At 40.3% G+C, this 122,650-nt stretch overlaps 2 protein-coding genes across 4 annotated transcripts; both read right to left on the bottom strand.

Annotated features, from left to right (window-relative positions):
* Positions 1-33,506: 33,506 nt before the first annotated feature.
* Positions 33,507-42,341, bottom strand: CRIPT (CXXC repeat containing interactor of PDZ3 domain). The gene is made up of 5 exons (XM_038130338.1): positions 40,199-42,341; positions 39,270-39,335; positions 38,809-38,863; positions 38,054-38,157; positions 33,507-35,972 (listed from the first exon to the last, which is right to left on the bottom strand). Exons 1-5 carry the CDS (start codon positions 40,569-40,571, stop codon positions 35,908-35,910), a joined length of 663 nt encoding a protein of 220 aa, XP_037986266.1. The 5' UTR covers positions 40,572-42,341; the 3' UTR covers positions 33,507-35,907.
* An 11,936-nt stretch (positions 42,342-54,277) lies between these two features.
* Positions 54,278-77,216, bottom strand: RHOQ (ras homolog family member Q). 3 transcript variants are annotated; one of them, XM_038130341.1, is made up of 5 exons: positions 76,565-77,216; positions 76,349-76,407; positions 61,157-61,321; positions 60,323-60,418; positions 54,278-59,580 (listed from the first exon to the last, which is right to left on the bottom strand). In XM_038130341.1, exons 1-5 carry the CDS (start codon positions 76,704-76,706, stop codon positions 59,548-59,550), a joined length of 495 nt encoding a protein of 164 aa, XP_037986269.1. In that variant the 5' UTR covers positions 76,707-77,216; the 3' UTR covers positions 54,278-59,547. The 3 variants fall into 3 exon arrangements, with proteins under 3 accessions (XP_037986269.1, XP_037986268.1, XP_037986267.1); XM_038130340.1 differs by having other exon boundaries at positions 54,278-59,584; positions 61,157-61,254; positions 76,565-77,205; XM_038130339.1 differs by having other exon boundaries at positions 54,284-59,584; positions 76,565-77,199.
* Between the last annotated feature and the right edge of the window lie 45,434 nt (positions 77,217-122,650).

The following is a 122,650-nucleotide window of genomic DNA, read 5'->3' on the forward strand; positions in this document are numbered from 1 at the left end:
TGGTTCTCCAGTGTTTTAGAATTCAAATCTGAGATAGACCATGTTTTTTTCAATGCCACAAACGTATGAATTTAGTTTAAAGTGGTTCAGCCTAAAAGAATGAGTATGACTTTCTTGACAGGCTCTATTTTCTCCTATATGTATTTGATAATGTAAGCTACAGAATCACTCACTTGTACCCATGTAAAGACTGTACATCTGCAAAATTCTAAAAGCTCTCAAATCAGTGTGCTAGAGATAACAAGCTATATTGACTTTATATGTATAAAGCTTTGATGTTAGCTATCAAAGCGTGGGAAACATTAATAGAAATTGGCAACAGTCAGCATTTAACTTTGTGTGACAGGAAATGTAAGCTAGGAGGTTAGTCCCAAAATCCAGGTGATTTTGGTCAAGGAGGTCAAGTTTTCACTTTTAAGCACAAACCACTGTAATTATAATCAGACAGTTTGTACCTGCAGACAGACAGTGAACTCTCTGATTGCCCAAACAACACTTAACATTTCTGGTGTGCTTTTGAGTGAGATGGTTTTTGATGTTCTGAACCTAGATATGCTTACCTTGGATTCAGTAGAACATAACAGATTTTTCAGGTACCTTGTGGTCTCACTTTGTGAAATTAAAACATTCAGGTAGCTTTCCACTCTTCATCATCTGTATTCTATCACTTATTAACCAACTGAAGGCTCTATATTTTAATCCTTGGAAAGACTGCTACGCCTCATATTCCTCAGAATCTCCCTAGGCCACACAAGTAAAATTTGGACAGTAAATCTGAGCTTCCCATTCAGAGCTGGACCTGACTCCATCATTCCCTGGGCTTGGCCTCTGCTTTTTGAGTGAAAATTACTGTAGTGCCATCTAGTGCTACTCTACTGGTCCTTGTATTTGCTGTATAGTTTCCAAGGACATTGCTCTGGATTCAATACTTCTACCTCTAATCACTCTGAAACCTTGAAAATGCAATTACCTTTCTTGGCAATATTCCCCGTTTTTTCTCAGTCAAGTCATCGTATAGATTATATACTTTTCTATAACAGACTTTGCAGCAATGCATTAAAATTGGTTTTGAGCAGTTGACAGTATGGAGTGGGGAAGGAGCTGGAGATTATCTTGCAAAGAGCATGTGTTGCCATATCTTCAAAATGTGCAACTTTTAAAAATAGGAATGCAGAAATTGCTCTGAAAAGTATGCCTATAGAAGGGAAAGAAGCCTTGTTTCAGGGATGATTTTGAAGCACCAAGCCCAGCCCGGATGGTGAAGAAGCTATTCTTTTCCCTGTATATGTGGGGTGCTGTATCTGTTGAAAAACTCACAGGAATTGTCACAGAAGAAGACTTCCAAGACATTCTGTGCCATTCCGTTCACTAAAATGTACTTGGTTCATGCAGCAATTCTCCCTATTAACTCATCCAGGTCTCCTACATTCCCAGACTGGGAGGACTAGAGGATTTTAGTATGGATATGGGACAGCTACCCTAACTGTAGTTGAAAACCAATTACCCAAAAGGCAGCATCTGCCTGACTGCAGCCTGAAGCAGTGTGCCTTAAGACACTTCATGCCATATTTTTGAACTGTTTTTAAAGTATTCCTACAAAGACAGTCCCAGTGAGAAACCAATTGGAAACAAGCACCTGGGGGCTTGTGAAGACCCTGCTGGGTTCCTGTCTACATTGCAGAAGTTTTTGGATCTGATCTCAAGACATCTTGAGGTCAAGTAAGCCTGCTTTGCTAAAAGTGACTGATTTTATGAGCTGTGGTACAATGTGACCTGTGGCCTGTGTGATTAAAAAAAGTAGCTGCTGTTGCCAGATGTTGCCAGATGTGTCTCCCCTGACCTCTTATTTAAAGTGCTGGCAGCAGCTACCCTCCAGCAGTCCAGCACTCAGTGGGCCAAATTACTCTTTCTGTTTACTTGAAGAGCTATAATGTTGACACATTTATCTGAAGTAGTTTGAGGCCATGCTCATGATAACAGTTGGGGGGTAAATAATTTCAGGTATGTAACAGGTTCCACTTAGATCAGTAAACTCTATTCTATTATTTCATTCATCTCACAGTCATTATATAGTTCAAGAACTATATTGGGCTTGCTCTTGAAAAGTCCTGCTGACACTCCCAGCATTTGCCTTTTCATCACACCTTCAATATGGATCTAAAATTAGACTCTGTTCCTGAAATTAATATATTGCTCTTCAATATACAAGCTGCAAATTGAACAACAAATTCTTGTGTCAGCATGGAATTAACTGGAGGTAAGATAGGAAGTTACATGTTTTGCCACATCTAAGATAATAAAGTAAATAATAGAAATTATTTTCCATGTCAGCTTGAAACTTACAGCAATTTACTGGCTCACAGAGCAAACTTAGCCTGAGAGGGGAACTATAGGTAGGATACTAAAACAGGTAAGAGAGGGAAGCTTATAAAACTTTAAATGAATATTTACAAGAATTTAACCCAACCTACAAATCTAGAAGCATTATCACTTTTTTTTTTTAACTTAGGAATAGGAACAAACTTCCACATACTTGATATAAATGTCTAGACCTTATTTTGTTTGAGTGAATTCATGTCTATTTAATAAGCAGAATGGTGCCAACAATTTTATAGAGAGCTCCACATGGTTCTTTTTCATCTGGAATGTCTCCAAGCAAGTCACACTCTTAAAAAAAATATTTGGCCCTCATCCTGTAAAGCCTTGTGTATGTGTCAAATTTTACATGCTGTGAAGAGCCTCATTGATTTAAATAGAGTTAGTCACTAAGTAAAATGTTAAGCCTCTGCACAAATTTCACCAGAACTTCTGTTTGAAATATATTTATGTGTTTTCAAGCTTCCTTTTGGAAGAGCCCCTACTGTCCATTGCTCCATTTTTGAGTATCCAACACTTTCTATAGCTGTTCTAGTATTACTCCAGCCCAAACTTGCTGGAACATTTCACAAGACCCTGGGAGCTGTGGAAGAGGAAACTGCAAGTAGGAAACTTACCCAGTCTATATTTTTCACGAATCAAGAGTGCAATACATGATCCTTTGAGCACAATTAATAAATATTTCTGTGAGTTAGTGACAGATAGCATTTGATCCAAAAATTGTCTAAAATCCACTCAGCAGGATGCCCCCTGCTCCCCACCATGAATGCCAATAACTTTCATTTTTAAAAAAAGTTTCTAATGCTGTTCCTGAAAAAAAAAATTCAAATGTGACTTAAGAATGACACAGTATTGTATCATCTTCCTGAGTTCACAGAAAATTATTCCAGAGTCTCTGCTGCTGCTCAACAACTTCTCAAATTGCAAAGGGGTACAAAAACCTTATGTGAGAAGACACTTTTCAGATTTTGCCATGTAAGTCCTACAAAATGACAGCAAACCTAACATCTTCCTGAAGTCTTTGAGGTGACAGTATAAGCTATTTCAGAGGTGTTCACTGTCTATCTTGGACCATGCTCAAGTTAGAAAACTGAAAGCAGTGATTTGTAATTACCATCTGACTGCCATCCATTTGGAACATATCACAGGAACTGTGGAAAAGACTGATACAGTTTAATTTAGGGACATTCTTACTGACTTTTACTTTCCATTCTATGTTAGCTCTGATAAGAGTTTCAATTTTAAGACTGTGCTAAATATGTCTTAGCAGTAAAATATGCCAAGAGTGAGAATGAGCTATCTAAATTTTACCCTTTTTTAAAGGTCAGGATTACACTCCCATTCTATCTAGAAAACATTTCACACATTTTGTGAGCACAGTGTATTAAACAAAATTGAGCTGATTGACAGTGGCACAGCTAAAGTGCCACAGTCTCATTAATTTAAAATGTCAGATAGATGTTCTGCTCTGGTATACTTCACACGGGGTAAGAGATTTAGATATAACAGGTGTAAATCACTTTTCCACTTACTCCACAAGCAGTAAGTATAACTTAGGAAACAATATAGAGACAGAAGGCTTTAAATACAAGTACTTCCTTCCCCTAGGAGTTGCACAGGAGAGCCAATACATGCGACTTCTGAAGATTCAGTGACATCTGGCTTCACCTTTTTCCCGCATATCATGTGATATTTGTCATATAAAGTTCTCCTCTCTGATACTGTCCTGACTGCTAAACCTTTAACCTTGATTTCTGTCTGAAGGACTTTTCCTTGTCTGCTTTCTTTTGCATGGTTTATTTTGTTGGTGGGTTGGTTGGTGGTTCTTTTGTTTTGTTTTGGCTTTGGTTTTGTTTTTGGTTTTAGGGGTTTTTTTTTTTTATTACCCTTTGCTGCTTTTACCTGTGGGACTGAACTGGTCTAATTTGTCCTTTCTTTATGGATGATCCTGAACATGGTACCAAGCAACAACAGAGTAGGGAACCAATCACTGCTCCAATACAAGTCCTCTCCAGAGACCTGTGTGAATAAATGATCTCTCCACTTAACCTGATGCAGGAAGACAACTAAGCATCTACTGCTTTATTAAGCATGCATTTCATAAATAAGAGTCACATAAAGGGTGTGTGCACATGAGCATGAAGACAGAGGTCAAAACCCTGTTCTAGAAGATATTGCTGTTGGGTGCTAGAGGTTGATGCAGCAAGACATGGAGTTTACAAAAGGAAGGAGCGACAGTGTAGGAAGAGAGCTGGGGGGAAGAGGGTGTGAGTAAAAACCAGAATGCACAGGAAGAGTGAAAAGTGGGTGAATGAACTTAAAGAGAAGCAGCAAACAACAGCAATGGGCCAGCAAATAGAGGCTGATGGAGAAATAGCAGAAGCCAAATTTTGGAATTCAGGACTGTGAGTTCTGTCCAGAAGGACAAGGCCCCTTCCAGCTGTTGCTCTGCATCTCTAGACAACGGGAGAAAAGAAAGCATTTCAGGCCTATGGCTTTTACTCCCTGATCTCAGCCTTAAATGGATGCTTTGAGGAAGAGTAAGATTTTAAAATGCTGAGGGAGACAGAAAGAATCAACAAAGGAAGGTGAGATAGGAGTCAGGCCTCAATGTGACTTGTGATTTTATTTCAGGCTGCTCGCCAACACGTTTTATTTATTTTTCTGGTTACTATTGGATAATATAAAAATGTATGTCAAGTTGTGCCCTGTAAAAGGTGCTCAAAAGGCTTTCAGTGCTTAGCAGGGTGAAGGTTCTGCCACACCCCAGGTTAAACATTTAATATGGCCACTGTGAGTGCAGTGCAGAATTCAGGTGGAGCTGTGCAGGGTGGAGGTAGTCTCTGATAAAGATACCAGATAAAAGTGAGAGCAAACTGGAAACTGAGCTGTGAAGAAGCCTGTAAGTGTCAATGTCATCTGTAGCCTAACATCATACTGAAATAAAATACAATTTACTCTTCCAGCCTTAAGAAAGGTTCAGATACCTTAATGCCCTTGAATTTGGCAGGTCAGGGCCTGGGATCCTCTTCCCAGCTGTGCTGCTCTCCCAGTGGGAGGGAGGCTGTCTGATCTGCACTGAGACCCTGACTTGTAGTTTTGAAGGCAGCAGGGAGTCCATTTCAAACTGTCTCGCCGCAGATACCTTCTTTATTCCTTAATTCAGCACCTTTAAGAATGAAGAGGAAATTGGTGAATGCACACTGGATCCTGTCACTGAGCTTCAGGGCTTAGGGCTCAGGTGCAAAGGTGCTGCAGCATCCATCTCCCTGAGGTGTGGGGTCCTCCATCAGCCTCCGCTGCTAGAGCAGGAGACTTCCAGAGCCAGTACTGCAAAGCCAACATATGGAGCAAAGGAGGGATGGAGAGAGTTATTTCACCCCTTCTCTGTTCCCTGTTGTAAAGTAATAGTGCATGGGCAAGTCGTTTTCATAACTCACTACAGATTATCTGATATTTAAAAGGAGTTGCAGGTTTTAGTTTCAAAAGAATTGACATGTTGCAGGATTGTCAGCTCTGGAGCCAATCTATTGCAAAGATATCCCATTTCACATTGCTGACTAACACCCCCATCAGTGTTACTGTTTCTTATCCCTTCTGTTTAACAGTCAGATTCATTTTCATTCTTTATTACCATTTCTTTAGTTTTACACAGTTCACTGCTGTAAATCCAAATAATCTCCATCTGGAATATCACTTTGGCTCTCTTTTTTCATATTACTGGGAACTCAGTTTTGTCAGTGTTTCAGTTTAACTCTGCCTTCTTTTTTTCCTTTGTTTCCCCAATTTTGGTAGTGAGTTGCTGGAAGGCTGTTAGCTGAGTTTCTTGGTGTATTGCATTAGCTTCTCATTCTGATTTAAAGGTACCAAATGCTAAAAGTTAACAGATTATGTCACAGCAGAGATATTTTTTTTCAAAAAACAGGAATAATGCTGGTAATGGATTTCTTTTTTGTCCTCCCAATACTTGCTGTATATTTGTGATGGACAGTATCAAGATAGCAAGTTTAGCTATGAACTTTCACAACTGTGCAGTTGTTTTCTGAAATCTCTGTAACTCCTTTGTGATAGTGGAATGCCTTTCACCCTGCCCCAGTATTTATGCAGCTTCATGTCTCAATAAGTTTAAATATTATTTTTATTTAATAGCGATAATGTGGATTTCTACATAACTTCACTTGTCTTTCCATAAGATAATTTTCTTTCTATTATTCTTTTCCCTTAAAAATGTAAGTGGTATCTTAGAACAGACTTACCTCATTATCAAGTGTCCAATTAAAATCATCTAAAGGCTTCTCTTTATGACTTCTGCACATGCAGAGCAGAAAGCAATGAACTGATTCAGGACCAGGCTCTGTCCTTTTTTTCACAGTAGATCCAGAGATCCTTGCTGAATGGCCTGGAGTTGTGGTGCCTTAGTTCACATGAGAACAAAATTTTTGCTTTAATGTGTAGCCAGCAGCACCGTTCTCATATTGTCAGGAGGATGTTAATTCCTATTAGTGTTTAAACTTTGCTTTCAGAACAGTTACAAAGTTACCAGATCTTTTACAAGTGTGGTCTGAATTTACATTGATAAATGTAAATGTTTCACAAAGTAATGCAGAAATCCATTACACCATGAAATAAAGACAATTGATTTTTAAAAATTTTCCCTTCAAATTTTAGTGAATTTGAAATCTCTTTGACTGCCTTGGCCATCCTTTCCCACAGTATAGAATTAGGGTGCTATTGAAGCAAGTTGACACCTACTGGTGCAGCAATCAAACTCTCTCTAATATGAGGGATTAGCTGTAGATGTCTCTTAAACATTTTCCCCTTCCTTGGGCCTAAAATTTGGCAGATTAATAATCTGCTCAGGGGGCTTTCTGTAATATGGCTGAAATGTGTTTTACAATTAACTGAGCCAAGAAAAGGACACAGAAATTATTCTTCTTACTTTCTGTTCATTTAGCACTGATATGTGATTTGAGATTCTCTGACAGAAAAAAATACTTGGTTTGCTGATGTGACTTCTGTGATCTGAAGCAAATATTGTCAAAATTGAAAAGTTTGAAAAGGAGTTTTCAGTCTTTTTTAATTTTTAATAGTCTAATCTTATCCAAGTCTGTAGATTTCATTCTAGGCTTCTGCATGTAAGTGAAAAAAAATCCTCTCCCAATAAATGGATCTTCCCTTCACTAACAGGGACACTGAGAGAATAGTTCCCACCCACTCCACACAGGTAAACTCCCTTCTTTTTTGGGGCCAGACCTCTTGGGTTTACCTTGAGGGTTTCAGGGAAACTGGAGAAGGCTGGCCTGTGGATCCCTTGGCATTTGCCATTTCAAAAGCCAGACTGGGTGTCTTTCTGCTGGAAGTGGTGGGCTTGATTAGTGAAATCCAGCTGCCTCTACCATGCCAGAATAAGACAAGATGATCTGCAATGACTCTTTCTGGCTGCAGGGCTTATGAATAAATGAAGTGATTAAGGGACATACAGAAAAAGCCCGTGATCTTGAGGAGTCCTCCTGCACAGGAGGAATAGTAAATACGTTCATGTGCATGAAAAGTGGAATAAGAGAGGCTTAAAGGATCTTCAAATTATTTCCCAAGATCTTCAAATTATGCTTTCTATTTTTTAAGGTAAAGGTTTTTCATAGAATTCATCTATAATTTGAACACATGTGACAGCTTTTATTATTTTTATGTAGTAATTACCTTCTGCTACTGACAGAGCAGTACTGGCACAGCACTGTAACAGCACTGACACTGGCTGCAGGATTCCCATGTGCCACTCATTCTGTCACAACACATTTTTCTACCTCTGGAATATTTTTCAACTCTTATTGACTGCTGTCATCTACAGTGGAGAGACAATGAAAAAAGTTGTGGGTTCTCCTATCATATATTTGCTTTCTATAAAGACTTATTGCTTTTGTTGAGATGTTTATGAAAATGAATTAAATTTAGTTTAGAAAACATATGAGTTGCATTATTGTTTTAGGAGTTGCAATGATTTAAAGAAAGTATCTTATTATAGTTCCTAGGCTCTGAAGGAGCATAAGTTTTCCATAAAATAATGCTTTATTTTTCAAAAAGAGTTGGTTTTACTCCACATGCCAAAAGCTAAGACATTTGAGAATGTGAAAATCTTTTTCTATTTTCATTGGAAAAGAATTCCCCTTTCTGATGATATATGATCTTACAGCTTTGTAAGGTGATATTAGCCTCTATTACTGCTAACATTTATTTTGGAGAAAAAGTCAGCAGGGAGGACTATGGGGCTTAGCAAGAGAGTAGAGACCATTGTAACTACATTAATTGTCCTGGCATTTCTAATATTTCTTCAAATAAATTCATCTTAGTATTACAGATCCATTACAGTTAAATGCCAGTCAGCTTTACAGTGTTGTAATGTGGTTTTAGGATTTAGAATGACATCATATAAAATTGTTTCTCAGACCAGTGTATTTTTTCAACATAAAGCTCATTCTTAAGATAATTATTTGCCTTGTTTCTCCTCAGAGATTTGCCTTTTTTTAATAACAATGCTGCCTCCACACTTTTCTGATAAGGGCCATGCATGGGGCTGGGAATCTCAGCTGCAGCCCCAGCCTTGTTTAAAGGTTAGTGGGAAATAAAGAAAGTTCTGGAATGAAGTGAAAACAATTAGATGGAAGGAATTAAATGAAGTGCAGTGAAATGAACAGAAATGTAATGAAACTGTAATCACGTAAATCTTGAGATATCATTTGCTTTCATACAAATAGTTTTCATTTCAAAGGAAATTAATTGAGAAATTAATAAATGAAATAAAAAGAGAGGAAAGGAAATAGAATGCAATTAAATTAAACTGAAAAAAAGGAAAATTCTGAAATGAAAACAATTAAACACAATGGAATGAATGGAGGTTTAGTGAAACAACCCAAACCTTTATGAAATTATCATCATGAAAGCTCAAAATTTCACGTATTTTTCATGAAAATTCTTCATTTCATGAAAGGAGCTGAGATGAGAAAAGAAGGAATTAAGTGAAATGAAAAGACAGGAGAGGAAATGGAATGGAATAGAATGGAATGGAGTGCAATGCAATGAAATTAAATGAAAATGGAAAAAAAAGGAAAACTCTTAGAAGTTATTTTTTAAAATAGAATGGAATGAAGTGCAGTATAATGACCCTAACATTGATGAAATAATACTTATTAAAATCTTGAGATTTCATTTCATGAAAGGAAATGAAATGAAGAATTTTAATTTCATGAAAGGAAATGAAAGGAGAAATCAAGGAATGAAGTGTAATGAAAGGGCAGGAAAGGAAATTGAATGAAAAAATGAAACTGAAAAAAAATAAAATTCTTAGGAGAAGTTATATGAATGGAATGGAATGGAATGCACTGAAATAAATTGAAAGTTAGTGAAAGTATACTCATGGAAATCTCAAGATTTCATTTCATGAAATGAAATGAAAATTCTTCATGAAACGAAATGAGAAATCAAGGAATGAAGTGAAATGAAAAGACAGGAAAGGAAATAGAATGAAATGAAATTAAAGTGAAAAAAAAGAAAATTCTGAAATGACTTACAGGTGTTCTAAGGCCTTTTGCAGCAGCAGCTGGAGTCTGCTTAGTGTGTAAGAAGACAACAGATGCTTCTGATTAGGCAACTGAACCTCAGTGTTTCCACAGTGTGTGCTTCAGGAAGGAGTTTCTCTTTCCTAGAAATATTTGATGAAATTTGCCAGAATCTGAATTGTTATAGCTGGAAAGTTACTCCCGAACTTTGAATACATCCCTCTCAGCCCTAATTTTTTGCCAGCTGTAATCTTGTTGAGTGGTCAACTTGAAATAAAGGGCATAGAATGTAACGTGCAGTTACAGTCAACCCTATGTAATAATTCTGTAATTTGTTTTGCACTCATGAACATTCAGGTTGCCTGTACAGTGCATATACCTATCCTAAAGTGTTAAATTCTCTGAGTGCAAACACTAATCAAACAATCTGGGGCTATGAGGGGTGTGGGGAATGCTACAAGACATCTGTGGTTGTGATAAAAGGAGTTAAGTACTTTGCTCTGTCTTCAGCTTCCTGATGACAGGAGTGGAAAACAATTACCATTTTTCCAGTTGAATCCTGAGTTTATTGTCTTGGGAACATTCCTTACAGATGACAGAAAGGGAAGAAACTATCCTACCAGATGTACTTCTAGCTATTCCGTTACTTATCTCTCCTGCCACTTGGAAGTCTGTTTATTTGGTTATTAAATATTACAGCTTACTGTGTAAAATACCATATAGTAGAACTGCTAGAATTGCTATTTTATCCTCCTTTGTTCAGCTCTTATCTGACAAGGTCATTGTTTAATGAGTCTAGACACATGAAACCTTCAAGACACAGTGAGACAATAAATTGTTCTCTTTTTCCTATCAGCTGTAAAATCTGCAGGATGACTGACAATTATAAACACCTCAGGAGGTGAGGTATGAGATCCTTTTTAATCCTGGATTCGGATATATACATTCTCTGTTGGAGGCATGGTCTCTCTAGCAAAGAGCTGTGTTAAACAAATAAATTGGAACATATGAAATGTTCCATTCTTAAAGCTCTGTTGTCTTTCTCTTGCTAATGTACACTCAACATTAGTAACTTCCTCCCCTGCCCCTCTCTTCTGTTTCTGCATCAGATAGAAAAAGCTAATTTTTGACTTTCACATTTCTGGACAACTGGTGAACTTCTTAAGCACTTTACAATAAAGTATAAACTCCTGCCCCTGTGCTTCCTACATGGCACACACAGCTTAGTGAGGAATGTATCTTTCACAGGACCTTACATTCTATATTTGTCTGTATTTTAAAAATACATGTGATATAAACATTTAAACATTTAAATAGGTTAATTGCATTTGGTTCTTACTGTCTCTTTTCTGAGACAAAGAAATCCAGTGGCTAAACCCCATGACATGATCTGTGTATGACACAAAACAGAGTATGAGTGCACATTTCTGAATTAGCTGAGATTACCTTTGTTCTGATGAGAATGAGTACAGTGATCTGGGACAGAAGTGAGAAATGGATGGACAAAGGCAGCACGGTCATTGTCCAAGACAGGTTCATAGTTAGGCACAAGGGGCTTCCTGCCGCCACTGCAATTTGCACATCCAGAGGCAGCCAAGGCATGCCAGCTCTAAGCAGGAAAAAAAGGGTAGGCATATTGTCAAATTGATGGGAAAGGTCACGTGTAGCTGTCACTCCATCTGAGCAAAGTAAATACAGGTTTTCCTGAAGTTTAACAGCGTTAACAAGACTAGAGATCTATAGCTGGAAGGGATTTTCTGGTATCATTTACTCCGTGCTCCAGCATCAGCACAGAATAATGTCAATCACGCTATTCCTCACAGATGCTTATTTATTGACAGCTGCCAGTTAAGGTGATTTTGCAATAATCACAAGCAGCATTCCCTCATCTTACGTCGTTGCTCTTCGAACCTGACATTTTTTTCTAACTGCTAATCCAAATTTGGTTACAAACTTTCTTAACTTTGTACCTGCAGTAGTACAAAGCCAATTGAATCAGTTTCATGAAAACTGAAAACATAGTCAGCAGATTCCTGTAATTTCCCTTTTCTCAGTTCCCTCTTTTTTTTTTTTTTTCAGCCTAAATTCCTTCTATCCTTTCTCACAGCTCAGGGTTTCTGGACTGCCTGTCAACTTTTCTCTCAGCTCTCTCTAGTTTTTCATCCTTTTTAAAAGACAGTGCTCAAAATGTGGCTCTCTATTCCAGATGTGGAGGAAAAACACAGCGCCAAACAGACCCCAAAAATTATCTTCTTTGGCTTATGTGTGGTCCTGTTATTAAAACTTTCCAGAACGTTGTTGGTTTTGCAATCCTGCCACGTCAGTGACTCGTGTTCAATTTGTGACCCACGTAATCCAGGGTGCTTCGTTGCAGAGAGAGCTGTGGTGAGCCCTGCTTAAGGGTCTTGAGCTGACTCTGAGGGACAGATGAGAGTGGATCACAGGGCAGATCCCATCGTGTTGTGGCAGCTGTGAGGGAAGAGGGCCTCAGGGCTGGTATCACCAGCCACAACCCAACTAGACACGGTTCAAGGATGATGCTGTCAAATAATTTCCACAGCGACCTAAGTGCAATCAGTCCCAGAGAAAGGCTTGTTCCCGCCCCTACTTTTATGAGTAGATCCTTGCATTCATCAGATCATTTAATAAAATAAAAATGGACTGAAACAAAAGTAAATGGAGTCCATGGGTAGAGGGCAGTGGGGAACGGAGATGTCAAGCACATGCAGGTCAGTTGACATACTTGCAGGTCATGGGTCTCAAGACTGTCATGCCTATTCCTTTCACCCTCCATGTGCTGAAGAAAGCCCAGAGGAGGGAGTTTGCACAACTAATGGTGTGCTTTTCTTCAGGGGGCTTCTTCTTACCCTGCTTCCACCTCCAAATTAGTAGAGGGTTCGTCCCACCTAACATCTAAACTGGTATCATGTGTAAGCCCCTTCTGGTTTCTTCTGTAGTCTGGGAAAAAAAGAACTACCTTTCAAGCCCTGGATTCACCCCATTACAAAACATCTGTCTTAGAAATGAGGTATGAATCATCTCCTGAATATGCTGCCTCTCTCCATTGATCAGTGAGGAGTGACTAGGTCAGCCTTAGGCCAGCTGTCAAATTATTTGACAGCCATGTAAAGGCAATCACAATTATTAATGATGGGCCAGACTCTCTAATCAAGCTGATTGCTTTTCCAGAGAAGCCCTCATAATCTGTTCCATGCATAACAAAATTCACTATATGTATGAGAATCCATAAAATTTAGTTGAAATGCTGAATATCCTCTCTGTTTTCTGTCTTCCACACATCCTCTGCCTCTAGCTCTAGTTATCTATAGCAGATTGTCTTTTCCCAGCCATTCCTGGCAATACCTCAATAACCAGCAGCTGGGTCACATTCATGGAGTCACAAGAACAAGACAAAGCTATCAGTTAAAAATTGTATCTCCTCTCCCCAGCTTTCATTGGCCTGGCATAAACTGACAAAGGGATGGAATTTTTTTTTTTCCTGCCCACATTTCTCACAGCACGTAGAAGGAAGTGCAATTTGCTGTCACAGCAATTTTTCCCTTTCACACTTGGCTAGCCACACTGTACATTTCACACAGATCTTTTTGCTCAGCTGCTGCAAGTAATGGCCCCGAGATACCAGAATTCAGAAATTGTGGTGTCTCAGCTTTGTTAGCAGCCATAGAATTCTATGCTAAAACACTACACACTTTACTCATCTTACTAAAACAAATACTTCGGTAGCAAACTCATGAAATGCAAACTGTTGACAGAAAGGTTTTGCTGGCAGATTTTTGCAGAGTGGCACGCGTAGTAATACATACATTTATATGTATCTTTGGTTCTGTCAAGCTTCATGCAAGAACCAGAAGGTAAATATCAATCTCTAGAAAGAGGAATAATTAGCAGCTAAATGTGGAATGCAAAGAGCTGCTGTTATGGTTGGGTCAGAAGCTGCAGAACAGCTCTAATCTAGAGCAGAAGATAATTTTCTCTATCCAGGCTGTGGTTGAAGATTTATTTAACATCATACTTACCTCCATGAAGAGTACAGTGCATTTGCCACTAGTGGGCATACAGAGGTCCTTTTCTGACACTGACTTGATCTACTAGTTCCAGTGTAATGTCATGGTAGAGACAAGGGAAATCACAAGCATAGAAAGCCTTTTCTGTATCCTTATCTATATTTGTATTTGGTAACTGGAAAAACACAGTTGTGTGAAATTAATTAGGCGATAGTTCAGAGCACCGTTAGCTTTTATTTTGGCTTAAAGCTCTTTGTAGTGATGTTCTGTACTCAGTGGTTGAGAGTTGGTCTGCATTTTCAAACACTAGATGGTGCCAAGGGTTCACATATAGAGAAAAGCAACGAAACTACTCCATTTACTGGCAATACTGGTGTAGCTGGGTCGTTCTGTAGTTCTGAATTATTAGTTCAAAATCTATTCTTAGAATGTCTTGTTACCAAGGAAGTGACAGGGAAAGAAATTCTTTACAAGAGGATTTACTAAGAGGTTACTAACCCAAGTAACCCAAGTCACAGCTAAATTATTGTTGGAGTCCCCAGAGAGAACAGCAATTCAGACACGAAGTTTCAATACAGGAATATTATCAGCGTGGACTTAGTGTTTTCTTGGATAGAAAATTTTGTATTTGCTCATTCGATACTCTTACTGGTCTCACTGTACCACCAACCTCTTGGGAACGAGAAACAAATTACCCCAACTTTATATCAGAAATGCATAATGTCCTCTGCATACTGCTTTACAGCAATATTTGGGGAAAAATCTGTAGCCATTTCTCAAGCAGTTATCATACTTTCTTGAGGCAGTTTGTATGAAATTATTATCTGTGAGACTAAGATACTGATAGTTTGCAGGAAGACTGTTATTAAATTACCAGCAAGAAAGGTAAAAAAAAAAAAAAAAGGAATATTTGATACCTCATTAGAATTTCTCTTCTAATACTCTGTTGTTTTGAGTTATTGACACTGTTCAATCTTCCCAGGCCAGATTTTCCTGTTTGTACTCAGTCAGAGTTCTGGGGAAGAAGAATGCCTGTCTGCCAAGGATATGCAAGAAGTGTGGAATTATCAGAGTCTTGGGGAAAGTGCCCAGTTTGTGCAGTTATCTGTCAGCACAGGTGTTTGATCCCGACCCTGCACTCAGAAGGATGCTCCTGAGGAACTTCTCATAGATATCAATGTTACTGGACAGAGAGTCTCTCTTCTCAGTAGAGAAAAGTACCACTTCTTAAAGCCTTCTGATCCAAGTTTTTAGGAAGGATCCTTGGATCCCTTGGATCCCTGGAAACCGGGCTAGGATGCCTCCACAGTGCTGTCTCTGGGTGTTTTGTGGCAGCCCCATGTACACAAACCACAGAGGACCGCAGGTGCCTCTCCAGTAGGGTGACCCAGTCCCCAGGACACAGGAACAATGTGCTGCAGCCCAGCACAAAGCAGGCTGAGCAAACAGAAGGCACCTTGTCTCTGTTGTTTGTACATCCTGCATTTACCGGAGCTATGCTGCCTCAACAAACTTGTGTACAGAAGCTGTGATGGGGACAAACACTCCAAAGGGGAAACAACAATGTATCTCTGCCTAATGGATGATGATGTTTGGAGATACAACTAAGTCTAAGGAGCTGTGAAGAATGAGGACAGATCAATAATACAGAATGATCTGAGTGGTATGGTCAACTGGAAACAGAAGACATAATCAAACATAAAGTTTTACATCAAAGATGAAAGCATAACCCTCATATTCAGACAACTGGTGAAGGCCGGGTGAGCTCTCATGTGAAAATGTGACATTGGAAAGGATTTGGCAATGAGTAAGGTGGATTGACTGCTGAACAGTCAGCCTGTGCTCAGATTCTGGAGCCAAAAGCACTAATGCAATCCATAAATGTACTTATAAATCAAAAGTGAAGGGGCCTATTTGACATTTGTGTGATTGATCTCCACTAATTTCAGTGTGGAGACACTAAGAATGTTTAGAGTAGACTCATAGTTGACTCATAGTTGTTGGAAGACACTTTGCAGTGAAATATTTCGGGAATTTGGTTTGCTTTGCTTATGAAACTTATGTAAGTCTATGACCCCCTGTGCAGTTTCTCTGCAGATTAGTTCACTTCACATGACCACTGTGTGCACTGTGTCATTTCTAATGCATGTGTGCGTGTAGATCAGCTAGTTAGGGTGAGGTTATTTCAATTTCATTTTGACTCAGCTGCATTTTGCAAAGGTAGGTTAAATATTTTCTTTAAAAGAGAGGCCCAGTGACAGGAGATGAATCTGTCACCCATTCATTAGGGATCTCATGTAAGAAATAAGGACTTTGTTTACCACAAGTTCCACGCCATGACTGTCTGTGCAACTGATTGCTGCAACACCATCCCCCCAAAATTCAGGGAAGTCCTGAGTACACAAGTGAGCCCTACTGACACAGGACTACAATTCATGACCGGGGGATGTGCACAAGCTGGAACATACCAATGCATTTGTGGGCCAAATGCAGCCTTGTTGCCCAGATGTTGAGCAGTCCTGCCCTTAAGCCCTCCTTCACAGCCAGAGTCTTGTTTCCTGCCATTGTCACTGTAGATCATCTGCCAAAGAGTGGATAGCTTCAAAAGGCTAACTTCAATTTCTAGGTGTCCTTGCAAATCCACCTACACAGCATCAACTCAAGCCCAAAGCCAGAAGTCTTCAAACTAAATGATACTGCAGATAAATGAGCTGCAATGCTCAATGAGCAAAACTTTCCAGGTAGCAAGCAAAACATCAAATAAATGGGTTTTATTTCTCCTTTTTAATGGGAGGTGAGAGGAAAGAAGAGAAAAAAATAGCAACAGATGCACTATATGTACCTGAATAGTACATAATTCACAGGTCAATTACATCACTCCCAGTATGAGATTAGAAATAGAGCCGTCATAATTCTTCAAAAGCTATCAGGAATGACTGAGATAAACAGCTACTGCTCTCAGATTGATGTTCAGGCTCAAGAGGGATGAACTGGTGAGTACATCTATGAGCACGCTGTGAAAAGAATGTTCATTGTCTAGAGTTGGCAAGCAGCTTACAGAAATAAAGTCAGTTTGCGATACAGACCACATCAGCGTTCCCAACCTACAATACAGTACTACTATAGATCATTGGAATGGCCCTGAGTGTCAGAACTGTGTTTCCTAACTTTGCTTCTCAACTTAAACTGGTTATGTGATACCATGCCAGAATTTTCACTTCCACAAACGTGAGTTTTACACACATGTTCACCTAAGAAACTCTGTTTGTGCACCAAGTAAGTAAGAGTTAAGCTCAGGCGAAGGAGCTAAGAAATAAAGAAATACTTAAACAGATCCCCATCCATTTACCAGTTTATAGCCATTAAAATTTTGGTATGTTATCCATATCTGAATTTTTCAACTGAAAAACCCAGATCTTAGTATTTCCATGCTTCACAGTGAAGCCACAAGGTCTAACCCATGTAACTCCAAAGTGTGATGAGGTTCCCAGCTAGAAGATGGCTGGAAGAACAGTAAGATTTATTTGAAAGTACAGAAAATTATCTAAAAAATTAATAGGAGGGAAATATACTCTGTTTTGCTCTATTAGGATGAATGACATTTTGCCTGGAATATGAGTCATGAAAAACATTATATTCTGTGTGTAAGACATGGTTAGGCAAGAAGGAAGGGGGAATAGTAATCTGGAGGATAAATTTCAGGAAGAAATAACTAAGAATACACTGAGGTGTGTATTAATGCATTAATAACTACTGTAAGATTAAAAGCTCAGTTGCATCTTATCACTTTGAAAGTCATTCAAGTTGAAAGACTCCAGAACTCTGCTGAGAGAATTAATCACATCTCAAAGCCTGTCAATACAGCATGTGAGAGCACAGCACAATGAATTCTCAGTCTGGGACACCTGCCTCTGGAAAGAATTTTCAGTACAGGTTTGATGAATCACCATCATAGCTTTCTTGAGTCATTGCAAAACTTTCATCAACAGTTTCAGACCCAAATAAACATCTGCAATACTAACTGAAACTCACAGCTCTCCCACAGAACAACGAAGGTTTAGCAGACACAGCCTGGTCCAATACAAAGCTTTGAAGAAAGTGAAATGTGAGAAAAGGCAGAGACTCAAAATTGAAGTGTTATTCATCGCTTCTATAAAGAATCCCCCAGAATTACTGATGGCATATTCATCTTCTCTGGTCACATGCAGACATTTTATTGCTACTTAGACAAGTCCTTTGGCAAAATGATAGTAGCAATGCTGGCACCTATAACCACACACAGAAGTCTTTTTTTTTATGGACTCGGGTCACTCGACCTCCTCTGGTGGCATAGGGTATTGCTGTTACTGTCAGCAGGGACTGCTCAAAAGGAAGGACACCAGAACCACAAAAGCATGTCAGGACTGAGATGGGTAAAGCTGTGGGCATATTTTGGTGACAGCAGGAAAAAGCAGACAAACTTCCAGTGCACAATGACTACGTTTTACCTGAATTGCTTGCCAAATGCAGTCCTATCCACTGCCATTAACAAAATCCAGTCCTAATAAATGTCATTTGTGTAGAGTTTTTGCAGACCCTGATTTGACACATCTATTGCTGACATCACACAAGTCCTGCTTGAAGGAATTTTTGATTGAATGTGCTGATACAGACTGCATCCAAAGCTATTTCCAGAGGACTTTTGGAAAAATATTGCTTGAATCTACTCACTTATGCTATCAGCATAAAAGCAACTCACACACACACTTAGATGCACTCAGCCTAGTTTTTTTGTATTACCATGCACGTGGCATCTGAATTTTGGGTTGGCAATGTATGAAGCTTATTACCTATAACCTCTTTTTAAGGCTATCAGTTGTATTTATTAAATTCAGATTTTAAATTTATGGCTTTGATTTTTCTGTCTTGATTCAATGCCCAGTGAAGTCAATGGAAAGTTCTCATTGACATAAAAGGAAGTTGTTTGAGGCACTTTTGTGTGGCTGGTTTGATTTAACATTAAAGTTCTTCTTTAAATATGTTCCCCATATTTAAAATGGGTTTGGAATTGTCACAAAGTACTGAACTGTTTTCTGAATGCAGAGAAATGACTAAAGAGCACAGCTTGTGAGAGCCTGCCCCAGCTCTCACTGAAATCAGCAGGAGCTGTTTCATTTACTGCAGGGGAAGCTGAGCTAGAGCTGAAGATCAGAATGACATTTATTCCAGGATTTATTCCAGAAAGTGAAAACCTAATATAAAAACCAGATGTTTTTGCCCTTTCTGGGTCTTTATTGAGTTGGAGAGAAGGTAGGATCCCAGTGCTGGCCACAATTGAATAAATTTATTTAAATTAAATCTGCAGATTTCCAGTGTTCTGTGAAACTCTCCACTTTCATCTTAAAAAAAAAAAAAGAAAAGGAACAAAAGGAAAAAAGTAAACTAGCTGCTTTTAGAGCTACAGAGGAAGGTGGAAAACTAAGAGCTCAGAAATAAGAAAGCCAAGTCCCTCCTCACAGAATGATATGTGGTAAAATGCTATGATTTTTAAATCAGCTTCATAGTTTGGAGAACTGATTCATTTTGAAAGGCTTAGTGTCATTAATTCCTCTGTCTCACTATGCTGGATGATTATTTTCTGGGCCATGACATTTTTCTCAACAGAATAAGCACTCCAATAATGCCAGAGGCTGTCCAAAAAGTCAAATTTCAAAAGGTAAAAGTCATGCAAGCACGTCATCAAAATTAGTTTTATCGTGAACTCATATGGAAATGTATTAAATATGGTGTTAAAGCTACAACATTATAGTCTGCCTTGCTCCTTGTATAAAATCAAAGCGGAAAAGAGATTAGAAGACCTTCTTCAAAACTATGTAAGAATGCACCAGATCATGTTTTTTTTCTGGAGAGAAGCCTGTGTTGTATACAGGATACCATATATCTTTGGCAAACAGATTCTGTTTGGAATTTCAAGACTCTATTACTGATACAAGAATGATTACTGACAACCCTAATTCTAGATGTGATCGGCTGCTCATCCGCTGCACCCAGATTTCTTCAACAAAGAAACTATTGAGAGAGCAACTATATCACACACTGCTCATAAAATACCTGAGCACTTCAGCAGCTCTGCACCCCTCATTATCTTATGTTACTCTGCTGTTCATAAGGAAAATGCTTGTTGTTTTCTCAGCTGTGAACATCTTCAGGACCTTCTCCCCCCATTGTCTCCTGCAGTACATGAAATATGCCCTACAGACCTGAGCTGTAAGATTTTTATCCTGCACCTGCTAAGGCTGGGAAAATCAGACATTCCTAATACAAAGGACACAGCCAGTGCCTGGCTGCTTTCCTCTTTTCTTAAAGCACCATATTACCACTTATTGAGAACATTTTTACCTAATGAAGTATCCTCTTGCTAAAATGGCCTATTAAACCCCATGGGTCTGCCATATAAGACTTATAAAGAATATTTTAATGGAAAAAAAAATTTTAAAAGGCCCTGCTTCCAAAAGCCAAAGGGGTTTTATAATTTTATGAATCCCCAAGCTTTTATTTGCTTTTCTCCATTTTTTTAATAACATGGATGATAAATAATCTAAACTTTCATCCCACAGATTACATTTGCAAACTTTAAAATCTTAATTTTTCTTTGGAAACCCATTGCACACATTACTTCTATCACTGCCACTGCTGAGTATTTTTAATTCTGGATGTTCCCATAGGAGCTGATTAGAAAATTCTCCTATTATTTCTTTTGTTGAAAGTATGCCAAGGATAAGTCTTTTAGTAGGGACTTTCATGAGTCAGTATTTAAAGACCAATGAAAAAACTATCCCCATGCAAAGAGAAAAATCAGCAAATAGTTACAAACACATTGGTCATGAGTGAAATGAAAATCAGAACAAACAACAACATACTCAATTTTGTTTATCAGCTGAGAAACTGTTTCAGAGCCACCTTTTAAGATGTTTCCCTTTCAACTGCACATAAAAATTTGATACCATGAGGAAAGGCCAGATCTTGAAAGTGCTCACATGTCGGTATTACCTCTGTTCAGATGGACTTTGCCTGGGCTAAGATGATTAAAGTGATGGTGGTCCCAAGGTGTTCACCAAACCAGGTCATACAGCAGGTCAGAAGGAACTCACAGAAGTGTGCTTAAGACCAAAGAAACATCTAGGAGCAGTTTAAAATAAATGAACGTTTAGAGTGTGATGAGAAGAGAGATTTGTGGAGCTCATCCTGTCTACTTAGTCTGACTGTGCTTTCCCTTTCTTTTGCTAAGGCCTTCTGGGATTCACCTCCATTTTTGCTCTGGCAAGCTGCTCATTTCTTTGGCCAGTTTAAGGCTGTGATAATACTGTAGCTTCGTTAATAGTTGCTAAAAGCATTTTTAGGGATTACTGCAGCGATTACTTAAGGACTTGAATGAAGAAAATGGAAGACAGTGCAGGGAAGAAGTAGGCACAAAAGAAAGGTACTTTATGGAAAGTGTGAAAAATGCTTTATTCACAAAAACTCCTTCAATAAATTGCATCTTCTGCTCACCTTCTCTAATACTGGAAAATTTCTTTTTTATCACTGCTTTCTGGGCTGAACCCTTTTATTTACTGGTATCCTTGGTTTGTGAAAGGATATCCTTTTATTTGTGAAAGGAAGGAATTATTTATCCAGTGCTTTTTCTGTGACTCATATTTCATTTGGGGATCACAGCTTCTATGTATCAACTTGATTTTGCTCTCATTGTAATTCAAATGTTTATGAAGAGGTTCCTCTACTGCTGCAGTGCATGGGAGACCTGTTTTCTCATCCCCTCAGCACAATCACTACTTGTAAACTTGGGGTTCTAGTTTGATTTTTCAGAGTTTATTTGATTTCTTTTCTGTATAATAAATCCATGTCGTTTTTTCCATATGTTGAGAATATTCTAAATATTCTAAGACTTCACATTTAGAAGGGCCTCTCACTCTGCCTTGATTTGCCTTCAATAAAACAGTTAAACAAATAAAGTTTAACCCTAGAAATTTATCATACTGTGACTGCGACAGATATTGGCCAGAACTCAAATTTTGTGAACTCTCAGCAATATTCAGATCCAGGTGAAAAGCTGAAGACTGTAAATGTACCTAAGTCACAGATTTGCACCCAGAAGAGAATTCTCACTTTCTTGAATGGAGGGAAAAAGGAAAGAGCAGGTCTGGATGCAAACCCCCACTTCCTCTTAGCACAACTATGTCCTCAGAGTAACTCCACAAGTTAACTGCAGGTTTTCTCACTAAAGCTGTTTTCAAAGCCTGGATGGACACCTGTATTTCCCCTTTGGGCTCTATGGGTCATTTGTCGCATTACAACCGTAAACCCCTTTAGAGCAGAGTTTTCTGCTCTAAAGTCAGGTACTTCCTTTCCTGTAAAAGCTCATCTGTGCTTTCATGGACACTTAGTGATGCTGTCTGATAAAGGTCTCGATGAGATGATGACCATCAAGGATACTGACAGGCTGTCCCTATGTAAGTACCACTCATTACCATTCGTTATTGTCCAGCTCTTCATGGAAAAACCTGGTTTTCAGAGTCTTGGATGCCGTGTTGAATAAAAGGAAATAAAGAGGGAAATAATAGTGAAGATAATAAAAGAGGAAAAATTTGTTGTGAGTTCTTACTGCCCAGGGAGGTAAACCAGAAAAGAAAACACTCATCCTTAATGGTGTATGTTAAACTGTAGCTTCTTAAAAAGATGGTCTGGGGAGCATAAAATGTGAAAGTTGTTGTATCAGTGGCATAAAGCAGCCCAGGGCTGGTCAGTGTAGATGTCCTTCTAGAAAGAGTTACATTTATTTCTGTAGCTAAACAACTGAAAGCTGATGATCTAGGAAGGGGTAAAGCTGCTGCTCTCCTTCAGGTTTTCATAAGCCCCACTGAAATTAATGACAAGAGGGCAAGTATTGCTCATGCAAACACCATGCAAATTACACCAAGGGTCTCTACCCAAAGTCAGAAAAGCTTAATCCAAATTTTACATTCACTGGCTTGATCTTCAGATCCTTCCATAACTGAAATGCCTTCTACATTGACTTGCTAGAATGCCATTTAAAGGAATTTTTTTTTTCTAATCAGTAGAACTTCCTTTTTTTTTCACCTTCAGCCATATAATTCTCCTATGTACACACTGCTTAGCTACTGCATGGCCCCAGTACTTACTCCATATGAATTTTTGGCAGCCTGAATGACTTGGAATATGGCTTTGCAAAAATCCTGCTTCTAATCCAGACTCACTTAAACCGTGCCTCAAAATAAATTGATTAATAATTTGATTTTTTTAAATTATGACTTAATACAGCAAATGGAAATTCCTGACTTGGATCATTTATTGTCTACCATTTCCATGTTTTTTACCTCACAGAAAGAGTTGGATTCTCATTGATTAGTAATATAGTGCTCATTTGCAGAGGAACATAGCTTTTATATTACATTGGGGCTTCATTTTGCTAATCAGTAAGACACCTTCTTTTCATACACAATCATTTAACATGCCATGTGTTTATTCAGATTTCTAATGCCTATATTTTATTCTAGAAAAAAAGTAGCTGCTATTAAGAGTCAATTTATTTTTGATTCCTGATTAGTGTTAAGCTACACTTACACGCCAATTGGAATTAAAATATATTAAAAGCATTCAGAATATTAAAGTAGAGCTTTACCAGCTGAATAAAATCAGCTTGAATACCCAGCAATAGGAATAAAAAGGCTTTTCAAAATAAAATTCCCATTTAAAATGTCACCTTGTCTTCGTGAGCTGGATGATTGTTCCTGGGCATTCCATCCTTCACAATGTTATGAAGGTAATGTTATTCTGAAACAGGAGGGAATCAAGTTTCTCATCTCCTTAGCATCTCAGCTGTAAAATACCTCTACATGTGCCCTGTTTACAGCTTCTAGGCTCTGTTTCAGATGCAGGAGTGAATCTCCTATTGGTATTGCTGGGAAGACATGCAAGTTCAAGACCACAGTTTATGAGCTCAAATGATTCCCATCTATACTGCTGTGGTCAGAGGCCACCCCACAGATTTAGCTGATACAGAAATCCTGTCTGCTCATCACTTTGTTTAGACATCACCTTTCCTCCAAGCATCACTCCTAGTAGTTATTCAGCACTTAGACCCTTTCTTTTTGCAGGAGCCTCCTTTGAGGCAGAACTGGCAGATAAAAAGCTCTGTATTGCCTCCCAGCCTGACAAAGAAGAGTGACCTTCAGGGAGCAGCTGCAAGGTACACAGGTGAAACTCCATCTTCACCTCATGTTCTGAGAATACTTTCCCCTTCTTATAGCAGGCAAGGCTCTTTCACAGACAACAGGAACAGTGCCAATGATAGACTGTGATTTGTTTAGACCAGTAACAAAGATTATCTCAGATTTTTTTTTTTTTAGGAAATTACAGTTTACATAATAAGATTTTATTATCATTTATATGGTTAATTGCAGCTTTTTACTGGCAGGGCTGTTTCATGCCACAGAAATGCTATCTTTTGTGACAGCATTTCTCAATCAGACTTCTTGAAAGCTTGCACACAAAACACTTGCCATCATCTACAAGCAGAAAGATTGGCAGGAGGGTGTTCTGTGTGAGAGGTACTTAATTGAGGAGTTGGCACCTCACCCTGAACTGAAATAGCTTCAAGAGCATGCTGCAAATATTTTCCTATTGCCCAGACCTCTCAGTGGGCAGGGACTTGGCAGGAAGCTGAGGCCTGTATGAAGGGCAGGTTCTGTGGTCTGCTTAGTTCAGATCTAACCACCATATGTACATATTTTACTGGCAGCTGCTGATGGCCCTGCCGGGCATCTGCTAGGTTTGCAAACCAAGGATACCTGTAACTTCCAAACTGGTGCCTCTTTCTGAGTAGAAAAAAAGATTTCTCACAATAGAGGAGCTCTCCTTTCTGTTGAAGGGGCTGATGCTATCAAATAATGAGCATACTCCCTGCACTTGAAAAAATGGTCCATGTACCCCACACCCAAAACCAGCACTTGCCAGAGACCCTACTGTATTTCTACTGTAACTGCAATGGATGGACTGTGACATTGGAGATTGCTTTATGACTGTGATAGCAAGGCTGATGATGCATTGGAAATAGATTACACTGGTAAAATAAGATCTCTTTGTCGTGGCTGACAGATACCTTACAGAAAAAATTAAAGGTTTTTTTATGTTGACCTTAGAAGACTGCAGAATTTAATAATGTTTAAAATATGTATTAAAATAAGTGGGTGCTAGTTTAACTCTGGCCTCATAGGCTTGGCCAGAGAGGAGTAGCAAATGGTTTCATCCATAGCTGAGCTGCAGAAAGTGAGCCATGTATTTCACTGGCTTATACGAATGGGACTGGGAGTCCCTAATGCCTTCTTTGAATGCACCCCAGAACTGCCACAGCAGCCACATAATCTAAACTGTAATGAGTATTTTTTTAAACAAAAATATTTTGAGAGATAATTCTACAAAGAATATAGCAATGGTAACTAGTACATAGGATATTTTGAATAGGCCTGAATGCTTTTTTTTGTCAGATTAGATATGGTGGTGTACAATCATTTGTATTCCCAGCCCAGTACTTCTTATTAGTACTACACTGGCTGGCTTTTCAAAGCATTACACAAATGCTTTTAGCAGAACAGCTCACTTCATTATTTGGTGTTCAATGTGATGGCATGGGCCTGGAGCACAGCAGGAACTTCTCCATGCTACTTCACAAGTACAAGCTGCCAAAGCTGATTTTGGACCCAGATCCTATGACCTTGGTGGTCATTTGCACCTAGCTCCACCGAGAAGACAGAGGTGCTCCACTGCTTCATTTTAGGCTAATTCACATACAATGGAATATTCAGCCTTGAGATAAGCACTGCTGCTTACCTGCACAAAAGTGCATTTCAGAGCTGCTCTCAAAAGTTAAGAATGATACTGCTGCGAACGTTTGTCCAGACATAATATTCTAGAATGTTAAACTCAGATTGAAGATTTAACAAATCACTTCATGGATGCATATGCATTGTATTGCTCAGTGCTGACAAACAGCAGGACAGTCACCAGCATCATCAAGGGCAAATAGCCTGAAGTTGTGCCAAGGGAGGTTCAGGCTGGATATTAAGAAAACTGTCTTCACTGAAAGCATTTTTAAGCATTGGAACAGCCTGCCCAGGGAAGTTGTGGAGTCACACTCACTGGAAGTGCTCAAAAAACAAACAGACCTAGTGCTTTGTTATATGGTTTAGTGGTCATGGTGGTATTTGGTCAAAGTTTGGACTTGAAGATCTCAAGGATTTTTCCACCCCTAATTGTTCTATTCCAAATCCAAGGAAGAAATTTCTCATGCTGATCAAGAATTAAATGGAAACAGACTCCAACAGATTGGCAGCACCAACAGTAAAAACAATTGCCAGACACTAGAGCTACCATATGTGGTGTTTGTGTTATGTTTGGAGAAACTCTATCAGAGAAACAGCTACTTCACAGCTTTGTTCTCACCGTCTGTTAGCACCTTGCAGTCTCCTAAAATTCTTTCTAGAGAATAAAAGTATTTAATTCATAGCTACCCAACAAAAAACAGATGAGGCATTCTCTCACTGTTCGCAGCATAATGCCACGGTAACATTTTCCTGTCAGAATCTAAAACAACCTACTCATTTCCACACAAGAAATCAAAAACAAGCCAACTCATCCCACATACTAACAAAGTGTACAGAAGAAAAACTTAACTACATATTCCCAAAGACATGCAGGCAATAACCAGATGTCATGGAGAACTGGATGACCAAACACCTTGAGGACTCAGAACTCTAAGTCCTTCTCTTGAGGATTCAGCCCCACTTCAAAGGGGTCTATGGGTTGTTTTCTAAAAGATGCTTTGATTAGGAAAGGTGTTTATGTTGTCCCCAGACAGCGTCCTGCCTAGGAACGGCCAGAAAATATAGAATTGATGTAATCTGCTTCTCCACTGTCCTCCATCCTATCAGGCTGGCAGAATTAGGGTGCAAGCTAAAATTCCCAGCTGACATGGCTAGACAAACATGCCACAATGCTTCAGAAACAGCTGCCTGTTAAGCTGCCCTTTGGAATTCATGGCCCACCAGAAAAACAGCAAGGCAATTATGTGCCCATACCTAAAAGTCACTAGCTGGAATTTGGTTCAGTGGACTACAATGAAATATGAATAAGTGGTTGTGGAGAGCCATTCTCCTCCAGAACTGCTCCTTTCCCCCACAGAAATGTTTCTATATCCTGAAATTAGGACTCTCTAATACATAGAAATGTTACGAGGCCTTCTGCAGAATCCAAAGAAGAGGACAAACCTGTATTTATTTAGCCCTCAAAAAGCATTTTTAATCCTTTTCCCTAACCGAAAGCAATTTTCTAGAACAACTTGGAGAAGGGTTGAATGATACACTGTATCATTCAATGAAGTACCATGCAATGTATATAAGTACTGCATGTTCAGCCTGTTTTGATGTATCAAAAATGTTCAGTCAAGAGTTAACAGGCTGCCTCATTCTACCAGCGAAGACAATTTATTTACCACTAGCTAGAAATTGCAGCTCAGAAGCAGTTTCCCACTTTTTGAAGGGAATACAGAACCAACAAGGTAATACAAAAAAATCAGCTTCTATTGTATCATTATGCACCCACTAATGGCAAACTGCATTTTTATTAACATTTTTCTGGAAAGAAACCTGCAGTAACAGTCAATCACATGGTGATGGTATATAAAAAATACCACTTGTTCTGATAGGCCACATTTTGTACCTTACACTGTGCAGTACCTTATTACACAGCTTGATGCGAGCACCCAATCTTAATGAAATAAATTTAATGGGAATTAAGTCCCTAACTACCCTTAGATATTTTCACCTCTAAACCAAACAAGGAGCAATACTTGGGAGAAAGAGGTACTATACTGCATCAGGAAGTGTGACAAAATCCGACTGTTAGTTTGAATTTGAATCAAAATGTTATCTTCAATATATTTTGAGTGTTTTTTTCCTATCAAATTATTAATTTATTCAGTATTCCTAGTTTGACCAGTTTTATGAATATAGCATTTTTCAAATGCAAATGTACTTTCAGATATAGTTGTTCTTCAAAGCACTGTAATCCTGTTGACCCATCTTCTTGACAAATGTCCTACAACAAGCTGGTTTTGCCTTTATCTTTGGCAGGACTGGGATAATATATCAGAGCCCATACGTATTCAAGTAAGAACAAATTGAACTGATAGTTTCATGTATGAAATGTTCAATAAATATCAAAATTCCTATCTAACTTTAATCAATGCTGAAAGCTGACCAATTATACTGAGGAAATGTTTACACAAACAAAACAGCTGCACAGCCCGAAGTATTAAGTACTGGTACAAAATTTACACACACACACACACATAAAATGTTATGGAAAACTGTTTGAATAGACCTTGAGGGGAAAAAAAATCCCATATGAAAACTCTGCTGTACTTGTTTCTCAAACTAATTAATTCCTTCACTAAAACATTTCTTGTGTCAAGCTCCTGTCTTAGCATGCCCTGGTCATACAGGTACCAAAAGATTGTACGTGGAAAGAGCACACAGACACAAGGCACCTCCCAGCAATCTACATAGGCCACAGCCCTGTTCAGTGAGTTCCAACCCCAACCTGACACCAACTTCCTCATCAGCCTTGGTCAAAGCAGCTGAGTGGTTCTTATTTATCCATCTGGTGTGGGATTGTAAGGGAAAGTGAGTGCTTACTGAGTGCTCAGTGACAGAAGTGTGCCCTTGCATTCCACACACTTTTACTGGTCCTAGTCCTACCATTCTCTCCCTCAGTCCAAATGGTGACATTTTCATTACAAATATAAAGGCAGGAATAAAGCCAGAGCATATGGCACTTCATGGTTGAGCAGTGTTTATAGAATTGCATTTCACAGCTAGCATGCGACAAGCACACTTGTCAAAACCTGGCTAACCTATATATTCACCCCTAATGGATCTTCATGACCTCGCCATATACAGTCTTATACTGGAAGAGATTTGAAACTTTTAATTATTCACTTAAGTAAGCTTAAACTTTAAAAAGAATGTCCCTGGCCCCCAGCTGTTTCTGAAAAAAACCAAACCAAAACACAACACAATCTTCAGAAATATTTCATAGAATAAAAAAGCATGGAGATTGCAAGCTGGCTTATAACCTTAATATTTGCATAACCATTTGTTTTTAATTCAGCTAAGATATATAATTTTAAAAGTTTTCTCTTTTATAATGAATGTGACAGTCTTTCAAACCCTTTTTTTTTTCTTTTTAATTCATGTGTCATAATACCTGGTCATCTGCTTTTTCCTCAGTGCAATTATCAGTACTGCACTTACTCAAAGTTCACCAGTAACAAATGCTTGTCTGTTACCCTGGAAATCTGGATCCAAAAAACAAAGGTGGGGGGAGGGTTGTGAATATTAGCAGCAACTTGAGGAATAAATTGCATTTGCTGTTCTCTACAAAGTTTTTCTAGAAGATTCAAAGATTCGCTCACACAGTTCACTGTTTGTAATGCTTTAGAATTTGCCACAGAAATTAAATTTGAATACTTTGACTTCTAGAAGTTGAATTTTGCTGCCCTCACAGCAGACACTTTAGCTACTGCCAGGAGTTTCTCTGCCCAGTGCCTCCACAACAACACTGCAGGATGCCACATGACTGTGTACATGATGCCCCCTTCTTCATCTCCAGGGCAGCCCTACCAAATTAATGTAATTCCATACTGATCTACTTACCTGGCCACTATTTCTAAGTTAGGCTGGGAAATGTGTCTGTTTGGTGAGTCTCTGAATTTATATTTCACATATTCTGATGATAAGGCAGCAATTACTGTTGCTGATATCTCACTATTCAAACAAGGATCTATTTTAAAGAAGAGCGACTCAGTCACAGCATCAGCTCACTTCAAACTCAGGCTGACACCACTGCATAAACAAAATATGCCTCATCTTTCAAAGATTTCTTTGGAACTCTAATAACAAACAAACCAAACCAATCTTAAAATCAGTAGAATAACTGTTCCCTTATATCAGTTTTTTTTCTTCCCATCCTTTAGGAAACAATGCTTTTGAAAGCCATAAAATAAAGGCAATTCATCACTGAAATGTCATGTCATCACTTTTTCAAAAGCCTCCCACAGAAAGACAGACAATGTAAGATGTCAGAGTAAAGTCTTTGCTTAATCCAGTTAGCATTTAAATATTTTAATCAATAAAATATGACAATTAGACTGGGCTAGAAGCCAACTCCTTGAAAGCCACGCCTTTTGTCACACATAGCATTACTTGCACTGCTGTGTTACTGAACAGTAGTAAACATATCAGAACAGTAAATATCCATGACATAACTTGGGAGCTGTATCAACTTAAAATCTTTACCTTCTATGGCAGCAAAAGGAGCAACCAAAAATCAATAGGAAGTAATGATTTCCTGGAGACTGGACTGGTTATGATAGATTTAAGATGCATGTGACCCATTAGCCAGTAGAAAACAGTAAATGGGAATTCTATATGTTCGCGTGTGACCTGAAAGAGTTAACAATACTGATACTGAATCATCAGCAGTGATGACACAGAAAGCAAACCCTCCTCAACATTTGTTTTCCCAATGGCACTTGGCAGATGAGCACACAGCAAGTGAATTTGCTGGAAGTGAGTCACTAACATTGCTAAGTTCAGTTTGCATCTTTTAGTGCAAAGAGAGAGACAGGAAGGAAGGAGTAGTTTTGAAAAAAACCACTGAAGCCAGTCTGAAAATGGCTGCCTAATTAGATAGCTATTTGGTCATTGAGTCACCAGTGCCTGAAAAATCTACTTGCTGTTTATCACAAATGGCATCAAGGCAAAAAATCAAATGTCAGTAGTGTCTTCCTGAACCACGTAACAAAGTAACCTTTTACTAGCAATACCCACATGGAGAGTCATCCATCTTTCTTCACTTGCTGGGCAAGACTTCAGATTCTTCCAGGTTCCTTGAACACAGCTTTTTCTGTTGCCCTTAAGTGCAAGAAGTAAGCACTCCCTGTCAACAGAACACTTGCATTTTTTGCATCAGCCAGACACGATGAACACACGTTCTGCAAAGTAAACTATGGCCTCTCCCATAAAAGGTGATAAAAAACCAGTTCCTGATGAATTGCAGATGACAACTTCGTCCATAAAAGCACACATCTGGGAGGAAGACAAGCAGTACAAAACCAACTGGTCTTCATATGAGGCACAGCTATAAACCCCACAAGAGGAAAAAGAAACACTTGGGTCTGTTATTTGTAAGGGCTGCCATCAGGCTTTCTCATACTGTCCAACCAGTTCTGCTGACTGGGAGAGCAAAAATACTTTTGCTTAATAGCAAACCTCAACTGTGATGCAGCAATATTTTCATTCTCTCATGATATTCAGGGAGAGTTTTCCTGTCACCATTATTCTCTTTTGCATCTGGCCACATTTATTTTCTAAACCAGTGATCTAGTGAGAAACTCATAAGCAAAGGAGGTATGTTCATGATCCTAGGCTGAACCAGTGCTCATTGAACAGACAGTTCTATTAAGCAACTGGTAGGTCAGTGCCAAAAACCACTCTTGGATTCTTCAACAGCCAAAGCAAATGACAGAAAAAGGCACATCTTTAGGCCATGTATACTTACACAAAATCAGCAAGCCCAGTTCCAACCCAAGAAAAGCAATGATTTGTCAAGGGGAATTCTAAAGACTTTGGTAGCTCCAGAATTTTATTCACAGCACAGAGGCCCTATCGTAAACTAAATTTTGTCATTATAGATGTAAAGAGCTTGTCTCTTGGCCATCATCTTTCAATGAATAACGAATCTCTCATGCTGGGGAACCTTGTGTATCTAGGAAACTTACAGGAAAATAAAGCAATATGGTTCATTGCACCACTTTGAACAGCTGTGTTTCAACTTTTGCATATAGCTTTAATGACCACTGATAATACAAAAGCACCAGCAATTCTTGCCCAGGACTGTGGGGAGATTGGCAGAGGGTCACTGCCTAAGTATCTCTGGGTGGAGCAGAACTGGAAGATTTGTATAATCTGAGGCACTGCAGAGAGATGGGCTGATGATAGGAGTGATGCCAGAACAAGCAGGTGCAACAGACTTACCATTTGAAACCTGCACGTCTTATTTTGCCAAATAAAAAAGTTAAAAAAAATAAGGAAGATTTTGGTGCAAGTCTGGCCCATTTTCAAGAAAAACTGAATGCAAAGTGGACAGTGACGTTCTTGTACAGAAGACAAAAGTCTTTCTGGTTATTATTCTGCTGATAAAGGAACAGAATGAAACAAAGAGGGGAAAAACACCAGCACATTTCCACAAGAAAACAATTAGAACAGTCTAAGACTTTAGAACAGTATTGCCAAACGATCATTCTTGGATGGTCCTTTCTCCAGCTTCTGCAGCAGGAAAAGCAGGGTTAAAAAAATAAAATAACATGGGAATGAATGGGAGAATACCCTGACACAACAAGGACCCTTCAACAACTCCCGTTTAATGTTCAGCTGATTGGCTTCTCCAGTCACAGTGACATTATGTAGCTAATCTGTTCTCTTCATACTCTGCACCAAAATGCAGAGTACTTGCATTGCTCACACTTAGCTCAGTAATAGTTCTGGCCAATGAACACACAGAGGAACAGCAAGGACAGTATATACTAAGAATTCAGTAGTACCAAGGAAAATTCTAATCCAACTAAATTTGGCAGCACACATCTCTTATGTAACCTGTGATTTAGAGGACAGGCTGATCATCTGGGAATATTACTGTGTTCTTCTCAGTACATTAAACAAAATTGGCAATTTTTCACTACAAATTTTGTTTTTCACTGCATAATGTCTCAGGAAAGACATCCCATGCTTACAAAACATTTTTAGCATCAACAATATGCTTTTATATATGACAATTCAATTATACAGAGGGTGTATATAAGTTTAATAGCTACCCTTAAGTGCTTCTCTGCCAAGGCTGCCTTGAACTGTGGTACATCTCTGAGGTTCAGGAGATGGATGGCTCGTGATCTAAATTTAAAGCAGTGAGACTTCAAAATAATGCTTGGAAAATGAGCTTTTCTGAAAGTTGAGTGTTATATCAGCAAAATTTACAGATCTCTGGAACTGATACTCTCATGAAGCCGAGGAGCCTTGAGAGCTACAGATGAAAGATCCTGAGCATGTAAAAAACATCAGAAAAACAGAAGAGTTTGTATCCACCATTAAAAAAAAAAAACACCAAATCAAAACCTGTCCTTTTACAACAAAAACAGATTCTAACATGCAAAAGCAGCTGTCCAGTAATAGGACAAATGTAAAAAAGCTCAATTCACAAAAAAAAAATATGAACCAAGCATCACACTATTTAAATTCCTGTTATTCTTCAGTCTTCAATACGTCCTTCAAAAGGAGGAATTAATTCAATGCCAACATTTATAGAGTGCAATAAACATTCAATTCATTCCAATTCATTCAAGAATGATGATGTCATGCTTTTGAAATAGAGATACTGGCCAGTTTTAGGAAGAGAAGTTTTATTCACAGAATAGCAAAAATCAATCAATCCTATAGCAGATATCCAAAAAAGGGTGAAGAGTTCAGGGATTACTGGAGAACCTGCCACCTGAAATTGTCACACACACTGCTGACAAGATTTGCTGTGAAACTTGAAGCCAATTACAGACATTTTCTTCTCACCCATATAAAGGATGTGTCATAGAGATATACAGTAATATGAGAATTCCTTGATGTGTTTGGAAACAAGTGGCCAGCACCAAGTTATCACCAGCCAGCTAATCCATGCACCTCCATGCAGATGTTACAGTAGGAGAAGCTCTTGCAATAAAAAGCAGCAGCATTCCTCTCTTTGCTCATTCCACTATCCTGACAAAACTTCTCAGCAAACATAACATGCCGAAAATAATTATCTTTTTAGCAACTGCAGGAAGCCAACACATTTGAATATGAAACTTTGGTGATAAATGCTCAAAAATTGACAGATAAGGATGACAGGAAATGTAAGACAATCCCCTTTAGATGGCTACTTGCAGCACAACTACTGCATGGCAGGAAGGCAACAGCAAAGAGGATAACTATAAGCCCAGTGTTCTTCATTTTGCCCCACAGAAAGAGCAGCAATTTTCCATTAGTCATGCAGTTTCTTCTCTAATAATATGAGAACAAAAGGAAACCCAAAACAGAATCTGTTCATAGGGAAATTCCCATTGATAGTTTTTCTGTTACAGTTGAAAGACAGTTGCAGAGGCGTGAAATTGCCAAGAGGAGGTTGCAGGGGAGTAAACACTTAAATAGGTCTAGTAAAAACTTCACCATGCATTAAGAATTAATAATTCTTTGCCCTAAATTGAGAATGAATAATTATTTTTCTTAAAATACATTCAAAGGCAGTAATTATTATGCTCCATAACAGAAATTGCTTTCATATGTAGAAACTAAGTAAAAGACAAAAGAATTGCAGAGCCACAGTCAGCCTCTCATGTTCAGAGACTGACTCCTTGTATCAAACCAGAGCTGAAAAGCAAGCAGCCTGCTTTGATCTTTTAAATTTGACATGCATATAAGCAATTATATCACAGAACGCAAACCCAGTGTTTAAAAGACAGACTAACTTAAAATACTATGAAACTGAGATATTTAGTAATTGATGCTCATTATTTCATTGCCTTGGGCCACCTGATACCATATGTAAAGTCTCCTTGGAAGGTAACAAGGGAATAGCTGATCAGTCCTAATGCCTGTGCTGGTTTTGGATGGTGTGGAGTTCATTTTCTTCACTGTTAGTGGGTAATTTGGGCTGGGTTCTGGATTTGTGCTGAACACAGAGTTGATAATACAGAAATGTTTTTGTTATTGCTGGGCAGGGCTTACACAGAGCCAAGGGCTTTTCTGCCTTTTGCACTGCCACAATGGGAAGGAAGCTGGAGCTATCTGGGAGGCTGGGAGGAGACACAGCCAGGACAGGCGACCCCAATGACCAAAGGGATATTCCAGACCATATGACACCATATGACCATATGCTCAGTGTATAAAGTGGGAGGAAGAGGAGGAAGGGGGGGACATTCTGAGTGATCAGTTTGTCTTCCCAGGAAACCACAATGGGTGATGGAGCCCTGCTCTCCTGAAGATGGCTGAATACCTGCCTGCCCATGGGAATTAGTGAGTTAATTCTCTGGTTTGTTTTCCCAATTAAACTGTCTTTATCCCACATTTTTAGGGCGTTTACCCTTCCAATTCTCTCCCCAGTCCTGATGGTGGGGGAGTGAGGGAGCAGCTCTGTGGGGCTTGGTTGCTGGCTGGAGCTAAATCACAACAATGCCAAAGAAAGAACTGGCAGGGCAACACACCAGATTTCACTAGCTTAAAAATTTGTGATTTAACCACCCACACTCTACACAGAAACAAAATAAAACAGGACAATTGCATTAAAATCTGAAGAGCAAGGTCATAATAGTTTGGGATGAGAATAATTATAAATACTTATAGGCATACAACTAAATGAAGATACTTTAATGAGTTGATGCAAGTTCATATTTTATACATCTATAAAACATTACCATGAGACAAGCAGAAGACTTGTGATAGGGAAAAAAAAAGTATTCATCTCAAAGATCTGTGTTTAGATGGTCATCTAGTTTCAACCTATCCACTTGCATCTTCTCCTTCCCTTTGAACTCTAACAGTTGCTGAAAGCCATTAAAAAAAAACAAACTTTAAATACCAGTTAATATTAGTGCTAAAACAACAATAATCGAATATTATGTACATTTTAGGCCAGCAGGCTGTCTTTACCTCACATTCCAAGTACTATCTTCCAGAAATATTCACAAATCATTTTAGAGAAAAGTTACTGTACAAAGACACAGAAGGTAAAGTTCATAAAAAGACTAGTCAGTACAATTAGACAGACGTTTGCTTGTAGTTCTTCGTATCCAAGACCTTCTTGCCACACATTGAGCAGATGCCTATAAGCACACAAAAAGTGTGTAAATTATTTTAAAATTATTAAAATCTTTTCTCAAAAACAGTTACTATGTTTTTGTAAGCATCTTTCTCAAGAAATTGTTCAAATGAGCTCTTATTAGCAACCTATCTGTTCTCAGACATGTTCTCAATAGATACTACAAACTTAGAAGTAATATTGTAACTTCTAATACAAATCAATACATGCAGCATGTGTGTAATCCTCCCACTGAAGAACATAAGCTCTATTTGGGGAGCATTATCATTCCCAACACTGCTGGAAGCCTCTATAATTTGCTGGAATGCCTGAAGAGAGTCAGGAAAGGCTCACTTCCGACAAAAAGGTAAGAATGGTGTATTGTTAATCGTTTTAAGTCCTGTACACAAACAAGGCCTAAGATGGACAGACAGCAGCAGGACTAAGAAAATACAGTCACCAACAAACTGACTGCTAAATGGGGCATTATTCACAGGTGGGGTGCTTCAGAGAACTGAGAAAGCTTAGAACACGTTTTCATAGAATTAAGGTATTTATAGAGCAGGAGTGAAAAACAATGAACACCAAGAATACTTGAGAGTGGAAGTGATGAATACTGATGTCCCAGAGGACTTTATCCTAAACTCTAAAAGTGTCAAGTCAAAAGACCAAGCACCAAAAGGTACACAAGCTTGGCAGAGGGGTGGGCTGTCTCATCTTCCCCTCTCCTTTCAAAGCAGAAAGGTGCTAAGTCTTTTATCTGGTAGGACCATACCTCAATTCACACAAACATTCACCTGCGGACAAAAAATGTCAAGTGGCATCCACCCCTGCTTTCTCTGAATTGTGTGCTTTCATATACTGACATCATGACTGGACACGTATCTAGCAGCCCATTAGGGGAGAGAACAGCAGGGAACATGGCACATGACTTACTCTGGAGACCAAAATTCAGCCCACTAGATATTGACTTCAGGTCTAAACTGAGGATTAATTAACTTGAAACTGCCTCTCAATTTCAGAGATACAAAAAAGCTGAAGCACTGAGCTGTATGACTGCATTTGCTTCAAGAAGAATACCCTAATGACATCTTTGGTGGTCAGAGCTAGAACCTTAGAAAGTTCTTAATTTTATGAAGATAACAGGTTCAGCCTGGAAAGATACACAGACAAAGATCAAATCCTGAAGCCCATCCAAACCAGACATAAATTTAAGGAAGAGTACAAGGTTCTGCTGAATGGTGTTCAGGCAGCCCTGCAGGGAGGACCTAGCAGGCAACATTCCTACAGCAGGCTACTAAACCACTGACTCAGTGACACAGCACATAGGTATTGAACAACTAATTTCATAAACAAAGCTTACTACTGGTGAGCTGTAGCTCTACACCTAAAAATCAGTTCACCTCATGTGCTACAAGAACTCTATGGCATTAAATCATGTAACTGACTTCATGATGCTTTTTTCCACTCAGGAATTTTAGATTTAGCTATTATAAAAGTGGGAGCGGAGGGACCAGAAAAGGACTGCAACAAGCAACTGAGTTTTAGAAGACTAGGGTTTTTTGGGATTTTGAGGAAAATCAAACTGTTAGATGACAGCTCTCTATGCAATTGCCAAGATTAAGTTTCCAAATGTACTGCTTCAGACACTGGAAACATTTCAAAAAAAGCAGAATTACAGAATGACAAAGGTTTAAAAGAATCTCCTTCAGTCTCTAGTCCTGCCCCACTCAAAACAGCCAACTTGGATAAGAAAAAACAGTCCTGGCTCAGGATTGTTCCAGCCATTCTCTGAATGCCTGCTTTAAAGATTCCACAACCTCTGATGGTACCTGCTAGCAGAATATTTGATCACTCCCAGACTGAAAAATTGCTTTCCTTGTATGTAATTAGAACTTTCCACATTCTAACCTGTGTACATTATTTCTTATTCTATTATTGTGTACCTAAGAGTCTGACTCCATGTTCCCTGTGCCTGCCTATCAGTAGCTGAAGACAGCAATTAAATCTCATCTTAACCTTCTCTTCATAAATACAAATTTAAGTGTTGTACCTCCTCTCTTGTCCAAGGCAAACTGTGGTATTTTGGCACTCAGTTATACTCACCTTTTTTATAGGCACATCCTTGACAATAGTGGGACCCTGGCTGGTGGACAGAACTCTTACAAATCCGACATATTGCAAATTTGTTCTTTCCATAAGGATCAAACCTGGGAAAAAAGAAAATTACTTTATTTATACTCCTAGCAATGAAGTATTTTTTCTGCTTCATCCTAAAAAGTCTAAGCCAGAGGGTGCAGCCAGGCACTCCAGCAAAAAGTGTAATTTAGAAAAGGGACATACAATAATTATTTCTAATAGGCTACACAAAGTATGCAGAAAAGCTCCCACTTTCCCTATTAAGAAACATTTCTTCCATCACAGACAACAACTTCATGAAAGCAGAACTAAAAAAATTTATTTTTATTAAGATATGACATGACTTTGAAGTTAAACACCTTCCAGCAGCATCTAGCCCCCTTGCAAACAGAAAGTCCCACAGACATGAAGGAAATGCTCAAGAGATTATCCTAGCAATATTAGCACAGAAAATAGGTATTCTTGGCTTCTCTCCTACAAAAGCATCAAATACTAGCAATTCCAGTGAGAACTGCAATAAAATACTCTATGACTGAGCAGAAAGCACAATGAAATATGTATGGACATATTTTTACCAACAAATCAAATACCACAATCCCCACAATTTTAATTTATGAAGTGTATTTTGGACAAGTTTGGAGTAGTTGCCCAGCTATGCAGGAAACAGACCTCAGTTAGTTTGCTAACTGATGTTCTTAGCCAAATCAATGTTTAGTACTAACCTTGCCTTCTTTGAAGTCAATGCCTTGTTTTCATTTAATTTGCGACCACCGCTTTCTAAAAAAAAAAAAAAAAATCAATAACCCAGTTCCAAGCATACTTTAAAAATCTTCATTTACAACTTTTACACATATGCAAATAAAGTCACAAAGAGAGATAAAATATTCAGCATAGCATTAGAGGACAGGGTACACTTTATGCTCCACTTAAATACTCTATATATTGTCCTCCCATGCAAGAAGGAAAAAAAACCAGAAAACAAAACCAAACAAATTCAATACTGAACAGTTCTGGACAAATAAATTCCCAGTGCATTAAATCAGCATGGGAGGGAAAGTACATGTCTTAATATTTGACCTGATTAGCAATAAAAAGTTTTCGTCTTAAGATGGTAACATAGCTGAGGTGCCCAACTGGCTTTATAATACCTCCAAACCAAGCTGCTGAACTTTGCTGAGGTTACCTGTAGTGTTTCTTGCACCATCTTTCCATGTATCAGGAGTGATCACCGTTCCAAGCTTCTTCTCACCTACATAAGGAAACATTCCAAAGGAGAAAAACTCAGAAGCACAGAGTCAATTAGGTTGGAGCAGCCCTCTGAATTCACCAAGTCCAATGGGACCAATCACCACCATGTAATTGGACCTTGGCCCTGACTGCCATGCCCAGTCTTTCCTGAAGCACCTTCGGGGATGGTGACTCCACCACCTTCCTGGGCAGCCCATTCCCATGTCTCATCTCCATGACTAGGAAAAAATTCCTCTGAATGTCCAACCTAAACGTCCCCTGGCCCAGTTTAAGTCTATGTCTTCTTGTCCTGTGGCTTGCTGCCTGGCAGAAGAAGCTACAGCACTCGGCTACAGCCTCCTTTCAGGGAGCTGAAGAGGGTGATAAGGCCACTCCTGAGCCTCCTCCTCCTCTCCAGACTAAACAACCCCAACATCCTCGGCCGCTCCTCATCAGACCTTGTGCTCCAGACCCTTCACCAGCACTGCTGCCCTTCCACGCACCCGCTCCACCACCCCAGTGTCATTTTTGTAGCGAGGGGCCCAGAACCGAACACAGCACTCGAGATGCGGCCTCACCAGCGCCGAGTACAGCGGGGCAATCCCTTCCCAGGCCCTGCTGCTCGCGCTATTGCTGACACAGGACAGAATCATTTAAACTATGCCCATTAATACGCTCCACGGGCGGAGAATGACCGATCACACAGGGGAGAGAGACAGCTCACACAGGGCCCTGCCGGGAACCGCCACCCGCGGCCCGCCCTGAGCAACTCGGGACCCGCGGCTGCTGCTCCGCTCAGGGCAGCCCTGGATCCCCGCGGGCAGGGCAGGGCAGGGCCCGGCGGGTTGGGCAGGGCCCCCCGTACCCCCGTACCCCCGTACTCACACTTGTCGCACACCATGGCGGCCCCTCCGCAGCCGCCGCCGCTTCCGGCACCGCCCCGGAGGTGCCGCCGGCCCGGCCCCGCCGCCTTCCGCTGCCGGGCGGCGCCGCGCGCTCCGCGGTAAGAGCCCGCGCGGGGTTTGGTGTTTTTGGACAAACGCTGTTTCCCGCCCCAAAATCCTCCCCTTCGCCCCTGCCTGGCCCCACAGCTCTGCCCTGCGCGTCGCGGCCGGGGAAGATGCCGCCCTGCGGCGCCGCCGCGGCGCGGGGGTGACGGGGCGGGGCGCGGTGTGTTGCAGGTGCCGCCGCCGGACGCCATGAGGGAGGCGGAGATCAGGAGGCTCCTGGCTGCCAACCTGCTCTGCGCCCTGGCCATCGTCCTGGCCGCCGTGGCCCCGGCTTTCTTCCTGGACGGATTCAGCGTCCTGGGAACGCACCTCACGTGGCTGTGTGTTTGTTCTGTTTGTGTTGCTACCCTTAATATAATCTTGCATTTAGTCCTTAAACCAAATCAGTCTCTTAAGAGACGTTCCTTTGCTCACAAGGTAAGATTTTGTTTTTAAATTCTTAAGTTGTTACCAGGCAGTACAGAGGGGAAGCAAATTCTCTGAGATAATCAAATGAGAAAGAAGACGATTTTTGATGGTGAATTCTCATTCTCATTAGTGAGTTGAGCGTAGCACCTTTTGAAACAAAATTTTCAGTATTTTCATGATGTTAAACTTTCTCTACCTGTAAGTAACCTGTTCAGGTGAGTGATTCTGTGGTTTCCTGTTTCTTGTCAGTGCACTGTTGTTTGTAGTCCCAGGAACTTGCGTGGTGGCAAAATCTGGTAAAATTAAATGGCACAAAACTCATTTTGTAGTCCAGGCCTGCCTTATTTTCTTGATGAGAAATATATATAAGTATATAGGAGTATACCAGGAAAAGATGTCATCACACATTTCTCATGTGTAATTGTAAGTATGTAATAACTTTAAAAGGAAAATAAAATATTTTTTCAGAATCTGACACATAAAAGAGATGCTATGCTACATTTCAACAAGTAAAAAAATCACATGGAAAGTATTAAAATGTCTGCATTTCCTTTTATGATGAAATTTGCACACAGTAGAGTCTAAATTTGGGAGAAACTTTTTATAGTTACAGTTTGCAATGGGGAGTGTTAGAGGTATGAATCCCAGTGAAATACTTTGGAACAGAGTGATTTTGGAGCAGCACACGACTTGCCCAGCGGCGGGGGAATATCCCAGAGTTTTGAAGTCAGGAGGATTGTCTTGTACTCCTGACTTGCTGAGCCAGGCAAAATGTAATGCTCTGAGGTGGCTCTTAAACATCTAAGTAATCGCCCCTGCCAGCATATCTCTGTGTGCAAAGCTCCTGTCTAGTTTTGCTGACTGAGGAGGATGTGAAATGCACAAAACCACGATGGGAAACAAGTGTTTTAACTGCTTGTGATTTGAAAATGAAGCACACTTCATGTTCTAGGTGAGATTTCATCCCAGGAAATAAATATAGAAAGGAATAAATATAGAAAAATAAGGGTTCAAGGAAAGTTATGGATTTTGCATTGGTGACCTGATCAGAACAGACCTTACCAGAACTGTTTATCAAGTGTTTTTGCTTCTACATGATATAGTGAGTACCCAGAAACTGTTGTTTAAGTTCATTGAAAATTATGTGTTTTGCAGACTTATAGAAGGTTATGAGTATTTTTCAAATATATTCAGAATTTAAGATGCACAAGTTCAAAATGTAGTTTTAGTTAATGTAATTTTGATTCTTTATGTAGCAGACTTCTTTATATTGTATGTTTTCTTGCTTTTAATTTTTTTTTTCACTTTTTGTCAGAGTTGCCTTTTAATGAATGGATATGACAGTCAGATGTAAAACAGAAGTGTAAAAATGTCCAATAAAATTACTTCTGGTTGTCTTGTAATTTCTGGTTATATTTTTTGTATATTTGCCCTGTTTAATGGGATGCACAAAAAAATGTAGGTGGAGTGTGATGTTTCTAAATTAATTATTTAAAATATTAATATATGGAAAACTCCTTTGAAATATGCCATGCTATTATGTTGTGCTGCAGCTGAAAACTTAAAGAAGTAATCAGAGTACAATGCTCTTGATAAGATGTAGACTGTGTGTGTTACTTACGTTCTGTTTTGAAGCATTATTCTGATATTTCATTGCTCTTTTTTAGATATCCAGATTTCTAAAATGCTGTATATACTTTTTCATGTCTTGCATACTATTTCATGCGATTATTGTTCTTTATGGAGCACCTCTCATAGAGTAAGTCAGAAGACCCTCTCTTTCTCTAAATATTCTAAGGGGCAGCTCTCCTTGCAGATGTTGGTATCAGTACTTGTGTATTTTCTGGTATGCTGGAATTTAAGGGATCAGCTCCTAGCTGGGGGAAGAAAGGTGGCTGTTTCAGCTTTCTCTTGGTTTTGGGTTGGTTTTTTTCTTTTTTTGTTTGTTTGTTTGCTTGTTCAGTTGGTTTTTTTTGGAAGCCAGCTCTTAAACGAGACTTCTGTAAATAAAAATTGTAACACAGTTGCAAACAACTGTTTACTTTAATTTTTATGTTAAGCATATGGGCACAAACACTTTTTGGAGTTTCATTTAGTCATTTTCTCTATAAGATTCTAAACCACACATCTTGTCTATCTTTCATCCTTTTGATATTAGTGTTTTAAGTTTTATGAAGGTCTAAAGAAAGAAGTGTGAAGCGACCTCGCTTTTGAGAGATACACTAAGTTGTTGACTAACAATAGTTTCATGTAGTTTGGTTTCATGGTTGATGTCACAACTGGAAAAATAAATGGAATATTTAAGTATCCAAGCATACTTCAATTTAGAACTAATGATCTATGTGAAGTACACCTGAGGTTTTTTTAAAATGTTACAGGTCTCAGGCATTTCAAAAAATTACTACATCTCACTCTTGAGATAACAGCAGAACTCTTTCCAGCTTCCTTTACTATTCTACAGAGTAGGAAGAAAATATTTTATTCTTTTATATGAGGTTTAAGAAAGCACACATGCTTTCTTAAACACACAAGTTGAGTTAGAGGGGCTTTTTTCTTCCTAAATCTTGGAACTTTTAGAACATTAGCAACCACCTCACTTAATTTTGTAATATTCTTTTTCTTTTTGTAGGTTAGTGACTGAGACATTTTTGTTTGCAGTTCTTCTGTCTACATTTACTACTTTACAATGCTTGTGTTTGCTGGGACCAAACATACAGGCATGGATACGGGTATTTAGTAAAAACGGGTAAGTCCTAATCTAAAGTTTCTGATATTTCTCTCAATAGAAATGGACATAAGTGATGTAAAAAATATATGATGGAATTTTTGTAAAGAAAAGAAAACTTACGGGATGATGGGTTTGTGATTACAGACATATGAAGCCTTTTCTGACAAAGGTAGATTTATTTGAGGACAGTGATTTGGAAAAACGGCTTTTTGGTTTTGGTGTTCAGATGCTAAATCTCACTTTATATGTGTTTGAAGGAAGTAAATTTTCCAGCACGTATTCTACTGAAGTAAAAACTTTGTGCACTTCTATATGATGGTTGTCAAATAAAGGGAAGACCTGACGCTGAGCTGTGCATGGGGAATCTTGCACATGATCCAGTAGTACCTTCGTAAATACAACTTTTAAAGTACGATTAGGGAGCCAAAACAAGCACTGTTTTAAACTTGAATATAATGTTGAAAATTACACATGACTTGCTGTGTTCTTAATCATGTAATATTAACCCATACTCTTCTTTTCAATTTCAAAGAAAGCTGTTTTGAGTGTCAGAATTTTCAAGCATTAATTTTTTCAGGAGTATGTTTAAAGGTAAACAAGCCTTCTAACCGCATTTTCACTTCCAGTGGCAGCCATGGCATTAGCATGTATCAAGGATAATGTATTTTTCAGTAGATTTCCATTTCTTCTGCCTTTTTTCCATAATTAATAGCATATTGAAAGACTGGGATCCTGAAACATGAAGAGGCTTCACATATGCTTGAGATTCAATGAGATTTTAGTATTCATTTCCTTTTAATAGTTTGTAATGGTGAAGTCTCATCTCAGAAGACAGTGAAAGGTTGTATTACACTGCTGACCTATGGAATTATTTTTGGCTTGCACTCCCATAGAGGAGGAGACTTTAATAATATTTTCAAGTAAATTTTGGTTTATCTCAACTCACTGAAAAATATCTTGAATCCTTACTCAAGTCATTTACACTTGTTTTTTTTTTTCCAGTGGAAGTGTAACTATACTGTAGTAAATGCAAGGAGTTGTTTAGACAGAATAAATCATTGCTGATTCACTTGGTCATCTTTGGAGGTTTTGCATCTGGAAATAACAGCTGAATTGAAGTAACAGATGTATGACAATATCAGGGTTTTTTTTGTGCCAGGTAGATTTTGAATGCCTGTTGATTTCTTTTTTTTCTAGGCTGGATCTTAAGCAATTTCAGCACAATCATTGCATAGGAAGCAGCTGTCTTGTTTTGACACTTGTGCTGTGAAGACTTGTTAGTACTTCTTACTAGTGAGCCATGTGACATTACACGAGAAAAATGTTTATTATTAATGATGCTTGTTTGCACTTTGAGTGAATATAGACTGCAAAGAAGTATCGTAGCAGGTTTCTTTATTGATTGTAGCAAGCTGCTCATTTGAAAATAATCCTGTGTTTTTTCATTTGACCTCATGAAATTGGAACATCTTATGTTCTGGGCATGAGGTGAGTGTAGACATGATACATGAAAAGGTTGTCTCCAACTTAACCATGTGGAATGAGGTGGGGCTGGTTAAATGGAAGAAAAGGATGGTTAGATGAAATCAACAGAGCTGCTTTCCTTGAAAGCAGAGTTTAGGGAATTGAATTGCACTGGAACAGTTAGCTTGAAAGTATGATTAAGTGTATAGCTTAGTATGAAAAAAAAATTTGTTTTTAAGTACCTGAGTGCAGTTTAGACTTAAGTAACCTTAAGCATATGTGCACATAGAATGTATGAGAAAAGTAAGTCTCTTGTATTCTACATCACCAACCCTTCCATTCTTAGTTAGCTATAAATAGGGCCCTTTTCACTAATTCTGCATTTGGAAAGGGGTGGGCCCATGCCAGCATCTCTGGGCTCCTTACTCTGACATCTAGAGTTGTCACTGATGTCAGTGTCATGACACTGATCATGTGCTGCTGTGAGTGGTTAGAGGGAAGTAAAAGCTACAGAAAGGGTTATCAGCATTAATGGCAGCATGTGGCTGTTACTTAAATAGTGCTTCAGTAACTTAGCTGAAATAGCCTCCTGCATAAAAGTCTTTAGGAAACCACTTTTCAATTGCCTTTTTTTTCCCCTCTCTCATTTTGGAGACTGTTTCTTTCAAATCACTGCTCTCAGAAAATATGTTGAAATGTCTGGTATAATAGTAATTATAAGGTGTTATCAGGGTAGAAAAGAGATTTTATTTAGATATTGCCAAAAAGTAGTAAAAAACCATGACATTAGGGCTCCTTCCTGTTTTTCATTATGCCTATTTTGTCAATTTGTTTGTGAACTGCATACTCTTACAGACTTGAAATGTCTCTTGTAAATGTAGGCATCATCATACGCCAAGGGCTGCTTAGTATTTAGTCCTGCTGCAGCCAAGAATTCCAAATCTTGTCTGTGAAGGAGCTGTCTCAGTAGATTATTGTGTCAGCTAACCTCTTCAAACATTATTTAAAGTGAAACTGAATGTATTGTGTTATTTAAAGGGGCTAAATAATTACTTTAGGCTTTTAAATGAACACTAGTGGCAGAAAGGTCTTTATTATCTTAATGGGGATTATCTTAGTTTAAAATGAAAGAAATGTGGAAAATGCAAAGTTTGTAAACATTGCTGCAGTTGTTAGTCTTATGCAAATGAGGAGTTTATGTGGTGGTTTAAAGAATACCTTCAAAAATCCCAGTAAGTGTCAGTCATTCCAAGAAGAAAAGTGAGTACTTAAGTAATGACTTACTTTAAAAAGTAAGTAATTACTCCTTCAGGACGATGCTGGAGGACAAGTCAGGTTGTCTTTGGGTAGCCAGTCCATGCTGCAGAGGGGTTCAATTAGCAGCTGAAATAGTTGCCAAACTGCCAATGGCTGTTTTTCACTTGGGCACCGTGCCTTGCTAATTCTGTTGTTTTGCATTTGGACTCAGTCTGATCTCTCCATATGGTACAGCAGTCTCTGGTGAATCTGCCACACACACAAGATGTCTTGTGAGGTATAACTGTACCTCAGTCAGTCCTTGGTGTATCCTGTTGTCTCTTTTGCTGCTTTAAGGCTGTAGTGACTGTTCTCTTCCTTGTTTTGCCTGACAGCTCTCTGCTCAGTTATTCAGCTTCTGAAAATAATTCAAAAGAATTTTCTGTGTGCAGACTCCTAAACAGTTTTCCAGTTACATCAGGGCTTTTCTCTTCAAGAATAAGAATCTCAAACTGGTAGGATTGTGAACTGGAGTATGTTAAGTTAAAGGGGTCATGTTATTGTAGAAGAAACAGTTCTGCTCAAAATGTCCACCTTGCACTGTCAGTACTGTAGTCTGCAAGACATTTTTTTGCAAATACTGAAGAATGTTTGCTTTAAACATGTGAGCTGTTTGGTCAATAGCAAGTGCAGCAGTGTGTACTCAGAAGTAAAGAAATTTTATTCTCTTCAAAACCAAGTGTTCATGTCATGCAACCTAAACAGCACATGCAAAGTTCAGGGTTTACTGTGCATCTAGTCTTTGAGCCATAAAAATGCTCATATTTTTTTCCTCTGTTGGCAGAAGCTAAGTGTACATTTATAATCTGAGATGTAGCGAACTTTAAACTCAGCTCTCCTACTGTACTGATTTGGAGCAGTGATTCTAGCCCCGTTCTCCTGTCTTCAAACAGTGCCCTACTGCCTTCTGAGCTTCTGTTGCTCGTTTCTTACTTGCTACCAAGTATCCAAATGTTCGTGGCCTGAGCAAAGCAGAGAAATCAGTTGGTACATTGATGGTAGTAAGTGCTCATCCGCTAAACAGAAATCCAGCTTTTCAAAACCTTTTGCAGTCAGTAGTGGCAGAAGGCTATAAATTGAGGACTGAAGTAATTTAACATCTCTTACAATGTGTGCCATGACTGGTAGTGTAAGAGTTCTTTAGTGTGCAAAAAATTTATCCGGCAGCCAAGTGTACTTGAACTTGGACGCACTGCAGCCAAAGGGCTCCAATGTGCAGTTACATTTACTTGCAGTGTTTCTTTTCAGTTGATGGAAACTTGTTTTGAAATATTCTCATAGTGCACTTCTATGTTAAATTTTGAATTGTTGTAGTCATCAAATATGTCTACATCACAGTCCTTTGTGACTGTGCTTGTGCTTTTCTATACAGTCCCACAGTATGCTTCCATGTCTGCCTCTCCCTGCAATGCACACAGTTATTGAGATAGATTTATTTGCTCAGTCTAGCAGTGTTTCAAGGTAAATTAAATTAGCTTTTGCAGTAAACATCTCAGGAAAAAAAATCCTGAAAGTGTGGTATAAAAAGATTGTAATTATAGCTAAAATTGCAACTTATATTTTACTTCTAGTCTGTATGTTTTAGGAGAAACCTGCATACTATTTATCAAGTATGTGAATTTTTATGTCTGTTCATAGCCTCAAAAATTTTGGGAGAAATCTGATCTAACTTTCTGCCGTGGTAACTTCTGCTGTTGTTGAAAACTTATAAAACACTTTTTACAGAGCTGTGTCCATATGGGAAAGCAGTCTGCAGATTACTTCGGTGTGCAGTATACTTGGAGCTTGGTTTGGAGCATTTCCTATTCCTCTTGACTGGGATCGGCCTTGGCAGGTTAGTATGTGCACCCTTACCATGAAGGTACATAATACTAATTTTCTGGAGATGCACACTATACAAAGTTGCTCTGAAGCTGTTCAGGTGTATTGTACATAACTCCTACAGAGTTATGCCAAATTTTTAAAAACTCATTGGAAACATCTGTGCTTAGGGTGTAAGGAAGTAAAATGCATTATTTTTACTTCCAGTTTAAATAGGTTCTTTATTACATGTTTGTGAGTGTCTGTTGAATGCAAATCTTATAATGGAATAGAGCTCTAATGATTTGGATAAGAAGCTAGACAAGCTGGAGGAGAAATGTGAAATGATGAAGATGGCTTCAAGTTTGCCTTCAGTCTAGTAGCTTTTATTGTTCACAGGTAGGGAAAGAAATGCTTTCGTGCTGTTTTAGCTCCCCTCTGTCTTCCATAAAAGCACTTAACAGAAGGTATTTTAAATGGATTTAGATCAGTTTGTGGAAATGGTGTAGCCAAAGCACTGTTCTAAGCACTTAGGATTTCAAAGGAAGGCAAACATTAGCTTTTTAGTTGAACTAGAAAAAATGTGAAGCTGGCATTGCAAATTCTATCTTTATGAATTCCAATGTTTATGCTAATTTCTTACTATGTTTTTTGGCATGGAGAAGTGATTCAATTATACATAACTGAAGTCTGCAATTGCCATAAAATGATGGCACTAGTAACAGCTTCTTCCTACTTGTGCTCAGTGTTTCGAAACTTTGTCTGGTTACCAAACTCATACACTCTTGGCTGAGTAGTGTCTACCAGGCCTATTCTTAAGCAGATGGTTTCAGAGGTTTCTTCCAGAAATCAGCGTAACAGGCAGCTCACTTTCCTCTGTGATATTGTGGAGATGCTGTGGCTTACAGCTGCACTTAAAATTTGTCTTCTGTAAATAGCTCACAGCCTTTATGCCATTAGTATTTCACTGCAGTAGTGTAATTAGACTTTAGAATTTGTATTTCAAAAGTAATGGAGGAGCATGTTAATATTTTAAGCAAAACATTTTCTTCCCTGAAAACACTTGGTTTATTCTTGAAAGATATTTCACCATCGATCTGGCATAGGTATGTGTTGACACTAATTAATTGTTGACAGACATGAATGTAACCCAGAAATCAAGGGATTCACTGAAATGCGATTTCCTGTCTCCTTTCCAAGTCTTACTCATTTCCCTGTCCTGATGAGAGGCAAGCACTTTTTCCTTGCTCAGATGGGATTTTAAAGTAGCATGTCTCATCTGGCAGGTTTTGTTTTATTCCCAAAATCTCAGACTTTGCTAATGTGTTGTGTATAAAACCTTCACCTTTTATGCACCCATGATATGAGGAAAACTTAGGTCAGGGGCTCTGATTAACAAAACGAGGATACTAATGACTGAAGACAGATACTTTAGGTAGAGTTAGTTATTATTTGGTCCATTCCCACATGTTCCAATAGTGGGAGACACAAGTTTGATAATGGTCTGAAAACTTTTGCTGTTTGAAAAGTCTTCCAAGTTAATAAAAGCCAAACACGACTGAAAATCTAGCTCTATAATCTACAGTTAAATATCTGAAATCATACTATGTGACTCCTCAGAACAGTAAAGCATCTGCAGAAACTTCAGATACCCAGACTTGTCACTGGCTGTTTCTGGGTATGAATGGTCCCCAGTGCTCCCTGTGTGTCTGCAATTTCCCTTTTTTTTCACCATCTCCACCTTCATTTCTGACATACTCCTGATACCAATGTTAGCAGGGGAGAGTTTATGACTCAAAGATCTTTTGCCTAGATCTAGAGCGTTTGCTGCTGTTCTTTCCCTTCCCCTCATTTTTCCCATCCTCACTTCTCCATCTTACACCTTCTAGAGTTTTAAATAGTGGGATGGGGGAGGAAATTTTTTGTTCCACTTTGAGTCTGACCTGCTTGATCTTTAATGATGTGGGCAATTCAAGAGCAGCCATAGAGTTTGCTTATCAGTCCTGCAGGCTGCCACTCCAACAGTCTTTGAAAGCTGCAGTTTTAAAGACTAATTTTTTACGATCTGCTGTATTAGGGGAGATGAAAAAAGTTCTTGTTAAAATGTAATGTAGTTTTTACAAGTCCAGTTGTTTTAGCAGAGCAACACAGTGAAGTACCAAAACTGTAACAGATCTTCAAGGCAGAAATCAACCTCTTTAAAATAGCTTGTCAAGGATCCTGCTCACAACTCTCAAAAGTTTTCAATCGCCTATTAATAATCTAATATTTTTGTGAAGGTGATCTCTTTAATATTGGTCACCAAACCATAGAAGTGGGGGCAGTGTCCTGGCCAGGCATTTTCAGTATTTGCCCAGGAAACACTGCTTTCCAGCTTGCCCGGCTCAGCCAAGAGATATATTGTGAATCAGGTGCTGGGGAAGCACAACTTCATGCAACAGCTGATGTCTTTTGTCTTTCTATTCCTACTGAGCAGTATGGATTCAGCAACCCGGGTATTGTATGTAGCAGCTGCATTGCTGTCTCAGAAATGTTCAGAACCAAGAGACGTTTCTGTTCTACAGAAGTTCACTGGGCACTGGCATAAAGCCCTTTTTTGCAAGAGTATTCCTTTTGCTACCTGATGTCAGGGGATTACAGAAACTTATGGTAAATTCTTTCACTGTAACAATAAAAGAGAAGTGCTTTCTCTGTTGTTTTCAACCTCAGACAGGGGAAAGAAGAATGATCCTCATAAAAGAGTCTGCTATTGTTGCAGATCTGTTAGTTTGGGAAGAAGATCTTTAGTGCTGATTGCCCCTGAGTAACCTAACCACTGACCTGCTGAATGTAAAAATACCTGCACATAATACAGCTGCAGGATAAATAATAATAATAATAATAATTTTTTTTTCTCCCCCAAATACAAGGAGAGATTAAAATGTTTTGCATAGAACTCCACAGAACTTCAGCTGGTATGTTTAGGGGAACACCTACAGATCAAGTCCCAAGCAAGATCTGAAAGAAATCATGTAGATCTTAATGTGACTTTAAAGTAATCAGAACCCAGTCAAAAACAAATTACTTCTAGACATCTGCATGGGTAAAGTATTAAGCTGTCGTGCTTCTGGCATCAGCTGTTTCTCGTATTAGCCTAAAAACAGAGAGCTTGAGGATTACGGTTTTGGATTTACCCTTTTCCTATCCAAAAATGGACTCAAATGGAACAGCTTAGTCTTTGAACTCAAGACCAGCTTCTGAGATAAAAAGAGGTTTCATTAGTGATTTTCCTTTTTGTATTTTAGACTTTGTGCTGTAAACAATTTTTTTTTTTTATCTGTAGTGGAAGTGGTTCTGCTTTAAAGCAGAAAATGTGCTTTAAATCTTATTACTTGGGGAAGACTAAAGTGATATTATTATTTTAGAGAGCAGTGTTAAGGCCTTCACGCCTGTTTATTGCAAAATCTGGTTCTGATGTTTGTATTGATTAGAGTTAGTATTTGTGGTGTAACAACATGTAATGGAAATACAGCTGCATTGCTACCTGTAACTTCAGACAATTCATTATGGGCAGATTGTCACAGAAAAAGTGAAATTGGTACTACAAGAACTGGATGGATCAGCAATAATTGAGAAATATCACGTGATACAGCAAACCAAAGGGGTTTTGCTGCTGCCCTTGGGCTCTGTTGGTAGCCCTGGAATGTCAAAAGTTGTCAAAACCACAAAATATCCAGCTGGTACAGAAATGCTGTGAGTTTGAGATGAAAAATGCTATTGATTTAGCTTTGTTAGAGCAATATAATATGAAACAAGCTACATAGAAAAAGTCACTGTGTCTTGAATTGCCATATTTTTCCACTTAATTGGGATTTTGCACTTTATCAAATCTACACTTTAAACTGTAGATAGTTTAATGTAAAGTTGCTTCTGTGAAGTCTGGTCTGTTCATAGAAATGGCTTCAAATGGAAATGGTCTGTAGTCACTCAGCTAAAGCAAACAAAGAGGTTGGAGGGAGTACTGAGAATGCTGGAATCCCAGCAGAGTATTAACTAAAGCTATCTTCACTGTTCTGTAAGATACTTGTCTGAATATCCATGCTTCTACCTACCACAGTTCTTTTGCTTTGTGTCCTTCAAAGAAAAAGCAACGTTGGTTTCATTTCTTGCTACTGTTTCCCTGCCCTTGGCAGTCTGTTTTGAGTCTATCTTATTTTCCTGCAAACTTTATAGAAGAACTGAAAAATTACCTGGTAGTCATTGCTTTACGTTGAGGTTGAGATGTATCAGTAGAAGTTGAGAAGTCTTTTGTGCTATTACCTGGATCTTACCTGGTCAGAAGCTCAGATGTCAGCATCCTAGGTGTCTTTCACTAGAATTTGGTTTTGCTTCAAAGTACTTCATGGTTCTGTGGAGTAAACCTGATGATGAATTTCATAACAAGAGTTCCAACTCATGTGCTAATGACTAAAGCCCAAATGCTATTTCATCCTGACTGACTTACAAACCAAAGGAAATCTTTAAAGATATGTCTTGTGACATGCAACAAAACTGAGATGAATACAGATGTCTCAGAAATTCTTCACTTTATTTTCCATGTTAATATTTGAAAAATATTGCATACAGGGGATATTTAGATTAGTGTGCCTCTCTACCTTTAAAAATAATGTTAATTGCATTTTTTAAGCATACAACAACTTCTATGCTAAGTAAATATTACTTAACAGGAACAGAATATTGTTTCAGAAATAAACTAACATTAATTTTCTGAATAATGTTTGAGAATGGAGATGAAAAATATATAGAGCATTTCTGTTAGAAGTATAAAATATATTGCTGAAAGTCAGTTTGTGTCCTATGATTTGGGTTTTTTTCATTATTCTGTTGTTGTTCTTAAAGCAACTTTTAAGCATACCATGTATGTTACTCCTCTGCTAGCTTTAAGAAAAATTTTATAACTATGCAAAACAGTTGGTCAGGGAGGCCTAGTCTGTTGTTATTCCTGGTTGTAGGTCTGTAGAATTCAACCCATCTCAGACAAAGGTAAAGATAACTGCCTTACAGGAATGCAGGTTAGGCGCTGGAGTAGTTACATTTCTGTATTATAACAAAACAACAGACTTTCCAGGACTCATTCTGCCAGGCATGTTTCAGTTAGACTGGTAGACTAATTTTGCCAGTGTTTTGAGATTGTTATCTTATTTTTCAGCAATTTTTGAAACAGTTTACAATACTGTGATGATTTAGATAATAATTGTGAGGATTTAAATAAGGCTGGTCTAGACAATTTAGAGTTGTACATTGATCTCAGATGCCTCTAGGCTGCTGAAGCACAATGGGTATATAAGGGTTACAATTAGCTAGGACAGTTCTACAAAGAAATAGAAAAGAACTTCCTTTCTTACAGTTGCTTAGTTTTTCCAGATTGCCTGTTTCAAGTTGATGGTGTGCTTTTAATAACTACATGTGATCAGGATCCTGGCTTCATGTGTCACTGAGAAGTGGAACTTTAAAACACACCACCAGTGAAACAGAAGGGGATGATATACGAGTTAGTAGGCACATCCTTTCTCTACTCAGCTTGAGGAAACTAGTTGCAGAACAACATGGTATAGAGTAAAGACCACAACTTTATCAGCACACTTATATATATTAATCCAGACACAGCATTTGCCACTGACAACAACTGGATTTAGCTCTCTGGGGAATTCCTGGGTTTATTGCATGTTTTGATAACAGACTTTAAAATCATGTCTCTGTGTTTGTTGTGTGCATGCCCTCCCATGCAGCCAGGGATTTTTGGTAGCATAATTTTGATCTGTACCTGTTACTAGTGGTAAAAAGTGACTTTGAAACAATATTCTGCTTACAGTGTTATCATTAGGTAGAAGTAAAATTGCTATATTCCTACTTCATAGTGGATACTGCAAGCATAATAGGTAGTGCTGATACAACTCACCTGAGTTGACTGACTGCCATGTAATTTAGCCAATATGACTGTAAATATTAACCTTAGATATCTCTCAGACATTTGTAGCCTGAAAAATAATCCAGAGAATCTTGGGTACAGTTCTTGGTGCTTACTCAAGTAAGCTGAAATGGGACTATAAACTTTCACTCTACTTTGGTTCTTCTTAACACAGCTCAGAGAGTTTCCTTCTTGTATTCCTTTTGGGATCTGCTACCTACTGTGAAAGTTTTGTTGTAAGAGAAGTTGCTTAATAGGAGAAGAAGGGATAATACGCAGTTGGAGTTGTTTTAAACAGAGGTAGAAGCATGTTCCACTTCAGTGTGGTTATCATTGTTTATTTAATAATGTGTTTTCTCAATGTAAACCTTAATGGTGAGATCAAAGGCTGTTATGCTTGCTATAACTTAAGAACACAAATCCATGAAATCAACTTCTAGTTACAAATGCCAGCCTGAAAAAAGCCTCACACTTTCTTCTTGGTGTGTGCTTGTCAACACACACATTCTGTACAATGTGATAAGACACTTGTAGTTAACATGTGCATGCAACCAAAATAGATTAAAGGCATGTAGTGAAGTTTTTAAGACAGTACAGACTAAACAATCAGGAATTTAAGGCATGTTAGAAACAGGGAGAGAAAATAATTGTGCTCATTTATTCAGTTTTAAAATGAAACAAAAATTATTACATAGCCTTCTAATTGACAGTCAGAAATTAGTCTTTTGAAACAGTAAGCATACAAAAAATCATGTTTAGGAATATGAGAAAAACACTCTTAAGTTTACTGAAAACTAAGTACAGTAGATTGCCCCACTGTATTTGCATTTGTATAATGAAAGTTCCAGCAGGCAGCTGCTTACTTCATAGTATCTTTAAAAACTTTGTGTTGCTCCTCTAGTCTGTAAGAAGCTGGCCCTTATGTCCTTATCAATGTCTATGTAATTCCCTTGCATGGGACGCAAGACTCGTAATAGATGACAAAACTGTCATGCAGTCAGAATTCTGCTTTGGTAGCTACATGCACAGTCCAGCAGAGCTTGGTACCTTGCTGGGATCCTGCAACATGCTCTGCTCTCCATGCAATATGCTAAGCATTCTCACATCATAAACTCTTAGGTGTTATAAAGAGCACTGAGGAAAACTAGCTCATTTGTGTCCTGAAAGATTGGCAATTCCTATTTTGAGTCGTTATTCTTAAAATGAGTTCTAATATGTACTAAAAACCTTGCAGTTCTGCAGTGTCTATTAAGCTAGCCTAAAAAAATTCCTGTGAAGTCCTAACACTGCTGCCAGATGAAAAGGCAAAAAGAAAATTTTGGCAAAAAGAAAAACAAATGGCAGAAGTCAGAATCATTTTGCAATAAGCATGGCTCATGTTCTGTCCATTAAAATGCATTTTTTGTTCTTGTTAAGATTTGTTTTTGCCAAGCTGCTGTTCAGGTTTCTAGCAATCATCTACAGGTTGTTTAAATTGCCCTTTTCATTATGCATTTGATATGTAAACTTATTCTTCTTGTGTTAGGCTGTGAGAATGGTAGCTGATGCTTCCCAGCTGCTGAGACAGATAAGGCATTTCATGACAGTTTCATGAAAAATGTTCTATTCTATCTCCTGCACTCCCCACACTTTTCTCTCCTTATCAGCCTTTCTTCCCCCTCAGCAAAAGTGCAGCTAGGCCATGTGGCCTAACATCTTATTCCCCTGCTGCTGACCAGCCCAGACATGACTTCAGTACTGGGGCAGGATATGTCAGCTTCCTCCAGGCAGAAGGGAGCATGATGTAGGAGGAGTTGAACTGAAAAGTTCTCAGGGGATGAGAGGGATGTATTACAAGTCGCATATTTTAAGCAAGCAGAATGGAATCTCTTGAAACCGGCAGACAGATATTTGCTGCTTAGATTTTTATCACTTACAGGCAGTTCATACCAAGTCAAGGACTTTAAACCAAGTTTGAGATAATATGAAAGAGGGGGCAAAAGCAGGCCACTTGAGTAAGTCAAAGTCATTTAAAGAGGTCCAGAAGAAAGTGATTGGGTCTCAGAAAAATGAGGCCAGCAGCTAATACAAAATAAAGCAACCCACTTCCACAGAAAGAAGCAACCCATTTTCGTAGACAGTCAAAAGCATGTGAAAGTGGTGTTATTTTAGTGCAGCTGATGTGCTTAAGAACCGTATCCTAATGTTTCTTTGATAACTTGCTGCTTTAGATATACCCATAGGTGCCTCGGGCTATATGTAGCCTAAAAGCCATCAGTCAAGAATAAAAGGTGCAAAACTTGTATTATTACCTGTTTGTTAGGGGGTTTTGCCTGGTCTTGAGGGTTAGAGAAAATGGCAGAAGGACAGCAACACTCTTTAAGTCCAGGCTGTGCTTAGGGATTTTTCAAAAGGCCAATGAAACTGCCCTCAGAACTACTTTGAGCTGTCCAAGCAGCTCAGCAAGTGCCTGGCCTAGTACCCCTCTGTTCCATGCCACTAGAAGGGATGAGGTGGTGTCTCTTTCTGTCTTATTCATAGATGGGGAGATGGCATGTTTTATGTTTTCTTCCCTTTGTTCCCTATCTTGTCCACCTGCCATTTGTGAGTGTTCAGAGGTCAGAGATTCAACTGTTAAGAGAGAGAGCCTGAAACTTATGTAAGGTAACACTGACTTTTAAAAACTAAAGCAAAAATTGAATGTTTTAGAAGACAGACAGAGGCATAATTAATATTAAAAGTTACATAGCTATTGAAAAAACACGTCCCGAGTTGCAGTTCAGTCAGGTGAAAGAGGCTACAACAGTCATCAGAGAGCTTTTTAATCATACCAATAATCACCCACTATACACAAAATAGCACAATATACAGGGTCATTGGGTCATCAGGGATATTTGCTCTCTAGTTAGGGGAATATGATCAATTCAGAGTCCATCATCTACCTATAGTTCTGGAAAGCAAATAGGCAACTACAAATTCACCTAATGTAGGTAAAAATTTAATGAAGGATTGATCATTGATCACTCAGCAAATTTGATGTAAAAGCACCACCGAGTTAAGAAGCCTTTGTCCATAGTTTTGTGGATATTGGAGTGGTATTGGACTTCATCAGTGGATTAAAAAGTATGACTTGTGTTCCATCTGAACATTACTGAGTGAGCAGGAGGGTTTCAGGGACTTTTTTATTGTTTTGTCCTGTAGACATGTGTAATATGCAAAATGCTAGAAATAATTACATTTTGTTTAAAAGTTGAAAAGATCAACCTGAAGTGTAAGTTTAGCCAAGGCCACAAACTTATGTGAGTTTCAAATGTGTGTAATACTTACCATGCCAAAGCCTCTCAAGGCTTTTTATAGATGATCTACTATACACAGTAAATGAATGAAAACAAGCAAATCTTTGGCTTGAGAGGCAACTGCTGAAATACTCAGCAACAAAAACAAGCAGCAGAGACAGAATGTATGAAAGTGAAAGAATGAAACAAGGTCAATAAAGAGTACCTAAGGCACCTTGTTTAATAATCATCTTTGCTACACTCCTTAAGACCTCCAAATAACATATAAAGCTGTAAATGCTAAGGAATGTGAAGATGAAACAACTGAGGAAACTGAAGATGAAAGAGCAGAGGACGAAATACTCTTATTCATAGTTAAAATTCCCATGATCAAAGGATGTGAATAAACATATTCTTTTAAGTGATAATGAAGTAAAGAGAAGAATCAGAGCTAGGAAAATGAATGAAAGGAGGAACCAGTACCATTAAGAGTAAGTTCATTTGATATTCATGAATTGCAAGTCAAAGTGAAGTAGAAAAGAAGGCTGGAGATTGGGATATTTCCTCTATTGTCTAGTGCATTTCTCAGTCTCAAGTACTAGGGGGAGGGGGAAACATATCCCCCTTAATTTGAAAAACAAAAGAATTGGAGAGTCCAGTCCGTACTTGCTTTAGGAATATGCACTATACAGCAGGAACTGTAAACCTGTCCTTGCAAAAAAAAAAAAAAAAAAAAAAAAAGGCCTAGGAATTCTGTTTATTCTAAAATAAATAAATTAATTACCACCTTAGTTGAGACCTTCATCAAATGCAGTATGTAGTGGACTGGTACTATAAGTTACATCTGATGACAAACTGGTTAAGTCTTGGTTTGGCCACTTCTCCCTGCAAATCGATACAAATTTAAAAAAAAAAATAGAGCAGGGAAGAATTCCATTACTACTCTGGCTCAGTACAAGATGGTTTGTTAGAGTCAGATCCATTGAGCTGGCTTCCTTTTCTTATGGTAGAAAACAGAGCATATAATTAAAGCTCTCTTTGACATAACTGGCTTACTACAAGTTTGGTGATCTGGGTGCAGGATGTTCAGTCAGCTTCCAAATTTGTGTTTCCTCCCTACTGCTAGCCAGACGGAAATTTATCCTTTCACATACTTTTCAAGAAAAAAGCCAACAACCTCTATGTATCTATCTATCTCAGTCTCTGGGCTTATTTGAATACTAATTCCTCTATACACATCTGAAAGTTTCAAAACACCATGAGATGTTGAAAGGAGAAGTTGCTGAGAAATCTGTAGGTATCCAAATGTGTACAGCAGAGGAGGAAGTTAGGTCAGCTGATTGTTTCAGGGGATATAGATACTTCTAAGGGGTGTTTTTTTCCACATAGTTTTTGGACTATCAAACTAAAGTCTGCAATAGCCAGAAGCCTGCTTACATTTTAATGCATATTAATTAAAAACTGTACAACAGCATTTAGTGTTCATGAAGATGATTGTTACGCTTTTGGCATTTTTAGGAAAGCACATCAAGCTTTAAAGTAGAACAAGACTACTGTCTTTCAGTACCTAGACTTTGTGCTCATGAAGTACAAAAAAACAGAGACATTTTCCTCATTGTCTGCTTTTACCTTGCATTCTCCCTTCAGGTATGGCCCATTTCCTGTTCCCTCGGAGCTACCTTTGGCTATATGGCTGGTCTGATTATTGCACCTCTGTGGATACACTGGAACCGGAAGCAGCTTACATACAAAAGCAGATAACTGGAGCAAAAAGAGACAAGGTATTTCTTTGTGCAGATTCCAGACAGACTGTGCAAAAGTTGGGGTTTTTTAAGAGATTATATATATATATATATATAGTCAAAGCAGAAGACTGTCCAAATTCAGTTAGAGTATTTCAGGCCAAGCATCTCCACTCAGTAAAATCACGTAGATGCCTTTTCAGCATGGTGCAGTTTTTGCTTCCTCTAGACTGTGTAACCCTGAGAGATTGTACCTTCCAGTCTGAATAAAATATTTCTAACAGATGTGGTGGCTTCTTATTACAAGTTCATTGAGTTTGATTTTATTCCTCTGGATTTCACTGGTTGTAGAAGGCAGAAACGTAGGTTTAACTTTCAAACCTGGAACAAATTCACTATGTACTTACTGCATTGTATTTAAAATCAGTAGAATTTCACAGTTAGCCTGGCCATTGTCAAATGTCTCTCACGTGATCAAACAGCAGTTTATGCATCTTGAGCCTATTCTCTTCTTCACTGTGTGTTTCTTTGGAGTTAGAATGGCTATAATAGCTTCATCAAAAACAGTCTTCAGTCCTTTCTGTGTTAAAGCTGAACACTCCACGTAACAGTAGGCTCCTATCTGTCAAGAAAATAAGTTAATTCAATAGCAGTATGTCTCAGCTGTTCAATTCCATCTGGGCACTTCTGCTTTTTTCCCACCCCCCCCCCCCCCACCCCATAGCAACATTACAATGTTTGGCTGCAATCTAAAAAAAAGTTATCTGAATGTGCACCCCCTGTAGGAGAAAATAAGTCTTTAGTCCAAAGATCTGGAAGGTATTTAAGTTGGTTGGTTTCTATGGGAAACAAGTAAGTTCTTTAGATTGGCAGTGGAGGCCTAAGATATGGTTGATAATTAAAGAGCAAAAAAAAAATTACACTACTCATTTGGGTTTCAAAAATACAGGCTCTGTAAGTGTCCTGATAAGCATTATCCACACAGTAGTTACAGTGGTAGTATAACATTCTCAAATAATATCTAAAAGATGCTTCCAACATTTTGCTCGAGCGGGAGAATTCCCTTCCAACCTCAACCAGTCAGTGGATTTTAATTATCTTTGAGTAATATTTATATAGCTTGTATAGCTTTTACAAGTGTCTACACTGAAAATTAGAGCTATTAGTGACACAAAAGTGTAATTACATAGGTCTACTCATTAATGTAAGTGTTGTTAACTGGTAAGCAGTCACAAGATTTTGTATGTGGACTGCTAAAACATATGCAAAAAGTGATAAAGGAAGACAAAGTCAAGTATAAATAGGGGTGTTTTGTTGTTGTTCTTTGTTACTTGGTTTCATTTAGGAGTGTCCAGTTTACCTCTTTTGCTAACTTCTGTCCTTGCTCCACAGATACGGGCTTCTCTTTCATATCATTCAGTCTTGCCAGAGTTTTTGGGTCATCACGGAGATCAATCTAGCAAGAAAGATTGGAGTCATGCTGGAATACTTACTCTAAACAAAAGTCAGCAGGCAATATGATACCCTCTTTTTAAAGGACAATCATTCAATGGAATATTATCTCTATAAAAATGGAGTCATGTCATGATTCAGATCGTGGACCCTTCCTGATTCAAGAGCCCTCAATTTAAGTTGTGAACCTTTAATCTAGAAGCTAGAAACATTTATTCTGTAATTTAGCACTTCAATTAGATGTGATCATCTTAGAATACCAAATGCAGTGGCAGAAAGATTAACCCAAAGGCAACACCAGCATGTGGGTCACTTCATAAATGAAGCCCAGTCCACTACCCACGAGAAGCAAGAGGAAATTGTCTCATTTCTGCCCTTCTCCTTTGCTTCAGCAAATACTGCATGTGACTAATAGTTGTAAACCCAAGTAATTCCAGTAACATGGGCATGAGCAGACAATTTTACTCAATAAGTCCCATGACTTTTTAGAAAGTCACATGGGAGACATGCAGCCCATCTTGCCACCATGTTTACAACGGACATAAGTTTTTTTAACAAAATGGAAATAGCTCATTGGAGAACAACACATATCTGTGTTTTTCTGCCACTTGTAAGGGTTGTTCCTCCAAAGGCAGAAGGAGGTGCTGCTCGGGTCCTGTTGGGCCTCAACTTCCAGCCCAGAGAAAAGGCACCATACAATGATCGTAATTGTTTAAATAAAGTAGAACAGAACCAAATATACCTGTGTTCCTACTAGTAAAAAGGGAACATTAGGTGCATATTCCTTCAACTCTGGTACCCACTCTTCCTTCACGTTTTGAAATGAAGCAGGGTTTACCACTGAGAAGCAGATAAGGAAGACATCGGTCATAGGGTAAGATAAAGGTCTCAGACGATCATAGTCTTCCTAAGGAAGAAAAATTCTGTTATCTGCAATATTAAATTGTTGCCTGTATTTTAACAGTTATAGTCAGAAACTGTATTTGTATTTCATGAAGGTTGTTGAGGCAGACTTTCTGAATGTTTAAAACTATTCCAAGTTGGTTAGAGTTGCTGTTAGAGCAAAATGTACATATGAAGATAACTATATGTGAACATAAATATTTTGAAAAATGTGTTAATACTGATAGAAACTTGTTTCTCTATGAGAATATGCAGAAGATTACCATTCAAAAAGTTTTCAGGAAAAAAAAACAACAAAAGGCTTATGGCTCAAACATACTTGCAGATCAAAGACTAGTATTTGTAGAGAAATGAGCAGGTGTGACTGCTGTAGAGTCATGCAGGTTATACAAAGCTAGACTAGATTAAGGCTGTTCGATGCACTTGAATGTTCTAATTAGGATCATACACAGAGGTGATATTTAAAGCCCTCCTTAGAATTTTCTTTTTTTCTTAGAAACCTTGCAGTCCTGTTCCTAGTGTTCAGGGCAGTAGGAAGGATCAGAAGGGACCTCTTTTGTCTAGACTGTGCTTTCTACTAGCAAGCCCAGCAAAGGATCAGATGGAACCAAAATTCAGAATCAAGAACACTATGGAATATAATGCCGTATAATATTAATGCCTTTGTTTGTTTGTTTGTTGGGAGTGTGGGGGAGGAGTTAGTGTGAAAAGATTATTTAGGCCTTTTAGAGCCCCAGCATTTAAAGTCAGCAGTCCTACTGCCAGGGTATACAATACTGTGGCAAGACGAGTACCTAGCAGCATTGCCCCTCATGTAAATCAGAGTTCTCTCTAGCAAGGGAGAAAGTGGATTTTTGCCCTATGTTTTAGCTAACAGCCAGAGGGAACATGCCTCTCTCTGCAAGGCTTCTTTTGGTCTTTGGCAGTGAACCAATGCCTTACCATTCCTACTATAGAATTTTGATGGGTTTTGCAACATAGATAACTAAGACGGAGGCCAGGCATTGCAGAGACACTAGCAAATGCTGGATTTATACCTTCCACAGTAAACACCAGTTTATTAGGGCTGCTGCAGCAGTTTCCCTCTTTCCCATGTAAACTCCCCATCTTAATTAAATCTCACAAATATTGCAATTATTTCTTCATTAAATATAGAGACAGAAATATAATTCAAGTCCATGTTTGAAATGAGATAGAAAATTAAATTTTTGTTTCCCTGGGAACAGCCACATTACTAGATTATTAACCTATAGTCACACCCTCAGAAACGCCCTTCATTGATTTGTTAGGTTTTAAACATGGTCACTAAAATGTCAAAAAAACTGTGAGAACTTCCTCAGAACAGTTTCTGCTTGGCTCATTTTTCCATTTGGAAGTCAACAGCTGTGGGAAGAGAGCTGTTATTCTCATGAACTGGAGGAAAGACAAGCACAGGCAGAAATTCTGCAGTAGCAAGGAGGTGATCATTCCTTGTCATACTCTTGTGCCATTTTGAGTATCCACTCTAGTTTTGTAAACAGGCTTGTCAATTAGCTAGAGCATGCTTAATTGTTGACATGGCTTCCCAATTTCACAACCACAGTAACTGACACCACTTTGAAGCTACAACATTTGACAGGCCTTTTCCCTGCCACTGTCTGGCTCTTGCCCTGATTCAGAAGAAAGAAACAGTAACCATGTCTCTTCCAAATCTGTGGACATTCATCATAGAAAGCAGAAATAACTTCAAAACACCAACACAGGAAGTTGAAACTCTTTTACCATTCAGTTAGTTTTTTTAGGCATGTATTTTATGTTTCATTTCTACTACCGAATATAGCTAGATCCTGCTCAGGGTTGCACTCTGTTTTCTTGGGTGGAGATTAAAATCCTAAAAGAAGCTTCTCAACTACCAATTACTCTGTTCCCTGGAGTGCAAAATCTGCATGAAAGGACACACAGTGGATCCATCAGTTGCTCTCAAATTCAGCTCTAAATCATATGTGGGGTATTAGTGAATTAAGTTGTATTTTTTAAAAATCTAGTTAAAAGCTGTATTTTGTTCCTACCACTAAAGAGCTGCCATCCCTATACTCTGCATTTTCTAAAAATCTCCTGACTGGATTAGGATAACTAGAATACTGCCTACACTAAATGCTGGAATGGAGAAAGCATTTCACTGTCACCGGAAATTACTGTTAGTCCATTAACCTTAAAATAGCTCTTTAGTTAATCCATTTCAAATTACAGGTGGACCTTTTATTCATAGCAAATATTAATCATTTTCTTAAAGCCAGTCTCAGGTCTGAACTCCTTTCCTGCTCCTGCATTTGTTTATGTGCCTTTTGATTTATACCCTGTTCCACTTGCACTGGGCCAGCTGTGGGCAAGTGCAATTAGGAGTTAAACAGAAGGCAAATACAATGTGATTGGTTACATCATGTACCACAGCCAAAATGTGTGTGGTATTTGCTGCAGTGGCTTCATGCATTTAAGCTTCCTTAAATTACCAGAGAATTTGGCTATACCCACCAGTCCCGCTGCTTGAAACATGACAGCGCTCCCAGGCTCTCCTTTAAACCTTATCTGTCCTCTGAACATCAGGTGTGCATTGATACTAATAGTGGCAGGAGTACTAACAAAGCCTCCCACCACATGATTGGACTGGTCCTGAGTCCTCTTGGGAGAAACTCTGCTTAAATTTTGCCAGCATCTAGTAGGCCCTCTGGGTTTAAGGCCATCCTTCTGCCTCCAAATAGCCCCTCAGAAACAGTAATAAAAACCTGCAAACTTTCTCTGATGTATTGGGCCAGCATAACTGCTACAATTGGTAGAAGAATCTGAAATACCAAATTAATTTAGACTGAATGTTAGAGAAGCCTGGAAAAAATCTTATTGCTTTAACTGTAATTTATTTTCTGAATCTAGTATAAGGGAAATAAATGTGGTTTATTCTAAAATGAAATGCAGCGGCAGAATTGATTATACTAGCCAGTCAACATAAATTCCAATTTGAGTGCATGTACATACCACACTATACAGCAATAAGACTAATTAGACAATGTAATTGGAGGAGGCACTGCATATATATTTAGACCTCAAAAATATTTAAGGTCCTGCATATTCCTGCATATTTAAGGATATTAGCAGGAATATTTTAAGATTGTGAATAAGATGGGCAAGAAAGCCCCTAAGGATTGAAATAGTCAGTATGAGTCTCAAAAACTCGGGGCTATAATAGTGAAACAGCTCATTCTCCAACATGCTCTAGAGTTTAAAAAAAGGTGTTTGCTGAAGTAGGTGAATACAGAAAATATGAGGGCTATAGTAACTTCAAATAAAACTGGACACAAGAATATTGACTTAATTAATGTTCTGTGGAGCTGTGATCCCTCTAAAAGACATGACACTGCAACAGGGCTGTTCATAATTTCCCTAGTATCCCTGTGGAAATCCAGGACAGCTGCCAGTACACAACAGACATAAAGAAGGAGATGAGATGAAGGAGCTAAGGACTTGGTTTCTCAACTACAAATGGGAGGTTTTGTTTTTAAAGTGGAGAATGGAAATTCAGGCTTTAAAATTACCATGTCTTCTTATGGTAGTCTGAAGGTATGTCTAGTATTGCCTTTATCTTGATTCCTTAAAATCTATCCTTTAGATCTTCTTTTCCTTGTTACAGTACCTAATAATCTGCCTGAGATTTTCTGCTGCCTTGTATTTGAATACTGTATTTTTGATGGTGAAGAGGATTTGCTCTAATATGTCCAAAATCTGACTATTTCCAACATTTACCTGTCCAGAAACAGAGGCCTTGAGAAACTTTTTGTATGCAGACTGAAGAATGGTATTGCAGTTCCACAGCACTATAATAGTCTTCATTTCATGGGTTTGCTCAGACCAAAAGCAGAACACAGTGTCCTGTTTCAGATCATGCATTTGATTTTGAACTGATACTTTTGCCCGGTTCTATGGATATCAGCTGAGACATAGCTAAAGAAAAGGGAACTGTATTCCAAATTCTGCCACTGACACAGTATGTAGTCCTGAGCAAATCATTATCCTCTCTCTGTTTGCATCCTCCCATCTGTAGGGGTTTGCTAGCTTAATAATGCATTAGTCATTGCAAAGCACTCCAAAAGCCTTTGATGTACACAGCTTACATGCAGTGGGATATTTAAAAAAAATAAACTCAGAAAAAGTGGAGTATAATAATTTCTGGACAACCTTCTTGACCCCCAAAAAGCACTATTTCCTTATCTTTATTAGAACACTGAGGTGTGAGGTGCAGACATACAGAGGTTCTGGATGTAGAGACCTTGTCGCTCCCCTGATTTATGGTATCATGCTCCTCCTGGCTCTAGGTGAAGTGATGGACACAGAGACAGAGGCCCTTACCCTTCTGCCAGCAGTATGAGACCACAGGCCTCCTGCTCATCTGGAATGGTATTAGGGCCTCTCTGGCCACTTGGGAGAGATGAAAAGCAATTAGTCCTTAGCAGCCAATACCTTCCCACACCTTTGAGGAAGTCCAGGCCTCTCAGATCAGCCATTGCAAGTCGTGAAGACAGTGTTAACCTAGATCTGTCTGGTTGATTTTTATTTCTTTGTTAGTGTTTTTAAGAAAACAGGAGAAATCAAATTATGGTATATCATTAACACTGATGCAAGGGCCTAAGGTGTGTTATGTTTTAATCCACACTCATTGTCTTGTTCTGACGGAACCAAAGTAATGAATTATTTTATGTGTTTTGCAGTTTAGGAATGAAATCTTAACAATGCATCTTCAGTTGTTATACTGACGTATCCTTGATAAACCTATTTCTGTTCCAAGAGGTATAAAGTGGATGGGTGGAAACAAAATAAAGCTTGCACCACTGGAAGAAAAGCTGGAGTTCAAAACCTCTGCGTCTGTGATCTCTGTGTTAGCAACCATCTGTTGCTTTCACAGCTTACAACAGCAATCGTAAGGAGAGGTTCTCACTCCCAACCATCTGTTTTTAGAGGGGAAGCCAAAAATAGACATCAGGCAGAGTTGCTAGAGGAATCCAACCTTCATGCAGCAAAGGGTAATCACAACTGCTCAGAGGGGCACAGTGAGGCAGAGTTTTGCAGAGTAAAATCCCTGGTAAAAGTCTGTTTTAACCACTTCATAGTAACAAGAGTCAGAAAGTCCTCTGTCATTATGAATTGCCAAGTTTCTCTCTCATTATGAATTGCCAAGTTTTGAAATGCATTTCAAAGCTGTCCTTCAAGACTGCATTTTTCAGTTTTCCTCCCTGAAAATAAGTTTCTGTTTCAGAAGGCCCCCTGAATATTTTGGAAAACATAACAAGTGAACCATAATGACTGATGTACCTAAATGTGGACTTAGTAACAACTCACAGCTACCTCTGGACACATCTAGCAATCTCCCCCAAATTATTTGGAATTAAAGGCTGATCTGCAGTTTTGCCATAAGCACCAGGCAAAGCCTCTATCTAAAGGTTTTGAAAGCAACTGCTTACTCCAAAAGTACACCAGGAAACAGACTTCACTGCGCTGAATCACCCTGTGGTTTCTGATTCTACAAGACACTTGGTGGGGGAGGAGAGAGAGGGAAGTGGCCTGCACTGCCCCATGCCAAGCATAAATTGCTTCCCTGGCTAAAACACTCTTCAAATTTTTCAGTCTGGGCTGTGTAACATTGTAACCCTTTGCAAAGGAAGAAGGGTGGAGCGTCCCCCAGGATGCTAGTTTCCTGGCACTGCCACTCACAAGACAACACTAATGCAGGACCATTTGGCCTAAAGCTGCAGTTTGGACTGACAGTGCATTGCCGTAAAATGTCTGCTTAGCCAATTCCAAGACCCAAGCTCTGCTACACTGATGACTGCATTTGATTTTTCAGTTGCCTACATCTGTAGCCCCTAGCTTTTGAACATGCAAAACAAGAAAGATGCAGTGATTATTCCCTGGCTGCAGGGGAAAAGTGCACTACAGACCCTCTGTCTCTTCACAGGCTTCTGAGAATACAGCTTGCATTGCTAAAGAAAGCAGAATTGTCCTGTTGTGGTTTGTTCACACAGGTTTCCCAGAGAGTGCAAAAAGCTGTTGGTTTGGGCCCAGCATCTATTTTTAATTTATAAAAAAGGCTGCAAGTATGCAGAGTAAGTGCTCTTCCATTGTATTCTAAAAATGAAGTAAACTGATCTAAATCCATTTCTGAATTCCTGTGAGGAGGACTGTTCAAAGGACGTATGAATTATACATTGAAAAAGCCCAGGGTTTGTGAATTACCTTTTTTTTTTTTTTTTTAATAACAAAACTTTCCTTCTGGCATAATTGAGAACCATGCAGCTGCTTACATCTCTGAAAAGCTTTTCTGGATAGACAGAAATAACTAGCTGGAAGATGGAGCCTAGTTAAGATGGATTTTAGATCATTAGAGAGGAAGGACAGCATATTTTTTTTTATTATATACAAAACTGCCTTTAAGTGATCAGATTTGATCCTACCCTTAACAGGGGACTCGGTACTGTCCAAATGCTACATCTTGCCATGTGGTGATGTGGTGATGCTAAACTGCTTTCCTAGATGGTCTCAATAGCACACTCCCTTCTCTCCATCACCATAAGAACTTCAACTTGCTGGTTGGTTTTCCAAAAGAGAAAGTCCCTGAATTTTCTCTGTAGGGCTTGTTATTTTAGCATCTGTATCAACAGAACATGTATTCAGCTGACTGCAGGCACAGTTTCACTTGAGCACCTTCACTTAAACCTGTTGTCTACCTACTAGGGTGCTCCTAAGAAATGGCAGAGTAGCTGGTATGGACAAATCCTTTCACTCCTTGCCCATAAGAAATCTCAGTCCAGCTCTGCATTTCTTTCTCACTGTCAGTGACTTAATGAACACCATTTTTCCCTATCCAGATTTCCATTTTCCCTAGGAAAGGAATTCACCCCAGTTGTGCCTGCAGCCATGAACAATCAGGATTTTCCATTCTTTCAGATACAGTAAATAAAAATAAAATGCACCCTGACACATGTGATCTGGACAGATCCTCTGCAGAACCTGCTCTTTGGAAAGATATATTCTCTGACTTTACTTTCACAGAAGAGTATGACCTGTTCTCACAGGCAAAACAGCCTACAGAGTAGAGTTGGTTTAATACAGTTATCCATATAATATCAGATACATCTTTTCATTTGCTTCCTATATAAAGACTGATCAGACAAACAAGACTGATCAGTTAGGTGTCCCATTCCCTTTCACCTTTTACAAATAAACCCCAAAAGCACATTCTTCAGTCCAGTGTTGAGGAACACATAGAAGATTACAACTTTACTGCCTCCTCAAGATTAGCTCCCATCACACAACTTCTCAGAAGAGTGGCAGGGCCATCCTGTGCACCTTGAATGAACACATCCCAGTGAAAGAGTTTTTGGAATGAAAGGAGTTCCTAAGAGTCTTCTGCACCTTGATTTATATCAAGTCACATTTGCTAGGGCTAACAGCTCCCATTGCAGAATGTGATACAACACTCAGCAGATGTTAAGGCAATTGAAAGAAAAACCGTAAGCAGTTTTTCTTAAGTGAGGAATTTTAAAGCCATCTCACTGCCTGTAGCTTGGCCTATCTGTTGGTCATAACTAAAGACACGTCCCAGGTCACACTTGGCATCCATCCCTTGTGGACTCCAACACTGAATCCCAACTGGAAATCAGACCAACAAGGAAGTAGCACTAAGTTCTTATGATGATCTTAAAGCATTTGTGACTACATCTAATTTAGAGCACAAGCTGCCTGAGGTACTCTGAATCTGTGTTTTATTCATGTGAAGCAATATACTCACCTAGGATGCTGACAGATGTTGCTTTGCTCTGGAGAATAATGCTGCCACCTGCATTTTTATGTGCACACCAGCGAGTGCCTGGCATAGCAAAGAATTATTGCACACGTGCCACAGCACAGATGCAGCATGGAGCAGGATTAAAACGGACTGGGGACAGTAACTGTAAAGTGTCAAATAACACAACCTCTTCAGAACTGCTGAAAGTGTCATGTAGCACTCAGACATTTTTCTTAACACAACTCACCCAATCACCAATTCAAACAAATAGACTGCTTATAAAACAACAGAGCAGGAAAAGGACACAGTTCTCCTCTGTGTCCTTATTTTGCATTTTTTCTCATTAGGGGAGGAGCAATTTTGTTAGAATGCAACTGCTGATTTGGAGGCTTAAAAAAAAGTCCTGAAGTTCTGCCCCAAAGCCTCCATTTTTGAGATGTTGACGTTTATAATTCACAATAGAACTGCAGGATTTTGAATCTGTGTGCTTTATATTATTTCTTAATTACCAGGTTCCTGGAGTCTCTATAAAGAAAAAGCACATCCTTTTCACCTTTAAATGAAAGATTAATTTCTAGTAACCCACAGATACAGAGAAAGGTTGATACATGAAGATAGATGAAGGCAAAAGATTTAAAGAAAACCCACATGCAGCAAAGGGCAAAACCATTTCAATTTCCTAGATTTTTTAGGTACTGATGTATGTGAGTGGGAAGAGCTGGTTCATCATTTTGAATACTAACAAAACCTTGCTGAAGCAGGTTTTACGTCCACTTTGTCCATGTGTTCTTAATAAAGGAACTGGAACAAAGTTTACTGAAATCAGCAGTAGGGTGCCAGCTAACAGAGCTTTGGATTAGACCCTAACACACCCTTTTACATTGCAGGCCCATGCTATGGAGTCACTGCTCTCATCTAATTTTGTTTACTTTCTTTTAAGGTGTATTTTGGAGGCTGAATAAGGAGTTAGGCTATAAATGAAAACTGCATTTTTATACTTCTCCTATTTACCAAAATATGTAGAGTTCTTTGCCAAGAAAACAGATTTCAATGGAGAAGTCTGAGTATGGGCCTGACAAAAATTCCCAGGGTCTCATATGTTCTCTATCAGAAGATCTCCACGAGTCATGCTACCTTACCCAGTTGTCCCATTCCATCCCTCCTGCCTCCCGCAGCACAGCTGTAGATTATATGATATTCAGCTGAGTGCAGGTGCACACACCATCTTAAAATGAACTTGGGAAGTAAGAGGATATGCAATAACATTGTGCTGGAAGAGCAGTAACTATTCGTATTCAGTGTTGTTTTTTTAGCTGGTCATGTTTAGATAGCATTGTAAGATGCCACCGTGCCTCCAAGAAATTAAAAATTAGTAAAATTCAGACAGTGCTCTGTCACAAACTAAAGGATATCTTCTGACTCTTAACCCAGGAAAAAAGGGCTTTTTACTTGGCCATGTAATCAGTGTTTAGCAAGGGTCCATCCTAGGTCAGTAGTCTTCATAAAAATGTGCTTTTAACATATCAAAAGTTGAAGTTTCAGAGAACCTGTCAAACTTGGTTTGCTTTGTGTTCTTTATTTTGGTCTGACATTACCTTGCTGTTAAAGTGGCAAAGATATTCAGGATCTACACTTTCAAATGCATCCCTTAGATTTGGTTTTAACATAACTCAGTCTCTATCAGAAGTACTGTGGGGCTTTCAGCACTCTGAAAATGAAATGTAACTGTCTTGAGTTTCCAACATCTATCTAGTGGATGCTTCTGGGAACTCAGAACACCATCTCCCATTCTGCAACTCCCCATCTGGTGATAACAGTGCTTACCTATCCTTCTAGGAAAGCTGCTGTGCTTTCAAAGCATGAGTCACAGCTCACGAAGAGGCGTTTAGATGCAGGCTTTGCACTGAGAGTATTATTGTTGCAAGGCCATTTTTAATAACCAATCTGAAGGTATAAGTCCTTTTCCTTTTAAAGAGAAAGCCTGTCTTTGCTTAAACCTTCATCTAGAGAGCTCTAAACACAGAGATTGTTAGCTCAGGCACTTCACCTCCTCTTACACTGAAAAACTTAAATTCCAAAGGGAGAATCTAGGCATGTTTTTATTTCATCTGCATACATCCAGTTGTTAAATCTACGTGGCTGGCAACATCCTGAGGCGCAGAGCAGCTTCAGTGGAGGCTGAGCTATTCATAGGCCAGCACGCTGGGCTGGGAGTGAGCTCATGAGCTCACAGCCTCCCCAGTGCCAGCTGCCAGCTCGGCTGGGACATGTAAAGGGAGCGAGGGAAAATGCATGTGGGAGGAGGGAGGCACAGGGGGGCAGAAAGGGGACAGGATGTTAGTTGCTAACATTTCGTGTTTACATCTGCCAAAATCATGTTAGAGGTCTCAGTTGTTTACACCTCTGCAGTAAAGGGTGGCAGGCTTTGCATTGTGTGAGACTGCTTCACTCCAGGCTGACATTTGGAGCTACGGCTGCCGGGTAGGGGCAACTCAGAAGGAGCAGTGTGCTCTGAGGAGGGACATTTCTATTTTGCAACAGAGCAGCAACTGCCTCTTTTCTCAGTAAGATACTGGAATGGTACCTAGGGCAGGACCAGGGCTACCTACCAAAGCCAAGACAAAGAGTCAGCAAGGAGTATAAAGATTTCTGCTATTTATTTATAGCAACCACCACAAGTTTGGGAACTATCCATTTTAATAACCACACCTCACACACAGACACCTTCACATTTATAACCATTTGTTTTTACACTTCTCCTTAATACAGACACTCCTCTCCCTAATAACTGAGTTAGCTTTATACACTTCAGCAGCCTGACCAACTTAAACATAAAATTGCTTTAGCATCAGGGCTTCTGTCACAACCAAAAAAATCAGTTTATCTGAATTAAGATGGCTGTGGCTGCAACCAGTGTGACCACCTGAGCTGAGATGTGCAAAGAAGCGGCTTGTTCTGTGCTTGTGAATACCATGTTTTGTGGTACTGTTCTGGGGACAGGTGAGAAGGCACCAAGAGCTTCATTGTATCAGACCCTGTATTAGGGTGTTTAAGGCAGAGATATAAAAGCAGAGAGCCAAGGAACACAGTTCACCTCAGCTTTGTCTGACCAAGCCCCTTTAGTATCAACAGTAAGTGATGCTGAGGGATATAAATGTTATTATGAGGCACTGCACCATAGTAAAATTCACCATACCCTGCTCTGTCCAGATGGTGGCTTGGTGCCAAATCTGTTCAAAACAGTCATGCCATGCCTCAGCATCTCTCTTCCCAGAGCAACACAAGCAGTACAGGCTCTGCTACTGCAGCCTCCCCCATCCTTCCTTTAAGTCCCAACCCTCCTTTACAGCAAAGACACAGGAGCAGCGCAAGACTTCCCCCTGTATGTGGTCAGCACCCACTGGAAGAAAGGGGCACCATAAATTAAAATCCTACAGCAAAAGGAACCAGCAGAAGGATAGACTCTGACTGTCATTTTAAACAACAGCCTTGAATATAGAGCAAAATCCCCAAAAGGCAACTCCTGTGTGTCCTACCACTTATTCTGACCACTTGGGACATGGCAAAGGGACATGTGGCACACCTTTGTTAGTGCTTGTAGACATTCCTCCAAAAATGTTAACATCTTGAGAGCTGGAAGCATTACTTCTGATATCTTGGAAGAGCAAAATGATAATCACTTGTCAGCAGTTCAAAACCACTCCAACATGGTGATCTTAATAGACCCCTGATGAAGTGATGGTTCCCTTCCCAAGCTGATTTTGCCATGTACCCATGTTCAATGAAGAGCAGCACTGACACACAGTCTCCCAGAAGAGGCTGCTGCAAAGCCAGAGGCCTCCAAACATTAGTATCACAAGCACCTCATGTTTAAACTTCAGTGCATTGATGTGTCTTCAGTGTAGGTAGGTTCCACAGTTCTCATCTTCTGGGGAAACCAAGACCTGCTCTAAGCCCACCCAAAGCACGCAGCAAGGCTAAAAGGAGCTGCTAGCTCCACCTCTGGGAGGAATTGCTGGAGGAATGGCACCAAAAGCCCGCCCACCTCCCTGACACAGGAGGCTGCCTCCACAGCTGCAAACCCAAATGGGCTCTCAGAGCCTCCACAGCCCAGCAGCTATTTTCTGCTGGCTATTTTCTGCTGAACCAGGGCCTCAGTATTTTCAGACAGAGAAAAGCCTTCTTGAACTCACAAACACTCAAAGGTCTGTGTGTAAACGGAACTTTGTGAACCACCAGTGGCATTTTTCCTTGCTATATATATTACCAGGGAAAAAAATGGGATTTTAATAGGTTTGTTTTCAACCTACTTTAAACTCATGAAGATATGAGCCTTATGTCATCGTTATAGTTACTACATGTGATCCTGTGTGTGTTGTGAGGAAGCGAGCTAGAAGTGAGTACTGGATGAACTCAAAAGCTTGCAACTCCTCTGCCAAAGCAAAGTCTGTCACAAGTTGCTAAATACATAACCACGCAAGTTAAAGAGACCCACACACTGATAAGCCAGAACTGAAGGGTGATGAGCCTGCTGTGCACCAGCTATGAATCAAAATCTTGTTTTTAATCTTTCTTCTGCTAAGGGCTTCCTGCATGGATTTGGAGTAAGTCACTATCTGAACTTTCATTAACCCTTTTCACTCCTCTTCCCCCTGAATTGAAATCTGTAGATTGGACCTATTTACTTTGTCCAGGGCTGGAAGTATAAACCTGCTGATGATTGTGAACTGCTTAGATACCACAGTGATCACACACAGCCAAGCTTTATAAAACTAAACTGTCAGGCCAATATTTTACACTAAAATTATTTAGGGGTGACAGAATTAGAGACAAAAGCAGTGATGTACGCTGGCATAGAAATCCCAGCTTTGGGTAGCAATGTATCCGATCCATATGGAAGTCTGTGGAAGCAGCAGGCATGTACCAGGTACAGCATGCTGTTTCCCCAACATAGAGAAGACATCATCCACTCATGTATTTTCTGGTCTTTACTATTTAAGCTTTAATGCAAGCTTTCTATTATTGTGTAGCTTTGGGAAGACAGGCTTGTCAGCTGCTCTGACAAAGCAGCTTTTAACTGAATGAAGTTGCTGGACTGGCATCTTGATACAGACTCCGTTCTTTAGTTGCACTGGATGTTGGGATGGGGCTCCCGTGGGCAGTCTCTGACATCCATCAGTTCCCCAAACATGCTGAAGTGGGATGGGGATAGTGGTGAAGATTTTATTAATGCCACAGGTCTGACTAAATGAGGAGTTTTGCCAAGACCCAGATATATCTGTAAAGGTAGCCTCATTAAAACACCCTATGTGAACTGAGGGTCCTTTGAATCAGGCCAACAAGATCTATTTCTAGGTGCCTCAAAAACTGCCCTGGAATTCCAAATGAAGATTTCAGCTTTTCAAAAATTGGGGGAAAAAAGCTTACCTCAACTTTCTCTATATACAGTTTCACACTGAAAAGTTTTTCTTAGTGTATCAGGAACACCTTAATTTGCTGCTTATTGTAAACTGGTCAGTTTACCCTACTGACTTTTGAGGAGGCCAAAGGTCACCTGTGTTTGCAGTCAGCACATTCAGGCAGAGTGGGGTACCACAAAGCCAGCTTAGTTAAGGTTACACAGAGCTAACCCATACTCACATTAATAGCAACAAGCCCAGAACAAGCATCCCCAAATAAACCATGCATATGTACAGAAGTGCTAGGCTCACTTTCTCACTTTCACACTTTTCAAAGATCATTATTAAAAAAAAAAAAAAAAAAAAAAAAAAAGTTGCGCTCTAACCAAATGCTTTGTCTGAGCACTAGATCCTCACTTTGCAACCTACTTTAGCCACATTTTAAAGCTGTGTTCTGAACTAATTCCTATTAAAAAACAGGATTATGATAGTAATAAGAAATGCACTTAGCTGGCACAAATTTGACTAGCTTGTGTTTATATCAGGGAGATGACAAGCATGAAGTCAGCCTTTGTGGGAAGAGTCTCATCCTTCAGGGTATCAGCTTTCTGGAAATGGCGCTGTTTCCTACAATTCTCATGGAATTAATTTTTTTACTGATTTCAGGCCTAACAAAGATATAGCATTAGTTAATTACTGATTCCCTAACTCAAGGCTATGTACAGATCTAAAAAGGTACACTAATTCAGGCAGCAGTTGTTCAAATAAGTATAGGAACAACATGGTTAAAAATTACAGCTTCAGTCTATGCGACTTCAGTGAGATTGTCTTACGAGTTGCTCTTTACAACAAGGAAGCATGTCTGAGGTCATGTGAGACCAAAGCACATGCTCACACTGCGAGAAGAAGTTTAATATAGGGAATACACAACTTTACAGAAACCCATGCTGCGTTTCTGTATAAGCTCTGCACCTCCTGGGGTCAGGCTCTTCACAAACGGTTTCAAATAAGCAATTCCCAGAAAGTACTCTAACCCTGGAGACCATACTTGGCTCGTGGCTGGGGCCATGCAAGTTAAGCTAAGGAAGAGATGATTTGAATCATGGAGCCCTTTAGAAACCACTAGACCAGTGACCCCTTCAAACATCCAGTATTTTATCCATCATTAAAGTTACTTAAAAGCCATGCTGACATCACAGCATCTTTCACAACTGGCTGTAATGATCTTAACCAAATTAATCACTTGAGTAGTCTGGGACAGCAAAAGAAACCCAGGTTATCTCAAAGGCAGTGGCTGAGAATTACACGTTGTTATTTTCCACCTTTAGTTCGAACAACTCTTTGTAGCTATTTGAGAGCTGTAAACCACAACCAAGGCAAGCTGCGGCAGCCTAGCTCTCCATCCGACCCGAGGCGGCTGAGGCAGCGTGTGCCCTCTGTGCTGAACGGGACACATTTTCCCTCCTGAAAGCCGGCGGGAGGGTTGGCACCCCGAGGGGGTCTAGCCGGTGGCCATGCCCGGCCCGGAGCACTGCCCCGCAGGCGCCGGGCATCACCCCACCCCAGCGCCGGGCGATGCCGTGGCGCCTCGGCCCCAGCACCGCTAAAAATAAAGCCCGTCTTCGCCTGCCCGCCCTCGGGAATCGAGGTTGGATCGATAGCTTTCTTTTAAAGCCGGATTTTATCAGTCGCCCCCGACCCCCGCCAACCCTCCTCTGAACAGCCCAGCCCGCACCACAGCCCTGCGAATAACTTCAGCGCCGGGATCGCCGGCGGGCGGGGGGACGGGGCCGAGGATCCGCGGGCAGCGCTTGACACTCACCTGGCCGGCGGTGTCGTACAGCCCCAGCAGGTACTGTTTGCCCCCGACGGTAACGCTGACTGCGAGGGGGGAAGAAACACAGCGGGTGAGGGGGGGCAAGCCCGGCCGATTCTTCTGCCGGCCCCCCCGGCAGGGCAAGGCCGGGGGATGGAGGGAGGAGGGAGGGGAGAGAGCGGCTGCCGCCCCCGGCGGTAGCGGGACCCCCCGCCCGCTCACCTGCGTAGTGGTCGAAGACGGTGGGCACGTACTCCTCGGGGAAGGCGTCGTTGGCGTAGCTCATCAGCAGGCACGTCTTGCCCACGGCGCCGTCCCCCACCACCACGCACTTCAGCATGACCGCCGCGCTGCCATGGGCCATGGCCGGAGCCCGCCCTCATGGCCCCACGGGCGCGCCCCGCCGAGCCGGGCCCCTCGGCATCGCCGCCGCCGCCGCCGCTCAGCGGGCGCCCCCGCCGGCCCCCGCCGGGCACGGCCCCCCCGCCATCCGCTGCCGCGCTGGGCCCGGCGGGAGCCGCCTTCCCCCGGCCGCGCCGCGCCGCGCAGGGAGCGCCCGGCCGGGCGCGGGGCCGGGGAGGCGGGAGGGGCGCCCCGCGCGGGGGCGGGCGGGCGGCGGGGCTGCAGGGCCGGGGCCGCTGTGCGAGAGCGGCCCTCGCCCCGGCCCCGCTGCCCGCACACGCATGCACGGCAGCACCCGGCGATTCCCCGCCCCGCAAGTTACTCGGGCGCTGCGGGCACCCCGAGCCCCCCGCGCAAGCGGCGGGGCCGCGTTGATTCTGTGGTGATCCCCCACCATCGCCCTGTGCCTACAAAGGAAACTCCGGTAGCATCCTCTGGTGTTAGTCCCTAACTCTGCCGGTAAGCGTGAAAATAATCAGCGGGTTGCGAAAGGATTTTTTTCTGCACTGAGTTTGTTGTCTTTGGGTCTAAATTCAGTAGTGGGAACAGATTTAAGAACACCAAGGTGTGTCATTTGAACAGGCTTGAGTACCCGTTTGTAAGGCTAAAGGACCAGAGGACAAGACCTAGAAAGAGATGCTGCATGAAAAATAAGTGAAATCATGCTCCCACTAGTGTCAGTGGCAAAAGTCCCACTGTTCAGTGGCACTAGGCTGTCACCTAAGCATGCTGTTTCCAACTTCACATTTTCAAATGGTGTGAAATACGTCTACAGTCAGACAGAAACAATTGCCTTTTTTAGTTTACAATTTTTCCAGATTTGTGCTATAAGCCCTATCCAATTACAACAAAAACCGCACACAACAGTGCAAGCCATGAGGAGACCTCTGTGTTGTGTAGTTTGTGTTTCTGTTTGATCTGACATGCTTCAGGGAGAAAATAAATGCAAATCCCACATTGCAAAAAGTTATCTGAATATTCAATGAAACACATTTCCAAACCAGGACAAAAAAACAAAAGTTATTACTTTGCAAGTTTTTCAGCTTAGTCAATCAAGCTTTCATGCCTTCAGACCACAGAGGGTGTGAGCAGGACATCCAAGACTGCTTGCTCCGGTGCAATCTCGTCACAATTCACCCAGAGAGCATCAAACCCATGAAGAGACAGAAGCTGCCCCGGGAGGTATTTCCTCAGCCCTTGGAAAGTGGCAGCAATAAAAGAAAGCTGGATTTACCGAGAAGTCAACTGGCAGCCTGTGCAGGACTCAGCACACAAGTCTCCCAGACAACAACTTTTACTAGTGAGCAGATATGTCCTGCAGGAGCAGGATCACTTTTACTAGTGAGCAGCTGTTTCAGGGTGGGTTATGGCACCACATCCAGGAAAACTGCTTTAGAAGTTTCCAGGTATCCATGAGGGACTTGAAATCACACAGATACTCAGTGGCCCAGGTGACATTCACTTCCCTTTTGCTTGCCCATGTATACATTTAGGGGTACCCAACACATCCTTGAGCAACAGCAGCCTAGGCTGCCATCTGCACAATTGATGGGAAGTATACTTCCTCCACTCTGCTGCTTGCTTAATTGCTAGTGTTGCTTCCCAAATCCCGTAGTCATCATTTTGAACTTGCACAATCTCAGCCAAATGATTCTCATCCAGTCCTCCATCTTGCTCAGACAATGCATAACCAATTAGTCTGCGCTAAATATTTAGAGAAAATGAAGATACAGAACTGGCAAACTGAAACCCTCACCTTGGCTCTCTCCTCACTAGTCTGGCTGGTTGTACAGCCAGGGAATTACATAGCTGAAGGACTGGGACCTCGAAAAACCTAACAAGAGTCCTAACAAGAGTGATATGGCTCTATGGAATCACCCATAGGGGTGTACGACTGTTGGTTTCATGCGCAGCATAATTACTTGGTTTGTTTTCCACCCTTTGCGGATGTCATTTTCCAGCCAGCACCCACAGCAGTGGGATAAGGAGGGTGCAGCTCTAAGGAGAATACACATTTCAAAACTTTCTGGGAATTTGTTTATTGTCTTTAACTTCTCTGGCTTTCAGTAGCTTCTCAAGGATGTGTTAGAATCTGCTCAGTGTCAACCAACTGCCCCAGTGGAGGTTTTCAATTCAGCTGTATTGGCACAACGGATGCCTTATCACATCCTTCTTTCACATAGATTAACAATCTGTTCTGGGTAATATGCTTTCATTTTTCAGCTGTACAAATACAGTGTTAAAATAATTGCCTACAACAAATATTATTTTAAATATCATTATTAAAGACACTCAATCTAGCTCTGTTTTCCCCTAACTTCCTTCATAAGGCTGAAAAATAAACCAGTATGAAGTGTTAAAAAGAAATTCTTATCATCTCAGTGATACTTAAAATGTACTTTTATTCCTCATTGTTTGCTGTAAAGTTGATAGGAAATGAGAAAACAGTTCCATTTAATTTTTCACAAAAGGGACATGTTCTGACTAGTTCTAGGCTATGCACTGAATGGTTACTTTAGTATCACATATGAGGACTAAACAGCCCATTTTTTTCCATTGAAGGAATTAAAATTTTGCTTTGTAGGATTTCCGTAAGATTTCTATATGCATATGAGGCCGAGCTCTCATTGGGAGGAAGAAATGTAACTAGATTACCCTTAGAAAGAGGTCCTGTTCCAAATAATTCAGGTCAGTAAAGGAGGAAAGTGTGTAGAGGAGAAGGTCTAATAAATGATGAAGGTCTAATAAATAATGCCTGTGAAGACATAGGTCTAGTGAAACTCTGTAATGACTCTGCAGCTGAGCATTTCTTGGAAGAAATCTCAGGGGTATACAGACTTTTCAAGTGGGAACATGGCACAGGACAATGAAGTAGGTTTACAAAATCCTTCATCTGTTTTACCAGCAGCAGGGATCATAGAAGAGAAAGGAATGGAGCCAGGCCTTAGCACAAGCAGCAAAAAACCCGTTTGGTCTATGGAAACAGGGAATGAGTGATATTAATCATGTAATCAACACATTTTGAAATGACAGATCTGTTCATGTCCACTATTAACATGTCTATGAATTTAACCTAGAAATTTACACAGTATGGTTACTTTCATCAACAGGGCTGCCACTCTGTGTTGTGAGTTGACTCCAGCAAGTCTCTGTCCCAATTCTGTTCAGCTGCCAGATAAACTGCAGTCCCTTGCTTTGTCACTTGGGTGTTGTGCATCACTAGCATGTGGCCATGCATCTCACCACAGAAGTGGACGTCTTTCCATGCTGGGTGAAATGACTTCATGGAAATAGCCAATATTTGAGGAAACACCCCTAAAGATGCCAGGTCCCAATCAAAGCACAAAGCGATATATGAAAAACACCCAAATTACTCCCATGAAGTCCATCAGAGGATTAATTTCTCTCTAGGCATCCCTGCCTGTGGAAGATTGGAGCCATGGTTCTCAAGTTCTCTAAAAAACCTTCTAGGCTTAGAAGAAACCTTAAGTCTTTAGGAAAGTCAGTGGAAAGGGCATTGCCATCTGAATGCCCCATTTGCACCATATTGTCTTTCAGACCAATCAATCTCTCATCCTCAAGCAGAGATGTCCCTAAGCAGAAGGTTACACCTGAGTGGATACAACACAAGCCTGTTTTTTAGTCAGAATAATTTACTGTTTTCATAAGTGGTGAGAACACCACTTTTACAGTTTATGAATCATTACAGTTTTGCTTTTCTGCCCAAGATTAGATAATGCTGAGAATGTGTCTGTATCTCAGCTAGTACAGAGGAAACAAATCACATATTTCTAATGTGCCAAAAAAGGATAGGCAATTTGATAGCTGCAGATCTAATTCCTCCTGAATGTCAGTTTCCACTCTAATTTCCTCTCAATTTAAAGGGTCACAGCTGCGAGTTTGCCTTCTTCAAGTTTTTCAGGAACATGGGGATATCTCCAAGCAAGGGCAAGCGCTATATGAAATCAGAATGACAGGATGACACATTTTAGGTCATCTGCTAGAGCACACTGGCTCTTTACTGTACCTGTAGTAGACCCCTTCCCTGAATGGGGGTGAAGGTTGCAAACAGGGGAAACATTGCTTGTTCTCTTCAGGGAGCAACCTGGCCTGCTCCCCTACCTAGAAAGCTCAAGCACAGGTCTGGTGTCATTCTGTTACGCTGTTGCAGCTTGTGATTCTTCATTAAAATTTCCTTTCTTTTTCCATGGATGTAACTGAGACGGGAGTTCTCACAAAAGCAACATAGTAGCAAAGCAGCAAACCTGAAATTGTAGCACCACGACCAAAACTAGAATGCATTGCTGAGAACGAGATACAATGTTTCAAAAATAGATTTGCACTTCCCACTGCAAAGTGTCACAATCACTACTCTGCATTTTTTTCTTAATAACTCTAGTACAGGAGCTTTAAAAGTGGTCAAAGAAAATACATCAGTGGAAATATTTTCTTTGAAAAATCAGATCCTTTGAGAAGAATACCTTTTGAAGTCATGTCAATTCCATGAACATGTTTTAAGAAAGCCACACAAATGTTCTGACAGCTTCAGAGCATTCGATTTTTATTTTTTCAGTGTAAAACATTTTAATTTCTAAATCACTATGTTTCAATTTAAGTTAGCATAGTGTTAGCAGAAGTTTAAGTTAGCATACAGTAACATAAATGAAAAGGTGCCATCATTAAACATTTCCATCAGTTTCATTTTTCTTGCAGAAGTTTGGGGTTTTTTTTTTTGTTGTTGTTGTTTTTTTTTTTTTTTTTAAGGACTGCAAAGTTTTCAGATTGCATTGCTTATTAGAACAAAGACAAATCTCAAAAATATTCAAGAAGGTGAACTTTTATCCTCTGAACAGCTTATGTCCTCCTCATACTCCTGGCAGGGTTAAAAGAGATATTAAGAAAAAGAAAAAAGAAACAGCCAACCAAAAAAAGAAACAAAAGTGTCTGGTTCAGATAGCTTCTGAGAAGGTACTAAATTTCAAATATGAGAGTCCACAGATCCAGGCCCATGCCTAAAGTTAATCTTGTGTTTTATTTAGGCCGACATAAGATTCAGTTTTCTACACAAGGATTTAAAGCACCAGAGAGAATAAATCTTGGAAAGTTGGAAACTTGGTGAGATTAGGGCACCTGACTCCCACAAGTCTCTTGACAAATCTTGCATTTCAAGATAGAGTATTAAAATAAAAAATAAACTATGCCATAGCTCTCTTGGTTCTATTTCATATTCAGTGAAGGAACCTGAGCAGAATTAAATTTCTACTCAGCTGCTTAGCACTGGGCTAAGTGTCAAGAAGCAGCAATGCTTTTCCTCAGGCCAACCTGATAACAATGCCTTGCAGTTCACCAGACATTTTGTTGGAAACAAAATCTGCATCATGATTGGGCTTTTTGACAGCTCGAGTCACCACCATTCCCAGGCAGAGAAGAGAGCACTGAGCACTTAACCTCCTCAGCTGATGCCACCTCTATGGCTCCATACACCCCCACAGCATCAGAGCATCCCTTTCACAGGTGCTATGAAATACCCACCTCTGATTCATCCCTGACTCATCCCAGCACTCAAGACTGTATAGTCTGGCATGGCTGTTACGTATCCTGGTGTACCAAAAGGAGAATGAAATAAAATCTTAAACATTGGTTCACTGCCAGAGACCAGAAAAGGTATTTTTAAATGAATGGGACAGGATTTGAGAAAGGAATATTGACTCCTTCCTGTGTTTTGAAACAAAACTAATCCCCAAAATATCTAGTTCTGGAAAGTTAAAATTGATTCCTACATAGCACTGTGAGTTCCCTTCATGCTGTTGCTCCACTCGAAACTACCCCAAAGAATGTTCTAGGGATGGCACAGTCCTGGCAACTGAGCCTTAACATTTGATAAAATATACTCTGACTTTGTTTAATTTACTAGCATAAATGTCATCATTGCAAGGCATTGCAAGCCCTATGTGTTCCAAATTCCATTTTTATTGAGCTGCACTACTCCAAAGCAAATTATTTCCCTTGATTCTTACCAGTAATTATTATTTATTAATTCTGGTAAATCGGGTAAAATTCTCCATTGTACAAAAAACAACTAACCAACCAACAAAACCTTCCAGCTCTAGATATATATGCATGACAAAAATGCCTTTTAAATTCCACTTGTTATAAATGAATCTGACCCTAAAACTGAGATCTGCATTTCCCCCAACCTTTGATAAAGTCCAGATTCAAGTTTGAATTTTCATGAAGTTTGGACTTCTTTCAACAGGTTCTCTGAATCTGATTCTAGATTTGCTTGACAGACAGAAGCAAGTCTCTAAATGAGTTAATCTTCTGTACACCAATAAGATTCAATTGTAAAGCCAAATGGTGATACAAACATCTTTGGTATGGTAGTAGATGGGATACTGGGAAATGGGGGTGGAGAACAAGAGAAGCAAGTGTACAGGCAGGCAACCCCAGAGTACCCCCACTCCTGCTTTAGGACCCAAACACACCTTGCACTGGTAGGGAAAGATAGGTCCTTCTTTGGCTGTCCTCTTCAACAACTTGTCACGTAATCTGGCATGTGGAGAAAGCTCGATGGCATTAAAAACAGACCTGAGAACAGAAATCCAGGCTCAGGGAATCTAGCATATGCAGGGGAGCATGGGCTGTAAGCAGCTCACTGTGAAGCATTAGAAACGCCTTAGGTGCTAATAGCTTCTAGAAAGCTAATGGTTTAATAGGGCTGGAAGAAAAGAACAGGCTGGAAATTTTCTCAGACAGAGTTCTATATATCCTGATGGGAAATGGACGGGAGGGAGAAGAGACCCATAATTTACTTCTTAGGTAGGTATTGGAATAAAAGAGGAACCATAATTTCTGAGGATTCTCTCATTAGGGTGTTGGTAACTTCACATGCCAAAGATTTCTGTGAGTGATGACAATCTCCTTCCATATAACAAGAGAACAGGGCTTCAGAGTCACGTGCTTATTTAATTTCATTAGTGCTGTTGCTGCAATGTTAACTACAAGCACCTAAAGAATTTGCAAGATCTAAAAAAAAAAGTACTTATTAAAAACATTATTTTGCTGGAAAACTTTTCTGACACATGGCTAAGGCTGCTCAGTTGCTTCCATGAAGTCGATATCAGCATAATTTGAACTTCTGAGAAACCAGAAAATATAGCGGATAATAAAGCAATATTCAATTCAACCTTTATGTACCTGTAATGAAAATAATTCACCTTTTCAGTGAGTGATTTTCAGAGAACGGAGGATATAACTGCTATAGCTCAGGCACCTCTTGTCTTTGGAAAAGTGGACTGTATTCAAAGTGACACTTCTTTTACATGCATGCTCTGACCCAATTTCCTAGATAAAAATTCCATGACAAATTTTATCTTTTCCCCCAACTCACCATTTAGTCACACATATATTATTGAGCCCACAGAATATTTTTCCTACTTTACTTTGCACTTTTGATCCCACCCACAGGAGTGATGAGCACTATGGGGCTGAGGCCCCATCTGAAGGTATGGACTCCCATTTTCCCTACTATCATAGTTTACTAAGTTTTCTACCATTCACACAGCATTGATCAGCTCAGCAAATACTGCCAGTTCCCTGTTCCCATTGCCAGCTCCCAGGAGGGAAAAATAAAGGTTGCTTGAATGTTGACCTAAACTCTGTATTTCCTGGCTTCAAAAAGTCCAAATTTTGCTGAAGCTGATATTTTATAAAAGCTCCAACTACTGCCAGGAAATCCTAACTTGGTATTAATTAAGGGGTTTTGTCAGTCAGTAAAAAGGAAAGATGCTCTAAAGATCTGATATTCACTATTTCCTTGATTCTTAAAATATATTTAGACAGCATCTTTGCAATGTGTCAGTCTGTGATTCAGGATGAGAAAAAAATTCTGAAGAGTCCTAAAGTTTCTAGTAAGGACTAGATGCATTGGTAGACTGGGTTGGTTTTTTCTTGTGTGGGGGATGGTAGTTAGGTTTGAACACTTTTCTGCTGACTGACTCTTTTATACCAGCTGAAAGGTGTTCTCCACCATTTTGCTATTTTATTTACTGATCTTATGGGATCTGCTTTTAATGAGAGTCAGAAGCACTGAGCTAAGGATGAGCTGCCTCCTTTTGCAGGTATATACAGAGAAATGAGCTTTTACAAATGTATGTATAACTGTTTGAAACCTAAAACACTGCACCAGTTTTCAACTGAGCTCAGCTTCTATCTCTTCAGGGAAAAAAAAAAAGGAAAAATAGTTATCACAAAATACTTGGTGGATCTCTGTGGTACATTTCACAGCTGGGTTTTTAGAAGTATATGAGTGAGCTCTTTGTGAGGTACATGAACACCCTTTAAAACAGATCCAAGCTGTGTATAGATAGAGTGAAGCCTAAGTCTTGGCCTAGGACTCCAAATAATCTAATCCTTTAGTTCAAGTTCTGTCAAAACTCAGCCACAAACTCATTACTGAATTTTTCAGTTCCAGAGCTCTGTGAAAGGATGGAGATACTGTGGCAAAAGAGTCATGCAGACAGAAGAGTAGAGAGGAAGGACCAGTGGTGTCAGTGGAAACAGGGGATGCACACCTCTGACCCCTTCTGTCCTCTGATGTAAACTTGTACACCACAGTTGTCTCTCAAGGGTAACTTGACCTTTCATTTTCACAACCTGAAAACTCTTCTTCCACTATGGCTGGAAAACAGTGTGGTGCAAAGGGCAAAGAAAAAATCTTTAAAAGTCAATTCAAGCATTTGAAATTTTCAAAGAATAACATGAAGAAATGTTTTCTGTGGGAAACAGGCATTATCGTGCCAACTTAAGAATGGTGAAATACCTCAGGAGATGTTCATGAATATTCAGGAATGTGCAGGAACACACCTGCCACCAAACTCACTGCTCCTTCCAGGCATGAAACCATCATTAAAAAGTGATGGTTTATGCTGGGCAATATCAAGAGCTCAAGGAGATAAAAGCTGATGTAAACTTCAGCTTATAGTAATAGATTTTGAAAATAATTCAGCAGTGGCATGAGTCAGCCCAGTTGCATCAGCTCCTGGGATATCTGAATTTGGTCAGTGGATGAATCCAAACAAAGCAAATTTTGCTTTAGAAATAAATTTTACATAGCCTTTGAGCAGTTGAGCAGGGCAGGAGAGGAAAAAAAGGTATCCAAGCATAGACAACTCTAACACTCTCCCTCAGGAAGATTTCTGTGGCAACCAGTGATTAAGTGTGATTGAAACCATGCAAAATATTTTCAGAGAGCTGTTTCTTCCCAGGTCAAAAGAGGCTTGGTTTTGAATTCACAAATTCCTAAAGGAAACTGGCCACCTCCTCACATGTTACAATGTGTACCTCCTTCCTTTCCCAGAAATAAGCAATATGATCATCTGTTCACTAGAATGGCTGCCAAAATCCTGGGAGTAATGGTTGTAAATATTTTTAATTTCAAGCTGGTTGAGTTGTTCTAGAATTGTCTGTTGGCACCAGACAAATCCCAGTTCCCTTACTCACCATTCAGCTTCATGTTATCCTAAAAGCCAGTAGAAAATTCTCCTTCATGTTTTCAGACATGGAACTGCACTCTTTGAGTTATCTTCTGGCTGGAAAAGATAAAGATGCTGCCACTTCCTGTGGGTGGGTCTCTAGAATCTGTCTTACTGACCACAGGAAATCCAAAGAGACAGACATAGGGACACAAGAATCTGCAGAAATTACTGCACATTATAAAGTCATCAGAGGAAAGTAATACAGGCCACCTTCCCCTAAGACAGTAACACTGCTGTGTTTATGAACACCCTTAATTTTGAACAACCTGTACTCTGAAATCAGAGATAACATCAACACCTCCGGTCCTTTCCTGGCAGTAGAGCGGGATGTAGCACAGTTATGCGGAAGTCAGCTTTGTGTATTTGCAAACAAAGGTGCTGCCATCTCCATTATTTACACAAAGACTGCTATCTCCATGAATTTACTCCTCTTGCAGGTGTCTTGTTCATGAGGTCATGCCTCTCTCACAAGGCAATCTGCAGTAACCAAAACACCTTCTCTCTCCTTTGCATCACCTCTATAAACACGGACTCGCCCCCCAGAGGGTTCCCAGGTTCAGGATTTGATACACCCATCCTTTCCAAAGAGCACGGAGAAGGACTAAGTGCTAAAAGCAGAACCAGCTAGGGAGTGCTTATGCTAATGGCAGCTTTTATGCAAGTGCCCTGCCACCCGTCTGACTGACTGCAGGATGCCAGCCTTTGCTCTGCTGGGGTATGCCTAGGAACATTTTAATGGGAACTGGCCTGTTTTTTAAAAATCAATAATTAGAGGGGGAAATTTTGTTTAAAAAAATGGAATCATGTTACAGAATAGCCATGCAACTGAACAAAAGCATTTCCAAACAAGGTTCAGTCTGTATCTGTGTGTTTTTCCTACACACGCACAGAAAGCACTTTTTTTTTTTTCAAGAATCATATTTTTCTGCCATATTGTTTTTATTGGAAGATTTCTTTTTCCTCAAAATCCATGCTCTGAAGTAATAATTTCCAAACTTTGTTTGGTCTCATTAAAAATTTTGCCCTCCTGATTTTGAAAAATAGGTGGAAAGCTGAACTGTAAAGTTTTAAATACTAGGGAATTTTTCAGCAGGTCCAGGGAGGGAAGTTTGGGGCTGATGCTCAGTTTCTGATGGAGTCAGCAGCGCTATTAGTCTCAAGACCAGGCAGCTTAAAAACATTGGCTTAATGATCATACAAGGATTTGAGCAGGATGTTTTCTCTTATTCTTCCCTCCCCACCCCTATGCTAGTACCAAATTACATACATTGCTTCAGATTTTCAACATTTCCCAATCTGGATTAATTTACATTTGGAGAGAGGGTGTGAATTAAACTGTTATAAAAGGCTTAGATGCAGCGCCAACTTGTTACTATGCTCTTCCAAGCATCAAATGCTTTTTCTATTAAGGAAGCTCTCAGAGAATTTCTTGCATCTGGAAATCTCTCCCATTGCAGAGCTTATTTATCAAATGCAAAATATGACGTACACAAACAAAGACATTCATAGTAACACATCGCCTGCTGCAGTTAGAGGCTCTGTCATACTATGGCCTACAGTAAGATACTGCTGTCTTCAAGGAGATTTCAGTCTGAGAAAAGCCTAACTCCTGCAGTGATGCCAAATGCAAGGCAAGAGTCAGAAGCTACCAGCAGTGCACACCGAAACTGCTGCAGCTGACTCGGTCAGAGCTTGCAGCCTTCGGCTTGTGCTGCACCTAACACTCCAAAGTGAGAAGCTGGGCCTGACAGCACTTCTTAACTCATTAAATACCTAGGAGTGAAAGTGAAGCCTGCCCTTATCTTCTAATGGTCTCTTCCCTTGAATTTTCTCGTGTGTCAATGTCAGACATACAATTCCATTTTCCGTTAAGGGGTGTGATACAAGTCTTGTCCTTAGCTGTTGCAAACATCACACTCATAGCACAGCTGTCAATTATAACACTTAAAGCGTGGGATGAGTCCAATTCAAATTTGGGTATGTCTAAAGGATGGTCTCACTCTTGCTGTTATTGATACTTGTGTCAGAGCTGGGTTAGTCACTAAGATTCTGCTAGCAAATTGCATTCAAGGTCCCCGTAACTTCTCCATTGCCAGCATTAGCCTCTGCCAATTTTTGTAAGCTCTGTAAAAATTACTCACGGATCACAAATTTCCCAGAGATTGCGATTTTCAATTTCAAGCATTATTGGCCGACACATCCTCAGAATGCTTTAGAATGTTCATTTACTTGTGATCTTAAGGCTGCCTTAACCTCGCACTCACTGTCACTGGGTAAGAGTCTTCTTCAACTGAGGGAATATGGGCAGGAGCATAGAGCTGAGTGTCTGGGTTCTTTCTGCAGCAGCAGAAGGGACTTAAAGCTTTGAGGGGAATTGTTAGTGAACTTTTTTTCTCCTTTGTTCACCTTTTCCAATGAACAGCTACAAGAGCCTTAGAGTTTCTGCATTCCCCCTTCACCAGATTTCTTCAGGGGTATGTGACAGCTTTTGTAGGGTAGCTACAGAGTACAGCTCTTCTCCCACATCACCTCTAGCTGTCAGAGACAGCTCAAATGCTGTCAGCAAGGATCATAGTCCTTCTTCCCACTACTTCAATAGCTTGCTTACTTTTCTCTCTGATTCTCTACTGAGTGTGGAGAGAATCATGAATCAGCTTATAACTCATCAAATGTGACCAGTGGTTTTATGGTGCTTAACAGATGAGATAAATGTGAACTGAAAAGTAAGGAAATTACCAGGCAGCAGGTTTTAAACAATCAGAAAACAATTGCTTTAACATGGTGCTTAATGCTGCTGTGACTCATAACCACCAGTTGTAGCCGCAAAAATGGGTAAGTGTGCTTTAAAAAGATTGGCAAGATTTGTGAAGGATGATTCCGCTCTTGGCCATTAAATATGATGATCCAAATGCCACCTCTGACTCAGGAAACTGTTCAGCTTTGCCAAAAAGAGCTACAATATTCTGGGAGAAAAAACGATCTTTGAGAGAAATGTTCCCTACGCATCGACCTTGGCCTCTGTTGACGTTAAGTTGCTGCTGAGATAGCTGAATTCTGATTTGGCATAATGTTCTTATATTTTTCCTAAAAAATCTACATTTGACTAATGCAGGGAGTAATCTGTGTCATACAGGGGCTAATCTATAAGGCCTTGTGCAGTTCTGACACATTTACTACTCGCAACAAATACTGTTGGATATTGCTGGATTTTATGCAATTAAATGCATCAAATTAATTAAAATTAAATTCTGTAGTTCTAATAATTCAGGGGTTACCCAGTACAAAATCTGTATTCATTCTTCTCTGCCATGGCTCACCAAATAAAAATGTAAACTTGTAAACAATGGGAATGTGTCCACACTGTGCTGGCAATGCTTCTGAGTCTGCAATACAGAAGGCAGGCTGCAGAGAGAGAGAGGGAGAGAGAGAGAGAGAGAGAGAGAAAACAGTGGTGTGCTGCTGCACCTCCTGACGTAACCCACAATGAATCTGGCTATCCCTGTAGTCATAATACAGTCACTGGAAAAAAAAAAAAAACAAAAACCCAAATCCCGAACTTCTTCATCCAGTGATTGCATAACCTCCACAGCCACACTGCAGCTGAGGTGAGAATCTTGCAGATAGTTTGGAAAAAGGTCTCAAGCCCTATTTTCTCCAGGCAGGGGACTGCATTCACTCCTGCTCGGCCTAACAGGCTCAGACCTCTCCTGAACCACAGTGGAGACTCCAAACAGTCCCACCCAAGAGACTGCCTTGAAGCTTTTTGCTGGGAAAGGATTTAATTAGAATGTGATTTTTGTGGTACAATGCAATATTCAGTAAAACAGGACCACCAAAATATGTGCTTTGTGATTTGTGGTGCAAGTTTGCTTAGGCAACTTTTAAGAGGATCCCTAAGTAGAGAAAGGACAAAGGCACCAGACAGGAGGAGAGGCTTTGCTGAGCAGGTTTGAATGTCATAAATGCACAGTTATGGCTTAGTATCTGTATCACAGTTGACAGATGCTGCAGCAGCCACATGACTAGAGCATGACCTCATATTTCGGCTCTCTCCCCTCCTCCCCCAGTGATGAGGGCAGTGCTGGCACTTAAATAAGCAGCAGGCATTTCCAGAAGGCTAGTTTGTAAGTTACTTAAAGGAGAAGCCTGAATTTTGGCACAGAGATATACTTTGTACAGACTATTAACAGCTGCTCAACACTGGCACAGAAGCAAAACTCTTTAGCTCCGCTTGGGAAGTGCACTACGGTTGTTGTTAGGGTAAAAACATTGAATCCCAAATCACATGGGCTTGCATCATCCCTTCCCAAGGAAAAATCTGCAGGAGGCACAGCAGAGGGAAGAAATGCCTCCATGACTCCTCGCAGGTTTACCCTGCAGACAGTGGAGCTGCTGCAAGCTCTGATGTCCTCTAGGGATCTGTGAGAGATGCTGCAGCCACGAGGAGGCCATCTCTGCCCTGATGCCGTCCCAGAAGCCACTCTGGATGCTCTGGCAGAGTGATTTCACAAGAGGACTGAACATCCAGGAAGAATATATAACTTTATGAAGATTTTCCAGGGGTACTGAGTGAACTCCTAAGTCCATCCACTCCGTCTGGCATAGATTCTGAATTATGCAATTCCCAGAAGGGTCCTGGGAGGAAAACACAGTATGATACTCTCTCAATAGCTGAACACCACTTCAGCAGGAAGGGGAAGCCCACCTTTTCCAAATTTCCGAAGGTGCAATTGGCTCCATGGGGATAATTTTCTATCACAGCACTGTTACACAGGAACCAGGCTGGCTGAGAAGTAAAAGTCCTGAATTAAAATCCCAGAGTTGGCACTGATCCCCATTACAAGTTACACCAATGGGAAGTGCTCTAAAAGCGCAGAGATTTTTGTATATTTTAGAGTTTTCTCACTAATGTGGCAGCATTTTGCAGCTCTTCATGGACTACAGACCTGAAATTTTCCATACAGCTTCACAGTTTTCCAAAAGATAAAAAGTAAAAATTTTCTGTACAGCTACTTGCCTCTAAGCCTCCTTTTCTTTAGCCTGCTGCTGGATTGAAATGTGGTATGATTATTCTCACCTATAAGAGAAGTGGTGATTCTTTGGAGCCGTACTAGCCCACTTAGCCCCATTAATGCTGACAGCACACCAGAACTGGCTGGGTTTTCCCTGCTTTTGATACACAGGGGGGTTCAGTCACATTTGGCTTTCAGCTCCATGAAGGTCTTGGCTCGAAAAGCTCTGGCTGCATAGAGCAGTGGTTATTGGAGCATCCCAGCTGAAGCACGAGCATTCCCAGAAGGACCAGCAGCTCAGTGCCCTGCTGCTCGTGTCCAGCTTTGTCCCTGACCCGTTGCAAGACTTTGCTGAAGATCTTCATATAATTACTTAGTTTCTTAAACAAAGGAAAATTAAAACCTGAAAATCTGGGGACAAGAAGAAGTGTGCGTGTATGCCACAGGCGTCAAGCATTCTACTCGGCCACAAGCAAGGGTCTTGTAGTCCTTTGGAATGTGCTTGTGTGGTTGAGCCTTCATCCCCAGCAAGGGCAGTGTGTGTCCTTCGTGGCACTTGAGGGCAAGGGCAGGGCTGTCACACCCGAGGCGCCGCGTTTTCCCTCAGCAAAACGAGCAGGGCCCGAGAGCGCCGCGCCTCCGGCCCCGCTGCCGCCGCCGCGCCCGCCATGTTGGGAGCCGTGCACGGCGCCATCTTGTGGCCCCTGAGGGCTGGCGGCGGGAGCCGGGCGGGAGGGAAGCGGCACCGCCGGGCCCTGGAGCGGCGCCGCTGAGCGGGACCTTGTGCTTCTTGTTATGGGCAGAAATACAAGCGTTTCAAAGTGTTGTAGGGCCGCCTGATTCTCGGCACAGCGAGCAGCAGCAGTTTCAGTAGCCCACCTGTGATGCCTCCCTGTGCTGGATGGAGAGGGGGATTTTTGGGTGTCTCAATGAGCGCCAGCTCCTTCCCAGCGTGTGGGAAGGCACCTTCCCGCTGGAAACCCATCAGCAGCAAAGAACTGCTGCTCACGCTACGACACACCGGTTGGCAAACGTGAAAAACCACGGTGATAAATATGCACCATTCCTGGTCACGATGAGCCTGCACTCAACTCCTCCTAAATGAGAGCTGAAAACACAGCTCTCAGCTTTTCACCGAGATCTAAAAACCTCAGGGGGCCTTTCTTTCACCTAGCCTGGCCCATGATAAGGCGTTTAATGGCAAAACGTTGAATTGGAAGTGAGTATTTGGGGAAAATAACCTGTTGGCCAGCTCCATCATTCCTCAAATGCCAGTGGCAGTCGGGAGTGTCACCCTGATGCTGGTGGAGCAAACTGACTTAGCTCAGGCTTCCCCCTCTGGCATGCACAGAGCACCTCAGGAAATGCTGGACAGAAAGCTCGTGCACCTTTTGAGACCTTACATAGCCTTTGGAGCTGGACTTGAACTGAATGAGACAGCTTGGAGTAGCATAGAGAGCAGAGTGAGATCAGTCACGGTTTTAGGTATTGACCTGTTTGTCACATCAAACATCATCCTTTGGGGAGTCTCACTTTATCTGCCTTCTTGCTAAAGCTTTCCAAAAAGAGTTATTCAAGCCTTTTTACAATCTGCTGTCCTATGTCATTAAATGAAAAGTTTTCAGAGACAGTGTATATTCATTATGTTACAAACATTGATCAAAACATCTAGGTTTCTACAAGTTTGTGCCATACATTTATGTGCCAGTAAACATTTGAACATGTAGCTCTTGGTGTTTATCTCTTTTTTTTCCCCCCTTAATTGTCTTAGAGTTGGTAAATTAAGAAGTTATCCAATTATTAGAAAATGTGGGTAGGGTGAAAGCAACAAGCAATCTATTACAAATTCTATGGCATTCACTTGACATTTTAGCTACTTAAAAGTAGTTAAAAATCACTTCTAGGAGGTAAAGCAGTACAAGGTCAGTGTGTAAGCCCCACCTAAGCCATGAACAGTCAGGAATGAAAAGAGCTTATTTTCACAAGGTTCTAATAAGCCTACATGGCTTGACTACAGGCTATCCATGGTTTGTATCACTTGCACACCAGACCCTCCCAAACCAGTCTAGAAAAAGTATTTAATCTATTGGTGAGGGGCCTCAGGATATGGCCCCTTATAAATGCTGCGTGCCACTGTAACTTTATTCTGGCAGTAAATTAGATTATAGTATCATTGACAATTTGTCTAGGGCTTTACAATTTTCTCTTTTGACTTGAACTGGGATGTAAATTAAGCTTCAAACTCTGGTTTTCTGCTCACAATCTGCCTAATCAAAGAAGGAGATTCTCCTGAACATTTCAATGCCCAAGTTGCTGGTGGGAGTCCCTGATAGATTTCTCTTTTAAATTTAGCATAGCCCAGAATAGTAACTCTTACATAACATATACAGAGCAAATATGGGACTTGCTATAATTTCAGTGAGAGACTGCAGATTTCCTGCTGAATAACTAAGGCAGACAGCGTTAGAGTCATGCCTCAAATACAAATCCTGAGCAAATAAGCTTATTCTTACAAAGCAAGGGATAATGTTTCTTGTAGGTATCAGAATAGAGCTGACAACCAAATGGACTGTGACGGAACCCAGCTCCTCTCATGTGTCTGTGCATGGCATTGTGGCCTCTGATTACCTCAAATCTTGCAGATGCATCGGACTCCCTGTTCCTGGCGCTAAAGAGAGACTGCAGGGCAAGAATTTGCACTCCATTGTCCACATGACACTGGGGCTACTTAGGAAGGGGAGTTCTTAGGCAAATAAGATCTCTGCTTCTTCACAGCTAGCTGGCTATCTGTGGGGCATATACTCTTCCATGCAGCCCATGTCTCAGATGGAAGGTCTTGAAGGAGCAAAGGCCAGGAACTAGAGCTTTCTGCCATTGTATGTTTGCTAGACCATCTAGCAAAATAAATAAAATAGACCTTCAATCAATTTTCACCTCCTCTTGCCTTTTGTTTTCCACAGCTTAACACCTTCCCTAACAGTGAACCACAGAGCAATTGCAGAGGCGGCAGGTTTTGTGTATGTGTGTCACACACCTCATTGATCCCTGCCGTGTTCCAGGGGTGAGTCCGTGAAATGCTGCATCCCCTGAGTGCTGTCTGCCTTTTCAGGCTGGCAGCCTCTAAGGACTGTAGCTTACTGAGCTGGGTAGGAGTCAGCTGTTCCAGTAGGCAGGACATCCAGATGCTGCAGCATCCCAGAGTTGCTCCAGCACTGTTATACAGGATGATGAAGCAAGGACCTTCACTGTACCTGGTAAGATGGTAGTAGTCCTGTGAACTCTTGGACAAGATTTTATTTCACTGGGATCTACAGATATAGAGTCCTAGAATTGCTAGCAGCTTGCATATAAAGTACAGGCTGGACAGAATTTGTCCCTGTGTCATTTGATAAGATTATTTACACAGAGGAATTTGCTTAGCAAAGAAACCTGATGGACACACACACATGTCAAATAAGCAATTACCCCCATACTCATAGACTTATGGAGATCAATCCTACTGACCTATAGTCCTTGCCATTTCCTTGATTGATTTATAAATAAAAAAACAAACAGGAAAGGCATTAAGTCATTATTAGATTTGCCTTGGTTTTGCCTCGGGAATTTTTGATCTGATAAGAAATATCCCCCCCCGCCGCTGATTTGGTAAGGTACCCTTTTCTTGTCAGTGTAATTGGTGGTACAGACAAGGCAGTGGAGTCTGAAAACCAGTTCATTACACAGAGGAAATGGATCAGTTTCATTAGAGGAATGATTTTGCACCAGTTTAACTCTGTGTTCCCTTTAAACCTTCCTGATCCTGATCTTGCTACAGAGTATGTAGGTACACACACTGCCGCACTTGTTGAACTAAAGAAATGTGATGCAATACCTTTCAGCTAAATCATTACAACTCTTCTATGAATATTTAAGTGTGCATCTATCCATTCCTCAGACTGACAGCAATGCACTGATCCTGCATTCTGGTGTCAGGAGCTAGTCTGTGACTGTTTTCTATGCTGATTGAAAAGCCCAGGGATTTAACATGTCTGGTGTTTTCCTTCCTGCTTGCTTCCCCATGGGCTCTAGGTTCTCTGGACCCATAGAAGTAGAAGGCAGCAGTGACTGGAAGGATAGCTTGGATGCCCCACATTGTCATGCATAGCCATGATATCCTTTTTCTGCTCCCACAGAGTCACAGAAATCAGAGTGCCTAGATACTGTGCTTTTATTCAGTGTCATGATTGCTGGTCAAAATACAATTTCCATAAGGACTAAAAAAAAAAAAAATCAGAGGAGCTTGCCTTTGTGTATGCAAAGATTGGCAATAAACCCCATGGGAAGGTGGGAAGGAAGACTCAAAAAAGCTAGAAGTGAGTGATCTAGTGTGTTACAAATATCTGAAACTCTTGCTACAGTTCGTGCTGTATCTGCATGTTTTTAACAGTGAAGGATAGTTGGGTTTACTGAATTCCCTGATGTTCATAGTTTCTGTGACAAGAAAGAATATCTTCCTAGAAGCTTGACTACTTTTCAGAGGAGAGCTCTGGACTTTAAACAGGAATTCCTGGATTACTTTGGTCCATTGTCTGAAAGAAATCAGACTAGAGCATCATAATTTATATATATGAATTTAAACTCTTTGAAACTGAGATTTTGTTTCAATAGCACAGGGGAATAGTGCCATTGACCTTAAAGGGAGTTTAATCTCATGTGTCTGTGAAAGACTGCTATACGTCTGCTGGCAGGCAGGCTCCAGCAGAAACTCCTTTGTGCCAGTCTCTGGCAGCCTGGGTCTTATTTTGGAAAACTGTAGAAAGCCAATTGTTTTATGCTATAAATCAGCAATAAACTGTACAATCCCAATGTAGTGGTTTAATTTGAAATAAAGAGAACTTGATTAAAGGGGTTAGATTAGAAGCAGGATTTAAAAGTAGTCATGTAGAAGACATTTAAATAATACAAATACCTTTTATAGAGGTATTTTATAGACACAATATAGATTCAATAAGTATTTAAATAAAATACTTGTGTTGAGGGTTTTGCCAGAAAACCCTTGGAGAATTGTTGGTTTAATCAAGTTCTTACTGGTGCCATAAATCTACCTTTAAGAAGAGTTTCAGTTCTCTCACATGTCCTGGCAGGGGCCAGATAAACACCTTGGGGTACTCCTGCTGTGCTAAGGTCACCTTTATGCAGGCATACATCACAATGTTCTACTTAGCAGCACCAGAACAGGACTTAAATGATGCATAAATCTTGAGCTCTTCAGGAGTTATTTTCACCCTCTCTGTATGAGAGGAAAAGCAAGTAGTTCCTTTAATCCTGTGTGGCTTCTGTATTAAAATAAGCCTTGATACTAATCCCTGGCTATCTGGATTTAAACTGACATATATACTACAGCTTCAAATACCAGAACATTTGAGTCACCAATGTGCCTTTAAACCCAGAGCATTTATGTGCTTAATCACACCAAAGGACAGAAAAGTCATTATATTCCCAGTGTTTCCCTAATACTGTACTGCGTTCCTTCAAAATCCCGGCAGTTTTCCTGACATTATTTCCTTTTGCTGCAGTGTTCTCAGTGTTCCCCACAGTGACTTGAAAAAAACATGATGAGCAAGGTAAATGTCACAGAGCAGTATATCAAGGTTGTGTTGGCATCTTGTGTAAATTCAACTACACAATTTATAAACAGGAGTTTGCACTGGAATTTCACAAAAGGCTGGTGGCTTCACTTGTATGTGAGCAGATTTTCTTTCTGACAAACATTGGGATTCCTAGCCCTCATATTAATACAGTTGTCATACTTGACCTAAAAGAAATATTAGTATTATAAGGCTTCCATATATCTGGGTTTTATGAGTATATATGTGATGGTAAAGTAGTGGTAACTACAATGCTCCTGTAGTGGTAACTTCAGCAATGTCACTTCCTAAATGTACTGTGCACATTATATAACACAAATAGACCACCAACTTGTATCTCCTGGTGTCCCTGAAAGTGCAGAAGTACTTCATAAGATTCTGCTGCTTTGCAGCAGTTCACTTTGTTTTTATCTTGCCTTTGTATCCATGTCTTTTCTCACCCCCATCTGTTGATAGGCACATAAGTGGTTAACAGTGAATGTCCTGCCACACTCAGTGCTGAAGGGCAGGGTCACTCTTGGGGTTGCCCACAATAAAGAAGTTGCATGTGCTAGAGCCACGTTTGTGCTTTATGCTTCTTGCTCCCCTCTGCCTTTATCACAGCCAAACTCTGTCAGTCAGCAAGAACAGGAGGAAAAACTTCTTTCTTCTCTCTCTAAAGTTTCTGCTTCATAAGCTCTTTGGGGCAAGGACTACCTGACTGTAAGGAAGTGGCCTTGATTTCTCAGGCATCTTTAGACACTAAAACCAGCAACTACTAAACATCAGTAACCTCACAAATATGGGCAGGCAGAGGCAGCCAGAGTTCACCTCACATGGCAGGTGTGAAACCTGTCCTCTAAGTATATGTAAAAATCCTTGGCAGGAGGCAGCTGACAGTGGAGAATCCCAGGAAATGAACTCTAATGCTTTTCTGGAGATGGATACCAGCACTACATATGTTCTGATGCTAGAGAATTAGCAAATGAACAGCAGAGAAGATTTCCACATGCAAGGAAATATTGGCATGACCTCTGCTGGCAGAGGAAAGTTCTCAACAGATTTTCATGCTCAGAGTAATGATTCCAGCTTCAAAGCACTCTCTGCAATGAGGCTTCTCACTAACTCATGCTAACCAAGAGGACAAAGCATCCATTTCTGAAATCTCTCGTCCTCTTCAGGTTACTGAAGCACCTCAGTAACCTGAACTCAGGCACAGATTTTGAAACCTGGTCTAGAGATACCACATCAAGCCAAAATCACATCAATGCCACTATCTTTTTTCCTATCTAAACTATAGCACCTATAGTCAGCCACAGTGAAAAGTGTCTCCGAAGGCAAGCTACAGAAACACAATCTGTAATTTATGTATGGCCATTAATAAAGATGGAAGAGAGTGCCAGCTCCTTTGGGGACAATTTTCCAGAGATACTACTTTTCCAAGAAAGTATCTACGCCTTTGAAATGCCAGGATCATCTCCTTCCTCTTGTGATAAAGCATGGAGTAGGGAGTCATTAGGACACTGACAGGAGAAATGGGTGTTCATATCTTTACAAGTGACTTGATCTGAAAGAATGTTAGATTCTGGAAGAATGGATGTTGGTGTCTTTATGAAAATCAAGCTGCACAAGTTTGTTGCAGAACTGAGCACAGGCTAAACTCCTAACTTTGGGGGGGAAATGTACAGACTTAAGAGACTTATGACTATTAACTCTGCCCAGGGTTGGCTTAAAACAAATTTTAATGATCATAGAATGCATGACGGGGGTGGGGGGATACATGTTAAAGGGGGAACATGTGGCTGTATCTTCCTAGTATCTCAGCCAATGGGAAAGGAGGAGGGCAACATGTGGTCGGGAATTCAAGGATAAAAGGAGGTTGCATCCCCCAAAGACTCGGGAGAGACCCCACAGGGGTATGGCCTAGTGGCCTGTCTCCCTTTATTTGAATAAAGTTGATTCTTGCAGGGCTCCTCTGTCTCCTTTGTGCACACTGGCCTTTCACAGTGTGATTTTCAATACAACACCATCTCCCACATAGTTAATATTTCTTTTGCAGTGACTAAACAATTTAACTGCTAAAGCCTACTGAGATGCCTAAAAGGATCTGAGTACTTTGAGTACTGCCTGGCTGAGGAACTCCTGGTCCTTGACAGTGAGCACTCACATTATCACATGAAAAGAGAGATGCACATTTCTTCCAAAGGCTCTTTTGACAATTTTAATTTGTTTTCTTTGTAATTCAAGGATTTTTTTGTTTTGAAATAATGGAAAACTTAAAAGGGTTCAAAACACGGCATATTTAAAAAAAAAACCAAAAAACAAACCCGCCATTCTTTTGAGAAAGGAGAGGGTTTTTCTGACAGATGTTTTTCTCTTCTAATTCTTACTTTAGTGACTGGCAGCTATTGAGACCCTCAAAGTAACCAAATTTCTTTCCTTGGTAAAATTGTAGTTGGTAACAGGTAACTTTACATATCAAAGCTATATGCCAGTGGTTAAATAACCCCAGACAACAAACCTGTGAACATCAAAGACAGTCTGTTACTGTGTCAATTTCAAGAGTGTGCTCCGGGATATACTAGCTGATGTTATGTCCAGTGAGTATATGTAAGGCAGAAAGTGACTGATCTCTAAGAGTTCTAGTCTTCAGGAATTTCTGGTTCAATATGCATAAGTTAAAACTTTTAAACTGTCTCTAACCAAAACTTTAGAAACTGCTTTGTTTTAGAAAATGAAGCACCATGTTTGAAAGTCATTAAAAGAGCTTGTAGTTGATACATCAGTCAAGCAAGCAAGTCAAGCAACACTTTTTGATACACCAGGCAAACTTTGCTTGGATACCAATGAGCCAGCCAAGGAGCAAAGATGAAGTTCTCCATGGATGTGCTGTTTCTATGAGGTGGACGTGATGTTGCCACTCTCAAAACCCTCTGTAAGTAAGTGCCTAACCTGTCACAGGGGCTGCAAAATCTACAGTGTTGGAACCTCTGCTGTCCTTCATTGTCCTGGCTGCTCCTATGAGGCTGCTTGTGCTCCACTCTTATTCAGGACTGCACCCACCATTTTTTAGTGCCACAAAACCAGTGATTTCCCCACCTGTGCTAAATATTCAGATTCTAGCATCGTGATTGGCTTAAAACTCATGAGATTTTTCTTTTTAAGAGCCTTAGAGCATTTTAAATTGTCATCTGGCTTCTGGGCTTCTTGTTCTGGAGTTTTCATCACTATGAGAGCTGGACAGTTGAGAGTGTTTACTGCTTGACTGGTGGCTGTGACTTACAATAGAATCTGTAAGAGCCAGCAGTACTGGTTTTGATTTGTATATCCAGTTTTCAGAGGATAAAATAAAAAAAAAAGGAAGAAATTTGGCTTCTATAGCCTAGTGCTGAAGAGGAACCTAAAGAGTTTTACGCTGTTACTCTGTGCACTGCAGGCAGGAGGTGAATGATTGCAGGCAGGGGAGTAAAACTGTCCGATTACCTTTGGGGCCACACTCTGGGGTCCTGCAAGGGCCACAACAATTCTTAGTGTGAGCTGGAGCCTCCCCAGGGCTGGGGTCATTTGTGTTGCCCCTCTTAAGATGCAGTGAAGCAGAGACTACCCTGAGCTTAGTGTCTACTGCCTGGGCTTCTGATCTTCCTTGGATGCTGGAGCTGGGAGAAAAGCCAATGTGTCAGTCCTAGACCAGTTCTTCTCCCAGAGGGGCCCTTGGAACAGGAAGTGCTGTCAGCAGATTACTCACCTCTGTGTGATAATGCCAAAACAGATTTCAAGGCAGGAAATGCCCAAGTAAAATCTGCAGCTTTCTTAGATGAGATGTTTGAAATGTGCTAATTGTTTTGCATTTTGTTTTTTTAATATATATTTTTTATACAAGTTTCTTTTTGAAATGGAATTAGAAAGTGTAGAAATAAAAGGTTTCTTGAAAGCCAGAAAATTATGGTAAGAAGAAAAAAACTCTTCATTTAAAAACCTCATTTTTTAAAAATTTTGCACACAAGTGCCGAGATGTCTTAGTTCATATACACATTTAATCTTATACAGATTTTTTGTTGAGTGTGTAAATAAGGACATTTTAAGGTACACTAATCTAGTAATTCTTTTTTCAGTTGTATTGGGGATCTTGAGATCCATGACATAAGGGGTTATCTCTTTTAAACTCAAGGACTGACAAAATGACACAACCAAGGCCAGTGCTGAACATTAAGATGTGCACTGTAAGGTACAGTACAATAAATTTATCATTGGTGTGACTTGCTGCTATTTACCATCTAAGAAAATGCTGGAATTGAGCCTCTTCCAGTGCTGGTAAATAAGCTCCATCTACTGGTTGTTGTGCATGACAAAGAGTTAGGACTGAAGACATTATTCATTTATTGCATTAAGACAGTCCTTAGTCATCCATTGGATTATTAGAGTTGTGTTCTTTTAGATTCACTACAGTCAAGCACCTAAGCTTTTGATTTTGGAAGTCTGAGGGACAGTATAGAAAATGGATACACAAATTTTCTGGCCAAAGTAGGCCAGAATGTTTTCCTAAGGCAAAGGAGGAGATGAATGTACCCAAGATGACTGAAAAATGGGTGCATGTAGACTTGCTTGGATCAGAGTCCTAGGACTAGCAGGCTTCATTCACTGCAGTAATGACACAGACGTCCTGGGGTGCTCCTGATTTGCCCTTGGAAGATGGTGGCTGGGAGTGTGGTGGCTGGGTCTCTTTCAGAATTTCCACACTCAATTCACGTTCATACCACTCTCAGCATTTCTGTTGCAGTTATCCACAACAGCACTATAACTGTAAGGAAATAAGTTTTCATTAAAAGGCCATTAAAATTTCTGAAGTCTTGAAGGTATTTCTTCATTTTGTATCAAATGAAACCATGAACTTTCCAGAAAGCAAAGGTTTCTTTCTTTTTTCTTTTTTTTTTTTTAATAGCATGCTTAGATTTTCCAATTTTGCATGCATCTGAGCTTGACCCAGACAATCAAAGTTTTAGGTCTAGTAACTAGGTCAGAGGGAAAACAGACCATTAGGATGCAGGTGCAGACAAACCAAATCCCCTGTTGCAATATTGCAATATTAATGGGACAGGACAAGTATGTTCCAGGTGAATCTGATAAGTCTAGGCATGGTAGCCAAAGCACTCACCTGGCTTACAAGAGAGCTTTGTGCAAGATTACATCCAGAGTCCAGAAGGCCAGAGTGTCATAAGTCTCAGACTTCCTAGAAGACCACTCTTGTCAGCTAGCTCTTACTTGTAGGCTTTCTGCTGAACTGTGAAGAGGCATCACTTGGCTTTTTCTTCTGAGACCTCATGCCTGAATAACTTGTATACAGAAGCATACCTTTGGTATAGAGATGGATATTTAATGCCTTGAGGGAGCTCTCATTTTCTTCTGCTTCCTGTCAGCTACTTTCAGCTAAGTCATGAGACTTCTAATGTATTTTCAAGCATGTAGCATGTTAACCACAATTTCTGCCTTCATAAAAATGTTTACATTTTGTAGCTGAAAAGAGAGGCATGTAAGCTTTTCCCTGCTTAGACTGAGTCTGAATGAGTCAACAGTGAAAGACTGAGTTAATAAGTAATGTCACCAAGAGACAGGGTCCTTAAGAAATAGCTGTTGCCAATTTTAAGTGACAGTTTAACATGGCCCTCATATCTGAAAATATGGTGTGACCATTTAAAACTTTTAGCTTCAGTTTTTGTGTCTGTTGTTATTGGCAAACATTCCTTCTTTAATCAAACACATTGGGACAATAGCTCCTACACAAGAAGTGCTTAGGCAGCAATAGCAGTACTCTCTGGACAGTTAAAAAGCATAATTTTCACCTGTGATTAATTGTGCTTAAATTTACATCAATGAGCATTTTTATTTGATGGCTCCCTTCTCATGGTTTCTTTTCATATCTAATGCCAGTGTGGAGACAATGAAAAACCAAGGGCAGCTGCACCACTGTTTGTTGCTTTGTTGTTCCCCACTTGTAAGTCTCTGATACCATCTTTCCCCTAAAACTTTGAGATGCTCTTATCCCTGTGACCACTAAAAAGGGTACAGCACTGCCAGTCCATACAAAGCAATTCCCTAAGCAGTAGTGACTCTTCTTCCTTGCAATTGCCACTACTTAGAGAACAGGGCACTGAACTGCCTGCCAGTCCTCAGTGTATCAGCACCGAAAACCCAAGATTATGCTTGGCAAGTCTTCACTTGGGCTTGAGGGTTGCACAGGTGAGCCAAAGCAGGGTCATTTCCCCCCTCTGCTTGCTCAGTTTTCCTCACAAAGGGAAGAGAAAACAGAAGTTTCCACTGCTAAAGGATGTAGCTATGGTCCTTTCAGCCCCATGCCAATACTGAAGAAACAGATTCATAAATTGTGCTCTCTTCTGCTTCAGTGCAAACTCACAACTGGAAATCTTTGTCTCAAAGGTTAACACAGAGATGCTCCTTTCCCTATGACCATTTTACCTTGTTTTCTAGGTTCCTATCACAGCCCAGAAATTTTTCTGGTTTCTGTAGGGAGATGCAGCTGCAGAAGGTGGTTATGAACAGACAAATTGTGATGGCTGTAGCTTGGCTCTAATGCTATTCTGCCTGGGGAGTATTTTGGAAGTGGGACCATTGGCCAAGACCAGATAATTTAATACAGTGAGATTGAATGTGCAGGAAACTGGAAGACAGAAGAAAGCAAGCTCTTGAAATTGATACAATAGCAAACCAAAGATCCACAGCTTTTCAGATTTCTTGAGTAAAAAACCCAATTACACCTATGAGGGAGACACATGCCTTTTAGTTTCTGTGGAAAGGTTTCACTGCAGATGTTCTGAGTTCCTGCATCTCTTCATAAGTGCCATATCCCATGCCTCATCTTTTTCACACATGTACTTCTTCTGTGGCATGAAGAATCTGCTCAGCTTCATGTTTTTCTCTCCTGCCTCTTCCCAAGAGGTAGGTTACCAATTGCTGTCTGTATACTCCAAACCCCATCTCCTTCCCTCACAACTCAGTACCTTTTCCTTCTCGTAGTACAATGGTCAAAAGACTTCCCTTGGTCAAAGTGTGCTCCTTTGAGTTCCCTGAAGTCTTAACATCCTTGTTTTCAAAAGCCGCTTCCTGCTTTTTGTTCCTTCTTTTTTTTTGGGATTTTTCCATGACACATCTCCAACCCTTACAGACCAGTGGGTGCAAGGACAGTTGTACGTTTCTTCTAAGACAGTTCTTCAGTCCTTTTTAAATGGAAGGCTATTAATGACAGTGACTCACTTAGATATTTTTCCCTTTTCAGGGAGTTATATGATACCAGCTGTGATAAAAAATTGCTGATTCACTACAATATTAACCTTTCTATGGTACAGCAATTTTATAGCTTTATTCAGCATTCATAAATTCAAAATAAATAGTTTTTCCTACCTGTCATTCTTAGTTATTTAGGACAAGCTTTGGTCTCACATGAGTTTATAAAATTGTTTGATGCAGGCCTAAATACAAATATGACTACTGCCTAAAAATGTGGGGAAATGATATGTTTGTGCCAAAATGTGAAGCCTAGAACATGTAAGGAAGAATCCAATATACGATGCTCCAGTGCTTTGCATTTGACATCATTTATACAGGTCCAGGAAAAGGTTTCCACAACCATTTTACTTGGTGGCTGCTAGCAATGATGTGACTCAACAGCAATGCTACAGAGCCCAGCCCAGAATTTTTTTCTGCTGTATGTGCTGTGTCATGACAAATGCCTCACAGAAAGGAAAAATTATGTCTGCTGTAGGAAACAGGTTTCTAAATGCCATTTAAATAAACTTATTTCATTTCCCAGGCGAAGGAAATGTGGAGATTTGTTTGCAGGAACATAACTAGATAGGATTAAAAATTATGAGCTGAAGCTGTCCAATAACTCACCTGCAATAAAACTTATGTAAACAGATGCCATTCCATGGGAAATGTCTTCTCTCTGGTTGACTTTCAACCTTTCATGACTCAGGGGACACTCAAACATCATGAGACTAAAATGAACCATTATTTTTCCAGTAGAGAAAACTGACAAAAAGGAATTCACCTGTACGAACCCTGAAGCAAACCAACGAAAGAACTGGGATAGACTCCCAAGGTTTACCCAGCATCATGGAGGAAGGTCAGGTTCAGCTTCCCACTAAGTGGAGTTCTGTGGGTATCAGATGTGCTAGAAAGTTAAAGTGCTGGGGCTCTGCTGGGCTCCTCTAATGCTTCAGGGAAGAAGCTGGGTATTCAAGGAACAGGAATATGACCTGTGGGGGAAAAGTGAAAACAGCAGAGAACCTTTTTTAGACTGATGCATTATTTGCTCTCTACAATTTTTTTTCAGCCCAGAATTCAGGCATAATGGGACAATGACAGTTTCTAGATGGAAAGATTTGTGTTTTAGCTTTGCCTGAGACCACCGGGTTGGGGTGCAGGACATGAAGGACTGCATGAGACCAGGGAGCGACTTCACCTTTTTTCCTACTGCTGATGTGTATTTTGAGAGCTGGCCTTTGTTATGAGGCCAGTGCCTACACAGGCAGACCAACACGTTTTCTTTGATAAATTCTTAAAAGCCTGTCACTGAGTTTTTCTAGCTGGTTGGTTTCTTTTTGTGTTTTCTTTATGGGCCAAGTTTTGTAAAGGAAAGTGTCTGCTTTTTCACTAGATTGCCTGCAGTTACAGGCTTATGCTGAGAGTGTGGACAAGTATCTGGGAAGTATGGGCCAGTGAAGGATGGCTGATGCAAAGCAGTTTTTGTTGCTGGTTGAATCTAAATGAAGACTTGCATTTACTGTGGTAAAAGAGAATTTAGGGTTACTGTGGTTTCTTTCAGTTCTGTCTCTTACTCAGTTTTGATGTTTTGGGGGTTTTTTTCAGTTACATGGCTCTTTCACTTAGGGGGAACCTGTTCCATTGTTGTGATATGCCCAAGCAAAATGTAGAGCCACTTCAAGGTTGCTTTGATTGACAGAGAAGCTTCTGATTATTTTCTATTATCCCCGGGATATAAAGAATACAGCATTACAGCACAACATAGGCCACTCCCCAGAAACTGACAGGGCCCTCATCCCATTTTAAGCAGTGGATGGTTCTTACAGCAGGCAGGGTATTTGCACTCCAGGTCTTCTCTGTGTTGCTAGTTCAGCCCAATGGAGCTTTGTGGTTACTGACAGGAAAACCTGTGGCATAGACTCATACCAGATACTCAGCCTCCCTATACATCAGTGTTCCCAGCTCAACACGAAGCCAATAATTCCTGCTTAGCTTTTTGCTGAGTGATAGATATGTGTCTGGCATTCACATTTGCACAGCTGTTGGAGGCCCCTGCATAAGTACATTAGGAAAGTCATTACTGTTTTTGTATTTACTTATTTGCATGATTTATCACTGAGGTATCTAGACACTCCTGGCTGATCTACCAGACGATTGGAAATGACACCCTGCTCAAGTCCAGTTTTCCTGCCACTGCAAATATACATATATATAAAACTTGTCATGAATGGATAGAGCTCCACCTGGCTAAGTATTCAGTATTCTTCCCTCTCCTTTTGTTTTGCAAAAGATTCCATCCTCCTTATCTTGCTTTTAAGTCTTCTCAGGAGGTATGCAAGTCCCAGTTCACCTGTATTTGAGTGTGAGTGACCAGAATCAGATGACTGAATCAGAGTTGCAGGTAGCATCTCATCCGTGGCCTACTGAATATTCACACTTGTGCTGTGGCATTTCACACTGGGAGCACCTAGGATCACATTTCACAGAATCAGAGAATTGTTGGGGTTTGAAGTGATCTCTGGAGATCATCTAATCCAATAACCCTACCAAGGCAGGGTCACCTAGAGCAGGTTACACAGGAATGTGTCCAGGTGGATTCTGAATGTCTCCAGAGAGGAAGACTTCACAACCTCCCTGGGTAGCCTGTTCCTGCTCTGACACCCTCAATGTAAAGAAATTCTTCCTTGTGTTGAGATGGAACTTCCTGTGTTTTAGTTTATGGCCACTGCTCCTTGTCCTGTTGCTGGGCACCACCAAAAAGACTCTGGCCCCATCCTTTTGGCACCCGCCTTTGAGAAAATTATATGTACTTCTTATATCCCTTCTTAGTCTTCTCTAGATTTAACAGGCCCAGCTTCCAGTCTCTCCTCATAAGAGAGATGCTCCAGACTCCTCATCATCTTTGTGGCCCTCCACTGGACCCTGTCTGGGAGCTCCACGTCTCTCTTATCCTGGGGAGTCCAGAACTGGACACAGTATCCTTTTTCTCACGGCTGCAAGCAGGGCAGCTCATAGTCCACATCCCTCCTTCTCAGTCACTTCCAAATCGATGAATCCTCAGTCTCTAGCACAAACTGCGATTCTTCATCCCTAAAATGTACAGACTGGGGACTCATCCCAGTTCTACGACCTCAGCTTCCGCAGGCCAGCGTTGCTCCCTGCGCGGTGAGCACTTATTGAGGTACGGACGCTCCCGGCGCTGCGCGGTGCCCCGGTTCCGCCGGCGGGGCCGGGCTGCGTGCTCGGAGGGGTCGGGCGGGCCGGCTGCGGCTCCCCCGCCGCGGGCGCTGCCGGCGCTCACGTAGCCGGGGGGCGGCGCGGCGGCCCCGGGAAGCGGCGATCGGGGCCGCACGTAGCGGGGCCGCCACGGCGCCGCGCCGGTCACGTCGGCGGGGCCGGGCCGGCGGCGCCTCGGGGCGATTAAATCGGGCACTGTGTGCCGCCGACTGTCTTCTCTTTGGCTCCGGCCACCGGCACCTTCCGCCCTCCGCGGCTGCTCTCCGTGCACGTGTGAGGCGCCCCCCCGTCCTGCCCTCAGCTCCGTCCGACGACACCTGCCTCCTCCCCCGCCCCCGGAGCGGAAAGACCGGTCACGTTTCACCGGGAAAGCAGAGTCGTGGCTAGAAAGCCTATCCTTACTGTTCCCAAAATTCTTAGGAAACGCACAGAATTTTCACATCAGAGCAGCTGTTTGTTCACCCGGAAGGCTCCGTATTCCTGAGCTCAAGAAGGTATTTTGAGCAGAATAAAGACGTTTCTAGTGTGTCTCAATATATAGAACAGGTTCCAAAATGGATTTTGTATCAGACACGTTAAGTGAGGCGGTGTTACGTGGACTTCATACACAGATGTCTCCCCACATACCAAGTAAGCTCTCAAGAAAAGTGGCATCTGGAAAACACAAAAAATTTAATTTCACTTGAAATGATGAAAAATATTTAAAAATGGTTGCCATTTATTTTTCTTGCTTTGTTACCCTTATATTCCATAGGAAATGCTTCACCTCTTAGGCATTCTAATGATGGCTGTTTCAACTATTATTTTATGGTTATGCATAACTTATGTACGCTGAACTGCATGTTGTTTCCTCTTTTCTTACAGCATCATCATGCCTGTCACCCTAAATCTGCTGCTTACTTCTTCCCTGTCCTCATGGCACTGCTGCTTCTTTTAATTTCTTCTTTAGTGTAGCAGTTTTCATCCACTTTTCCTGTTCCTACGCACACTTCCACTACACATGCCAGCACCTGCAATTTAGCTCATTTCATCACCCAGGAAATTGAATTAACAAAGGAAGAGTAACAAGCTGGTTTCCTGTCCTGAAAGGAATCCTTAACAATGTGTAGGTCCTGACTCTCGGGTCTGCTTCAGCTGCCATCAGTCTGCATGGATAATTAACAGGGTTCCCTAAAAAAAAAAAAAAAAAAAAAAAAATTAAAAATAGTTCTCTATTGAGGGAAGATAATCAACCTTATTCACTCACAAAGGTGACATCCCTTAGAGTAAAGAAGTAGGACAAGAGACAATTCCACAAAGGCCACTGGCTCAGTGAAGCAGGCTCTAATTGTAAGAAGACAGAAAGTCACTTTGAATCATGCCAGAGACCAGACCGGATCCTTTCTGCCCCAGATCTGAAGAAAATTGGAAGACCTGTGCCTAACCCTTGTCCTGTTCCTGCTGTGTATTGTGGAATCTAAATTTAGACTTTAATGGATGGATGTTTTGCAAATAGTCATCTCAGAGCTCAGTCTGAATGGCTGGACAATGTTTTGTGTTTGGGAAAGAATTATAAAACTGTCACGTTTTATCAATACTTTAGGGTATGTTAACAGTGCACTCCAGAAAGACCTGTTTGGAGAGACTAAATTGGTTTGTTTCTGGTTTTATGCAGGGGCAATCATATCACATGTTCTAACTTTTATTTCCGAACAGTTGACATTTTTCTCTGTCTTGCCAAGATGCTTACAGAAATCTGTTGGTTTAAGGCTGGTCAGCTCACTCAAGTTTTCACCCTGCAGAGAGAAAGGAAGTATTCTCCATGCATCTAACCATACAAGAAATTAATCTAATAGCTAAAGTGTTTGATAACAGGCAGGTGCTTGCCCAGAGACAGCTTTGGCTTTCTGTTGTAGCAAGATGTTTAAGCTTTTGTCAGTGTTCTTCATTGTGTCCTTGGAATTTTCTGATCTTGAAATTAGCTAAGAATTCTTGCTACTGCTTGCTGCTCGGTGCAAGATGCTTATCCTTTATTCCATCACAAATTGTATTTCAGCTGTAATTTAGAAGTCATAGGAGTGGCATCTCTTAATAATTGTAGATAATAGTGTGGTTATTGTGTACACTGAGAAGCACATGCAGGTATGAAGCTTTCCATGGGATAGCTCTGATGACAGTTTCTGTGTAAAACCACAATTTTTTCAGTGACATTATAAAACAAACCCTCCTCAGTGGAATTATTTCATGAGAAGTCTGCATGACAATAGATTCATAAAAGGGACTAAGATGGGGATAAGACTGCAGGCCATATTTAAAACTGGCAGTATATATCTTCACTCTTTACCTAAAGGTAAAATTCCTCACTGCCCTCCACGGTCCTGTTGATCAGCTAGAGTTTCTTCTTATACCTGTTAAGAAGTTCTTCAGTATTTCAGATCCTGAAGGACCTAGATCTTCAAGACAATCAGTAATCTTCTTTAGGGCCTTATACTGAAATTGATGTTATTCTCTCAATAAAGTAAATAATTTGTTTGGGCTTGCTTTTATTTATTTTTTCAAAAGACAATGTGTGTATGGAGATCAGAGTCTGTCCAGGAAACCATGCCTATTATTCCCTTTTCTTCTGGGTTTCTAAGAGAGCTGCAGATGATGAAATATTTATCTTTATCCTCAGGAGAGGGGTTTTTGTAAACAGTGAACAGTTGGATAGAACAGAAATTCATGGAGGTGTTAGAGAAAAAGATTGTAGCGATCTTGTAAGCCAGCCACAAAGACTCCCACAAGGGGAGTGAAAGAGATGATTTATGGTGAAAGGGGGATACTATTGAACAGTGGGTGTCTAAGTGTCCCCTTGCAATAGAAAATTAGTGCACTGAAACTGCAGTATGGCAGAAACTTTCTTCTTCCTGAAATGCCAACCTAGCTGCAAAGCAACAGCATTGAGCCAGTAATGCAGATGTAAAATCTGTTTCTTCTTCATCAAACTCTAAATCAAACATAACATTCCTAATTCACATTCCAGTGGCTGTACAAGTTCTTCATCTTTATTAGAGAGTGTGTGTGTCAGCTGATAACCCAGACTTGCATGGGTGATAAAGTTTAATGAAAAAGAACTAGTCAAGAACATTTGCAGGATTTATGGCTGGTTCTATTTACCAAAATGAGTTCAGAAGTGGGGAATGAGGTTTTGATATACGTTTCTTCTTTTTGCTCGTTCATTTTGAGGCAAAGTCTAAGCTTGCTTAATCTAAATAGTTTATAGTTGTGCCAGGCTGAGACTCATAGAGAACTTTTAAAAATGAGCACTATGATTTATGACTAGAGAGAGACATGAATATTCCCTTTCTAAATTCTTTCTAGGCTCACAGTAGGGATTTTGTCTAATTCAGGCTGAATTACAAAGGCACGACTAGAACTGACTTCCTCAGTTTTGTTCTCAGATATTGTATGCAGCCATGCCTTGTAATCCCTTTTATACCCTTCAGTTGGCTCTAATCAGTGTGAAAATAGTGGAGAGTGTCTTGGTTTAGCTCTCTGAATAACCATGCCATGCTCTGGTGATCCCAGTAGTATCTTAAGGCTTTACCTGAAAATTTCAGTCTTCTTTTAAATCCTTCCTAGTATTTTCTTCCCAAATCTATTGCTCCCCTAATCTTTTTGTTTTTAATCTTGTTATTTTTAACTCCTTGCTTAGCAGTTGGACAGAAATCTGTTTAACGTAACTGATATAACTGGTCAGTGTTGTTTCAAGGGAGCACAACATAAGAACATGCCATTATTTTAAAAAGTAAGTGCTCCCTTTTTCCTTGGTGTTGGATGCCTTTAAGAGGAATAGCTGGAAAAGAAAACATGGAATTATGGAGAGAGAAATGCACCATGTCAGATGCTCCTGGCAGTAGCTCTTATACTCTAGAATAACCTCTCATAGTAAAGTCAGATCACTCTTGCTTGGGATATTTAAGATGGCATTGCACATAGCATCAGAGAAGACAGTTTGTTAGCTCTCAAGAAGCTGACAAAATGCTGTGGTAGATATTCTCTTCATCCATTCTTATACCATACTCAGTTGATTTTTTTTTCCGTAAAAAGCCAGTTTATAATTGGTGAAATATTTTACAGGGCTTATAGGCCATCTGAAGGATGGAATGAGTTCTTCAGAAGTGAAATGCCAGGGAAAAAACACATACAGCTCATATCACATGGCTAATCCTTCTCGTAAGATGTCGTTCATCCTTACATCTGAACAGTGTGGATTGCAATCAGAAATTTCAGTGAAGGATGATACTGGAGAGGAAGATCTAATAGCAAGTACATAATTCCAGAGATTTTTAAATGATGTATAACAGAGTCAATGCAATAACAAACAGCTGATGCTTCTCAATGAAAAAGAACAGCAGTTCATTTTCTGTGTGGATAAGGAGTGTGATGATGAAGCAGTGCAAATAACGAAGCACTCTGCTTTTGGGACACATAAATGTCCTGTGATGTTTCAATAGGCTGCAAGGCAAAAAGAGCAAAAATTGATGATACATGTGGGAGGATTTCATCAGGTGGGGAAAACCAGTGCTTTCTTTCTTCATTCCTCAGCACTGCTCCTACAGGGGTGGACAGTTGACCTCCCATCTGAATGACATTCAGCCATGAATATTTCAAGGGCAAGCACTTGTCAGTGACACTTGTCATGATGCACTGAAAACCATTTGAACTGCATGGGAGAATGTCAGTGAATTGCAGACTAATGGCATTACTTAGGGAAACCATTCAGCTGGTGTTTGTGGATGAATATTAAATGTCTCTGAATATTCTGGCACTGAACTCTGCCTTTCTTGTGCATGAAGTTCTTCTCCAGTACCAGAGGCAGAAACAGCAATATTCTATATATTTTTATATCAGCTGCAGATTTTTTTTCTTTAAATCCCAGAGGATGACTTAAATAATAGAATCATAGGATCACAGAATCATTTAGGTTGGAAAAGATCTCTAAGATTATTGAGTCCAGCCATTAACCCAGCACTGCCAAGCTCACCACTAGACCATGTCCCCAAGTGTCTCATCTACATGTCTTTTAAACGCCTCCTCCGGTGATGGGGACTCAACCACTTCTCTGGGCAGCCTGTTCAAAACCTTGACAACCTCTTTGGTGAAGAATGTTTTCCTAATATCCAATCTAAACCTCTCCTGGCACATCTCAAAGCCATTTTCTCTTGTTCTATTGCTTGTTACTCAGGAGACTGACCCCAACCTCACTACGACCTCCTTTCAGGCAATTGTAGAGTTTGCACAGTTTCTAGGAGCTTGCATGCAAAGTCACTTGAAATCATTGCTGCTTCTCATTTTTCACTCCTTTGGAGACTGGCATTTGGTTCCATAGTCCATTTTCCCAGAAGAGACTTCTGGGACATACATTCAGCACACTGTTCTAAAACTGAAACACTGCTCCATTTAACTCTTGTTACTGTAAGAACAGCACCATGCTGTATATTGGGTAGCTGGTAGCTGCTAAATTCTAGCATGAAAGTTAGTAATTTAAGAGCACTGGTGTTTCTCAAGAATTATTCTGATTCACATGAGAATTGACCTAGACTAGTGTTAAGTTTTTGCCTTTGTAGCTTTTGTCACTGGTAGACTACAAGCATTCACAGATATCACAGAAATTCCATACTATTATTTTTTTTCAAACTATTTATGGATTAGTTTTCCTGTTTTCCCATTGAGTCATCCACGCAGGTATTACATGACTTCAAAAGATTTCCTGGCACTGATGTTGACTGGATTATCCAGTACTAAGTAAAGTTATTAGCTGTTGATTTATTTACAAGTTAAATTATATTTCTGCTTTCTAAAGTATCTCTAAATCTGTGTCATAGAAAGAAGAAGAGGCCGTGGACATTCTTGAATGGCTCTTCATCAGATGTGCCATAGCAGATGTCTTACTATCACCTGCTCCACTTTGCTTTCAATCGGGTAATTGTTAACAAACTGCCACTTGCTTGAGACAAGCAGAGCTTGTTTTGCAGTCAGTGGGTCGGGTCTGCAGTCAGCAGTGTGAGTAACTGAAGACTCATTTCAGAGCTAGCTGAGTTTCCCCACAGCTGTACTGCCATCTGGCCTGTTTCTGTTACATCATGCTCCATGTCTCATTATTCTTTTCCTATGAGCTGTCCTTGTGTCTATTAACCATCACAACTGCTTGTTTTCCCTTGCCTGGGATTTGGTCCTCTAATCTCCTCTTCAGTTCCTTCAGAATTTATTCAGTCACAGAGTATTTTTGAGCTGACTGAATGAGTATTCCCTTGCCTCAGAAAAAAACATGACCTCTGTAATGTAGGTTCCAACCTCTGCCATGCCTTGCTTATATAGCCCTCTAACCAAAGAGATTTGGGGCTATACACTCCAGGCAGGCAGTTATAGCAGGGAGTTCTGGAAAGATAAGTGGCTGTCTGAATTTGCTCCAGAGGGAGCGTAGGAGAGAATGGGCTGTGGGCCTCTCCTCCTTGCAGAGGGTATAACAGTAGGTACCACACAGCAAGCTAGCTGAGAAGGGAATTACAAAAGAAACTGCCTGTTGGAGGATCCTGATGAGACAGCAGGCATCTGTGAAGAGTGGCAGTTTGGGGCAAGGAAGGGAAAAATGGACTTGCTTCCTCTAGTGAGATCTCAGAGCTGAAGATAGTGGTGAGTTTCAGAAAACTTCCTCCAGTTCTGCTGGGCTGGAGGAAAAAGGGAGTCACAGAAACTGAAGAGCCAGATCTCTGATATCAGAATGAAAAAAGACAGAGGGGACCCACTAAAGGAAACTGAGAATAAGATAGAAAATTTTTGCTTTTTAAAAATATTTTAGCATCTCTAAAGCTTGTCAATATTAACTAGTTTATTGACTGTCATTTTCACAGACTTATTTATCAATTTAAAAGGCTCATTTCCCTTCCCTTGCTTGAAATGTCTTCCCCTGTCATCTGTGCTGAATGCCAGACCAGCAATGTGGGACTGAGTTCTAAGCGATGGTACAAACATCTGTCAGGATGACTGTGGCATGCTTGCCTTTCTTTTCTCAAAGCAAAGGTCACTTGTACTTACAAGCAGAAAAAAAAAGCTAGAGAAAACTAGACTGTTTACTGTCTCACCTCATGTTTTGAAGCTTACCTCACTTCTGAGTCCTGTTATTTCACATGGACTCTTTTGCTTTGCATCCCCTTCTGTCTTCTGGGCTCTGTTTCATTATGACTAAACCTTTAAAGTCTTTCTTGCTGTTTTCAGGACTGGAGGTTTCTAGTTAGAGCTGCATATCAAGTCTGAAAGAAAGGACTTAAGGGTACTGTCATCATCACATGTGAGCTTGCATAATTCTGTGCCCTTTCAAAATGTCATTAGTTGAAGTAAGCTGGTGGATGTTGTCTGAACATCTCTTTATTTAGCAGGTGCAGGAAACCTGCACAAAAACTTTCATAAGAAAAGATCAAACAGAAGAGGTACACTCTTCCTGCTACAGGTGTTAAATTCTGCTACGGTTCAAAGTCCATAGAAAAAAGAGTGAGTAAATATGAACCTAGACAGCATTTCTATTACCTTTGAGCAAGTAGGTACAAAATAAGAGAAACTAATGCTGGGCTCACATATGATGGCCTCAGTCTCTCAAGCCTCTCATTCTCCCTGCAGAGGACTCCAGGAAGTAGTCTGAGGCCAGCTCAGCGTGTCCAAGCTCAGTGCCTGGTGTATGGGATGGTTGTGCTGACCTCACTGGCCGTTGTGCTGCCCTTGCTGCCCGCCCACTGCACCAGGATTGTCCCTGTGGAGTTGCAGAGCCCTTTGTCTCTCTGGCTTGGAAAACTGGATGATGTTTCCTCATATATATGCAGCTTGGAGTACAGCCAGGTCAGTATGCAGTTTACCTGAGACCTGATTTAAAGCTGTCATTTCTAACCCACCTTTCCTATTTTCTCTCCTGCCCATCTCCTGTTTTCTGTTTTCTGTAGTAGGACATGGAGTTTTATCTGTGTCATTCTGCATGCTATAGAGTGGTCTTAGTTCACCCTCCAAAATATTTATGATTAGCTGAAAGACCTGGAGAAGAAAAGACTTAAGAAGGAAATTGAAGAATGTGCTGATGAAGTTTTCCTAGGTTCTGAAAGGGATTTTCATATTATGTCACATATCAGTCATGACAGATCAGGAAAGTTATTTACAGATGTGTTTGTCAGAAAAATAACATGGGCTAGCATTGTCATTTTTGTATCAAAGGAGATCTATGATGTTACCTTGTAGCAGTCTTTAAAGCCTTAAGAAAGCTTATGTTTAAAGTAGCAAGATGGCAAAAAGAAAGCAAGGTGGAGCTGGTTACGAAGGTAAAAGGTAAAGTAAAAAGTAGTAAAAACGATTGGCATAGGCAAAGTGGTAAAAAGACTGGAGGCAACAGCTGAAAAAGTGGAGGTGAGCATAGTCAAGCAAATGGTTATAGGCCCATGGACAAACACTTTGGCAGTCCCTCAGGCAAAACTAGTGGTCTTTGCAAAGCTGTGGAGAAAGGAGTAGTAAGATTTAAACAGAGGCAAGATATAAGGGAATATGGGAGATGGGATGAGGAAGGATGGTGCCTTGGTTATGCTTAGTGAGTAGGAAGATGATGCTGTCATTCCTGATGAGAGGAGAAGGACATGGAAAAATAGGAAGAAGCTTGAATCTTAGTCATACTATAATAACAGGCCTGCAGCAAAGCCTGAAGTGTTGTCACCATTAGATAGACATTCACCATTTATCTATGTTTTAAAGTGAGTTTCACAATGTGTTTTTAAGGCATTGATTTCCTCATGCCATTTCTCTCCTCCCTGTGAACTGAACAGCTAAGCACAAATGTACTTTTGAAATATCTGGTTATTCTGCCCCATTCTAGATTCTCCATTTCTTATGAACAGTTTTAATGAAGTCGACTGAGAACATCAAAAGAAGAAAAGATGATCTGTGCTTCTTTTGTAGAATATGAAGTGAAACAGACTTTAAGAACTGAACAAAAAGGAATAATTGTAAGAACTGTTCTTCAAAGGAACTGAGACAGGAAAAAATCTGACAGGCAGACAATTTTCTTTTGTAATAGACATTGGGCAAAAAGAAATCCTGGAAGAGCATGAGTCTACACTGCTAAGTACACAGAAGTGATAGAAAGAACAGATGAGGGTGCTCCAAACTACTTAAAGCCTGTTGTTTTCCACAGAGAAAACTGTAAAAGCTTGGGCTTTGACAGATGTACTCATTGTTGGATAACTTCATGGATCTCCAAAAGAAATTAAACATTAAAAAGAAGAACAAAATTAATGTCAAAGTTATTTCAAAGAGCAGATGAAAATACTCATGTAGCACCATCACAATGTGTATAGAATAGAAATGTGAATATAACAGGCAATCAGACTCACCATGAAGAAACATAGGAACTATAGCATTCAACTGAAGCTCAATGGAATTCAAAAGTTACTGATCAGTATCCTGACCTTCAAGACAACCATCTGAAAATGCTAAGTGGAGGAACAGACTTTTTTTTTTGTTTCTTCATAGCCAACATTTTGCTCTCCTCATAGGATTCATGTTTGCTGGAGCTGTGGGTTTCAAGCTGGGACATTATTAAAAGAACTGAAACGTAGAATTTGGATTTATTTCAATCCTTCACCTGGCTTGGAGCGGAGATATGAATTTCGATGCCCACATCACTGCAAGTGAGCAGTCTAATCACTGTGTTAGTAGATGTTAGGATTGTCAAAAGGGAAGGCAGCTTTTATGATCCACAGGAATTAGAGTTTTGATGCCCTGTGAAGCAGGGGGGGATGAGGACCTGAGAATGTAATGGCATAAGGCCCTGAACAATCTGTGTCAGGTGGGATATCCTTTGATGGGATAACTTTCCTTAGGAGATAGGTACAAAACTGAAGTCATCCATCGAGTGAATTATTCTCAGCAGTCTGAATATATATCATTGTTTTAATCATTTTTTCTTCTGAACTTTTCACTTCATTCTTCAGGGCAGAACTCCTCATACTTTCATCATACTTTAATAATCTACCTCATCTACTTAGAGCTTTCCAAAGAGTGTTTTGGCTTTGTCTGTGAATGTGTTTGCACTATTGGCATATTTCCTGATCTAATTTAAAACGGGCTAAGAGGATTCTGAAGAATTCTAAGAGAATTTCTCAAGGAAGGAGATGTTAGCAAAATGCAGAAGCATTTCACAACTGAGCTAGAGATGATACTTCCTTCTGTGTCCTGCCCAGCCTTCCTTTTCCCATCCTCACTTAGAGATTTGTGGGCTGACTTTCAACATGTCTTCTCCATTTTCTCCTCAAACACCTTTTATGTTTAGGGGGTTTGGGTTTTTTGTTTCTGAATTCCACCACATCCTCCATAATATTCTGTAAACTTCATGTTTCAAAGACGTTCTAAGTCTTTCAGATTGTTTGGCAGAAAAAGCTCTTTAATCAAGTTAGAAAAATGTTCATTTAGACATATTTTTTCCAAATATTATACTAATGGGATACCTACAGGTAAATCCAGTGACCTATTCACACTGCTTTTACTATATTTAGAAAATACCAGACTATAGAGATAATGACTGAAAGGCTCGGACACTGTTCATAGCATTGAGCTTATTTGAGCTAATAGTGAATCCATCATCCATTCTTAAGAGCTGGCACAGGCTACTTTCTCTTTTATAGATATTTTCTTTTGAGCATCATTTCTTTTCATCTTCCTTCAGATATTGAGTGTCAAACAGCCATAACTCTGCTTCAAAATCTCTTCCATTTTCTTTTTTTTTTTTTTTTTGTTTCCTCTTACCACTGCTAGCAGAGAACCTGATGGTCATACACCATAGCTGTTATATATCATTGTGCTGGTATATATTGACTTGAATCATTTAACCTCGTCTCTGCTTTCTGAAAGGTCGAGCACAATACTAACACATCATATGTCTATGATCTAAACAGGCAGTTATCACCAAAATGGGTGCTAAAATCAAGAGTTCTTATGGGTGCAAAAGATTTATTCTCATTCCCAGTTAGCTGATTTCTGGAGAATGCTGTGGTTTACGCAAAAGAAAGCATGTTTTTTTGATGGCCACAATACTATTGAAAAAAAATGTTTATAATACCTTCAAAATAGTCTTTAGGTTTTCCAATTTTCACAATAACATAAATGTACTTTCTTCTCTGTGGCAGATGATTGAAAAAAAAAAAAGAGATTTTAAAATCTGACTCATGAAACACTGAGTTTCTGGGTATGTTTTTCTCCTTCCATGAGAGAAAAGCATATCCACAGAAAAAGAAAGCCCTCTTTTATAACTTACTGTATTCTTCACTGCTCTAAATTGTCTTCTCAGTGCAATATGTGAACTTGCACCACCAAATCAGATGTTTCTTCTGTAGGCTGAACAAACACAGGTCTCTAATTCATGTATTGCAGCTCTTGAGTCATCTTAGGATACCTCCACTGGACCTCCTTCAGTTTCACAGTGGTTTTTTGTGCCCTGGGGAGCTCAGATTGGGTACAGTACTCTGGATGTCATCTGAAAAGTCCTGAAAAGAGACAATAGACACCTCCCTTGACCTGCTGTCTACAATTTCACTAGTGCAGCCTAGCACACCATTGACCCTCCTCCCCCATTAAGGCATATTGCTGACTCATACTCAGCTTCTCTGCAAACACAAGCTGCAGCAAGAGTTTGTGGCCATGCAGTGCAGGGCTGCAGCGGGTATTCTCTGCTTTCTCACCACAGCTGTTTATTTCTTGGCTTCCTTTTCATGATCTAGGTGAGATACTGCTCCTTTATCTTCTCCAGTGCTGGTGGAGCAAGGCAGGATAAATTGTGTCCAAGAGTAAGTTAGTGATGCTGTTGCTTGTTTCTGGATACTGATAATATGTTATGTAGCCATCTAGTCAATATAGGCTATAATTAGGCATAAAATTCACACTCAAAGAGCACCAGAACTTTTCAATGTAGAGTGCTTTTGCAGCAAGCTCAATAATGGAGGAAAGTTTCCTAAAGGCTGCTCCTGTCCAGTTACATATCCATATCTACTCCAAAGCTGCCTAGTTGCTATTTAACTGGAGACACAGATCATGACGGTATTCAGCTTGTGTGCTCCATCTCCCAACACGACAATTATTTATAACTGTATTGGTGATGGACACTTTCCTGAAGTTTGTTATGTCTTTGTCCATACAGCCTAGTCACTTCATGCTGCTACATCTGGCTGTTCAAACCCATTTGTCATTCCTGGACTCATTCCAGAATGGTTTGCCAAGCCTTACAGACTGATGCATTTTCTTTGCTGTTATTATGTTGCCACAGTACTTTATCTGGCAGCAAGAATGACAACTGCAGCAGGTCACTTTAGGGTCATACAGCACTCTTCTTCTTCGTTATATAAGGCTGTCATTGCTTATAAGTATTGTCTTTTAAACCAGGTGTAAAGGAGGCTTGACTGTGTTGGATGGCCAGCACCATTCCTTGATTTATGCTGTGTAGGTTATGTTACAATCTTTCTGTGGGGGGATAGAATAGAGATGGTATAGAAAATAATCCTACCCCTAAAGAGCTGCAGCTGGGGCAGTTATCAAAAATGAGAAGGCCTAACTTCAACAGGCCACAGCTGTGTAATAAGAACAGCAGGAGTTATAAAAGAGTGGGTTGGCTTGTCAAGAGAACACTCCCCGAAGTAGGAAGGGAACTGGAGTCAGTCGGTTACTTGGTGAGAGAGGACGGGTGTGCTCAGAGGAGCTGCTCACTAGGAAACACCGAAAAGGTACGAAACCATTGTAATAAAGAGATGATAGTATAGAATTCCTGTTACATATATGCATATATGACAACATCTTTCCCTCTGCACTATCCCACAATTGTCATTTAAAGAGACGGCTGCTTGGGACAGCAGCAGAGAAGCTGAGGAATGGGGCCATGTGCTTACCAGGTGGAGGCATCCCAGTTAACATTAGAAGAACATCTGTTAGTTGTCTCAGAGAAGTATTGAAGGGGAAACTGTGATCTGCTTATTGAAAAAGGGAGATGCTTAGGAAGTTGCTCTAGAGAGAAACTTTCTCTTCTTTCTGACAGAAAATACATAAAGAAACAGGAGTCTGATAGCCTCAATGACAAAGATGAGTTGTGCTGGTAGGAATTACACTCAGGACTAAGAAGGAAGACCTCAGGCCATCTGGAAAGGCTGGGTGGGTAATCTTGTGTTGCTTATTAAATTTTTCAGTAAATGAAAATCTCCAAAAGCCAGATGCTCTCTAGGACTTGTCTAACTTGCTGGGAGAATGTAAAGGGAGCTGCGAGACATGATGTTAGCAGGGCTACAGTCTGCCAAGGGGATGTGTGCCCTGGGATGGTGCAGTGCTGCCTTCCTCTCTGTACAATACACACAAATGCAAACTGAAGACAGAGACTGCCTTTCACATCAAGAGTGTCTATGTTCAGTTAATATTTCATTGCTCTTTTGCTCCTCTCTGAGTCATCCATTGTTCTTTGTTTCTGGGGCTTCTCCATGAGGGAGTTGAGTCTTTGTGATATTAATTTGCTTTGTTTTTTGGGAGAGAGTGCCATTTAAAGCTATTTGTTAGCTTGCTTTCTTTATTCAGTCCAAGTATTTGACTTGTTTCTTCTTTTGTATCTTTGTCCTACGTGGATTTTCATGCCTTCTTTTTTTGCGTTGCTTCTCTAAAATGCCAAGCATCATCTTCCAAACTGCTATTTATATGTGTGTCCTAAATTATCAACTTCTACCCAATGGACTGAGAAGTACTTTGTGCTTCCATTGCTCTTATTGGAATTTTGCTTTGTTTAAAAAAAAAAAACAAACCAGCTAGATAAATAAGTAATGTGCTCTGTTTACATAAGTAGAGCTGTGCCAGGAACAATCTGGCTTTTAACTGAATCATCTGACCTTGGTTTATATGGTAATGTTGTGGGAGAAGGGACATATGTGTACCAAGACAGATATATTAGTGTTCAGTAAAGTTAGTCATCAAGAGAAAACACCACCCCAATAGCTTATAGAAATGACAGATGTGTATATAAATATATATTAGAAAAAAGAGAAGAAATGGAAAATGTTCACAGAATTTCATATCCAAATATAAAGGAATGTTGTAGTTTTGATAGCTTAAGAAGTATTTTTTTTAATCTTTGAAGTAACAACTCTTTTTTTTGGAGAAGGATTGCTGATAACTGAGAAAAACATCTCAAATGTTAATGTCATTCTGAGGCAGTTCTGACCACGTAGTATGAGCTGGAGCAGGCTGAGTAACTGGGCTGACATTTAATGTGAGTAGTATTAGTGTGGGGGATCTTCTAAGTACAGCTGTCATCGTGAGCCGGTTCCCAGAGTAGGAGGATGATAAGACCAGGTATCCAAATAAATCCTGCTGTCAGGTCTGCCATGGTATCTCAGGCCTGAGCAAGGGTTCAATTGCTAACAGCAAATGTGACACCACTCTGTTCTCAGAGCGCTGGAGATGGCTTCTCAAGTAGCTATGTTGCAGATGCTAAGTTTTCTAGAACCTCTAATTTTAGTGAATTATTTCACCTGAACACACATATCCTGAATATTCAAAAAAATGAGATTTGCCAGCTTCTATGCCTATAACAAATGCAGTAAGATTTGGTTCTAGAGAGAAAAGTAGAAAGTACCTCAAACGTGAAACACACAACCAACATTTACACAGGAAGAAATGACACTTTGTCAGTTGCCAGTCTCTGAAGGGATCCTGTATTCCAACAGAGCTGCAGGCAGTTGTGAAACTCACATAGGTGTAAGCAATGGGAAAAATAATTTCTACAGTGTTGGCCCACAGCCAACAGCAGAAAGGATGTGTTCATCTTTCAGGACTGGCCTTTTCTTGGCTGAGGCTCCATCAATGATCCAGGACCTGAACAAAACTTGGGGCTTAGAACATGGAGCAATACACTTGGAATCAAAAACTTCATTAATGCTTCAGTGATTGGTACACTGACTGCAGTGAAACATGCAGCAAATGTAGCTCATGTTTTGCAAATAAGTTTATGATTTTTTTCAGAGGTAATTTTTAATATTGCCTGGTATAACTGCAGAAGTTAATGTAAAACTTCAGGAAAAACAAACTGGTGAGGCTTTTGAGCTGGCTGTTGACACACGTTGGCTTTCTTTGCTTACTCAGAGGAGTCAGACACAATGTGCACAGCCTTCTACTCTCATCTTTCAAGTCTCTTTCAAGCTTAGACAGCTTGACAGCATTGTTTCA

This window comes from Motacilla alba, chromosome 3 (genome assembly GCF_015832195.1).
Source record: "Motacilla alba alba isolate MOTALB_02 chromosome 3, Motacilla_alba_V1.0_pri, whole genome shotgun sequence".
NCBI lineage: Eukaryota > Metazoa > Chordata > Aves > Passeriformes > Motacillidae > Motacilla > Motacilla alba.

Coding starts and splice junctions, on each gene's coding strand:
- CRIPT (XM_038130338.1), bottom strand. CDS start 40,571: ATGGCCAGGGCGCAGAGCAGGTTGGCAGCCAGGAGCCTCCTGATCTCC. Junction 38,158..38,808: donor TTGACTTCAAAGAAGGCAAG/GTTAGTACTAAA, acceptor CTTTTTTCCCAG/GTTTGATCCTTATGGAAAGA. Junction 35,973..38,053: donor AGGATGTGCCTATAAAAAAG/GTGAGTATAACT, acceptor GTGTGCTTATAG/GCATCTGCTCAATGTGTGGC.
- RHOQ (XM_038130339.1), bottom strand. CDS start 76,706: ATGGCCCATGGCAGCGCGGCGGTCATGCTGAAGTGCGTGGTGGTGGGG. Junction 76,408..76,564: donor CGTCTTCGACCACTACGCAG/GTGAGCGGGCGG, acceptor CCCCCCTCGCAG/TCAGCGTTACCGTCGGGGGC. Junction 61,322..76,348: donor TGTACGACACCGCCGGCCAG/GTGAGTGTCAAG, acceptor TTTCTTCCTTAG/GAAGACTATGATCGTCTGAG.